Here is a 136621-nt window from a genome sequence, read left to right as displayed (position 1 = left end):
CCCTGTGGGAGGCGGGCATTGCAGGCAGTGGCTTCACTGGCTACACCACAATGCCGACCCCTACAAGACCCTTAGGTGAGGCTCACGCTATCTAGTCAAGACCTACGGTGCTACAGTATCTTCCCGAGAGAGGACGACTTTAGGATGCACGGCTTGTTATCTGAAAATGAGGGAAGAAGTAAGTTTTCCAGCGTGGCTGTCCAATCTTGGTACCCTCAGCAGCATGTCGATTGTGGTATTTCACATCCCCAGTACTGGGCATGATGGATTTTTACCAGTTCATCTTGCATAAGATTTCAATTTATCTTTCCCCAATGATTAATGAGAGCATCTTTCTTATATTATTGATGAGACTTTCTTAACTTTTTAAGAAAAGGTTTATTTACTTATGTATTTGAAGGAGTTACACAGAGAGGGACAGATCTTTCATCCACTGGCTCAGTCACCCCTTCGTCCCCTAAAGCCAAGAGGCTGTAACTCCAACTGGTCTCCCAAGCGAGTGGCAGGGCCCAGCCACTTGAGCCATCCCCTGCTACTTCTCTAGAAGCCAAGGAGGCCTGGAACCAGGCACATGTCCTGTCGGCCTCTTTGAATTCCTAGCTCGGATTCCGCCTGCAGCCCGGCCGGCTGGGCTCTCCCTGCTTCCTGGCACACCTGCGCCTGAAGTCTCTGCGGCCACCAGGAGGCGCTCGCGTCCCGCTCCTGCACACGGGAGCTGCTTGGCCCGCCCATCCCTCCGCCCCGCCCACTCCGTTCAGACCCAGTTCCGCCCCTTGCCCCCGCCCTCCCGTCGCCCCGCCTTCTCTGCCTCAGTCCCGCCCCCCCACGTCCTGCCTCGGTCCCGCCCCTCTCGTCGCTCGGCCCCTCCCCGCCCGCTCAGCCCCGCCTTTCCATTCGCTCAAACTCAGCCCCGCCCCTTGCCCCGCCCCCGTCTCCTCAGTCCCGCCCCTCCACCTCCAGCCTCGGCCCCGCCCCTCCCGTCACCCCGCCCCGCCCGGTCCTGTCTCGGCCCCACCCCTCCCGTCGCTTCGGCCCCTTCCCGCCCGCTCGCGGCTCAGCCCCTCCCCTCCAGTAGCCTCGTAGCCCCGCCCCGCCCTGTTTCGGCCTCGCCCCTCTCGTCGCCCCGCCCCGTCCGCCCTCGGTTCCTCTCTTGTCCCCCCCCCCCCCCCCCCGCTTCCTCCCGGGTCCCGGATCCCCTGGAGTCACTCCCGCTGCTCCCGGTCCCGCCTGCGCCGCCGCCGAGGTGCAGCCATGGGCCCCGCCGCGCGCCCCGCGCTCAGGTCGGCGCCCCCGCCGCCCCCGCCTCCTCCGCCGTCGCCGCTGCTGCTGCTGCTGCCGCTGCTGCCGCTGTGGCTGGGCCTGGCGGGGCCCGGGGCAGCGGCGGACGGCAGTGACCCCGCGGCCGCGGCGGGGCGGGCGGTGGCTCGGGCCGTGCGGGTGGACGTGAGGCTGCCGCTGCAGGACGCGCTGGTCCTGGAGGGCGTCACGCTCGGCCCCGAAGCCGACCCGGCAGCCCAGCTCGGGGGCCGCCTGCTGCTGGTGAGCGCCCGGGCCACTGCCCAGACTCGTGCCCGGACCCTGAGCCGTGCATTCTGCATGCCCGGCCTGACTCCCTTTTTCCTGCCCGTCGCCCTGGGCCATCCAGATGGACACAGTGGAGGCTGAGCAGAACGTGCCGGCGGAGGACTGGATTGCCGTGGCCTACGTGGGCAAGGAGCAGGCGGCCCAGTTCCACCAGGAGAATCAAGGCAGCAGTGACCCGCGGGCCTACCCCAAGGCCCTGATCCAGCAGGTGCAAGGGTGGGACAGGGAGGGGAGCTGGAGCCTGAATGGGTGGGAGGGCTCCAGATGGAGTGGGGTGTCGGGGACAGAGAGAGCTGGACCAGACCTGGGTGACCGTACCTGTGTCTTGGAGAGCCGGGGGAGGAGGCAGCAGGAAGAATTGCTCCCCCTAACCTCAAGGAAGGAGCTCTTTGGAGGAGCTCCACTCGGGCTGTGAGTGGGGTGTGTGGGCCAGGAGTGTGCCAGCTTCCCACCGTCCATCCCGCAGATGCAACGGGCCCTCTTTCTGGGAGCTTCTGCCCTGCTACTCCTCATCCTAAACCACAACGTGGTGCGAGAGGTAAGCAGCCACACTGCCAGGCCTGGGGAGCGGGGCCGGGGCGGCCCGAGAGGGGGAGGCTGCTGACCTCCAAGCTCTCCCTCCTGCAGCTAGATATGTCCCAGCTCCTGCTCAGGCCGGTCATTGTGCTGCATTACTCATCCAATGTCACCAAGCTATTGGAAGCTCTGCTACAGTGAGTGGGGGAGGGGTTGTCCCCCCAGGCTAGCCTGGGGAGCCTGTGTGCTCCCTGTGGACTCCCAGCTCCTGGGGTGGGAACACAAATGAGAGGACCACCAGGCCCACGCCCTGCTCTGTGACTTCCACTCCAAGGAGGGTCCAGGCCACAGCTAAAATCACCAGCGGAGAGTCCCTGTCTGCCAACCTCGAGTGGAAGCTGACACTGTGGACCACCTGTGGCCTGTCCAAGGATGGCTACGGAGGATGGCAAGACCTGGTGTGTCTAGGAGGCAGCCGCGCCCAGGAGCAGGTGGGCGCGCTGGTGCTGGTGGCGGGGGAGGTGGCATGCATGCCTTGTCTGGCATGGCTGGTGTGAATGTTGAGTGTCAGGACACAGGAGGATGCTCGGTGCAGCACCAGCTGCTTTTCGGCAAGTCCTTCTCCCGTCTGGTGGGCTTCTGATTTCTCCCTGCCTGCAGAAGCCCCCCACTCCTCAACCTGGCTGTCCATCACTCGCTTCTCCTGGTCGGTCATTTCCCTATGTCTGGCCATGCTGTGATGCTTACTGGTCTCATGTAGCACAGGCAGACCCTGTTTAAATTTTTTGTGTTTTCCACTCATCCTCCCTTTTCTTTGTCTCAAGTTGCACTCTGTCCCAGCCAGGCTTGACTGGGCCCCTCAGGAGTAGGGTCCTTGGTGACCAGGGCTGCTGGGTGTATGGTTTTCCCGAAGCTAGGCATCCGGGGTGCAGGGGCCTTCTCTCTCCAGCCTCCCCTCAGTGTGGAGCAGGGGATAGGCCAGTTTTTCTGGTGTGTACCCTCCAGCAGGTGCCAGCTAATATTGGGCACACAGGTCAAGCTACGTGGCAGGCAGACTCTGGTTCAAATCTTGGTTCTGGATCTTGAGCCCCGTGGTGTTAGGCTGAGAGTTTGAGCCTCCTGCTTCATGATCTTTGTGAACAGGGATGGGATGCTCATTACCCACCTCAGGGGAGCCACCTGCACCCCTGGACAGAGTGGGAACATTGCAGGAGACCCAGAGGAGGTGCTCGAGGAAGGAGATGAACTAGAGTGATTGGAAGCAGTAACGTACTTAGTCTGTGGATCAGCTTGGTTGTGCCGCTGACCCAGGACTCAGCCCTCAGCCCAGGGCCTGGTCACCATCCGTGTAAGCTCTGGGGATCCAGGGCTATGGTGTCTGTATCAGGGACGTCTGATGGGCCACATGTTTTTTGCTTGGTGGGAAACCCTACGCTAACCTCCTGTCTCACCTGGGCCTTCCTAAGATACCTCCAGGCAAGCCAAACTCCCACTCCCCCAACTTTTCTCCCCTGTGTCCCCCCCACCACACAAACCCCATGTTTGCTGGTGCTCCCAAGCACTAAGCTACTGGCCAACCCTGCCCCTGGGAGACCTCACTCTGTCATGGCTCGGTGAGGACTGGTTCAGCAGGACCGGGTCACTAGCACAGGGCAGCTCTAGCATCTCCTCATCAGAGTTGAACTTGGGCACTGGTTGGGGAAGGATGGGATGGGATGGCAGAGGGCAGGAGGGGGCTGAACAAGTGTGTCACAGCACATCCATGTGAGCTTGTGTGCTGGTGTGGGGATGCTGTGGGTTTTGCTTGCTGTGCCACATCACTTCCTGGGCCTGCTGCCTGGCAGCCACAGCACATGGGTGGGAGCTGAGTCAAGGTTGGCGGGGTGTTTGTGGGAACCCTGAGGTTTTTAGGTGTCCTCCTGGGTTCTCCTCATCAGACTCATTCACTGTGTGGAGACCATGCAGGGCACTGGGGTTTCAGGCATGGTCCCCTCCTGGCCACCATGAGCTGCAGGGAAAGTCTGGGGTGACTACAGGGGCAAGGGAGCTGGAGGAGCCTCTGAAGGAAGGGGTGTCTACAGGCATTAGACAGGGAGCAAACACAGAGGGGATGGGGACCAGGAGCATGGGACCCTGAGAAGAGGCAGACTGTGGGACAAGGCCGGGGAAGCCCCAGGGAGGGGTGTCAGGCAAGAGAGTGCCCTCTGGCTGTGCTGAGTGCCCTCTGGCTGTGCTGAGTGCCCTCTGGCTGTGCTGAGTGGGAAATGGGCAGGTGAGGCTGGAACAGCAGAGACTATGGAATGGAGAAGACACACACACACACACACACACACACACACAGGTTGTGTGAACTCTGTGGCCCAGGTAGGTAGGTGGCTGGCTGGGTGGGTGGGGCAGGGCCTGGGTAGGAGCAGAAGGTGTGGATATGCAGGTGGGGAGTCTGAGGCCTCCAGATTCCAAGGGGCCAAATGGCAGGTGGGCTGCTCAGGAGAAGGTAAACCCAGGGACAGGTGTGATACTGGCACTGACTGCAGCAGCACTGAGGTCCCCAGCACTCTCCCACCTGCTCCTGAGGGCTGGGAGCAGCCCCGTAGCCCTTGACCTCTGCCTCTTCGCCCTCCCCCAGAAGCCCCTGCAGCAGCTGTGGAACGCCATCCTGCTGGTGGCCATGCTCCTTTGCACGGGCCTTGTGGTGCAGGCCCAGCGGCAGGCTTCGCGGCAGAGCCAGCCAGAGCCCGGAGGCCAGGTGGGAACCAGCCCTGAAGGAGCCCTAGGGCCTTGGGGTTGGGGTGGGTGGATGGTGATTGGTGATGGGGAACCATGTCTCTATTCTCTGCCCCACAGGTGGACCTGTTCCAGCGGCGTGTGGTGCGGCGGCTGGCATCCCTCAAGACGCGGCGCTGCCGTCTGGGTAGGGCAGCGCAGGGCCTACCAGGGCCGGGCCCCGACACCTGCGCTGTGTGCCTGGACTACTTCTGCAACAAGCAGGTGCGTGACCTAGGCTGCCCGACTCCCGAGAGACCTCAGCACCTGCTTGCCACAGCTCCCCACCAGAGCTACAGAGAGCAGGATGGGGGTGGGGGGAGCAGGCCTCACAAGGTTTCACTTCCCCCTGCCCAGGTCCTGTGGCCTGAGGGCTCTGTCCTTCTTCCGTGCCCTGTAGTGGCTGAGGGTGTTGCCTTGCAAGCATGAATTCCACCGGGACTGTGTAGACCCCTGGCTGTTGCTCCAGCAGACCTGCCCGCTGTGCAAGTTCAATGTCCTGGGTAAGCACCGGGATGGGGCTTGGGCTGAGCCCATCTCCCTCCCACCCCACGCCCATGCTTCTCTCCCTGTTACTTTTTCTCCTCCTGGCAGGAAACCGCTACCCAGATGATTAGCCGTCCCGGGCAGGGACTCTGCACGTGGGGATGGAACCCCCTCACCTGCATGCCCCGGCCTTCAGCCTGGGCTCCTAGAACAAGATGGCAGATGGATGGGACAGCAAGCCCTGTGTGGATGGCTGGAAAGGATAAGGGTGCTGTTCCACTACGGGGCCAGGTGGCCCACCCACGTGCACACTGGGAATGAAGAGCCTGCAGTCCCAGGCTGAGGACACAGGGCCAGGACCTGCCGGGCAAGGTGGGGAGTTGCATTGAGGCCCTTCTCTGTACCCCTGAGATGTGCACCTGTGTCTGCCCCCACCGCCGCAGGCAGCTTCCAGGAAGCTGTGGGGGCCAGTGCTGCTATTGTGGGGGTTGGGGGGACTCTGGGAGCTCCCCGTGACCTGGGGGTTTATTTATTGGGGGAGGGGGAGATGGGTGGGAGTAGGGTTGGAGGGCAGCACTGTCTGGACTGTCTTCCAGGATGCATCTCGGTCAAGGCTGTGATGTTAAACCCAGAGTTTCCCCCCCAGTTCCCTTTGGCCATGGGGCCCTGGGAGCCACACTCTGGGCCTCCTTCTCATGCCAGGCTAGGACCAGAGGCCTTGGGCAGCATCTGGTCCTAAACCTAGGTTGGTGCCATGAGTCAATTGTCCAGGATACTTGAAGCCACAGGATACATGTGGTGTGTCTTCCAGGGGCATCCTTTTTTTTTTTTTTTAAGAGTTGGGGAAGGAAAGGTTTAATAGTAAAATAAATATATTTTAACATAAGATGTGAAGTTTGTGTGGATACTTTGATATTTAAAAAGGGGCCAGCACTGGATTATTTCACAGCTTGGAACACCACTGGCATCTCACGTCAGAGTGCCAGATCGAGTCTCTGCTAACTCCACTTCCCATCCAGCTCCCTGCTAATGTGCCTGGGAAAGCAATGGAAGATGGCCCAAGTCCCGGGGGTCCCTGTGCCCATGTGGGAGACACAGGCTTCTGGCTTTAGCCTGGCCCAGCCCTACTATCCCTATTGCTCTGCCTTTCAGATATACCTTAAAATTTTAAAAAATGAAAAGGAGGAAATAACCTTGGAGTGTTCCACTGCCTTGGGTAGCTGGGACTCTAAGATTGCCCCCCCCCAAGACCCTCTCAGCCACACTGCTGTGCACACACCATGTACTATCTCCAGAACACAGACTGAGGCATCTTCCTATCACTGGGCCGTGTGACGCAGCACAGCTGATCTGTAAGCAGTGGGGAATCAGTGTGGGGAGAATTCTCTGCTCCTGGCTTAAAGGCAGAAATAGGAACTCGGGGCCTACAGTCATGAGCACCGAACACTGAACTTTGGAATGAGTCTTCCCCCAGAACCACCGGAGAGGATCACAGCCTGCAAGGCACCATAGCAGTAAGGGGTGCCAAGTAGCACCTGCCATGCTGGCTCAGCACTGCACAGCCCTGTGACCCTTGCGTGTCTGCTGTACCACACTCCCTGAAGGCCTCATCCGCCCTGTGTGCCCAGCCATGTTCCCGCCTGTCCTGCAGTGGCCCGTAGCAGGTGGTAGCTCCTGGAGGAACACTGGGATGCCACATGTCAGGCATGGCTGGTGCTACCAGCACCTGGTCATAGGGCACCCTGGGCTATAAGGTGAGTGGTCTGGTAAATCTAGGACTGGCCAGGTCTGGCAATCCAGCTGGGTGGGCAAGGCTTGGTCCTCCATCAGTGGTGTTCCTCGGTGAAGAGTCCTGATGTTCTTGGGCCCTGAGTGTCCCCTGTGCCCCGGATGCATGGCCCTCACTGCCCTCTGCCTGCCTGGGATGCCTGGAGGACTGGCCCTGCCCCCTGCACACCCTTGCTTTAGCCCTCCTCTTAGTTGGTGCCTCGCGTCACCTCTTCACCTCTAGGTACTTGACTAGAGGGGTGCAGCATGCCCTTCCCCTGGCCAGCTGCTAGAAGCTTCTTGCTGTCCTCCTCGGGCTCTCTTCTCCCATTAGCTCTGGCGGGAGGGACACAGGAAGCTCCCCCATGGCCGCTGAGCTGCACCAGCTCCTGCCCAGGACAGGATGGGGAAGAGCTCAACCCAGGCTCAGCTGCAGTGTGAGGCCAAGGTCACAAAGGGAAGTGGCTGGAGTTTTTATTACCTTGCGGGAGGAGCAGGGGGTGTTGCCAGCCCCTGCCCCCAGCCTCCACCCCTGCTGCTGCAGGTTACATGGGTCGTTCCTGGGTTGTTCCTGGGTAAGAAGAGCCGACCTGGCCTTGGCTTGGTGAGAGTTTCCTCCTCAGCCTGACCAAGGCCCGGATGGGGTTCCTGGTGCAGATTGCCAAGTGGGTCCCATCTTCCAGGGAGGACTTGCTGGGCTGGCTGCTGGGTTGCCGCGGTGGGGACACTCGGGCCTGGCATGGTAGGGTCCTGCTTGCGCTGCCCACCCTACTGCCAGGAAGGTGCCGCCTGCCCAGGGGCCTGAGTGGGGAAGCAGATCCCAGGATGCTCTGAGCCAGGGCAGCCGCCACTCCACCAGGCTGCCCACTTCCCGCAGTGCCTCACTCACCCTGGGGATGCTCTCGGGCTCTGGGTGCCCTTGCCTGGAGGGGTTTGCAGCTGGTCCTGCGGGATCAGCTGCAAGACAAAGCCAAGGTCAGGAGGGCTCAGGGGGTCCAATCCCCACTGTAACAGAGGGAGTGTCGCAGCCCTGGATGGGCAGAGCCGAGGTGGTAACTGGGAAGGCTGCTTCCCACCACGGCTCTTAATCGCACTTGAAACCACAGTGGGAAAAGGGGGATGTCTGGAGATGGAATAGCCATGATCTGGAGCATCCTCACACTTTTTTTCTTCTTTTTAAGATGTACTTATTTGAAAGGCCGAGAGAAAGTGAGATCTTCCCATCAGCTAGTTCACTCCCTAAATGACTTTAGTAGCCAAGGCTGGTCCAAGCTAAAGCCAGGAGCTAGAAACTCCAGTTGAGTCTCCCCTGCAGACTGGCAGGGCCCACGAGCACTTGGGTTATCTTCCACTGCTTTCCCAGATACATTAGCAGAGAGCTGGGTCGGAAGCAGAGCAGCCAGGACTCAAACTAGTGAGTGCTCTTGTGGGATGCAGTGTGGCAGGCAGCAGCTTAACTTACTGTATCACCTCACACTGGTCCCACTTACAGCCTCTTGAAATGTGAAACAGGCTTCACAAAACTGTGGCCTTAGGAGCCAACATGGTGGCAAAGCTGGGAAAGCCGCCACTTGCAATGCTGGCAACCCATACCAAGTGCCTCTTCAAGTCCTAGCTGCTCCGCTTTCAATCCAGCTCCCTGCTAACGCACATGGGAGGGCAGTCAGAGAATAGCACGGAGTTCCCAGCTTCTGGCTTCAGTCTGGCCCATCCCTGGCTGGTACAGTCATTTGAAAGATGAACCAACGGACTGGAGATATTCTCCCTCTTTGTCTCTCTCCCTCCTTCCCTTCTTTCTCTCTGTACCCCTGCCTTTCAAATAAATCTTTAAAATATAAAGAAATATATATTTAAGTAAAAAGCATGGGGCTTAGCCCAAGTGGCTAATCCTCCACTTCCAAGTGCCAGCATCCCATATGGGTACCCATTCATGCCCCAGCTGCTTCAGTTCCCGTCCAACTCTCTGCTTGTAGCTTGGAAAGCAGTGGAAGATGGCCAAACACCTTGGGACCCTGCACCTGTGAGGGAGACTTGGAAGAAGCTCCTGTTTCCTGGCTTCAGATCAGCTCAGCTCTGGCCACTGTGGCCATTTAGGGAGTGAATCAGCAGATGGAAGAACTTTCCCTCTCTTTCTCTCCTTTCCCTGTAAATCTGCCTTTCCAATAAAAATAAATCTTTTTTAAAAAATAAAAAGAAGAGAAAAGAAAAGAAAGCAAAAATATGGCCTAAAGCCACCTGAGATGATGTGGGTTCTTCACAGGCTTCCAAGTCACTATCGCTGCTGGGCAGGGGCCTCCTCCAGGTCCCCAGAAGCCCCCAAGCCCCTGCCCACCTTGAGGCCGCCCTGCTGGGCCACCTCCTGGATTTTGGACAACATCGACTCGAGCCGCTGGTTCTCCTCCTGCAGAACTCGGATGCGGATGCCGTTGGCCTGCACCTGTCTCTCCATGTCATCGGTGACGTTGCCAGAACCTACAAGGATGTGCTCTCTGGGGACCCACCCTGGACCCCGTGGACTGTGGGGGAGGAACCTCAGAGAGTAGATCCAGGGCAGAGGACCCCCACCCCCACTCAACCCCCACCACTGGCATGCCTCTGGTTCCATTCCCTGGTTCCTACTTTGGATCTGGGCCTCCAGCAGCCCGTGTAGGTCTGGAAAGGCCACCAGCAGCCGCTCCCTCTCCTTCAGCACCCCAAGCTCCTGCTCCAGCTCCGAGATGGTCAGCTGCAGGTCTGTGGCTGTCTGTTCTAGGTCCAGTTTCTCTTGCTGCAGGCTCTGCAGCAGCTCCTGGGTCAGGGCAAGGCTCACATCTAGCTGAGGATGTCCCAGACTCCACCCCACCTCCTCGTGCTCTACTCCCACCCACCCACCCCCGTCGGCACCTGCTGGGCCTGGAGCTGGCACTGCCACTGCTCTCTGTCGCTCTGCAGGCTCTGTAGCTGTACCTCCGCCTGGGCTCGCTGTGCCTCGGCCTCCTCCAGGCTGCCCCGCAGCTCCTCGCGCTCCTGGTCCAGGCTGTCCAGCTGCTGGAGCAGGGTTCGCTGTTTTGCCTGCAGGGACTGCACAGAACGGACAGGTGGGGAGCCAGGAACCCCATGGGAACAGGCCCAGTCATGCAGGACAGAGGAGGCTGCGACATCTATGATCTGTGCTGGGTATGGCTGTGCTTAGTGGGAGGAGATGCATGTGCAGGAGAAAGCCAGCTTGCAGGGTGCTCACCCAACGGTGTCGAGGTCGTGATCCCCATTTGTGGCCTAGAAAGCAGTTGGGTGACTGTCGGCCAATCACTGACATGCCCACATAGAGGGAGCCTGGGAACTAGGCTTTGCTTCCCTTCCTCAGGTCCCCAGTGCCCGTATTTCCCGACACTCACTGAGTGTAAGGCAAGAGGAGCCATGGCTGCACTGAGCATCCATAAAACAGGCAGGAGCCAAGTCTCTGCCTCCTACCATTACGGCCTGGAATGTCCGGGTCCCGGCAGACACCCAGATATGGTGGCCAGGACCATGCAAGGCACTGAGAAAGGCGCCTGCTCAGGACTGAAAGGCTTTCCCTCTAGGGCCAGGCCTGACTGTGGAGACGTCTACCTCATCAGCAGCCCCAGGCATTTGTCTAGTTCCAAGGGCTCATCCCAGCAGCAGCAGCCCTGGATTCCCCTAGCAGCTGGGATCCCCCCTCGGAGGACCCCAATAGTACTTCTGTGGCCCTCTCAGACACCTGGCGGGAGAGCTATGACCCATCTGCCTGTCCTTGTTGTGTAGGAAGCTTCACTGGGTGGCACCCATCCCTGGCACCTCCCAGAGGTTGGCTGAAGCTAGTCTCGGGAAAGGTTAACCAAACTGAAACGGGTGTGTGTTGAGGAGTGGGAGGAGGGACTGGGGCCAGGGAGACCAGGGCTCGCCTCACCTCCTGGTGGCGGACCATGCTGTCGACACGGGCCTTCTCCTTGTCCAGCTCTGTGCTGGCCCAGTGGATCTGCTGACTGGCCCCATCCAGCCGTCCTGCCAGCAGCCGCACCTGCTCTTCCAGCTGCTGCACCTGTCTCTCGGCCGCAGCCCTGCGTTCGCCTTCCCCCAGCAGCTGCTGGGCCTTGGCCTCTGCAGGAGTGAGGCTGGGTGTGGGAAGGGATAGGGCAGGGGAGCCCTGGTTGTGAGCCCCTTAGCAGGAGGGTCACACCCCATCTCTGGGCCTGTGTCCTCAGCCATCAAGTGTGCCCCACTAAACATACTACCTAGGTGGGTTTGGGAAACAGAAGGTGCTGTCTGAGTGGGAGGGGAAATCTCGGCTCAGATCATTGCCTGCTCTCCTGCAGTTCCCTGATACTATGCCCTGTGGGCTCAGGGGATAGAAGAGGAAGGACATGGCAGGGACACATGATGGACTTCTTACCCGCGGCCTGTGTGGACTCCTGCTGCTGCTTTAGCTCCTTCTCCAGGGTGGCCACCTGCGTCTTTAGGGCACTTGTCTCTAGGGCAGCCAAGAGAGGGGGCCCTTCAGAGCATCCCTTGACCTGCCCCCCCCAGGCTCCCTGCAGAGCAGAGGCAGCCCCACCCCCGCAGCTGAGCTTGCAGGAGGGGCTCCGGGGAGGTGCCAGGAAGGTATGGGCCCCTCCCTCGCACCCAGCTTCTCCCTGGATAGCTGCCTTGGTGTCTCTATCTCTCTGGGCCCCAGTGTCCTCCATAGGGGGTGGTGGCTAAAGTGACTTACCCACATCCTTCAGCCTCATGTCATCAGTGGGTACTGGCTGCCTACCAGTGCCAGGAGGTGCCAGGGAACAAACTCTGGATCAATATCCCAGATACCTCCCTTTCTGATGGGACAAGCCATCCACCCTGTCGCCTGGGCTGGATGGAACTCTGGCTGCTTGCGCACCGTGCCCCTAGCTGGATGCACGAACACACCCCTCTTGGTTGCTGTCCCTCCCTGCCTCTCGCCTGCTCCCCAGTCCCAGGTTCCCTTCACACAAACTCCTGGCCCTTGACGCCCTGGCTCAGGAGCTTGCTTCCAGGCACACCCAGGCCAAGGCCATGGTAGAGAGCACAGACCTGCGAGGAGCTGCGTCTTGTCGCACTCCCACGTGGCCAGGTGCCGCTCGGCCTCCTCTGCCTGCTGCTGAAGCTCCTTTTTGTCCTGCCGCAGTGCCTCTCCCAGCTCAGCCACACGCTTCCTCAGCATGTCCTTCTGCCCCTCAGCTTCTTCCAGCTGCGCCCGCAGGGGCCCAACGAGCTGGGTGAGGGCCCCAACATGCTTGCTGATGCGCGCCAGGTCTTTGCTCTGCTCTGCGGCCCAGTGGATCATGGTGGCAGCCGGCAGCGGCCTCAGCCCGATGCTGTCCTGCACCAACTGGTGGAACTGGCCCAAGGATGAGGGCAAGTTCTGGCTCTGACACAGGTTGATGACCACCTTGCCCACCTCCCGCAGGCTGCCCTGGACGCTGGTGCATGCATCGCAGGGCACCAGGGCCGTCTCCACGGTCTGGGAATGGACACTCTTGATGTTCTCAGAAGTTCTGGCTGGACGTTGTAGGGAGTCGCTTCCAGAAATGTTCTTTGGCTCTTGGCAGGTCTGGGACAAGCCTGGCACCAGACAGGGGAGCTTGTTGAACTTGACAGGCAGATATTCAGGGCTCCTGGCTGGCTCACCCTTGGCTGTGGGCTTGGAGGTGAGGGTCTCCCCTTGGCTGGTCCTTTTCTGTGGTTTGGGGGTGGTGGGGGAGAGAAATAAGAGGAATCAGGTGAGGGACGTGGAGATGACCAGCTCCCCGGGGAAGCTTTGTGATAGCCTTGTCTCAATGCTCGGATCCTCAGATGCTACCTGATGCCAGCATGAGGAAGAGAAAATCTTCTCCACTGGCTCCAAGTCCAGGTCTCCTCTCCGCTGCCTACTCCAAGCCAGGTCCCTAACAGGCAGCAGTGCTGCTAAGGAAGCTGGCAGGGTGCCAGGGTGACCCTAGCTGCGGGTGGCGAGGGGGTGAGGGGAAGGGTCTAAGGGTAGGGCCCATGCACCTGGGAGGCCGTCTGCTGGTAGAGCATGCCCAGCCTCAGCAGGCTGTTCCAGAAACGCTGAACCGTGAGCCCCACGGACATGCAAGGCCCCATGGCCCGAGTCGGGGGTATCATCTTCTCTGAGCTGAGGTTCTCCAAGTAGCTCGCGCAGCTCTGAAGCAGCAGTAGGAGCCTGTGGGTGAATGTCAGAAATGCCAGGATTGGCATGGGTCTGTCTGCCCTTAGGTCTCACAAAAGTGGCAGTTCCTGGTTCTGGGGGAACAAGCCCAGGGCATTGGGGACTTGGGAAGAGTATGAGGTTACATGTAGCCAGCAGGGCCAATGCCAAACAAGCTGGGAGTCACTTCTTCTGGGAAGCTCTCCTTGACCCCTGCACTCAGCTCAAGGGCTTCGTCTGGGCCTCTTGGGTGGCACACTTCTGCCTGGCTGTTACCCCATTGGACCAGAGAGCTAGCTGCCTTGGCAGCATTTTGTGTAACTGGAACATTCTGGGTGAGCATCTGCCCTAATATCAAGGAGTCCAGAACCTTTGCTTTGCAGACCACAAAGCTGAGACTCCCCCAAAAGTGGAAGGCTGGGGAATGTGAGCTTCACTGACAGCACAAGTGAGGCTGCAGGGATATCTCCTGGAGTCTTCCAAGCAGTACCAGGATTTGGGAAAAAATTATCCTGCATCTGGCCTGTGATTCACTCACAGAAGGAATGGGGTAGCCTGTGAGGTATCCAGAAAAAGAGCTGGCAACAGAAATTCTGAGCAGCAGTTACGGTGGCCTTGACACACAGAAAACTCTGAGGGCAGTGGTCAGTCTTAGGGTACCACACATTGACCGTCTGGGACAGCCAGCAACCTCTGAGGGGACAGGGTAGGGCAGCATTGTACAGCACAGCACAGAAGGAGTCAATGAAGTGTGAGATGGCTTGGAGGGTCTGTGGCTGAGCTGACTCCTGAGAGAGAGAGGTAATTGGGGGGAGGGAGTTGGAGGAGGACTGCCAAAGGACCAATGTCATTACCGTAGCTGGAAGGGACTGCTTACCTGTCGATGACCAGCTCCAGCAGCACGGCATGGGATAGTTGCGTGAACTCGGGGTCCCCCGGCACATGGTCATAGTGTTCCAGCAGGGCCACCATGTCGAGGTCACAGGCCACACGGTCAGGGAACTTCCAAGAGGGGAAGCGCACAGGCCCAGCACGGGAGAACACATCCACAATGGCACCCTGCAGGTCGGTGAGGTCCTTGCGCAGGCTATCCATGCAGGCCTGGCTGCCCAGCAGGTGTGCCATCCTCACAGCTCCTGGGGTTGGCAGATGGGAGCTCTGCAGCTGCTGCCTGGTTCCTAAGGCTGAACTTCTACCCCGGCCGCCTTGGGGAGACATCTGAGCCCCAGCCCTGGGTGACAGGGCCTTTCAGGACCTGATCGTGGGTGGGCCTACCAGCCTTCCCATCCCCCACCTTATCGCATGTCCACACCTGCCAAGCCCATTACTTCATAGGCAACTCTCAAGATCTGCCCCTGCTGGGTGCTGGATGGCTGCAGTTCTGAACATGAATGTGTCAGCCTTGGGACAGGTGCACAGCCATGCAAAACACAGTCATAACTGTGGCATGCTGGACCACATCAGGTCATTGTCACACATGCCTACACCATTGTAGTGGCTTCCAGGTGTACCCCAGGACTGCATGCCTGCACCAGAGATCTGGGCCAGATCCTGCCTGATCATGTCATGCTAAGCCACAAACCCTCAGGGCTCCTTGGAGTACCAGAGAGAAAGACCACCCCCCCAGCCATGTCTTTCCCCCACACACACTCCCTCTCTCCAGCCTGTGTCCTACACTCCTCCGGCCCTCAGGCAGGAACAACACGTAGCGCATGGGCCCCAGGTACCCATTTCTGCATCCTTACTCATCTGTCTATCTGAATCATCCCTTTCCATCTAATTCCCATCACCTGGCTGACTCCTCCTCCTCTTCCCCTCCACTCCAGGAAGGCTTCCCTGAGCTCTCTCCAGGCTGGGATGGAGGACCATGAGCCTGGGCTTCCAGTGCCTCACCCCGATCCACTTTCTGCTAAGATCTTCCAATGGATGCCACCACTGTGGGAGCCCCAGAGTGGCCAGCCAGGGACTGCCCATTGTGCGTGCTCATTGGCAAATGAGTGAGCAAATGGGAGTGACTGAAAACATACTTTGACTTTGGTAGAGGTCAGGGCAGGGGGTGGGGTGGGGAGGAGAGATGGATCCTGAAACGCCTATGGAGACCCAGACTAGATGAGGTGCCCTGTTACAGATGCTCACTCTACTGTGCTTTAGTCATACCGCCACTGCAATGAAGCACTATTACAGCTGACAGTCCAGCTTCCCATGAGAGCACGGATCGTGTCTTGACTGTCTGCAAAGTGGCCAGGCCTCCTTGGGCTGAGGGCCAGCTGGAGCTGGGAGGCTCACAGGCACCCAGAGGCAGCAGCCGAGGGACACACTGGACTCTTCCTGTCTAACAGAGCCTGGGTCCTGCGCTCACCTCCACACAGGTACCTGCCTACGGAGCTGGAGCCACTGAATGTGTCCGTCTGTGTGTGTGGAGCTGGCAGTGGCCTCTGGGACTCAGTGTCGGGGGCTCATTCCGTGTGCTCGGCTTCTTGTCTCTGGTGCAGGCTTGGCCCTGAACAGCCCTTCTGTCCCTAGGAACAGGTGAGGGTGAGAGATGGAGTGCATGGTCAGGCAGGGCCTGTTGGGGTGCAGGGGGCAGGCCATAGGGAAAGAAGGAATGGGGTGAGGCAAAGGGCAGGTGTTGGAGCCCGCCTTGGACTCGGGCACAGAAGGTGTGCTGTCACTCAGGCCCGGGTCTGACTTGAGGACCTCCTGTGTCGATCTATTTCCTGTATATGGAAGAGGAAGCTGGGTATCTAAAAGGTCAGGGTGTTAGTCCACGGTCATGCGTGGGACGGGGACTGGGACTCCAAGGCAGAGATCTCGGCTCCGTGCCCAGCCCGGGCTGTGTCTACAGAATCGGGACCCAGAAATGAAGGTCTCTTCAAGCCATGTATGAGGTTTGAGGTTTTCTACTAGGCCCTGATGGGGTGCAGGAAATGTTATCCCAGACTCTGGCACCTTGAGAACTGGGATAAAAAGGAGAAGCAGGGCCCGGCGGCGTGGCCTAGCAGCTAAAGTCCTCGCCTTGAATGGCCCGGGATCCCATATGGCTGCCGGTTCTAATCCCAGCAGCTCCACTTCCCATCCAGCTCCCTGCTGTGGCCTGGGAAGGCAGTTGAGGACGGCCCAATGCATTGGGACCCTGCACCCGCGTGGGAGACCTGGAAGAGGTTCCTGGTTCCCCGCTTCGGATCGGCGCGCATCAGCCCGTTGCGGCTCACTTGGGGAGTGAATCATCGGACGGAAGATCTTCCTCTCTGTCTCTCCTCCTCTGTGTATATCTGACTGTAATAAAATGAATAAATCTTAAAAAAAAAAAAAAAGGAGAAGCAAGCAGGGGAAGCTCCTCTTCCTCTTGTGGTTCCTGGCTGAAACAGACCATGACACCCAGGAAGCTCCTTGTTCCCCAGAGACCCTCATGGGACAGGTGTCCAGCCTCCCACCCAGGTGGGAAGGGATATTACAAAGACGCCAAGAAGGTCACAACAGACAGGCCTTTGCTGAGTTCCCTCCGGTTGACTGCTATGAGATTACACTCTTTTGTCCCCAGTCATACTCCTGCACAGGCACCCCAAAATACACTCTGGGTCTGGCATGACGGCTCAGTGGCTAAACCCTCACCTTGTAAGTGCTGGGATCCCATATGGGTGCCTGTTCGTGTCCTGGCTACTACACTTCCCTGCTTTCCACTCCTTTTTCCTGGGAAAGCAGTCCAAGATGGCTCAAAGCCTTGGGACCCTGCACCCACGTGAGAGACCCACAGAAGCTCCTGGCTTTGGATCATCTCAGCTGTGGCCATTGTAGCCACTTGGGGATTAAACCAGCAGATGGAAAAAAAAATTGTTCTATCTGCTTTTCTCTGTTAATCTATCTTTCCAGTAAAAATAAATCTTTAAACACATGCACACATTTCACCCTGCTTCTTTGGGTCCTCGTCTCTGGAGGCCCCAATGTAACAGGAAATGTTTATGACACAAATGTGCATGTTTTTTCTCTATTACAGAGGAGGCCTCAGCCAAGAGGCTGGCAATGGGTGAAGAAAACATGTTCTCTCTCCTACACCACATTAAAAAAGAGTAAAAAAGGGGGCCCAGTGCAGTAGCCTAGTGGCTAAAATCCTTGCTTTGCACGCAGCTCAGCTCTGGCCATTGTGGCCACTTGGGGAGTGAATTATCAGACAGAAGATCTTCCTCTCTGTCTCTTCGCCTCGTATATCTCACTTTCCAATAAAAATAAATCTTTTTTAAAAATTAGAAAAAAGTAAAAAGAAACAGGTAAATTAATGACATTTATTTAAATAAATAAACCCAAAATCTTATCACTTTTTAATAGGATCATGAGCAACCATTTTTTTTGCAGGATTATTTTTAAATCTACTTGAAAGGCAGAACCACAGAGACATATCTTCCATTCACTGGTTTATTCTCCAAATGCTGGCAGTGGCCAGGGCTGAGCCATGCTGAAGTGAGGAGCTCAGAAATCCATCCAAGCTTCCCTGTGGATGACCAAGCACTTGAGCCATCATCTAGTGCCTCCAATGGTGTATTAGCAGGAAGCTGAATTGGAAACAGAGCAGCAGGGACGCAGGCACCCCAAGCCTTGGCTGTACTCACTGCCCGCTACCTGACTCTATCCAAACATGATCATTTCAATATGAAACCACCTAATAAAATCATTAGGGAGTTTTGTTGTTTTACATTTTCCACTTTTTTTTTAAGATTTATTCATTTTTATTAGGAAGGCAGATTTACAGAGAGAAAGAGAGATAGAAAAATCTATTTATTGATTCTCTCTCCTAATGACCACAATGACCAGAGTTGAGCTAATCCAAAGTCAGGAAGCCAGTAGCTTCCTCATGCAGATGCAGGGTCCCAGGATTTGGGGCCATCTCCGCTTCTTTCCCAGGCCATAAGCAGGAAAGTGGAGCAGCCAGGACACAAACAGGTCCCTAAATGGAATGTTCGTAGTTGCAGATGGAGAATTAACTAATCGAGCCATCACAACACCCCCTCCACTGTTGTTGTTTCAAAGACAGTGTCTGACACAGCACATCTTAACTGCGGACCAGGTACCATTTCCAAAGCTCAAAAGTCACTTGGGGAAAGGGACAGGTGTCTGCCTAATGTTTGCAGTGCCCTTTGATGCCTGCATCCCACATCAGCCCCAGTCCCGATTCCAGCTTCTCGTTAATGCACACCCTGGAGGCAGGAAGTGATGCCTCAAAAAGTTGGGGCGTTGCCAGGAACATGGGATACTGCACTGAGTTTCTGGTTCCAGGCTTCGGCTCAGCTCCAACTCTTCCAAGCAGCTACAACTGCCATCTGGGACCACCTTGGGGACCAGCTCAGCAGCCACAAGTGTCAAAGCACAAGGCATACCCAAGGTTATCTATTTTGTGTCTTTTTTCACTGAAAACTAAAGTTGAGCAGATAGGAGGATGGTTGGAGAAGTGCCTAGGTGCGTGTTGAGTGGAGGAGCCCTTGACACAGGTTTTGCTTATTCCGGAGAACCTGAGCCCGAAGTTTCCGCTCCTGCAGTGTACTTGGGATGGCACCAAAGGCAAGCACTGCCTGTAGTCAGGGCAGCCATGAACTTGACCCTCTTTTTCCCTTTTTGCTTCCACTCCTGTTTAGGATTTCAAGCCCCTAACGAATGCCTTCCCCCATGGGTAGAGATTATGCCTACCTTCCAACCAGTGTACCCATGGAGATCCAAAGTGTCCACTAAGAAATCACATCCTGAACTTTAAAGACCAGATTGTCAGTTGCCAGTGTCTGACCTGAGACTGTCAATTTCCAGGGTCTTGGGGGTGGGGTGGGATGCTGATGGGACATGTGAAGAAAAAGCAAGAAATAATATCCACAAGAAGGGGCAGAAACAATGGCTTAATAGGCTAATTCTCCACCTGTCCACTCGCATCCCATATGGGTGTCGGTTCATGTCCTGGCTGCTCCACTTCCCATCCAACTCCTTGTTTGTGGCCTGGGAGAACAGTAGAGGATGGCCCAAGTCCCTGGGACCCTGCAACCACATGGGATATGTAGAAGAAGCTCCTGGCTCCTGGCTTCGTATCGGCTCAGCTCCAGCCATTGCAGCCATTTGGGGAGTGAACCAAGAAGATATTTCTGTCTCTCCTCTCTGTAAATCTGCTTTTCCAATAAAAAAATGTTTTTAAAAATTATAAAATAATAGCCATGAGGAGACACGTTATATGAAGCCTGGGCTTGGATTCCTTCAACAGAAACATCAATGCTATACTGCACGGTCAGTTACAGGTAGGTTACTATGGTTACCAGAAGGTTTAAACGATGTCCAGCACATTAGTAACAACAAGGACTTAGGACAACTGTGTGATGCGGAAGTAAGCCTAGGTGGAAGAGGCAAACTTACAGACAACGCAAGCTTTCGAGGGGCAAAGAGACCGGTGGGAATCAGAGGCGAAGTGGAATTTGGTCTGAAATGAAGGTAGGCTTAGAAATGAGGGGATTTGAGGCAACGGGCTTAGGGGAACGGGGATCCCCCAAAGTTAGAGGCCAAGGAGACAGGCGGGTCGTGAGGTGAATGCTAGGACCTCCATGAGCGTGGGGCAGAACCTCTCACCAGTCTCCGGCGTCGCAGCTTAGCCTCTGTGTCTGACAGGCTCATGGGACTGCCCCTCCAAACAGCGCCGGCGACTCAGAGGATTTCCCGAAACACCGCCCCGTACTAGCCCTGGCGCCTGGACTGCTGCCATAGTAACGGCGTCGCCCGCGGAGAGGGCGGAAAGAGCGTCTCGGAGAGGCGGGACCGGAAGTGCGTCCGTTGTGCTCCGCGGCGACGTCTCGCTAGGCCGCCGCCATTTTGCGATTCGTCCTCCCGCCAGAAGCGTGGAGGTTGTGTTTCTCAGGCCAACGGTCCCCGATATCCAGGCGGGCTGGCAGCCCTGAGCGTCGCGGTCATGCCGGCCGGGCCGGTGCAGGCGGTCCCTCCGCCGCCGCCCGTGGTCCCGGAGCCCAAACAGGTAACGGGGCCTCCCCGCCCCTCCCGCTCGGCAGCCCAAGCCCTAAAGGCCTCGGCTGGGCCTTCCCCCATCCCGTCGGCGCGAAATGAGGGCTCTCGAATGGGTTTTGGAATTGGCTCGCTGCACCTGCATCACCTGGGAGGGAGGGCTCAGTCGGAAGGCGAAACTCTTTCCCCACCCCCGATCTTTTGAATGGGACCGTGCGTTTTGATAAGATCCCAGGGCGAGCCCTGCAAGGGGGTGAGAAGCCTTCATTCCTGGACGGTTAGCCTTTGGGCTCCGCGGCTCTCCGGAATATGTTTTGGTTGTTGGCGCTCGTGAATATCTCCTTCGTCCTTTACCCTGAGCAAGGAGCTGCGCCAGGTTCCGTGTTTGCCTCCCACCCCCGAATGAATGAGCCACCCATGAAGTGCAGGCTTAAGGGAGTTCATAGTCCAAGTGGGAAGAGGAGCAGGTCTATAGATTCGCTGTAAATGACCCGGTGCACGTCACTGATGGCCGTGTGGCCTGATCCGCCCTAAAATAAAAGCCTGAAATGCCAGGGGAGATTTGGGGAAGGGAGGCCCATGGGAGTAACGGGTACTTTGGGGAAGAATGGCCAGACGCCTCCTCCCCAGCAAAGGGAAGGAACAAAACCTTTATTCATTCGTTAAGCACACACTATATGCCAGTCGCTGCTTTGGGGTTCCTGATACTATCTGGAACACAGCAGAAAAGACCCAGATCTCTTTTTCCCCCCAATATTTCAGTCCCTCCACAGGGCTGGCCTTTTCCCAGGCACAGGGGAAAGTTTTCACGGTGACATCAAGTAGAAGTGAACAGTGCTGGCAGGAGGTGCCATTTCTCGGGGTTTGAACTTTGTCTTTATGGTGAGAGGGAACAGGAAAAGTTTTCAGTTGCATAGTGAGGTATGTGTTTCAGATAGAATAGGGGTCATTGTCAAGCTGGTGTCGAGACCTAGCCTGGTGGTGATGGTCGGGGACAGCAGAAAACTTGGCCATGATGGCATCCCCACCCCAAGATGCAGTACTGGAAGCTGGTTCTGCTGGTTGGGTCTGTTAAGTTTTCTGTCCCTCTGTTTTGTCCTCTGTAATACAGAGCTAAAGAATATTCCACAGGACTCTCAAGAGAGTCAAAGAAAATACTATAACTTTAAAATTATTACTATTTTTGAAGATTTATTTATTTTTATTGGAAAATCTGATTTACAGAGAGGAAGATCTCCCATCTACTGCTTCACTCCCCAATCGACTGCGATGGATGGAGCTGAGCTGATCCAAAGCCAGGAGCCAGGAGCTTCTTCCAGGTTTCCTACACAGATGTAGAGTCACAAGGCTTTGGCCCATCCTCAACTGCTTTCTCAGGCCACAAACTGGGAGCTGGATGGGAAGTGGAGCAGCTGGGACACAAACCGGCATCCGTATGGATCCCGAGCACATGCAAGGCGAGGACTTTAGCCACTAGGCTACCATGCTGGACCCAAAGTTTTTAAAATGTTTTTTAAAAGATTTATTTGTTTTTATTGTAAAGGCAGATTTGTAGAAAGAAGAAGAGACAAAGATCTGTCTGCTGATTCTGAGCTGATCCAAAGCCAGGAGCTTCTTCCGGATCTTCCACACAGGTGCAGGGTCCCAAGGCTTTGGGCCATCCTTTACTGCTTTCCCAGGTCACAAGCAGAGACCCAGATGGGAAGCAGGGCTGCCAGGACATGAACTGGCGCCCACATGGGATCCTAGCACGTACAAAACAGTGAGCCATTGTGCTGGGCCCAAACATAAAAGTTTTTTTCTTTCAAAAATGTATCTTGGGCTGCTGTGCTGGGGAAGTGTCAGTCTATGCAGGTGGGACCTACAGCAGAGAGAGGAGGCCCAAGTGCTGGGCTGGATGGCTGAGAAGGAAGTCTTGGTTAGAGACCGGAGTGCCCAGGCCTTGACCAGAACTAAAATTCTGGGACACTGAGGTGGGAGGGGAAGGGAGAGGCCATGTCTGCTGAGTTCCTGGATGAGGGCAGTGGGAATACCCTGCAGAGAACCAAGAACAGAATCTTGGGGGGACATTGTAGAACCAGGAGGTAAAATGGGAGCCTGGACGCTCCCAGGAAGCTTGGATGGACCAGCCAGTAAGGCGGAAAGGCGTTTGAGAGTGGGGAGTGGAGGTTTGAAGCGCTTTGTTGAAGGAGCAGCCACTGGCTAGAGATGGTCATCTTTGTCTTTGGCAGGGATACTGGAGTGAGGATGGATGAGGAGGTGAGGAAGTGGAAAGTGTCAGGCTTGGGGTGAACTGAGGCTGCCAAGCTACCAGAGGAACAGGAGGGAGGTGGCGGGTGCAGAGGGGAACCTAGCGGCAGGGAGTTTTTCCTAGATGAGCCACCTGACCCTTTGTGTAGGGAGAAAAAAACGTAGGAACTTGTAGGACCGTTGCTGTCAGCTATACCAGTGAAGTTCACAGATCATTAGAGCCCAAATGATGGCCAAGATTGTGACTAGAGGAAGAGGGCCAGGGCAGTCAAGGCCAAGGTCGAAGGAGCTGCCAGGAAGGCATTTCCCGTTCCTTTATTCAGCAAACAATTAACTACCCCTCATCGGGCCAAACCCTGGAGGTGGGGTTACAGACTAGGTCATCTGAATGTTGGAACAAGTTTCTCAGAAAGTGGTCAGAGTTCCCAGCACAGTAGCCTAGCAACTGAAGTCCTTGCCTTGAATGTGCCAGGATCCCATATGGGATCTAATCCCGGCACCCCGCTTCCCATCCAGCTTCTTGCTTGTGGCCTGGGAAAGCAGTCAAGGACGGCCCAAAGTGTTGGGACCCTGCACCCGCGGGGGAGACCTGGAGGAAGCTCCTGGCTCCTGGCTCCTGGCTCCTGGCTCTGGATTGGTACAGCTCCAGTTGTTGCGGCCACTTGAGGAACGAATCATCAAACGGAAGAACTTTCTATCTCCTGCTCTCTGTGTATTTGACTTTGCAATAAAAATAAATAAATCTTAAAAAAAAAAAAAGAAAGAAAGAGGTCAGAAGGCCTGTGTCTGAATTTCCACCCCCCACCCCCTGCCAAGATTTCTGGGCCCACAGAGACAGTTTGACTGCGGGGAGGGAAGCTGCCCAGTCACTGCTTTCTAGGGCAGCCCACTCAACCCCAGGCGGTTCAGGCAAGTGCAGGAGAAGGTCTGTGCTGTGTTCTGGCACATGGGAAGAGGACCAGAGGGATCCCACTCCAAACCAGGGCCTGCATTAATGGCCCTATTGCCTTCCCCTTTTTTGTTGTTCACAGCCTCCAGAAGAAGATGCGTCTTCAAAGGAGGATTCCACCCCGGCCAAGCCGGTGGTGGGGATCATCTACCCTCCGCCAGAGGTCAGGAATATCGTCGACAAGACCGCCAGCTTCGTGGCCAGGTAACTCAACTGCCTCTGCTCAGGTGGCTCAGGAGAACAGCAGGAAGAGCTCCTGAGCCGGCACCGAGGAAAGCCTGGAGTCTTGGGGGGGGCTTCCGCCCTAGGCCTCTTTGCTCTTCTGAAACCACTGCATGGCAGTGAGGTAGGCGGCGGGCAGGACTGGCTTCTCTGCCACAGCATGGCAGAAGCCAAGAGGCGAGTTACTGTCAGCTCCACCGTCACCAGAAACCCCTGCTTCCAGAACAGGCCTGAGGAAGTACCTAGAAAGCTGGCTGCTGTGTTGAGGACAGTGTGTGTGTCAGAGCCTTTGGCTGAGGAAGATGGAAAGAGGAGGTGCCTGTTCTCGTGGTGTCAGGATCCACATTCCACAGAACTCCATGTGACCCGTTGACAACGTGGAATCCAGTGCCACCTGAGGCTTTTGAGGCAGAAGAGACCAGTGGGCTTGGAAGCAGCTCAGCTGCCTCGTGCTGGCCATGGCTGGCTTCCCAGGCAGCATGGAAATCAGAGTTCTTCCCTGGTTCCTTTATACTTACACGTTCTCACACATCCTTGCGTGGAATTTTCCCTGTGGCCCACTCAACAGGCCCACACAGACCCTAGGTTAGGCATCCAGCGGGCTGTGTCTAGCTTCAGAAGTTATTTGTCCTCACAGTTTTTTAGTTTGGAAAGCACCATGACAGAACAAAGGATCTTCTGCTCGCTGGTTTCGCTTTCCAAATGGCCACAGCAGCCCAGGAGTAGGTCAGGTGGAAGCCAGGGGCCAGCCCTCCATCTCTGTCTCCCATGTGGGTGACAGGGGCCCAAACATTTGGGTCATCTTCCACTGCTTTTTCTGGCGTATAAGCAGGGGGCTGGATTGGAAGGGGAGCAGAAGGGACTCAAACCTGTGCTCTGACACACAGAATGCTGGCTTTGCAGGTAGCGGTTATTGACCTGCACTACCACCCATAAAATATATATATATGAAAAACTAACTGGAGTTAATATATATAATACTATATATTATATAATAATGTATATAGTATATACATTGTATATATTAGCTCCAGTTAGTTTTCCTTATTTATATATTTTTTTAAAGATTTATTTATTTATTTATTTTTAATGGAAAGTCAGATTTAGAGAGAGAGGGACAGAGAAAAAGATCATCCATCTGCTTCCAAGTAGCCACAAAGGCTAGAGCTGAGATGATCCGAAGCCAGGAGCCAATAGCTTTCCCCGGGTCTCCCACATGTGTGCAGGGTCCCAAGCAGTGGAGCCATCCTCCACTGCTTTCCCAGGCCACAAGCAGGGAGCTGGAAGGGAAGTGGAGCAGCCACAATTAGAACCTGCACCCATATGGGATCCCAGCTCATGCAAGGCAAGGACTTAAGCCACTAGGCCACTGTGCTGTGCCCCGCCCCCCGCCTTATTTGTTTTAAAATGAACTCTTTACAGTAAGTCTGGCATTTTGGCTTCTCAGTGAGCTGGACAGCTCTTCCCAGGACAACATGTTACCCTGAGCCAGGCCGCTGCCCTTGTTTAAGGCACATCCTGACCCAGGGCCACAGCCTGCCAGTCACTTACTTCCCTGAGGCAGCATCCATGGCATCAGACATCATAATATATAGATGCCCCTTCCTTTCCCAAGAAATTACTTACTCCAATTGGTCAGCTTTTACAAGACAGCGACCAGAGTGACCATGCAGGTTCATCCCATCGTGTTTCAAGGCTTTGCTTAATCTGGGTCTGCAGGCTGCTATGTGCCAGAACATTATTAGACTGTGTCAGACTTAGGGTGGCAGGTGCTGTGTTTATAATATCCATTCACACAGAGGTTACTCTCACTTGGAACACTTTAATCCCATATTAGGACACATAGATTAGAGCCCCTATTTCATTCCCAGTTCCAACTTCCTGCTAATACACTCTGGGAAGCAACAGGTAACAGTTCAAACCCTTGGGTCTGTGCTGTGCATGTAGGAGAGCCAGGTTGGGTTCTGGGCTTCTGGCTTCAGCCTGGCTCAGCCTTGGCTATTGCATGCATCATTCGCAGAGTAAACCGATGATGGATGTGTCACATTTTTCAAATAAATGAAGTAATTTAAATAAGGTCAGTATTCACTGTCTGAGTAACACCCTTTCGCCCTGATACTTTATTTTTTTTTAACATTTATTTTTGTTTGAAAAGCAGATTTATAGGGCCCGGCGGCGTGGACTAGCAGCTAAAGTCCTCGCCTTGAACGCCCCGGGATCCCATATGGGCGCCGGTTCTAATCCCAGCAGCTCCACTTCCCATCCAGCTCCTTGATTGTGGCCTGGGAAAGCAGTTGAGAACGGCCCAATGCTTTGGGACCCTGCACCCAAATGGGAGACCCGGAAGAGGTTCCTGGTTCCTGGCTCCGGATCGGCGCGCACCAGCCATTGCGGCTCACTTGGTGGGTGAATCATTGGACGGAAGATCTTCCTCTTTGTCTCTCCTCCTCTCTGTATATCTGACTTTGTAATAAAATAAATAAATCTTTAAAAAAATAATAAAAAAAGAAAAAAAAAAGCAGATTTATAGAGAACAGACAGGAAGATCTTCCATGTGCTTGTTCACTGTCCAAATGGCTGCAATGACTGGAGCTGAGCTAATCTGAAGCCAGCAGCCAGGAACTTCTTTTGGGACTCCCATGCAGATGCAGGGTCCCAATGCTTTGAACCATCCTCCGCCGCTTTCCTAGGCCATAAGCAAGGAGCTGTGCGGGAAGTGGGGCCCATCTGGGAGGCCAGTGCTGCAAGGTGGAGGATAAACTAATTGAGCTATTGCATTTGCCTCTCCCCCCCCTTTAGTTCCCTCAGGCTTGCCACCAGAATAAATGTGTGAGTTGGCTTGCCTTGTAGCGCCATGAGGTGCTCACAGTGGTGCTCTCCTAGCCTGTGTTAGGAGCACCGTGCATTTTCAGCTGCATCTTGGTGTTGGCGGTGCTGGCCGGTCCTCTTGTGAGCATTTGCTACATCGGGGTGACAGCCCTGCCTGGCTTAGCCGTCTCCTCTGGATCCCCTGAGAGTAGCTTTACCCTTGAGTCGTCAGGGAGCTTCTGAGTGTTTGCTGCCTTAGGAGAAAATGGTGTGTGGCACAAGACTAAAAGCTGAAAGGCTTTTATTGTTTTATTTTAAAGATTTTATTTTATTGGAAAGTCAGAAATACAGAGGGGAGGAGAGACAGAGAGGAGAGATCTCCCGGGTCTCCCACATAGATGCAGGGTCCCAAAGCCTTGGGCTGTCCACTGCTTCCCAGGCCACAAGCAGAGAGCTGAATGGGAAGTGGGGCCACTGGGATTAAAACTGGCAATGGGATCCCGGTGCATGTGAGGCGAGGACTTCAGCCACGAGCCTACTGTACCAGGCTCTGTTTTTAAAAAATTTCTTAGGACTTGCATTGAGCTGTAGTAGGTTAGACCACTGCTGGTGATGCTAACTCCTTGTATCAGCACCCACCTGAGTCTTGGCTGCTCTGTTTCTAAACCAGCTCCCTATTTATGTGCCTGGAATGATGGCCCAAATGCTTGGGTCCTTTGCTATTTGCTTGATCAACCCAGATGGAGTTCCAGGCCATTTGGGAAGTAAAGCAGCAGATGGAAGATAGCTGTCTCCACCGCAACACACACATACCGCCATTGCTCTGCCTTCCAAAAACATAAATCCTTTTTTTTTTTTTTAAGATTTATTTCTTTTTATTGGAAAGGCAGATGTACAGAGACGAGGAGAGACAGAGGAAGATCTTCCATCCGATGATTCACTCCCCAAGTGGCCGCATTGGCTGGTGCTGCGCTGATCCGAAGCCAGGAGCCAGGAACCTCTTTCCAGGTCTCCCACATGGGTGCAGGGTCCCAAGGCTCTGGGCTGTCCTCAACTGCTTTCCCAGGCCACAAGCAGGGAGCTGGATGGAAATTGGAGCTACCAGGACTAGAACCAGTTTCCATCTGGGATCCTGGCGTGTTCAAGACGAGGACCTCTACCACTACGCTATTGCGCCGGGCCCCAAATCTTTTGTTTTTTAAGAGGATAGGCTTGCAGTTAAAAAAAAAAAAAAAAAAGACTTCTTAAACATTTTGCCTAATAGCTTTACAATTATTTTGTGTTATCTGCTGCTGCCATGGAAATGGAAGTTTAAATATGTCAGAGTTTACTTAGAAATACACACTTCCATATGTCTGGATGTGGCAGCAATGGCAGTTGCTTTTCTGGGCTTTTTTTTGTTTTGTTTTTAAAGATTTATTTATTTTTATTACAAATTCAGATATACAGAGAGGAGGAGAGACAGAAAGGAAGATCTTCCGTTCAATGATTCACTCCCTAAGTGACCCGCGATGGCCGGTGCTGTGCCGAGCCAGAGCCAGGAGCCAGAAACTTCCTCCAGGTTTCCCACATGGGTTCAGGGTCCCAAGGCTTTGGGTCGTCCTCGACTGCTTTCCCAGGCCACAAGCAGGGAGCTAGATGGGAATTGGAGCTGCTGGGACTAGAACTGGCGCCTGTATGGGATCCGGACACATTCAAGGCGAGGACTTTAACCACTAGGCCACAGCACCAGGCCCTGGCATTTCTTAAATCTGAAAGCTTCTCCTTGTGTATGTTGCAAAAGAGGGACAGACAAGCATGTCACAGTGGGACAAAACAAGTGGCAGGATTCAGCTTCCTGGAGAAGGCAGTGGATCAGCTGAGTGTGGTTTGTGAAATGGAAGATTTTCCTCTAGGTTTTTTCCTTTGCCTTTTTTTTCCCTCTGTGGAAAATGAAGCAGGGGCTGGCACTGTGAACCAGTGAGTTTGGGTGCCACCTGGTGTCCCATCTGGGCATGGGCTTGGGTCCCAGCTGCTTTGCTTCTGATCCAGCTCCCTGCAAGTGTACCTAGGGAAGCACAAGAAGACGGCCCAAGTCTTTGGGCCCTTGCACATTTGTGGGAGACCCCAGAAGAAGTGAGAAATTCCTGTCTTCTGGCTTCAGCTTGAACCAGCACAGGCCATTGTGACCATTTGGGGAGTGAACCAATGGATGGAATTCTCCCTCTCTCTCTGGAGCTCAGCCTTTCAAAATAAATCTCAAAAGAAAAGAAAGAAGTGGAAGTAGACATTACCCTTGATAAGTTGCCCTGGCTAGCTTAAGTCAGACTTCTGCCTCTCTGCTGAAATGAATTCCTCGTGTTCAAGGCTGTGATTCTAAAATTAACAGTCAGCGAATTAGCAACAGCGGGGTAGCTTTGGGAAGGAACGAGCCTGCCTGCTTGCGGATTTGTTTTTCCAATTGCTCCCAGATGTTGCAGGGCGGTGGCTTAGAAGACAGTGCTGGAGGGGATGAGCAGGGCCCTGTTTCCAGCAGCCTCCTCCTGCCCTGGTGCTTGCTCTGTCTGGTGGCCTAGTTTTGGAGAATGTAAATGAGTCCTCACCCCCTCCTGTGGCTGCCATTATGTTATGTAAGCACGCCCTGGGAAGGGGAGACACTCCCCCTCCTGGAGCATGAAGTTCCAGTTGGACTGGTGCACTGCCAAATTGAGAGCTGGTGGTGTGAGTCACACTACAAGGGTGTGGCCAGAACTTGCAGAAAGGCTAGCTAGCTCTCGTATTGATGACCAGCAGTGTGGTAGGGGGTGTCATGGTGTTTGATCCGGGGCATGGTGTTACCTGCACCCAGTCTCACCTTCTCCCACAGGCCCAGCAGTGTGGAAGTGTGAGAAAGGTGGAGTGTGTATGGGGCATGTGTGTGTGCCTCTCCCGAAGTAAATGAGGGCCTGTGAGGCAGTTCTCAGATGAGATGTCACATCAGGGCATCACGCTGGTGTGTTTTTCAGTTCTTGCGGTCCCCTGAAGGGCAAAGTCTCCAGTTGGGGCTAGTGTGTCTTTAAACTGCTCCAATGCTTTCTAATCTCCCCTGTAAACTGAGAGAATTGGTCTGAGCAAGCTTTTAGCTGAACTGTGGCAGCATTGTGGTGTTGTCGCTGGGTTCACTTTGGCTCATCTTGTGCTGGGAAGGCCTGCTGGTTTTTACTTGGAATGCTAGCATGTACCTTTCTTCCTCTCAGAGAAGCACAGTGGTGCTGGTTTTGGAAGCGGTGGAATTGGCAAAGCTGCACAGCAATGGAGGCCAGGGACACGCTGTGCTGGAGGAGCGTGGGCCAGGCAGGCTCCCTGCACGGCCAGCATTGACCGCTGGCCCTGGGGCTTGAGGGGCTGCTGCTGGTTTGAGCAGTGGAGGTGGCAACAAAGAGGCTCATTTGGGCAGGGTTTTTGTAGTCTGAGCACTTACAAGGCTTCTGTTTTCCTCCTTCCAGAAACGGACCTGAATTTGAAGCTAGGATCCGACAAAACGAAATCAACAACCCCAAGTTCAACTTCCTGAACCCCAATGACCCTTACCATGCCTACTACCGCCACAAGGTCAGCGAGTTCAAGGAGGGGAAGGCCCAGGAGCCCTCGGCCGCTATCCCCAAGGTTATGCAGCAGCAGCAGCAGGCCACCCAGCAGCAGCTGCCTCAGAAGGTTTGGAGCCTGGGCCAAGAGGAGGGAGGCCAGGGCAAGGTGTGGGTGTGTCGTTCTGCCTGCAGGCCAAGCTTCACAACACTCGAAGGGGAGTGAGGCTGTCAGCCCGTCCTACACAAGCAGACCCCAAGTAGTCTTAGACGGTGAAGTTCCCGTGACAGGTGGCGTTTCCTGAGCACCACCTCTTGGGCTCTGTGCTCGCTGCTCCAGGGGTGTCGTGAGGGGCCCAGCACAGTGACTGTGCAGATGCGGAATCTGAGGGTTAGGAAGCAGATTCACTGGGCCTTGACCATTGCATGGGGGCAAGGTCATCTTGTGTGAAGGACCTTCCGCTGGCTGTGTTGGCCCATAGGTCCCTCCTTGTGCCATCCTTTCCCTTCAGTCTCGTTTCCTATGACCCTTTTCTCTGACATCTGCAATAGGCAATACCAGTCTCCTGGCACTGGGCTCAGGAGTGTTGAGGCCAGTCCCCAGGACTGTTAGCATTGTCTGTGAAGACAGGAAGGGCCAGTACGTTTTGCCTGTTGGGTGGAACTGTGCTGCTCCCTTCACCTTACTCTACTCCTTCACTTTGGTGGAGAAGGTAGTAACACCCTCGTTTTGGAGTGACCCATGCTTTCCAGCTTGCTGCTCATTCCCCATTTGTAAAGATTCGCAGTGCCTGGTTTATCACCTTGTGGTTCACACGGAGCTCATGGAAGCACTTTCCACCTGGGACTCTGTGTGCCCAAGAACCTTAGTGCCTGTCGAGTCGCCTACCACCGAGGTTAGCCCTCATTTTCAGGGCAGGAGCAGTGATAAGAGAAAGGCAGGGACCTTACTCAGAACTGTTTAGAAAGGTGAGGCCACTTTCTGAACAGTTGGCTGAGAAATTGGTGTTCCTGTGAGTTAGGGCTCTCATGCCAGATGCCAGTGGTATATGTGTGGCTCGTGGCAGCCCGGGGTCCCCTGCCATCCTGCTGAGGCCTGTTTCCCTCCCCCTCCTGCTGGGACCTGTCTGCCTCTGTCTCACCCTCCATCTGCTTCTCAGGTCCAGGCCCAGGTGATTCAGGAGACCGTCGTGCCCAAAGAACCCCCTCCAGAGTTTGAGTTCATCGCAGATCCTCCTTCCATCTCTGCTTTCGACCTGGATGTAGTGAAGCTCACAGCCCAGTTTGTGGCCAGGAATGGGCGCCAGTTTCTGACCCAGCTGATGCAGAAGGAGCAGCGCAACTACCAGTTTGACTTTCTCCGCCCACAGCACAGCCTCTTCAATTACTTCACAAAGCTGGTGGAGCAGTACACCAAGGTGCCTGGACAGGACTGGGTGCTGGGCCCAGGGGAGGGACCTGTGACCCCGGAAACACTCACTGTCAGCAGGGAGCGAACACTAGGAACCTCAGCTTAACATAAAATCTCTGGATTTCTTTTCAGTTCCTTTAAATGCAGTACAGACTGTTTTCTAAATAGAAATGCCTGATTGAGTGTCAGCTCCTAGCTTTAGCTTCTTGCTGAAGGGTAACAATGAAGGCTCAAGTACAAGAGAAGAGAGAGAGCTCTTCCATCTGCTGTCCCAGGGTGACAGTGGCTTTAACTCTCATTTCAGATTTTGATTCCACCCAAAGGTTTATTTACGAAGCTCAAGAAAGAGGCTGAAAATCCACGAGAGGTGTTGGATCAGGTAAACTCTTGTTTTTTTGCAACCAGTTACTGATGCTGCAGGCTCTGCCACATGAGTTCTGTTTGGAGTTTGGAAACAGGCCCAGTAGCAGCTCGCTGTGACCCTCCAGGCTAGGAAGAGTGGGGTGAAAGGTCTGGTGGCTACAGAACCAAAGCTGGCTTCCCTGTGTTGGACAGCATAGCGGTGTTCTCTGCTTTGCTCTCTGCCTCAGTGGGGCTCCCTCTTTTTCTGCTCACTCCAAGGCTACCTCTCTGATCAGGTGTTCTAGTGATGGATGCCTTTGAAGACCCCCAGGGGTTCAGCATCCAGAAGGCATGCTGGTGCTGGTTTCAGTGGCTCTGTGAAAGCCACTGTTTGAGAACGCTGGGTTGCCACCTCGTCTTCCGGGGGCTGGGGGTGTGCCACCCCATGAAAGCACTGAGCCCCTTGCCAGCTCAAGCACAAAACTTTCAGGTTGTAACTGACAGCAGCCCTTGTGTTCCAGATGGAGGGCTTCTGCAGCATTTAGAATTTCTATCTTTTTTTTTTTTAAAGATTTATTTATTTTATTACAAAGTCAGATATACAGAGAGGAGGAGAGACAGAGAGGAAGATCTTCCGTCCGATGATTCACTCCCCAAGTGAGCTGCAATGGCCGGTGCGCGCCGATCCGAAGCCAGGAACCAGGAACCTCTTCCGGGTCTCCCACAGGGGTGCAGGGTCCCAATGCATTGGGCCGTCCTCAACTGCTTTCCCAGGCCACAAGCAGGGAGCTGGATGGGAAGTGGAGCTGCTGGGATTAGAACCAGCGCCCATATGGGATCCCGGGGCCGTTCAAGGCGAGGACTTTAGCCGCTAGGCCACGCCGCCAGGCCCAGAATTTCTATCTTGACCAGACTCTGAACTCACTGAAACCAGCTGCAGACACTGTCATTTGCTTCTAGAAGTTTCTTTGTGCATGGAGCAGCTTCCTGTTTCAAAGGAGGTGCTGACTTTGGTGAAGGTTAGAGCCTGCCTGGCAGCAGACCTAGTCCACATCTGTGCCCTGCCGTGGCCCTTCCCTGCAGGTGTGCTACCGGGTGGAGTGGGCCAAGTTCCAGGAGCGTGAGAGGAAGAAGGAGGAGGAGGAGAAGGAGAAGGAGCGGGTGGCCTATGCACAGATTGACTGGCATGACTTTGTCGTGGTGGAGACTGTTGACTTTCAACCCAATGAGCAAGGTAGGTCTGCCCGGAGAGTGCCGCCAGGCCTGGAACCTACAGACCCAGGACACCCAGCTGCTTTGCAGCATCTGTCTCCTCTCTGTCCCCAGAGATGCTGTTTCTACTGCTTGGCCAAAACTAAGTCCTGTTCTCCAAATCCTGCGCAAGATCCTGGGTGGACCTCAGGCTGGTGGGCCAAGCGCTGGCCTGTGCTGGGACCTCCTTGTGACTTTGGTTCACTCCGCAGGGAACTTCCCTCCCCCAACCACGCCGGAGGAGCTGGGTGCCCGGATTCTCATCCAGGAGCGGTATGAGAAGTTTGGGGAGAGTGAGGAGGTGGAGATGGAAGTCGAGTCAGACGAGGAGGATGAGAAACAGGAGAAGACAGAGGAGACGCCTTCCCAGCTGGACCAGGACACCCAAGTGCAAGACATGGATGAGGTGAGCTCCTGAGCGAACTTGCAGGGCGACTTCCAGAGCCAGTGATGCCCTGAGTGGCGCAGGCCCCTGACCAAGGCCGGGCTGCTTCTAAGCCTCGGCTGAACAGAGCTTCTTTGTAATTCCAGAAACTTTGATTCACAGCCCAGGCTCTGTGAGCTCTGTTGACCCTGTTTTGTGGCCTTCCCAGTGGCCCTTTAAGCCCTGCTCTTCTTTCCCCATTCCAGCCCTTAGTCAGGGAACTCCCTGCATCACCGGACACCATGGTGCATTCTAAGCTGTTAGCCCCAAATGCCCAGCAGTTCCCACAGCTTTCTAAATGTGACACGTGCTCCCTTTGGGCAGCCCCACCCCCTTCAGTCCAGGCCTTCCAAGTGGGCATACGGTCGTTTCCAGAGCTACACTGCGTTCTCCCCCCACCTCAGAACTTGTGTGCCGCCTGAGAAGAAAGGGCCCCTTTGTCTGTGGGAATTGACTTTTTGCTCACTCCCAGCATTGCCCTGTGCACAACTATACTGAGTATTGACTCACCTCGGACACCCCTCCCTCTCCGGCGTGCTAAGTGCCCTTGGCCTCTTGGGACTACCTTGTGCCAGCTCCTGGAAACGCCCGCGGGGAGTGTTAGCACCATGGTCCCAGCACTCCCATTCATGCTAAGAGGAAGCAGGTTGGCCTGCTGCCGGCTGGCTTTGCTGCCCCTCGGGGCTTAACACATGGACACAGACTGGCAGAGGCCAAGGTTCCTGGCTCTCCTCATGTCTGCCAGGGCTCAGCCATAGGGGAAGTGGCTCTCTGATCTACCACTGCTTTGCTTTTCAGGGTTCAGATGATGAAGAAGAAGGGCAGAAGGTGCCCCCACCCCCAGATACGCCCATGCCTCCGCCTCTGCCCCCAACCCCAGACCAAGTCATTGTCCGCAAAGACTACGATCCTAAAGGTGCAGCCCCGAAGAATCCTGTGTGCCATGCGTGTTCCTCAGACCAGGAGACCCTAAGGCCACTTGTGTATCAGCACTGAGACCCCTTAAGCCTTATGGAGACCAGACCCAGTCATTTCTGGGGCTGCTGTGTAAGATGCAAAGGCACCTCTGAGTGGATGTGTCTCGAATGAATGATGCATGAGTGAAACGCCACCCTGTTCACCTGGTCCCCTCCCTGCTCGCCAGTGTTCTCAGACATCCGTTTCCTTCCAGCGTCCAAGCCCCTGCCTCCTGCTCCTGCTCCGGATGAATACCTCGTGTCTCCCATCACGGGGGAGAAGATCCCTGCCAGCAAGATGCAGGAGCACATGCGCATCGGGCTCCTGGACCCCCGCTGGCTGGAGCAGCGGGATCGCTCCATCCGCGAGAAGCAGAGCGATGACGAAGTGTACGCACCAGGTGAGTCGGGGGTTCCTGCAGGAGCCCACAGGAGTCCTCAAACTTCTGAAGGTAGATGAAGCCTGCAGTGTTGTGAAGGAACTCCAAAGGCAGGCCCTGATGTGGATGACGGGTTCCCCCTCTGCGAGCCCAGGGAGGGGTGCTGTTTCCCCATGCTGTCCTAGCAGGAGGCTGCTGGTGGTTGGGAGGCTGAACTCCTTGGGGCGAAGCACGGTGGTTGGGAGCCTGCTAGGGAGGGGATTGCCCCAGCACAAGGAACCAGGCTGCTAATCCCAGCTGTTCCCCAACCACTCTTGGCATCCTGTTCTCACAGTTGGTCTCTGTCGCCCTTGGGTTGTGGGATCAGACAAATGCTGGGTTTATAAGCTTAGGTCTCACTGGACAGCCTTGCCTGAAGCACAGGGGCACTGTGCTGGGGTCAAGAGTCTGCCTGCCCTGCACACCAGCAGAGTTGCTGCCTTGTCAGCAAGCGCCATATTTAGCTTCCATCTCTGTCCCCTGCCTCCGTTGCGTGACTGTGCTCAGGTCTGGATATTGAGAGCAGCCTGAAACAGCTGGCCGAGCGGCGTACCGACATCTTCGGTGTGGAGGAAACGGCCATTGGTAAGAAGATCGGAGAGGAGGAGATCCAGAAGCCAGAGGAAAAGGTGCGGTTGCAGAAGGTCCTCCTGCCTTCCCTACCCTTGATGGGCCCCATTTAGGCATAGTCCCAGGAGCCCTGACAAGCTGTGACTTTGCTCTCCCTGACAGGTGACATGGGATGGCCACTCAGGCAGCATGGCTCGAACTCAGCAGGCTGCTCAGGCCAACATCACCCTCCAAGAACAGATTGAGGCCATCCACAAGGCCAAGGGCCTGGTGCCCGAAGATGACACCAAAGAGAAGATTGGCCCCAGCAAGCCCAATGAAATCCCCCAGCAGCCACCCCCTCCGTCTTCAGCCACCAACATCCCCAGTTCAGCCCCACCCATCACCTCAGTGCCCCGACCACCTGCGGTAAGCCAGCAGCCACCCTGGGGCTAAGCTCAGTTCTTGGAGTTGGATGCTGTTGTCTGAGAGGGGTTACTGTCTAGAGCAGCTCTGAGTGCTAATGAATCAGAACCCTTAGATGAAAGCGAGAGCCTCAGACCCACTCTTCCATCCACAGAGGAGGATTGGAATAGGGAGGCAGGGAGGGAAATAGGCTACAGGGCTTCCTGGGTCTTGGAGGATCCTGGCCTTCCCTGCAGAGAGCCGAGTCAGGGTCAGCTCTGTTGTGGCTCTCAGAGGCTGTGGCAAGCCAGTTAATTTGAGTTTGCCTTCTGAGTCCGAGGTGGGGACAGTGGTCTGGGCCTGTCATTGGCAAGTTTCTTTCCAATACCTGATGTGAAGTAGTGGTCTCTAGGCCCTACGGGGCTGAGATGGAGCTGTCTGGCCCCCATTCTGAGAAGTGCAGGTGATCCACTGTGAGCTAGGTGTGCCCTTGGAGCCCCGCCCCAGCTTCCTGTGACCTCTCAATCTCTTCCTTCACACAGATGCCACCTCCTGTCCGCACTACTGTTGTGTCCGCAGTGCCTGTCATGCCCCGGCCCCCAATGGCATCTGTGGTTCGGCTACCCCCAGGTTCAGTGATCGCCCCCATGCCACCTATCATCCACGCACCCAGGATCAATGTGGTGCCCATGCCTCCCTCAGCACCTCCGATCATGGCACCCCGGCCACCACCCATGATTGTGCCAACAGGTCAGTGTGTCTTACATTGCTTGCTCTGGGTTGGGCCACAGGCCAAGTGTGTGTGGAGCAATGGTTGGTGGGAGTATTGGCTCTTCCAGCTGGGTGTCCAGCCCACTAGAGAGCTCTGGCTGGCTTCCCATGTGAAAGATCCCTGAGCTGGACACCAAGAGCCGCAGCTCCCGGGGGAGATAGAGGGAAACATGCCTGTGCACTGGGTCGCCCCAGGCAGGTGCCTGCTCCGTTTGGTGGTCCCACCCTGCATGGTCTGGGCAGCCTCCCAGGGGACGTGCTGACTCCCACGCTCAGCGGGGAGTGGCTTTTCACACCTGATGAAGCAAAACATCCTTCTCACATCCTTCAGCCCCGAGTTCTGGGCCCCTTACCCTGCTCATGGGTCTGCCTGTTCTCGTCCTTGCAGCTTTTGTGCCCGCTCCACCTGTGGCACCCGTCCCAGCTCCAGCCCCAATGCCCCCTGTGCACCCCCCACCTCCTATGGAAGATGAGCCCACCTCCAAGAAACTGAAAACAGAGGACAGCCTCATGCCCGAGGAGGAGTTCCTGCGCAGGAACAAGGTGTGTGGCCCCAGGATGCTTCCTGCAGTGTGGGAGTCTAGGAGAGGGGCCCAGTGTCGTCCCATCACACCGTCCCTGCCTGACCTCATTCCACTCCCGAGATGTTGATTTCCAGGGTCTGGGTCGGCCATGAGATGCTTCTGAGGGATCCCGATCACCCAGTGAAAGTGGAGCAGCAGAGGTGTTAGTGTGGGTGGCACCTGGTGTGGCATGTGTGGAGGCCAGCAGGGAACATGGCCAGGGATGAGAGGGTGCTGGGCACCTGGAACGAGTCTGGGGTAGTTTGTGGACTCACTGTGACCTTCCTGCCATCTCTAGTCCATGATGGGGTACCAGCATAAAGGAAGGTGGGGCCTCTGCACTGCTGATCCTCCAGGGGAGGAGACCAGAACCAGTGGCAGCCCCTGATGCTTCAGTGTACTTAACCAAGTCTTCTGTTGTCTTTCTTAAAGTAGTTCCCATTTCTGAGCACTCAGGTGCCAGGGTAGAGTGCAGCTCTCAGGGCACTTTTTTGCAGTTGGTTGCCTGCCACGGGGCTGTGCCGTCATGCACAGGTGGTGGCATGGTGGCCTACAGACCTCCTCAGCTGAATTGTAATTCGGGTCTCATGGGTTCCATTTGTTCCATTGAGGGTGCTTGTTGGGTGTCATGGAACATTTTTACAACTTCTTCACTTCAGCTCCAGACTCAACTAAAGGCAGAGTAGGAATATTTCAGGGCAGAGAAAACAAATCTGGAAACAGGGAGTGACTTGTATAGTGTCACAAGTGGTGTTGTGACCAGTATCTGGGTGCCCTTGGGAGAACAGAATATAGTTCCCAGGAATAATGACCCCTTCTACTTCACAGGGTCCAGTGTCCATCAAAGTCCAGGTGCCCAACATGCAGGATAAGACGGAATGGAAGCTGAATGGGCAGGTGCTGGTCTTCACCCTTCCTCTCACAGACCAGGTAAGGGTTGCTGCCACCAGCGTTATTACAGGCAAGGGAACCAAGGGCTCAAGGGACAAGTTTCCTCCTACTGGTCTTAGCAAGGGACCAATGACCTTTTGGCCCCCATAGGTCTCTGTCATCAAGGTGAAGATTCACGAAGCTACGGGCATGCCTGCAGGGAAACAGAAGCTACAGTATGAGGTATGTTGGAGCATCCTGGTCCTATCTCTTGGGTCTTGACACCTGCTGTCCCAGAAGTTAACATCCCCATGCAGAGGGGAATGGAGGGATATTCCATTCCCCTCTGCATGTGATCTGAGTCCTTCCAGAAGTGATGGTGCTGGCTGGGTGCCAAGGGCAGGAGAGCTTGTAGTGTGAGGTCTTGATAGCCAAGGATGTGATTGGGGAGTGTGGTGGTGGTGGTTTTTGACCCAGAGGTGAGGCTATCACAGCCAGTGTGGCCTCAGGTAGCCTGGCTCCATGCAGTACAGTCCAGCCTCACCTGCCTCCTGGCAGGTCACACAGCTGTGCTGTGGTCACCCTTTTGGTCCTGAACAAATCCCTGCCATGGGCTGCAGCTGCCTGCTGTAAAGCAAGGCTGTTGATCAAGGTGATCTCAAGCAGTTTTGCTAAGTGTCTGGTACAAATGGACAGAATTCAGGGATGGGAGGCTGCATTGTGTGTTCAAGGCTGGAGACCCCACTCTGAAGCATTGCTGTCTTTTCCAGGGCATCTTCATCAAGGATTCCAACTCGCTGGCGTACTACAACATGGCCAATGGCGCCATCATCCATCTGGCCCTCAAGGAGAGAGGTGGCAGGAAGAAGTAGAGAGAGAAACTGGTTGTCAGGTCCTTGCTGTTTCATGTCTCCTGTTGCCCACTCTTGCCCTAGACACCCAGAAGGCCGCCTTGCGGCCATGCGTTGTTTCCCTCTCAGTTTGGACATTGAGAATGTCCTGCGGAGGCTCATTCCCTTAACTCTTTATCCCGTCACTAAAAATTAGCAGGGCTTTCGAGGCCGCTCCCTTGATTTGCAGGCACTCGTTCCTTGGAGCAGCACTTCAGAGCCGAGAGTCCTGAGGGATCTGCAGGATTGATCTGGCGTGTTGTGCCAAGAGGCACTCGGCTGATTGACTAAGGTTGCTATGGTCATTGATGATTTTTCTATTTTGCTGTGGTCTAATAAACTTGGATCCCTGTTGTGAAATCAGTGTAACGAGACTTGTGTCGTGGTGCCCTGTACCCTGTGCAGGTCAGTAGTAGTGAAAAGATGGCACAGCATCATGTGGCTCCTATCTGCTCTGAGGAGTCCTAGGGTTTATAACTAAACTTTTGACACCATCATGTCCTTTGTGTAATAGGATCTTGTTAGGCCTTTCAGAAGTATTCGATAGTATTGTCCTCGTAGAACACTTCCTGGAACCCTCCAAAGCCCTGGCCTGTGCATTTAACAGGCAGGCTTACATAGTATGCCTTTAGCACACATGGCCCACAGAACAAGGATGGTGATGTGGTGACACATGGAGGCCAGGAGTCACCTGTCCCCTGACTGACTCCGTGGCCCTTGGTGAGCAGAGATATGGTGAGGTTTCTTTAGCAATTATGTTTATTTTAAGGAGCAACTTTATTTTTTAAATGTCCCCCATCCTCCATCTTGCCCCCTTCCCCTGCTGCAGCCACACAATAGATAAGAGAATGTATGTAGGATAGACACAGGTGGTAGTTTTGGGATTGTGCTGTCACAGGGTGGAAGGAAGGTGACAGCAAGCCTGTCTCGTGTGTGTGTGTGTGTGTGTGTGTGTGTTTATTTTTAAGATTTATATATTTTTATTGGAAAGTCAGATATACAGGAGGAGAGACAGAGGAAGATCTTCCATCTGTTGATTCACTACCCAAGCAGCTGAGCCAATCCAAGGCCTGGAGCCTCCTCTGGATCTCTCACACAGGTGCAGGGTCCCAAGGCTTTGGGCTGTCCTTGACTGCTTTCTCAGGCCACAAGCAGCGAGCTGGAAGGGAAGGAAGCAGGGCGGCCAGGATTAGAACCAGCACCCATATGGGATCTCAGCGCCTTCCAGGTGAGGTCTTTAGCCACTACGCTATGGCGCTGAGCTCCTATCTCCTGGTTTTAAGGCTAAAGCTCATTTCCTGCTGGGTAACCCCTGGGAACTCCCACTATTCTATTTGTATTCCCCCTCCTCGTTGCCCCCACCAGATCATCTCTGAGCTTTTGTTACCAAGATTACAGGACCAAACTTCTCAGAGCTTCTGACTCCAAAACAGGGAGGAGGGAGGGGAGGGGAGTTATAGACGGAACCTTTCCACATACCAGTCAAGTGATTCTTCAAAATTGCTGGATCCTTATGTTTTTGACCTTGCTGATGTCATTTCTTACCCTGGCTGATGTCACTCCTCACCCCATCTGACATTTATTTCCGTTCTAATTGTTCGAAGTTTGCCCTGAGGCTAAAGCCAAAATTTGGCTTCCTGAGCAGGCTTCATGGTTTGGATGCCTAAGTTGCTCCTCCCTGGCTAACACCAAGAAAATCTCTGAGCTGTTTGCCTAGGAGGGGAGGAGGGGTCAGGGGACACCCCAAGTTCTCCTTTTGCGCTAGGCGTCGGGGCTCAGAGCACTGCTGGTCTGCACACAGGCAGACCCTGTGGGGCCTCCTGGGCTCGGCTTGCAAGTGGCGGCCAGGAATGCTGCTGGGCGGAATGTGAGTGAATGGGCTCTTTGAGCTGCCCTCCGGCAAGCATACTCAGTTTCCCGGAACTCCTCAATGAACATCTGTCTTGCCTCACTCAGTCCTAGAAGGCCCAAGGACCACGTGTCCTTGTGACCATCAGTGGACCAGCGTGCAGCCTGGTACTGCACTGCCTAAAAGCTGCACCTTGCTGGCAGTGTGCAAAACTGTTGGCCTTTCTGGTTATTTGCCCAGTTTGTGTGTATATGTTCATGAAATAGATGTGTGTGTAAATTTTTAAAATTTATTTTTATTGGGAAAGTAGATCAGATTTAACAGAGAGACAAAGATCTTTCATCTTCTGGTTCACTTCCCAAATGGCCACAAGAACTGGAGCTGACCCGATCCAAAGCCAGGAGCCAGGAGCTTTTTCTAGATCTCCCATGTGGATGCAGAGTTCCAAGGCTTCAGGCCATCTCCACTGCTTTCCCAGACCACAGGTCGGGAGCCTTATGGAAGATGGAGCAACCGGGATACAAACTGATGCCCATATGAGATACTGGCACTTGCAAGGTAAGGATTTAGCTATTGAGCTTCTAAGCTTTTAAAATTTTATTTATTTAAAAGTTGATTGAAATGCCAAGGTTGACAGGAAGAGAACTGTTGAACTATCAAAACCAGTTGAGCAGGACCCTCGGAACATGCCTCACATCAGGGACCCTGAAATGGTTGGGAGGCTGGGTGTGGCTTCTGCCCTTATCTCTTCCCTCCCCCAGATACAGAAAGAAAAAAAAGAATGTCAAAACAGTGGTCTCACCCGCTTTCCTCTAACCCTTGACCCTTCACATCCTAATCAAATATTTATTTATTTAAAAATTAAGTGATTATGGGCACAGCACTATAGCCTAGTGGCTAAAGTCCTCACCTTGACCGGGTCAGGATTCCATATGGGCACTGGTTCTAATACCGGCAGCCCTGCTTCCCATCCAGCTCCTTGCTTGTGGCCTGGGAAAGCAGTCGAGGATGGCCCAAAGCCTTGGAACCCTGCACCTGCGTGGGAAACCCAGAAGTTGTTCCTGCTCCTGGTTTCAGATCAGTTCAGTTCCAGCCTTTGCAGCCATTTGGGGAGTGAACCCACCAATAGAAGATGTCTTTCCTTCTCTGTGTAGATCTCCCTTTTCCAATAAAAATAAATTAAAAAAAAGAAATAAATAGAGAAGGGAAGTGACAGAGAAATCTTCCATCTGCAAGTTCCCTCCCCAAATGACTTCAATAGCTATAGCTGAGCTGATCCAAACCCAGGAGCCAAGAGTATCTTCTTGGTCTCCCACATGGGTACAGGGGCCTAACCACTTGGGTTATCATCTTCTAAGGCTACCCAGGAATTGGATCGGAAATGGAGCAACTGGTTCTTTTTTTTTTTTTAAAGATTCATTTTATTTTTATTACAAAGTCAGATATACTGAGAGGAGGAGAGATAGAGAGGAAGTAGAGCTGCCGGGATTAGAACCAGCGGCCATATGGGATCAAGGCAAGGACCTTAGCCACTAGGCCACACTGCCGAGCCCCGGAGCAACTGGTTCTTTTTTTTTTTTTTTTTTAAAGATTTATTCATTTTATTACAGCCAGATATACACAGAGGAGAGACAGAGAGGAAGATCTTCCGTCCGATGATTCACTCCCCAAGTGAGCCGCAACGGGCCGATGCGCGCCGATCCGATGCCGGGAACCTGGAACCTCTTCCGGGTCTCCCACGCGGGTGCAGTGTCCCAATGCATTGGGCCGTCCTCAACTGCTTTCCCAGGCCACAAGCAGGGAGCTGGATGGGAAGTGGAGCTGCCGGGATTAGAACCGGCGCCCATATGGGATCCCGGGGCTTTCAAGGCGAGGACTCTAGCCGCTAGGCCACGCCGCCGGGCCCGCAACTGGTTCTTAAAATCAGCACCCAGAGCCTGAAATGGTAGCCTAATGGCTAAAGTCCTTGCTTTGCATGTGCCAGGATCCCATATTGGCACCAACTGGTATCCCAGATGATCCACTTCCTCCTAGCTCCCTGCTGTCTCTCCTTCTCTCTGTAAAACTGATTCCAATAAAAATAAATAAATCTAAAAAAACAGCACCCATATGGGATACCAGGGTCAGAGGTGGCTGCTTAACCTATTATCCTGCAAAGCTGACCTCTGGATTTAATTAGAAGGCTGAGGAGTCAGTTTGCATCCTGTCTACTCTAGTTTCAATCCAGCTTCCTGATAAAGTGCCTGGAAAAGCAGAAGATGGCCCAAGTAAGTGTAAGGGCCCCTGCCACTCACACAGGTGACCTGGATGGAATGCCAGGCTTCTGATTTCGGCCTAGTCCAGTCTGCTATTACAGCCATCTCTGCAGTGAACCAGTGGATGGAAGATCTCTGTCTCTTCCTCACTGTGTAACTGCCATTGAAAGAAGGAATTAAAAAAAAATAGGGAAGTAGTTTCCCCAGAACACCCAGTTATTTATTTTTTAAAATGTTTATTCATTTAAAAGGGGAGAAAAAAATAAATAGAGATGTATCCGTTGGTTCACTCCCAAAATGGCCACAATAGGCAGGGCTGGGTCAGGTCAGAGCCTGGGACTCTGTCTGGGTCACTCATCTGGGTGTCAAGGGACCCAACTATTTGAGCCTCTTCCCGTGTGTGTACTAGCAGGAAGCTGGATGGGAAGCAAAGCAGCCAGTACTCAAACCAGCCCTCCAAAATTATAGGATGCAGATGTTGCAGCCAGTGGCTCAACTTACTGCACCAGAACACCCACCCTGTCCCCCGTTGTTTATTTACAAGTATTTTTAATTTTTATTTGAGAGAGAAACCTCTCATCAGCTAATCCACTCCCCAAGTGCTGGGGAGGCAGGACTCAATCCAGGTCTCCCACGTGGGAGACATCCAAATACTTGACCTGGCACCTGCTATCTCCCAGAGTGTGCGTTAGCAGGATGTTACAACTGGAAGCATCTGCACTGGGGACTCAACCCTTGCATTTCAGGCTCACCGCAGACACCCAGTTACTGAGGGGCACTGTCATGTCGCCACTGTCTCCCAGGCTGTGTGTCCTTGATGAGACCGGGTTAACGCCCCTGCTGCAGCCACAAACTGGTGGGAAACACTCCAGACAAGAAATTTGCTAGAGCTTTGAAGCTACAGATGCCACCACTTCCAACTCCTTTTTTCTAGGCATCTACATGTGGCAGAGACTTAACACATATTGTTACACTAAGGTCTCAACAGCTTTAAGGAGGCTTCCCCCCCCCCCCCCAGTGTTTCCATTTGCCAGATGAAGAAGTAATTGTTTCAAGGTCACAATGCAAAACTGTGAGCGGTGGGTGGTCTGATGTAACCAAATTAGGAGCTGGGACCTAAGGATCTAGAGCCCAGTGACAGTTACACAGGCTCCCCAAAGAACAGCAAGGTGCTGAGATTTTTGTTTTGTTTTGTTTTTCAAGATTTATTTTATTTTATTTGAAAGGCAGAGAAAGAGATCTTCCATTTTCTGGTTCATTCTTCAAATAGCTTCAGTGTCCAGGACTAGACCGGGCTTGACACCAGGAACCCAGAACTTGATGTCTGAGTCTCCCCCATGGAGGCAGAGGCCCACGCAGTAGGTCATCTGCTGCTTTCCCAGGTGCATTAGAAGGGAGCTTGGTCAGAAATGGAGCATCCTCCTCTGGAACTGGTGCTCCTATATGGGATGCTGGAGTTGCAAATGGTGGTTTAACCCTTGGCAATTATAACCCCAGCTCCATCCAGTTGCTTATGAGGTGCCCCCTCGTCCCACCTTAATTAGTCCTAGGGTCTACATCTGTTCCCTTAAAGGCTTGCAAGGATGCTTGGGATATGACCGTAGGACAAGAATTTGGAAGTCCAAGAGCTGTGCTGTGGAGACTTTGCGGTGCTTAGGGCTTTACATCTCTCAGATGTGCCTGGCTCCTCTCTCCCTTTCCTAGGATAGCTGTCTCTCCCCAGCCGCCCAGCTGATGGCAGATCCTCTCTTCCCGTCTTAGAGGCTGGGAGTTAGAACCCACCACCCTGGAGCCACGGGAAGAACATCCTTCCACACTTGAGGGTTTAACACCAAAATAGTCTGTCCCCACTCCATGCCTGTTGCTGCCCTGTTTATGGAAAACCAGAAACCCATGGAATGTGAAGATTGCACAGCAAAGTCTTTAAGAATGTCTGAGCCACGTGGCATCAAGGAAACAGTTGGCGAAATCACTCCAGGCTAAAAGACCCCCTCCTGAGCTTGCCTTGGGACTTCTAGTGGCTTCTCCCAGGCGGTGCATCTCAGGTCTCACTGTCCTGTTCCTACAGTGTCACATGATAACAGGGTTATGACTTGTAACCAGGAAGGGCTAAGCTGAGGTACTATCACTATAGCTCTAAGAGTTGACAGGCTCTGGGGTTAGATAAGGGAAGGGCTCGTGCCGTGGCTTGGTAGGTAAGCCTCCACCTGCAGTCCTGGCATCCCATAGGGGCACTGGTTCAAGTCCCAGCTGCTCTACTTCCAATCCAGCTCCTAATGTGCCTGGAAAAGCAGCAAAAGATGGCCCAAGCTCCACCCAGCTCTGGCCATTTGTAGCCATCTAAGGAGTAAACCAAGGGGTGGAAGATCTCTGCTTCTCCTTCTCTTTGTAAAAATACATCTGAGGGCCCAGCATGGCAGCCTAGCGACTAAAGTTCTTGCCTTGCATGCACCGGGAACCAATATGGGAATAAAAGAAAAACAGGACATTGTAGGACTCAGTGCAGAAAACAGGGCCAGCATTATGATGCAGATTAAGTGACCACCTATGATTGGCACTATCCTCTCTCACTCTGATGGACATGGGATCGAGTCTCAGCTGGTAAGTCCCCAAGTCCTGTAACAGCTAGGTCTGGGCCAGGCTGAAGCCAGGAGCCAGGAACTCCATCTGCGTCTCCCACGTGAATTACAGGAACCTAAGGACCTGACCATGATCTGCAAGTTATAGTTAGCAAGAAATAGACAATCAGGCTATGTCTGTGACACACCTTAACCCTCGGCGTCACCACTCCAGACCTGGGCCTTATTCTTAATAAAAACTCCCCAGAAACAGCGAGGAAACACTGCTAACTTGGTCTGAGCCTTTATGTCACTGCTTGCACCTTTTCGGGCCTCCTTAGAGTGCTACCATGTTGAAGGAGTGAAGCAACCCCCCCCCCCCGCATTCTCTGGGTTCTCCTGATGAGAGGGGACTTGGGAAGCAGATATAGAATCTTCCGTGGAAGCACTGGGCAGCCACAGGTGACAGGCCTGTCCAGGGCCAACCCGGAAAAGCCGTAAGAGCCGGTCCAGGTGAGTTTCTCCTTGATTGGCAGCCAGGTGGAAAGGACTCGGGAGTGACGGCTGTCCCACCCCCTCAGTCTGGGCCTGTTGGCGCCAGCTTGGGGAGGTGGGCGGGGCCTGGAGGTTCGCGGCGCCTATTGGGTGTGGGGGGAGCTCCCCGCTGGGCCCAAAGCCCCGCCTTAGGGCTTGTGCTGGCCAATGAGCGCGGGGTGTGGGCGGGGTGTCGGCGGCGTCGGCGGCGGGCCCGGGAGGCTGAGGCGGCTGAGGTGGCTGAGGTGGCCGCTGGGGCTCGGGCGGCGGGCGCGGCCGGGATGGCGAAGAGCAGCGGAGAGAATGGGCCTCGCGCGCCCGAAGCCGCGGGAAGCCTATCTGGGACCCGAGAGAGCCTGGCCCAGGGGCCGGACGCCGCAGCTGCGGACGAACTCAGCTCTCTGGGCTCCGACTCGGAGGCCAACGGCTTCGCAGAGCGCCGCATCGACAAGTTCGGCTTCATCGTGGGCTCGCAGAGCGCCGAGGGCGCGTGAGTACCGCCAGGGCCCTGGGCCGGGGGGTCGCGATCGGGCGCGGGAGGTGCGCGGCGGGGCCTGGACGCCCACAGAGCCGCCCTCGGGGACCCTTGGGCCCGTCCCCCCTCCCAACCAGGGGCAGCCGCCCCCTTCTGGGCTTTTCCCTTGTTCTCCCCACTCACCCACCCAGAGCACCCCCGTTAGGCAGCCCAAAGTTCCAGACGGGCCCCTCGGTCTTCCTTTCCCCGCCCCATACAGACTGACCCGTCCCTCGCCAGGACAGAAGGACAGACACAAGCCCCAGACTTTCTGCTGCCACCTGGCCTTTCGAGTTGACTTTGCTCCCACCCCTGACAGGCTCACAGATGGCCACCCCTCTTCTAGATAGTCGCCATCCCTCTCCCCTCCCCCGCGGACAGCAGCCCCCCACTCCGAACTCCCTGACCCCACCCATCCCAGGACAAACTGACCCACCCAGGCTGACACGCAAGCCTCTGTGGCCTGACAACGGTCAGCTCCTAGGTAGGGGACAGACCACCACATCCCTGCAAGGCTTAGTCACGGTTTTGCTCCACTCTCCACCTGCCCCACCCCCTGCACCCCAAGTCCAAAGGCTCTTTCCCCGCTGTCACCGGCAACAAGTGGGCAGACACACGCTTCCCCTTCCCAGCACCTAATGGCCAGGTGTGCAGCTCCACACACACACCTCCTCCCAAACCCAGACCTGGGGCGTGGGAGGCGGGGAGACTGCTCCTGTAGCACACCCAGATGCCCCACCCCTAGAGCAAGCACACAGGTACCCAGCTAGTAGGTGGAGCACTGTGACAGCCCCGTCCCTCTAAGCTGGGTCAGGCAGGGCAGCCTCACTCTGCCCGTCCCCCACGCCCCAACCCCATGAACCCTGCCCTAACCTATGTAGAGAGTCAGGGGGTCTGCTTAAGAAACAGAAGACTCCAGACCCTCGTGTCCTGCCAGCTGTCTTGTCACATGAGACGGCAGCCGTGCCCAGCCCCTACAAACCTCACTCTGATGACCCTCCTGTTCCACACAGACCGCCCCTCACACATCCTTCGCCCCCACTGTGTCTAACCTGTGGGGGGGCTGCAGCCTCCCTCCTGACCATGGCAATGCCTTGACTGCCCAAGAACCCCACCCCACACATCAGCCCCAGTGAAGGTCACTTCCGGGATTTTCCCCAGCCCTAAAGCTTCTCATTCACCAGGCCGCAAAGAGATCTGGCCACTCCCCAAAGGGGAGTTTCCTTCTCCCCACTGGATTTGTCTCCTCCAGCCCCTCCCCAGTGGCTCGCAGCAGGCCCAGTGTAGCCCCATTCAGAGAGCACCTGATTCCTTCTGACTTGATGCTCTCTCACAGCTTCCCAGGGAGGAATCTGCTTGTGAAACCCGAAAGGGAACTTGGCAGGGGGATAGAGAGGTTGTGTTTGTTAATTGGGGAGCAGTCATGGAGGAACAGAGACCAAAGAGGAGAGTACAGTGTCTGAAGAGCCAAAGAACAAATTCTCATTCTGTTTTGTGGGGTCTTGGAAGAAAGAGCTGGGGGTTTGCTGGTGAATTCTAGGGCATGAGAATTTCTACCGTATGCTTATCAGTCAGTTGACCAGATCTCAGGGTGCAGAGCAGTGGGAAAAGGCCAGCTTTAGAAATCGTACTTGCTAGCTATGTGACCTTGAACAAGATCCTGAATCTCTGGGCCTGTTGACTCACGGGAAGGGACAACAGTAACACTTCAACTTCCAACATGACGATGGGGAAGGGGCCTAGCACATTGCCTGACATAAGTAGTGGCCCCCACCAAATGTTTTTCTTTTCTTTATTTTCTCCTCCTAAAATATCTGAGAAATGGAGGAGGAAAAAAATGAGGGCGTACCTCTGGTATTTGCGGGCAGAGCAAGAGGTCCCAGTGGGGGCACCTCCCTTTGGCTAAGGTTCCCAGCCAGGCAGCCAGGCATCTGTTTTCCCTGCTCCCCCTCTCCCCGAACCACAGACCCAGGGCTGTGGTTCTACAGACGCCCTCTGCATCTCTACATCGCTACTGTCACTAGGGCCGGGACTGAGGTGGGATTCCCAGCCCACCCCTTTCTCCTTGCCTCACCTAAAATCTCTAGTCTCTACCAACTTGGCTGCTCTCTGCTTAGTTTATATTATGGTTAAAAAAAAAGAGTAAATCCCAGCTCAAAGCCATAGAGGGGAAGTTATGGAAAGTTTCAGGGTGACTGCCCTGAACCCAGTCTCCTGATTGTGGACTAGGAATCCAAGTGCTGTCCCAGAAAAGTGAAACATTAGCACTGATGGCTATGGTGGAGATGGCCGGGACTCTGACTCCAGATTCAAGGTCCATCTCAGGCACCATGGGCCAAAGGTTGTCTCAAGACAGCCATTCTGGGGCCAGCATTGCAGTGCAGTGAGTTAGGCTGACACTTGCAACATTGGCCATCCTCTCTTGGAATGTCGGAATGCCAGTTGGAGTCCTGACTACCCTGCTTCTGATCTAGCTCCCTTCTGGGGACGTGGCAGAGGATGGTTCAGGTCCTTGGGCCCCTGCTACCCACTCGGGCCCACAAGCCACCCATCTAAATGGAGTCCTGGGCTCCTAGCTTCAGCCTGACCAAATCTTATTATCGACAGCCATTTTGGGGAGTGAACCAGTAGATGATGGGTCAGTCTGTCAGTCTATCTCCATCTATGTTGTTCTATCACTCAAATAAATAAATAAAGATAGTCAATCTTGATAGTTGTCAGGGGCTGAGAGAATGAGGAAGAAAGCAGGTGCAGTGGTTGTTGGGTACCTGCTATCAGTAAATCAGAAAGGCACACCCTGAGCTGGAAGGGATCTTAAGTGATTGTCCTTGGTCCTTGGTCCTTGTTTGTTAAACATCTGAGAAAGTTGAGGCTTAGAAAGGTAACTTGTAGGGCTGGTGTTGTGGCGCAGAAGGTTCAGCTGAGGCTTGTCATGATGGCAACCCACATCAGCCTGTTGATTCAAGTCTGTGCTCCGAGCAGTTCTTGCTTCCAATCAAGCTTACTGCTCATGTTCCTGGAAAGGCAGTGGATCATGGCCCAAGTACCACCCATGTAGGAGACCCAGATGAAATTCTTGGTTCTTGGATTCATCCTGGCCTAGCCATTTGGGGAGTGAACCAATGAATGGGAAAATCCCTCTCTGGCTCCTTCTCTCTCTGTCACTCTTTTGTTCACATGAATAACTCTTGAGAGAGAAAGAGGCCGACTTACTTAATATCCCCGCGATTCTGACTCTGTAAGTCAGGCAGCTTCCATTACCTTCACCAAACATAAATATGGCTCTTGGCCCCAGCAGGAAATCAGGTGTCAGACTGGTATAACAGAAAATTCCTAGCAGGCACCTGCATGCCCTCCTCTTCCCTTTGGAGTCTCTCCGTAGTGCAGCAGGCTACTAGGGCTGGCACAGGAGGGCAATGGCGTGTTGTCAAGACCGGTCCATTACACTAATAGGTTTCCACCCAGCTGACACACCTTTTCTGCTGAGACCTATGATGGAATAACTTACTCAGGTGCTAGGTATTTGTAGGATGATTTACTGGTTTAGACGTTCCAGCCCAGAAAACTAAACGGTACCTTAGAGTTGGCCGCCATCATACAGCTAGCCAGAGGCCCAAGAAAGGCGATCTATTTCTCCCTCCTTCCTTGGTCTGTTAGGAGTCAACCTGGGAACTGAACTCAGGAGACCCAAGTCCTAGCTATCCCCCAGCCTTCCCATTTGTGCAGCTCGATCTGTTTTTTGTGCCTGCTTCTGCACGCAATCTTTGGAGGGACTGACGTGAGCCCTCCCTACTGTTGAATAGGAGCTAGAGTTATGGAAGCAGTGAGGGGGCCGTGGCTGTGGGTGGCACAGATCAGACAGGGCGTGCTGGTAGCAGCTGTTGTGGCTTGGCTGGAGGTTGAGCTGGTCCATGGAGGCCCAGGAAGGACCAAGTGAGGGGAGAAATATTCTCAGCTAGGGGAAAGGCACGAGAGTGATGTTACTGTCACCATCACTTTGGGGTAGAAGGAACAGACTCATTGGGTGTTCCTTGGACAGCAGAGTTGGGCAGGAAGGTAAAGAAGGGAACTTGTTGGACACCGTGTCCCCTGGCCCCAAAGAGATGGCCTGAGAGAAGCCACTTTCCTTTTCCCATGTGACTGTTGGGCCTGCGGCTGCCCACTGGACCTCAGTCTGCAGGCCAGATGAGGTAAAGACTGTGCTCTCCAGGATGCTGTGGGTGTCTGCTTCCTAGCATGGGAGTCAAGGATCGGAACTGGGCCCAGGAACAAAACTGTAAACAGTCAGTGTTGTCCCCTCCTTCAGTTCCCCTGTTTCCTGGGCCTGCCTTCCACTCGTAGCCATTGCAGTAGCACTCTGATTTTAGAAATCATAATACTGGCCCGATTGGCATCCCTGTAGTTTGGTCTGTGCCAGTTTTGGCTGGGGTGGGGCCAGGGCCCTCCTGGCAAGCCAGAGCCTGCCTCCCTACATTCCTACTAGCCTTCCCTAGTTTGTCAAAGCTCAGAGCTTTCCATTTTGCTTGAGGTATTACAGTTCCCAGGAGAGCGTGGCGCAGGCGATGGAGGGGTCCCTGGGTGGTCCATCTGGAAGGCGTCAGCTGCACATGTGGGGCCCTGGTGTGTGACTCTAGACCACAAGCCCTCCCATTTTCTCTCCCTCTTCCCTTCACTCAGGCTCAAAAGAAAATCCGGTTTGGCGGCCCTGTGGGTGTTCTAGGGCTTCAGACAAGACTTGACTTGGTAAAGGAGTTGGGGAGGGCCAATGTACCAGCTGCTGCTCTGGGAAGGTGCCTGTGTGTCCGCCAGCTAGGAAACCCTAAGCTGTGGGAAAGAGATAAGGCGGTGGGCCCTGCTTGATGTTTTGTCCTCCCCGCATCTGTACCTGAAACAAGACCTCCACAGGGGTGGCAAGGCCTGACCCTGGTCCAGCCACTCAATCTGTTTACACGGAGGTGTTGCAAAGAAGGGGCTCTGTGCGCCCCTCTTCACTCGAGCTCTGGAGTTTGGCTTCAGTGTGACTTTGGGTGTGTCACTTCACCTCTTTGAGTCTCAGTTTCTCACATGCAAAACTGTTGTGCTAATACCCATGTGGCAGGGTTGTTGTGAGGGTTAAATCAACTGATGTTTGAAAAGCAAGTGTTTGGAGCAGAGTAGGTGCCCGGTGAACATTCTTCTCTCTCTTAAAGCCTGGAATAGATAGAGGTCCTGTCTTTCGCTTTGACTTCCCACCTCTAGCTGTGTCTTTGTCAGTGAGAGACCCAGACCCCATGGGCAAGAGTAAGTCCTCCCCTCTCTGGGACAGGTAGGATCCTCATTGGAGATAAGCACACTGAAAACTTGAAAGGGAAATGCAGCCTAGGGTTTACCAGCTGGTAAATGGCAAAACTGGGCACTGGCACCTTTTATGGGGATGCTAAATCTCGTGGCTATACCTTGCTAAGAGGGCAGCAGGCAGGGTGCCAGGTGCTCGCAATCACTGGGGTCCCCCTACCTGGAGTGGGAGTCAGCAGGAACCTACCTAGCTCCTCATCGCAGTGTGGTGAGCTCAACCAGCCTCAGTTAAGGGTCCTGGTCATCCGAGTAAGAGCCTAGAGGGGGCAGGTCCTTTGGTTGAGGAGGCCCTAGAAACATGGCCAGATACAGCCCTCCTATAGCCTAGCCTCCACACCATTTTGGTCTTGACCCCAAAATGCTGTCTAATAACCATCTGACTAATATCCAGTCTGTGCCTTTTGGAAGAAATGTTTCTTCACAGGCAAGGCAGGCATTACTCACATGTGCCTCATGGGGAATCTGAAGCTTGGAGAAACTTAGAGTTAACAGTAGAGCCAAGCCGAGGGGGATCCCAGGTCTTTTGACACTCCCTCCTCCTTTCTCACTCTCAAGCCCATAGAGCCTCCGGTACATTGCCCAGGGGAGCAGAGAGCTGCCATCAGCTACCCATGGTCAGTACCCTAGCTGATCACTTTCGTTATCCTATAGACAGCACATTTGAGTGGAAGGAAGCCTCTAGCTGATTAGTACCTGCCCCCACCCCCAAAAAATTCACTGCTATGCTGGATACAAGGAGAAAATTGCCCACATGACTGGGAAACCAACATTCCTGATGCTTAACCCTCTTGGAAGCTCCCTCTTTCCAGGATTTTGGGGCATCTGGCAATTTGACATTGTCTGTCTCATCTTCCCTTCCTTGTATTTCCTACCCCCACTCCATCCCATGCCCTATCTAGCTTAGCTCTGTGCCCTGTTACAGGCAGGCAGATAGCAGTGTGAGCATCCTGGGAGAGCATGCCAAAGCTGCTCTTCATAGCAGGGAGCTTATTTACCAAACTTATACTGAGCTCCTGCTCGGCCAGAACCTGTGACTGGGACAGGCAATACAGATCTGCACAAGATGTCTCCATCTTGTCACCCTCACAGGATTCATAGACAGGCTGGAAAACAGAACCACGAGCACATCTTTACAGTGTCGGGTGATAAAGGCCCTAGCTGAGATGTAAAGCTGGTCTGGGACACTATGGGAAGAAGCAGGCAGCTGTGCCTGCAGGCGTTGGTGTAGATTCAGGCATCAGAAGGCACAGCAAGGAACATTCCAGTGGATGGGAAGATAGCCCCCTGTGCAAAGTGCCCTGCTAGAATTCTAGCTGTTTGAGAACGCCATGTGCCATGGTCAGAAATGACCAGAATAATGAGTGGGAGAAAGACATTAAGCAAGGATGGGCAAGGAAAAGAGGTTAGGCAAGTGAATCTAACCTTGACTGTCAGACTGAGCCCACCTATGTTTCAGAATGCAGCCTGGGTCTGGAATGCAAGATGGCAGAGAAAGGAGACAGAACTCCAGGTGGTGAGACCAGGATAGTCTGAAAGAGCTACATGGAGCCCTCGACACAGACCTGGAGCTGGGAGGAGAAAGAGGCTGGCAGATCATGAAGGCTTGACTCATGACTGGCTGTGTGGCCCAGCGTTGCCATAGAACCTCTTCTGGAGCCTTCTGGCTATAGGAAGGCAAGGCCAGCTGTGGCCCTCCGTGGCAGTGGGCAGTAGGCTGTGCTGACTCGGCTTTGTCACAGCCCTGGGCTCCCCAAGGTGTCCAGGATGGCTGGCACAGTCCCCTGAGCCACATCAACGGGTTCTTTGTCTCCCTCTAGCAGGAGAGGGAGTGGAGTGAGTGGTTCTGAGCTTTGTGGTCTCTGCCTGGTAAACATATTGGGTGGCAAGGAAGACAGAGGGAAGCCAGGCCCCTCCTCGAAGAGAGAGGCCCGAGGCCTGAAGGCAGGAAAAATGAGCAGCTCCAAGGGTAGGCTTGCATCTTTGGGCACACCACGAGCTCTTTGCTTAAAGATTTATCTTTCTTTTTCCTTTCCTTTCCTTTTTTTTTTTTTTTTCTGAAAGACAGAGTTACAAAGAGAGGGGAGGCACAGAGAAAGATCTTCCATCTGCTGGTTCAGTCCCCAGGTGTCTGCAACTTCAGGAGCTGTGCCAGTCTGAAACCAGGAGCCAGGAGCTTCTCCCGGATTGCCCATATGGATGCAGGGTCTCAAGAACTGGGGCCATCTCCCACTGCCTTCCCAGGGACACTAGTAGGGAGGGGAGCTGGATCAGAAATGGAGCAGCTGCGACCTGAACCAGTGCCCATATGGGATACCAACACCATAGGCTGAGGCAGCAGTCTTCATAGCCCAAACATTTTTTTTTTAGATTTATTTATTTTTATTGGAAATTCAAATATACAGAGAGGAGGAGAGACAGAGAGAAAGATCTTCCATCCAGTGGTTCACTCTCCAAGCGGCTACAACAGCTGGAGCTGAACCAATCTGAAGCCAGGGGTCAGGAGCTTCTTCCGGGTCTCCCATGTGGGTGCAGGGTCCCAAGGCTCTGGGCCATCCTCGGCTGCTTTCCCAGGCCACAAGCAGGGAACTGGATGGGAAGCGGGGCCACTGGCATTAGAACTGGCACCCCTTTGGGATCCTGGTGCATGTAAGGGAAAGACTTTAGCCGCTAGGCTACTACACCGGTCCACATAGCTCAAACTCTTAAAGAAAGGTAAATGGTCTGGCTTGAACTCACCCAGCGTTTCTGTTCTGTTCTTGGATCTGGTGCCTGAGCTGGGACAGGTGGGAACAAGTCCAGCACCTAAGAGAAGGCAAACACCTTAGCCCTTAGGAGCTCTTAGAGATAAGAGATTCTGGTGGCAAATAGGGATTGAGGCGTGTGTGTGTGGGAAGGGGCTGGGGCAGGCACAGGAATCAGCGTGTCCATCAGCTGCCCCACTCCCGCTCATGCTCTGTGACTTAGGCACGCCCCCTTCCCTGGTCACAGGGCTCATGTTCCTTGTTTTTCATGCAGCGCTTGCTGTGTTTGCTGCCTGTGCTAGGCTCAGTAGAGAACCGGCCCTGCCCTCTGAGGCCTTCCAGCTGAGCAGGGAAGCAGGACATGCAACAATTTAGCTACAGGTGTGGCTGTGTGAGGAGGCTTGTGAGGCTCAAAGGAGATAACTGGCTTAGCAGTGTTGTATAAATAAAGATTGCTGAGTCAGGATCAGGACACTCAAGCTCCAGGTCTTCCTGAGCCACTAACTACCCATGTGACCTTGAGAAAAGGGCCTTAGTCTTTCTCCCACGAAAGGTAAGTCAGTCTTAATGGGACAATGCTAATGCGACCATCTACTTCTAGTATTCTGAGATTCACCTTTAGGATGTTCTTTACATGGTACCTGCTACATGAATGCAAGGGGTCATCACAGCACATCCACCCACCCCCATTGCCCCCTCACGACACGTTCACAGCATGCTCTGTGCAGGACCTGTGACCCCCATGGCTTAGGGCTGTAATCAGAGGATGCTATGGTTTGGCTAGGTCTTCAGTCTGCAGTATGCTTTTGTTCTCTTTACAGTAGCCCTTACAGAAGCAATGGGAAATTGCCAGGGTGAACATTCTTTTTGCCCTACTAGTCAAGGAAGCCGAGGCTGAGCATATGATGTAGCTAGATCTGGACCCCTCCTTCCCAGGTTTCCATGTGACTTCAACTGGGGCCGCTTTGTGTCTCCTGCTTTCCTTCCCTGTCCCACCCTAAAGATTTCAGCTCGACCTCAAACATCTGCATTTCTCCTCTTGGGCTTCTCAGTATGTTTTTGCCACCGAGTTGTTATGTTATGGCCCAATTCCTGTCCCAAGTCTGCACAAGTCTGTATGTGAGGGGACAGGAATAGTTGGGTTGTGAGGGAGCACAAATGTGGAAAACTCATCTTCTTCCTCGGTTACTCCCTGGAGGCCATGTGTTCAGAGGGACCCTCCTGGCCAGCCCCCCTGTTGGAAGATGCTTCTTCTTTGCCTTCCCTCCCCATCTTGGCTTCACCAAAATATAAAGCTAAACTTGGACCCAGGGAGTGCAGGTAGGTTGAAGAGACCAGCAAGACTCGGCTTTGATTCCTGCCTCTGGCACCTTCCAGGCCTGTGGCCTCCCTGCTTCTGGGACTGGCCCAGTGATATCATAGAGGGTGTTAAGAGGATCAAGGGAGACGATGTTGGTAAAGCACCCAGCACAGTGTCTTCCACAATTAGGTCCCTGTGGTGCATGGTGGAATTGACAAGCCACACGTGAGTTACCCTCTGAGACTGTACTTCAGGTCTTTGGTGTAATGGTGAGGGAGCAAGGCAGTGTGGGTAGGAAGGTCAGGCTTCCCTCATGTGCTCTGCCTACTCACTGCATGGCCTTCGGGGTGAGGCAGGAGCCAGTCCCACTCAGCTCAGCTCATGGGCAAGCCTGCCAGGGCAGCGCGGGAATCCCCCTTCAGTTCCTCAGTGAGTCATTTGAAGCAGAGTGCTCAGGCAACCCCCTGTCTCTGAGGGCCTGATCTCTCCTCAGCCTGTGAAGAGAAAGCAGAAGTAAGAGCTGAGGTGGGGCTCTTGTAAGCTTCAAGAGCTCAGGCGAGCTACCCGAGATGCCCAGGGCCTCTGTCTTTTGGGGAGGGAGTCTGAGTGTGCCCATGAAATGCCACCACCCTGCTTCTGTGAACCTTCTAGACTCCACCAGTCTGCCTGTGAGTGGCCTCCCCACTCTGTCCTCCCAGCACAGTCATGGTAAGGCCGTTTGCACAGGGAGCCCTGCTAGTGGACAGACTTTCACCTACCCTGTCTCGTCTAATCCCATGAGATATAGTTATCATCATGACATCTACTTCACAGAGGCGTAAACCAAGTCACAGAGCTGAGTGATTTTCCAGGGGTCACCTGACTCATGGCTCTGGGTTCTCAGAGCTCTAAGTTCCCTGGAACGTAACTGTACATCCTGCCAGGCAGATAGCACCCAGTGGGAGAAGCACAGGGCCTGGATTCACTCCCAGGGCTGTCTCTTGGACGGTTCCTGGCCAACACCCAAGTCTTTCTTATCTGCAAAGGGGGATAATTGGAGGACTTAGCTCAGGAGCGTGCTGCCAGAAGTAAATGAAATAATTAAGTGCCAAGCCTAGCATCTGGTGCCCTGCAAGTGCCTGCCTGGTAAGTGCTGTTCCAAACATTCAGTGAAGTTAATTGAGTATTAGAATTGTAACATAGAAAACCATCATCAGAAAGATCCCTGCTTAACTCTGTGCTGGTCTTCAAGGAAGATCTAGACTTGGCATCCAGCCAGAACGAAGCCTCTTCTCCAGCCCTGGCTGTACTGTATCCCCACCTGGTCTTAAGGCAAAGGATGCTGGGTTATCAGCTCATGGTTGAGGGCACGTGGACTCGGAGTGCCAACATGCAGCTAGGGGAGGGTCAGCTGGGGCCCCAGCTCTGCTCTCAGCCCAGGGCACATGGCAGACAGCGAGACCAGTGGAACGGCTGCCCCTTCTGGAATGCCACCTTAGCAGAACTGACAGATGGGTGGCACCCGCTCCGCTGGACTGCTCACATTCCCCAGGCAAAGCCATGCTCTCTCCTGGTTGCTCACACTTGCACACATTACTCTTTCCGCGTGGGTGTCCTTTCCTCTTTCTCTCAGTGCGGCCACTTCCTGTATGCTCTTCACAAGCCCTAGCTCCGAAGTCAGCTAGCTGGCCTTTGAGGCTTTCCCTTCCCAGGCCTGCTGTCACCCTGGGGACCATCTTGCAGTCTCCAGCACCTGTGCGTGATCTGTCTCCTCTGCCAGAGTCACCTCCTTTTTCCCAAAGGCAGGCACTGTGTCATTCATCTCTGTAGACTTGGAGCCTGGAACACGAGCTCTAGAGAATGTGCGTGGAATGTAATGAGGGGCCGGCGGCAGTGGCTGCATCTATTAGGAGAGTCATCACAGACGTGAGAGAGAGTTCTGAGCGAGACTGCTGAAGACGAGAGGGGTCAAGGTAGCGGTGGGAGGAGTAAACCTGAGGGAGGGTGGCCTGGGGGAGGGCACCGAGAGAGGGCTAGGGGATTAAGTGGGCATGTGACCAGCAGCAGGAGGACCTGAGGTTACTATTGGACAGAGAGGATGGTAGGGAGTCTGGGCAGAGGAGGCACCTTAGTTAAACGATAAGACTTACTTGGTAAGACCTATCAATGCAATCTTAGATAAGGATGGGGGGGATGCCATGTGAGTCACCATGGCTCTGGGTGCCCACAGTGAGGTTGAAATCCAAGGACCCACCCCCAGGCAGGCAACTTCTGCCTGGTGAGGGTTTGGGTTTGGGGAGAGTGATCTGTTGACATGGATCGAGAGCTTTCTGTGGTCGAGGTGGCCGACATGGGGGTTTCTGCTGTGCTCTGCACCCTACCTGGTTCAGCAGGGCAGGAGAAGGAGGATTCCTTGTTTTCCAGGGAGCTGGTGAGGCTGGAGCTGGGAGCCATTTCTTGCATCTCACATGGAGCAGGGTGGAGCTGAGAGCAGAGTGGAGAGCTGGGCAGAAGCCCAGGGCACCAAGGCCAGTGCAGGGTGGAGAGAACCTGTTTACCATTGTGCACTGACCCGGGGCTAGAGGGAGTGGAGCCAGGGAATTCCTCATGGGAAAAAAGAGACTGGCCCAGCACTGGCCTGAGCTGCAGCAAGAGGGAGTGAAGCAAGCCACGCTCTCTCTCCCCTAGACAGGGGCTGCTACAGACCATTGTCCTTTCCCACACTGACTCATAGCATGACCCTGGGCAGGCCACTTACCCTCCATTGCTCACAGGCAACCCCAGCTGTAGAGTGAACCCACTGGGTGATCTCGCTGGCCTCCCAGCCCTGACAGGCAATTGCACCCCACTACCCTGCCCTCTCTCACATTCCAGTTTCCCGTGAGCACTTCTTAGGGAACTGGCCCAAAAGCTATTTATACTTTCAGTCATTACCACCTCTTAGAGTAATGAATTCTGGAGGCTGTTACCCACTGTGCAAAGTAGGCCAGTCTTGTGTGTTTAGCTGCACCTCTCTTTGGTGCTCTGGGTGGGAATGGGAAGCCATCCCACCCTTGTTGTCCCTGAATCTGTGATTGGCCGCCCTGTCTCTTGCAACACCCACATTCCACTTTTCCACACTTTGGTGGAACCTCCCCTGACTCTCTGCTCTCTGTTCTAAAGACCTACTTTCATGCGCACCCTTCTCAGCACAGGAGGTGGTGAAGGAGAGGGGAGGGGAGGTGACAGGTTGAGACCCTTGGTACGCTTTGGGTAGTTTAGTGTTCAAGCGGAAGCCTCCCCTTCGAACTGTGAAACCTTGGGCAGATTACTCAGCTGTGCAGATTCTTAATGTTCTGCATGTCCATGAAGGTAATAATCAAAGCTACTTCCTTGGAGAACTGTGTGCGCGTGTTATACTTGGCAGAGCTGATCTATAGCTATTGCTTGGAACATATTGTCTCTGGTTGCCCCACATCATCTTAACCGCTGCTTTCTGAGGAGGCGGCATGGCTCCTGTGTTACAGAAAAGGAACCGGAAGCCCCAAGGGTGGAGTGGCCCTGCCCTGTCTCACACAGCTGTAATGTGGTCGGGCTGGATTCAGAAGCCAGTGGTGACAGTTGGTGTGTCACTGAGTAAATGACATAATCCTTTGGTACTCCAGTTGCCTCACAGGTAAGATAAGGCTAATTCTGCCCTGTCCGCCTCAGAAGCTGTGTGTGAGGACCAGTCAAATGACAAAGGGATGTGAAAGTGCTAGGTGAACAGTAATGCCAGTCACCCAGTTAAGCTGCAGTTTGCTGACAGCCTACCAGGCTGGGGCCCTGTGCGCACTTACTTGTGTTTGCAGTTTTAAAAACTGTGGGACCTGTACATTTAAAGATGAAGAAACAGGGCCTGGCGGCATGGCCTAGTGGCCAAAGTCCTTGCCTTCAAATTTCAGGGATCCCATATGGGCACCGGTTCTAATCCCAGCAGCTCCACTTCCCATCCAGCTCCCTGCTTATGGCCTGGGAAAGCAGTCGAGGATGGCCCAAGGCATTGGGACCCTGCACCCACGTGGGAGACCTGGAGGAAGTTCCTGGCTTCTGGCTTCAGATTAGCGCAGCATCGGCCGTTATAGTCATCGGATGGAAGATCTTTCTGTCGCTCTTCCTCTCTGTATATCTGACTTTGCGATAAAAATAAAATAAATCTTAAAAAAAAAAGATGAACAAACAAACAAGCAAAAAATATAAAGATGAAGAAGTTCAGGCTTAGGAAATCAAGTGGTTTTCCCTATTCTTCCAGCTAGTAAATGGAGGAGCTAGAGCGGACTCCGGCTTGATTGACTGCAAGATCCTGACTTTTTACATCCCCACCCCTATTCTAGTTTCCCTGAGGGGTGAGAGGAGGAGAATTCCAGCCCGTGGCCCCAGTGCTGTCTGTCTGGGTTGTTTCTCTTCATTTGGGCTGCTTTAGGGAGTGAGGCTTAGAGGAGGAGGCAGACAAATTCCTGGAGACCAAGGTTTATTTTCCGCCATAGGCTGAAGGGTTTGTGGGCATGGACGCTGTGCCTGCTGAGTTTGCCAACTGAAGTCTGCTAGAAGGACTGGAGGGAGAGCCCCCCCGCCAAATCCCCTGCCCCCAGCCTTTAGTCTCAGTAGCCTTTGGAATCACCTTGTCCCTCTGAGCTCTTGGGAGCTTCCAGGCTCTGTATTTCAGGAGAAGGTCAGGGAAGCACGAGCCCATGGAGGGTAGTGTCAGGGGAGTGTCACTGCTGCCTTGGGCCAGGGCATGGCCTGGCAGCCCTACACAGGCTTTGTGTCCTCTTGTGTCCCTCAGGAGAGGGGGCAGCCGGCACATGGTTGATCTCCCAGCCCTGCCATCTCCACCCGAGTTTCTGCCATGCCCATCCAGCACATTGGTCTGACTCTCTTGCTAGGAATGGACAGACCCCATGACAGGGGCAGTGAGAACTTTGGAGGAGGGGCCCTGGGGATAGGGTTTAGCCACTCAGCATCTAGATAAGGGTCTGATTTCCCCAGAGCCTCCCCCTGGGAAGTCAGAGGCTGTACACGAGTCATTGTGGTAGGTGGAAGCCCCGGCGCAGCCACTTCTTTTTTAGCATTGTGGCTTTCGCCAGATCATACAAGCTATCTGGTCAGCTCGGGTCTTAAGTCTCAAAAGCCAAATGATAATAGTACTTAATCTGGGGCCAGCTTGGTGGCATAGCTTCTAAAGCTGTCACCTGTGACCCCAGATTCTTGTCTTGGCTGCTGCACTTCCGATCTAGCTCCCTGCCTATGGCCCCGGGAAAAGCAACCGAAGATGGCCCAAGTGCTTGGGTTACTGCCACCTATGTCAGAGACCCAGATGAAGCTCTAGGCTCCTGGCTTCAGCTCTGGCTGTCGTAGCCATGAGGAAAGTGAACCAGCAAATAGAATATCTCTCTTCCTCCCTTTCCCCATCCCAATTCTGACTTTCAAAATAAATAAGCAATCTTTTAAATTATAAATAGTAATTAATTTGTGAAGGCTCTGTGAGACTGTTAGGAGAACACGTAGAATTGCTGCAGACAGAAACAGCCCTGGATGCAGTGCAAATGAAAGTAATGATGTCATACAGAAACCAGGCAGGCACCTGTTAGGTACCTGTAAGGCATGTGATGAGAATGATGGATGCTGAAGATCTGGATCAGTCTGAGAGGGCCAGTGCTGAGCCAGTTGTAATCAAGTGTTCATTTCAGACTTCATGTCTTGACCTGTTCATGAGTTGGTACCGAGACAAGTTTTAGGAGATTGTGGCCAGCATCAAAAAGAAAAGAAATTAGGGTGCTTTTACAGTGAGTGCATCAGCACGTGTGAGGAGAACTTGCTTCATGAAACATGTGTTCCGTTGTGTACGTGCATAAACTCAATAGAAAATGTATTTCTTCCTTAGGGTCTCAGTTTGAAACGTGTGAGAAGTGGTATTCTAAGCCAAGACGTGTCTTTAGTTGGAAAACAAGTCTTGAGAGAAAGGCAGGCAGGTGTGCGGACAATGTTTTGGCCTGGGAGGCAGATTATAGTGCAAGGGTCAAGAGCGTGGGCAGTGGAATCAGGCAGGCCTGGATTTGAGACCTAGTTCTACCTTTATTGCTACCTGATCTTTGGCTAGGTGCTTAACCTTACTGAGTCTTGGATTGTACTGCAAGGAAAGAATGGGGGCCGGCACAATGGCTCAACTGGTTAATCCTCCACCCATATGGGTGCTGGTTCATATCCCAGCTACTCTACTTCCCATCCAGATCTCTGCCTGTGGCCTGGGAAAGCAGCTGAGCATGGCCCAAAGCCTTGGGACCCTGCACCCACGTGGGAGATCCAGAAGAGGCTGTGGGCTTCTGGCTTCGAGTTGGCTCAGCTCTAGCCATTGTAGGCCCTTGGGGAGTGAAGATCTTTCTGTCTGTCCTTCTGTTTGTAAATCTGCCCTTCCAGTAAAAATAAATAGATCTTCTTCTTTTTTTTTTAAGATTTATTTATTTTTATTACAAAGTCAGATATACAGAGAGGAGGAGAGACAGAGAGGAAGATCTTCCGTCCGATGATTCACTCCCCAAGTGACCGCAACGGCCAGTGCTGAGCCGACCAGAAGCTAGGTGCCAGGAACTTCCTCCAGGTCTCCCACGTGGGTGTCCTGTCTTAAGGCTTTGGGCCGTCCTCGAATGCCTTCCCAGGCCACAAGCAGGGAGCTGGATGGGAAGTGGAGCTGCCGAGATTAGAACTGGTGCCCTTATGGGATCCCGGCGCGTTCAAGGCGAGGAGTTTAGCTGTTTGGCCACTGCACCGGGCCCGGTTCTGATTTTTTAATGTATTGGATTCTGAAGGGCTACTGTGGCTTGAGGAGGGGAGAAGAAAAGACATTCCAGCGAAGGCTGGGTGGATGACAAGGGTTGAGTATGGATGCATTCTATAGGAAAGGAATCTGGGGATTGCATGCCCCTGGTAAAATCTGGATATAAAGCAAGGAATGTTGTAACAGTAGAGATGGGTCAGCGATAGGGGGGTGACCTCATCCCTGCAGAACTTCCAGTAGACACTGGGTCCCCAGATCCTGGCAGGCCACCTAGGGAAGGGGGTTTTCTGCGGCATGTATAAGGCTCTCAGATGAAGCATTGCCCAGCAGCCACTTGGGCCCCTTATCCTGGATTGGCCTCTGTGTCACCAGTGACCAGTTCATGCCTTCTTTCCTCTGTCAGGGAGACATCACCCTAGGGCCTCCACACTGTCAGGGACCCCCCCCTCAACTTCATTTCACAGATCACAACAGGTTGGCTATTTGAAACATTATGAAGATGCTGCTTGGGATGCCCACACCCTGTATCAGGCTTCCTAGGTTCAAGTCCTTTTCTGCTTTTGGTCTAGCTTCCAGCTTCCTGCTGATATACAGCCCGGAACACGGCAGATGATAACTTAGTACTCAGATGCTACCATCCGGGAGACCCAGAGGAGTTCTGGGGTCCTAGCATTGGCATGGTCAGACCCTGGCCACTGGGGACATTGTGGAGTGAACTAACAAATAGGAGATTTCTTTTGTCTCCTCCTTTCACTTTGTATCTCTCTCTCTCTCAAATAAATAAGAATAAAATTTTAAAAGCCCTTTTAAATCAAACTAGATCTTTTAATTGATGAAACAATAGTTTTTTGTGGGTCTGGTGTGATGACTGAATGTCTAAATCCTAACCTTGCATCCTCTGGGATCCCATATGGGCACCAATTTGTGTCCTGGCTGTTTCACTTCCCACCCAGCTCCCCACTTGTGGCCTGGGAAAGCCATAAAAGATGACCCAAAGCTTTGGGACCCTGCACCTGTGAGGGAGACCGGGAAAAGAGCTTCTGGCTTTGGATTGAATCAGCTCAGCTCTGGCAATTTAGGGACATTTAGGGAGTGAACCAGCAAACAGAAGATCATTCTCTATCTCTCCTTCTTTCCGTGAATCTGATCTGCCTTTCCAGTAAAAATAAATTTTAAAAGTCTTTTTAAAAAAGCAAAAAAAAAAAAAAAAAAAAGGCAATCTTATTTTTGTTCCTGGCATGATCTTGCTAAATCAAGGGTGTAACTTAAAACCAGTGGTGTTGGGCCCGGCGCAGTATCCTAGCGGCTAAAGTCCTCACCTTGAAATCTTTGGGATCTCATATGGGCACCGGTTCTAATCCCAGTGACCTGCTTCCTACCCATCTCCCTTCTTGCGGCCTGGGAAAACAGTTGAGGACGGCTCAAAGCCTTGGGACCCTGCACCCACGTGGGAGACCTGAAGAAAGTTCCTGGCTCCTGGCTTTGGATCAGCTCAGCACTGGCTGTTGCGGTCACTTGGGCAGTGAATCATTGGACGGAAGATCTTCCTCTCTGTCTCTCCTCCTCTCTGTATATCTGACTTTGCAATACAAATAAATAAATCTTAAAAAAAAAAAAAATCAGTTGTGTCTTAGAATCCAGGAAATACGGTCATTTGTTTTGTACCCTGTTGTAAAATTCCGGTTTGAGGTTTGGCGTTGGGGCTTTAAAACTGCCAAAGCCGTTATCTGGCATCAGTTAGAAAGAAAAAAAAAAATACCTCCAGCTAGCATGTTCCTCTGTGTGTCTGTACTTCGGAGAATGAGTATCAGCAAGGCACTGCAGTAAGGATTTTATCCAAGGGAGAGCCAGGGGTTGAGATGTCCTATCTTAATCACGTAGGGATGTTTCAAAACTGATCATCTCAGGGGAAAGCGGGGCCCTCTCAGCACCTCAGTTTCCTCATCTGTACCGCAAAAGGATTGGAGCAAATATTATCTGAAGCCAAAAACTTCCTGTGTTGACTTAGTGTGGGCTCCCTTTCCTTTCATTAACAAGGAAGCTTGTCCCCTGACTTGTTGCATAAGCAAGTGCATCATGGGTCATGGCAGGTGTAATGACCTGGAGAGCGTGGGCCTTTGGTTTCTGCCCTGTTGGATGTTTGGGGTTATGCATCCCTTTGTAAATTAGCAAGCTAAAAATTTGGTCTCTGCTTTTCTTCATCTCTCTCTTTTAAGCTGTTTTAATTTTACTTGAAAGTCACAATTATTGCAGAGAGAGAGAAAGAGAAGGAAATGGAGAATCTTCCCTCTGCTGGCTCACTCCATAAGCGACCACTACAGCCAGAGCTGGGCCCGTCTGAAGCAAGGAGCCAGAAGCTTCATCCGGGTCTCCCACAGGGCTGTAGAAGCCCAAGGAAGGGACTGCCCCTGTGCCTCTCGATGGTGCCTGCAGGTGAGAAGAGTAGCAGCAGTTCCAGGAGGGTGACTTGTGTTGGTGTGTAGAAGGGGCTGAAGGGACTTCTCAGGCCAGTTGCTCAGGGCTACATGCGCTGCAAGGCCCGGACAGTTCCCTGATCAAGTGCAGCAAAAATGAGGACCTGGGGGGCTCGGCAGTGAGGCCTAGTGGCTAAGGTCCTCGCCTTGATCCCATATGGCCGCTGATTCTAATCCCGGCAGCTCCACTTCCTCTCTATCTCTCCTCCTCTCAGTATATCTGACTTTGTAATAAAAATAAAATAAATCTTAAAAAAAAAAAAAAGAAGAAAAAAATGAGGACCTAACTCCTGCGTATCTGGGAAGCCTCAGCTCTGCAGGGACCCCGCCCTCCACTCTCCAACCAGTCAGTCACAGCAGCCCATTTCCTTCCGGCAGCAAGAGAATCGCACAGCGCAGGCCCGGGTCAGGCCCCAGCCCCACCACGTCCTGTTCCCGCAGGCTCCTCTGTGCTGCCCTGAGTGCCTCCGACCCCCGGGTTCCTTTCTGGGAAGTCAGGCAGGACTGGCTGCTGGCTTCGGGCTAGGAGCTGACTTGAATCTGAGTCCAAGTTTTTCCACTGATCTTGACACTGAACAAGGTAACTATCCTTGTGTCTCTTACCCCTTTGAGTTTCTGTATCTGTCATACACGCTTTATTTTGTTAATACTATCAACTTAAAAAATTAAATACACACACACATACACACAAAGAAATGTAAAAAATCTTACACCACTATAACTATAAGAGTGTGTTTGTATGTGTAGAGATGTACACGCACACTTTGGTTGAATGCCATCAGTATTGCACTGCAGGCCCCAGAGGAAGCCCGCTGTATTAAAGCACTGTGTAATGAAGCCAGGGACTCCCACCCCAGCCCACCTCAACCTGCTTTGGGTGCAGGTCTGCCCGCCTGCAGGGAGGCTTAATGCCAAGATATTTCCCCACACACACACACTTTGTTGCCTATCAGAACATCAACTCCATGAGGATCAAGATTTTATTTTGGTCACAGGACTGCATCTCTCCCCTGCCAGTCCCCCATCGCTCCCTACAAGAGGCCCTGACCCTAGAACAATGCCGGCAGTGAGATAACTGCTCAGTTAGTAGATACTGGACAAATATGAACAGGCGTTGGTGTTGGCTGGGGCTTTGAAGTGTATGTAGGATTGAAATAGGTGGAGACGATTCAGGGAGCATTCTGGCAAAGGATCTGGCCTGAGTAAAGGTTGTGAGACAGGAAAGGCCCAAGGCATAACTGGGGGAAACTCGGAGTAAGCAGTTTGGCTGCAGTGAAGAGGTGAGTGTGTTGTTTCCGTACTTGTCCGATGAGTTCTTGTGTCCAGCCCCACACCTGGCACACAGGCCCTTGCAAGCGGCTCCCTCACCAAGACTTACCAGTCTCCGGCCTCTGATCACCCTGGGCTGGTAGGCTCACAAACTGGGCAGGTGTCTGTCTGGTCTGTGACTCCCAGGGAGGGGGTGCATTCCCGGTCACAGGCAGGGGACTGTTTGTGAGTTAGTCCCAGAGGGTATGCAGGGACGGAGAACGGGGGCAGTGCAGGTGTAACCAGGCTGGGGTTGGAGACTAGAGCGGGGGCCCTGCTTCTCTGGGCACATCTGACGGCCCTGCCCTCTGCTCCACAGACTGGAGGAAGTGCCCCTGGAGGTGCTGAGGCAGAGAGAGTCCAAGTGGCTGGACATGCTCAACAACTGGGACAAATGGATGGCCAAGAAGCACAAAAAGGTGAGATCTGGCGGGGAGGGGCAGCTGTGTCAGCTTAGGGGACAGGGCTTGCCTCGGGTGCCCTCCAGCTGCCAGAAGAGGGACAGAAGCTGGCTGGAGGGCGGGAGGGAGGCTGGGATCTTGAGAGTCCAAGTGAAGGTTGGGCTGTTGCAGGTGATTTCAGATTCATGCAGTGTTTGGTCCTGGGGTGAAACCTCAAAGCTGCATGTGCAGTGACCTGTGGCCCTCCTGGGAGAAAGCTGTAGGTGCCACCACCAGCCACCTCTTAACTGATGGGTGTGAGCATGTGCAGTAGGCCTCATCCACACTGCACATGGGTGTGGGTGGTGGTGGTGGTAACCCCACTTGAGGGGTGACCTACAGAATCAAGATCTGAACCCAGACAGTGTGACTTCAACACCTGCCCCCTTAAGCACCATAGTAAGGGGGCCTGGGGCATCTTCCAGATTAAACGAATCACTTCCCTCTTGGCTCTTGGAAAAATGCAACAAGAAAGTGAAGTTGCAACACAGTTTCCTGACAGGCTGATGAAAAGGAAAGCACCGAAAGCCCTTCCTCTAGCCCTTCCTCCAGCCTCTGTCTGAAGGCGCTAGCCCTGCTCCTGTCGCCCCACGAGAGCATCCTTGCCACCACTCTTAAGCTGCGTGATAATCCGTGTTCCAGGCCATCCTTGGCAGGGTGTGCTGCCTTTCCCATTGAGGTCTGTCCAGAGTCTCCCCCAGAAATGTCTCTGTACAAGCTTCCCGGGGAGCAGAGTAAGCCTTTTGGACCCCATCATCCCCCGGGTCCACCTGACCTAATCCCAGTCCAGGCTGGCACAGCTGGCCTGAAGGCCTAGTGGCAAGTTTAAGACCCATGTCGGGTACAGGTTTGGCCCAGTCCTGCCCTCTTCCTCTCGTCATACCCATGACCCATGCCTCGATGTGTAATTTTGGGGAAGTCACCACACACACACACGCACACACGCACACACGCCTCAGTTTCTCTCAGGTGTGAGTGATAATCCTGGACAAGGCTCCCATGAGGTGGTGACCGTAGGTCCTTTCTAGACATTAAGGCCCGAGGCTATAGCAGGAGGGGCTCACCCAGGCCCCAGAGTGGGTTCTTTTTTTTTTTTTTTTTCCTGTTTTCATGAACTTTTGGGCATTCTGCTTTTGTTGATTTAGAAAAATCCTCATCTCTCTCTCTCTCTCTCTCTCTCTCTTTTAAGGCAGTTATTCTTCAACCGCTTCCTGCCTGGTTGTTTCTGAGGTCTGTTTTCCTGCCTTATCATGCTCCCTGACGCAGCCTGGCTGTGGCTTGCTCTCTAACCATTTGTTGTCACTGCTGGCTGCCAGGGCCCATGGCTTGCCCCAACCTCCCTTGCCAACAGGGATCCCAGAGGGGAGCCTTGGGCATTCTTGGCAGCGTGGCCAGCAGCACCTCCTCTTCCCCTTTGCTTCCCTGGCACTGTGACTGAGAGCCCAATAGAGACACATTTTCGTTTACCCTGCCCAAAGGCCCAGCCCACTGCTGTGCTGTGCACCGAGACTTGTATGCCCACACCCGACTCCTGCAGCTTCAGCTGTGGCCTCACTGGGCACTGCTCCCGTGGGCTCTTCTGCCTTGCTATGGAGCCCCGCTGGAATCACAGCCTGGACGGTCTCACCTGTCTCAGGGAGGCCTCACCTCCCTCTTCTTGGATTCCTCTGTAGTCCTGCTTTGAGGGCTCGGGGGTTGGTGCTTCCTGACCTTGCTCAGCACAGGACTTGGGGGCTGCAGCAAGCAGGGCTGCGGCTGGAACGCCATCTTCCTGAAGGGCTCTGCCCCTGCCTGGGGTTCTGCAGGCAGGCAAGGGTGCGGCTGCCCTCAGCTGTCCTCAGAGACCTCCTCCATTCCCAAGGCGTTGCCTCAGGAATTCCTTTGTGCTTTGGGGGAGCACTTTCTCCTGTTTCCTCCTTCCAGCAAATACCACCTCTATGCTGAGGATCCTGGAGGCCAGAGCAAGAAGGGCCAGCTGCGGTCCCCAGGGCTGCAGTGAGGATGATGCTGACACGGGTTGCTCCCCCCAGGCTTACCCCAGGGGAGGCTTACAGGCCCCATGTCTGTGCAGCTGTCCCAAGTCCCTTTGCCAAAGTCTACCCAAAGGGGTTTCCTTCAGATGTTCCCTGTCCCACAGCAGCAGGAAACAGTTCCCAGAGTCTGGGGCAATTTCCTTCTGCCCCCTTCCTCTGCCTCCTGTCCAGACAGCTCAGCTGCTGCTCCAGGCCCTGCTGTCGTCTGCCCTGCCCTGCTGCCCTTTGCCTGCTGCCTGGCTCCTGCCTGGTTCTTGACCCTCTCTCTGACCCTCGGAAAGTTTTCTCTCGTTTGCGCTGCTCATCAGGAAGGCCAGCCTTCTGCGCTCCCTGCTCTGGGAGCACCCACTGGGACTACAACAGGGGGTTTCCAGGTGAGGGGAAGTGAAGTCTAAACCGAGGCCCCAGGCCTCTGTGGAGCATCTCCCAGGGATGGAGAGACAAGCCTTTGCTTACTGAACACAGATCCCACACTCAACACATTCCCCCACAACCCCATCCTTTCCAGTGCAGCCCCTTTCAACAACGTAGTAGAGAAGAGAAGCAGGTTTTAGCATCTCCATCTTGCCCTTAAGCCATGTGATCGGCCCAAGGCCAGCACTGGGTTCAAACCCATATTCAGATGTTCTTTTTTTCTGAGATACTCTCCCCTCTCGCAACTGCTTTATCCCAGGCCAGGCTGCTCAGTGCAGGGTCCCTGGGAGTGTCACCAGTCACCGTTTCCCATTTCACAGGTCAGGGCCGACAGCTACCTTCAGAGCCTCATTCTGCTCCCAAACCCAGGGGCCAGCCATCTGCTTGCTCACCTGTGCAATGCCAGGCACTTATGTGGAAAACCCAAGAAGCTGTGCAGTGCAGGGAAAAAAACAAACAAACAAAAAAAACAGTTGGGTCTCTGCATTGCTTTACTTTTTTCCACTCTATACCTCCTCCTTTGCCCCATTCATAAGAAATGTGGTAGTCTCCACCTGGGTTTTGGCAGTGGAAGACTTTGTCTGAAAAGAACAGCTAGCCCGAATGAGCCACTCAGCACTTCCTCCCTGCCTTCTCCCGTTCCGTGGGTGGCAAGAAAAACCTGGGCCATTTGAGCAAGGTATGAGAGCAAGACACACACCCAGGCCGGCTACTGCTGTCCCAGGCTGCTGACCTAGGGAGCTTCGGGTCAAGGTGAGGAGAAGAGCAGGAATCTTGGAGGTCTCTGCCCGAGATTGCTCCAGTCTGGTACACAGCTGCTTAAACCAACCCTCCCACTCCCCGTGGAGTAATTAGGACACCCAACACACTTGCTTCCCTAGAGATAGACCATGGGCTTGTCCCAACTTTACGCAGTTCCATTTTGCTCTAGAAAATGGATGGGATCAGGAATTCCATTACAGACCTCAGGAACACCTGTGTTGTCACTGGACCGGGGGTGGTGGGACTCTGCCCTCACCTGGTAGCAGTGTGTCTAGAGACCATCACTCCTCTGTCCACTACTGTATTCACTCTGTAGACACAGTGGGAGAGACCTCTTTCCTCGCTGAATGCTCGCTGAAGGCCCGCCAAGGCCCAGCAGAGGGCAGCCAGACCTGGGGGAGCTGCCTGGGTGGACACACAGACACAACCATCCTTCTGCCTTGCAGATCCGCCTCCGGTGCCAGAAGGGCATCCCACCTTCTCTGCGGGGCCGGGCGTGGCAGTACCTGTCAGGAGGCAAGGTGAAGCTGCAGCAGAACCCAGGAAAGTTTGACGTGAGTCTCCCTCCCTGGGAACTCTCCCACCCATCCTTTCTTCTTTCCTTCCTTCCATCCTTCTGTGTTTGTCCGGGAGAGCACTCCTCCACACGTTGTCTTGGGCCTCAGCAGCATGGGCCTCAGCAGCACCTCCAGTCCCCACACCTGATGTCTGGGCCCTGGCAGGTTGGGACCTATAGCTCCTGGAGGCTGTGGTGCTCTGAGGACAGACCCCTTACAGATGCATGGATTGCTAGCCCCACCCATTCTAGCTCTTTGCCTTGACACTGGAGTGGGCTTCCTCAGGCTCTGCAGGCTGCCTCCCCACTCAGTTATCAGGAGGACCCTGCAGATCGCTCCCCTGACTACCCTGGGGCCTTCAAGGGCTTACCCAACAGGACCTTGGGCCCTCAGCGCTTGCCGGCATCCCATCCTCCTACCCCTTCTCCCACCTCAGCCTAGCCTAGTCATGCCCAGTCTGCCACCATAAGGGGTTGTCAGCTCTGGGGGTAGCAGAGCCAAACCAATATCTTCAGGAGTCAGAAGCCACTCAGTGGCCAGAGAGGAATCCTGGTGGAGTCTTTCTTCCTTCCTCTGTCCACCCTGTCCCCGGTTCTGCTGGTCCCAGCCCCATAGCCTGGGAGCATTTCGGAGAATGGTGTTTCCTTCCTTGGGGAGCCATGGGTGACCCAGCTTACCTGGCCTGAGGCACCAGGGTTTCTCCCAGGCCCTTGGGACTGGTGACAGGCAGAGTGGCAGAGTTGCCAGCCACCGATTCTTTGTTGACATACTTCATGCTTCAGGGAACACTCCTGTCCTGCCAAACTTGTTCTCTGAGAAGGGTGGGTGGGGGCAGGGTAGAGCAGCTGACCTGGAGAGGGCCAAAGCTATTTGTTGGCAGCCCTAGGCCCTGGAGGGGAAGGGGCAGGGCCACTGATGGGGTGTGTGACTGGGGACAGCCCTACGTCAGCTCTGCTTGTGTAGTATAGCACCTACACCACATCCCACCAGAGTGGGCCTGGAGATCCCAGGGTGGTCTTCCACTGGCTGCCTCACTTCAGTTGCCAGGAGCTACATCCTGAGAGAACCGGAAACTCACAGCAGTATAGGGTGGGAGCTTAGTTCAGGCTGCCAAAACCCGGCTGTGAATGCCAGGAGCGTGGGCAGCCCAGCCAGCCTCCTGCTGGTAAACATGTCCACAGTGTGTGTGGAAGAGTGCAAAGGCATGAGTGTGCAAGAATGGTCCCTCCAGAGAAGACTTGCTAGCCCTGTGGGGTGTGGCAGCTGACTGGTGTGAGGTGGTCCCAGCAGGGGTACAGGTTGGGGTTGTCACAGTAGCCTCCCCTGCCATGTAACCCACAACTCAGGTGGCTGACAGCGCCTTGGTGGTCCAGGCCAGCTGCGGGCCCTGGTGACTGGCTCTTCCTCTCCCTTGGACACACAGAACTTGGGTGTCTGGTTTTCTTTGGCTCCCCCCTCGTGATGTCATCAGCACCTCGCATGCCACAGAGGACATAACCCTGGCAAGTGCCTGCAGTAGCGTTTGTCTGCCAGCACCCACACCCCACACTTTCTCACCTCAGACACCCTACAGCTACCCCTTGTCAGGTGCCTTGGGGTGCTGAGGTACCCAGAAACTGGATTCTGGGGTGCTGAGGGCCCTGTCTCATGGGAACCAGCAGGAGAATTCATGGGACCCTTCTGCCTTTTCTTTTTCTTTCATTTTTAAAGCTGTATTTAATTATGTATTTGTAAGGCAGAATGATAAAGGGAGAGACCTCTCATCAGGTCAAAGCCAGGATCCAGGAACTCTCCCGAGGTCTCCAATGCCGGATAGAAAGTAGAGGTGCCAGGAGTTGAACCCACATTTTAATATGTGACACTAGCAATGCAAGTGCAGCTTAATCCACGGCCTCAGAAGGTCTGTCCCTCCACTTTCTCACAAAAGCAAACATGAACTGTGATCAGACAGTACCCGGGGTCCACAAGACACACCCTAGCCTCTGTCTTGAGTATGTTTGCAGGGGTGAGGGGTATGATTCAGGTGGTGCACGACCCGTCAACTTCCCTCTGCCTACTCGGAAGTTTCTGGTGGTTCCTCAGTTTAATGCCGGGTCTTTCCTCCTCCCCCTCTGAGGGATCCAAGGGGGCAATGGGTTTGTAGGAGGATAGCTGCCAGCCTTGGCCAGGGTCTGGACAGTTCCCGCTCGGTGTGTTTGCTCGGCAACCCCTGACACACACGCCCCAGGGACATTCCTGCAGCTGACTTGCCCTTACTCTGCTTCTCTGCTCGGCCCCTTGGCCTGCTTCTTTCTAGGTATGCATTTATATAGAGCAAAAGGCATGATCTAGAACTGGCAGTTCAGTGAGTTTTGACAAGTCCTCCCTGTGACTACCTGTCACGGGACCAAGAAGGATTTTTGCCTTTAGTGATAGAATTGTTGCTTTCACGAGGGTAGACATGCTAAAATGTTCACAGAAGTTCAAAGAAAAGTAGCTGTGTTAAGCCCCAGTGCCCAGGGAGGCAGTGGATGGTCCGACAGATGTGTCCTCCTCAGCAGCACCCTGGCTGGGTTGCACACACCCTGCCCTGATGAGGGGATGCCGCCAGCACAGAGAGCCAGGCAGCCCCAGGAGCCAGGGTTGATGACTGTGGGTCACGCCTGCCCCTAGTTCCAGCTCCACTGTTTCTTTATGTATTTATTTATTGTATTATTATTATTAATATTATTTTGGTGTAAGGCCTTGGGCAAAGGGCTTTTCCTCAAGCCTGTTATCCCACCTGGGAACAAGGTGTCATGAAAGGAGGTCGGCGAGGCCCATAGGTGCTCCCTGCCTACACTTGGCCCAGGTTGGTAGCTATGGCTTTGACAACCAGCTTTCCTTCTTAGGGATGTGACCAACCTAAAATGCCCAGCAGTTGTTCCCAGCTATGGCTGGAGGGGGGCGCTCTGTCCACATGGGTCTCCCCAGAGCCAGGATCACCTGGTTTCCAGGGCCCCTCCATCCTTGCCCCTGCCCAGGTGCCATGGCGGGATTGGATGGTCACTACCCCAGCAGAGGGTATCTTCTGATACCTGTGACGGCCATACCCTGCCCCGAATGTCCCCTTCTGTCCCCCAGCCCCTCATGTGTGCCCTCACCCTTGCTTCCAGGAGTTGGACATGTCCCCTGGAGACCCCAAGTGGCTGGATGTGATTGAACGTGACCTACACCGGCAGTTTCCTTTCCACGAGATGTTTGTGTCCCGGGGTGGCCATGGGTGAGCTGCTTGGGCCTGTGGGCTGGGAGGAGCTTCTGGGTCTGAACTCCAGGGGGCAAGGGGACCCTGAAGCCAGGGGGACCAGCACTGCACTGTCAGGGCTTCCCTCAATACATGGAGTTTGTCACCTAGGCTGTTTTCATCATTTACTGCTGAGTGCTAAGGTCACCTTGGCTTGTCCCTCTTCTAGAAGCTGGCTTCATCAGAGAGAAAGGAAGTTTGGGTGGGGTGGGAGGCGCACAGGTCATTGAGAGGTTTGCAGGAAGGGAGAAATGTGGCAGGTAAGGGGACTGAGACAGATAGCTGGAGCCAAGCTGGCCTGGCTGAGGGGCACAGCTGCTGAGTAAGTTGCCCCTCCCGCCCCTCCCAGACCTCAATAGCTGACTGCCCTGTGGCTGGCTGGCATCCTGCTCTGGCCCTGACCCTGCTTTCTCTGAGCCTCTGCCCTCCCCTGTCAGGCTGGTCATGTGAGAGCCCAGGTGCTGCCCTGGATACTGACCCCTTGGTGACCATGAGCAGGGCACACTACCCCTCTAGGAAAGGCCAGATTCTTTTTTTTAAAAAAGATTTTATTTTATTACAAAGTCAGATATACAGAGAGGAGGAGAGACAGAGAGGAAGATCTTCTGTCCACTGATTCACTCCCTAAGTGAGCTGCAACGGCCGGTGCGCGCTGATCCGAAGCTGGGAACCAGGAACCTCTTCCGGGTCTCCCACACGGGTGCAGGGTCCCAAGGCATTGGGCCGTCCTCGACTGCTTTCCCAGGCCACAAGCAGGGAGCTGGATGGGAAGTGCAGCTGCCGGGATTAGAACCGGCACCCATATGGGATCCCAGCACGTTCAAGGCGAGGACTTTAGCTACTAGGCCATGCCGCCGGGCCCAAAGGCCAGATTCTGAGCAGCAGGGGGTACAGGCGAAGCAGTGGGGCAGCAGAGCCATGCCCATCATTGCTGCCCTGCCTGGCCTGTCCATAGCCAGCAGGACCTGTTCCGTGTGCTGAAGGCCTACACACTGTACCGCCCTGAGGAGGGCTACTGCCAGGCCCAGGCGCCCATCGCCGCCGTCCTGCTGATGCACATGCCAGCTGAGGTAGGTGCCACACCCCCTGGACCTTGGTCTGGCAGGCGGGCACCCCAGCAGCAAGGCCTCAGTCTCTCTCCCCCCGTCACAGCAAGCCTTCTGGTGCCTGGTGCAGATCTGTGAGAAATACCTGCCTGGCTACTACAGTGAGAAGCTGGTGAGCACTCCCTGGCCCCTCCTTGGCCCTCCACCACCACTCCTGCCCAGTTCACAACCTTTCTGGCTTGCCCTTGTCTCCAGGCTAAAGCAGCACCAAGACCTTCCAGAGTTAGGTCTCCTAGGTGCCAGCATCCCTGGTTCCACACTCTACCTCCTCGCTGCCCTCCAGCCACCATGGCTGTTGGCATGGACGGTCCCTCCACACCTCTCCCCTTCTGCCCCAGGAAACTCCTTTCCCTCAGCTGTTAGCTTGGCCAGTGGATTCCTGGGAGCACAGGGTCCCAGAGCGTCCCTGTTGACTCAATACATTGATCATTCTCCCTCTCCCCTGCTAAATCTGCGCCCGCTTGAAGCCAGTAGGCCATGGCCCCTCTGTCCTCCCAGGAAGCGATCCAGCTGGACGGAGAAATCCTCTTCTCGCTGCTGCAGAAGGTGTCGCCCGTGGCCCACAAGCACCTCAGCCGCCAGAAGATCGACCCGCTGCTCTACATGACCGAGTGGTTCATGTGTGCTTTCGCCCGCACACTGCCCTGGAGTTCGGTGCTCCGCGTCTGGGACATGTTCTTCTGTGAAGGTAACCCTTCAGGCAGGCCGGGCCATCTCTGTCTGCTCCCCTACCAGCCCAGCCCCCAGGGGCCTGTCTTTCCAAAGAAGCCCTGGAAAGGTCCCCTTGGCATTCACCACATGTCCTCCCTTCATCCTCCACCCTGTACAGGAGTCAAGATCATCTTCCGGGTGGGGCTGGTGCTGCTCAAGCATGCGCTGGGCTCCCCCGAGAAGCTGAAAGCCTGTCAGGGCCAGTATGAGACGATCGAGCGGCTGCGGAGCCTGAGCCCGAAGATCATGCAGGAGGCCTTCCTGGTTCAGGAGGTACAGCCACCACTGCCCCTTGCCACTGGCGGTGGGTGGGGAGGGGAAGGGGGCTCCTGAGAAGGGGACTTAGCACCATGCTAACCTCACTGCTGAGCAGCCCAGCGCAGTCCTACTGTCATGATGAGACCGGAACTGGGGCACAGAGGGGCCTGACTCTGCCCCTTGGGAGTGAAAGGGAGCCACAGCGTGTAGTGCCCCCCCTTCCCTGTCCTACATTCAAGGTCGTGGCACTCTTCTGCTTTGTTTCTATGATGAGGTGACACAGGAGTGACCACCAGCTTCTCTGGGTTGAGATGAGGGCCAGGCTGGAGATGGAACAAGGCGGGTGGTTTGGGGGGTGGAGGTAGGGCAGTGAACACAGAAGCAGAACACTGGTCCATCTTTGCACCTGCTTCTGCAGCAGTGGCCATGGGCTGTGGCATTAGCCCCATTTCTATACATGAGGAAATGGAGGCCCATGGAAGCAAGGTCACAAAGCAGTTCCCTGTGAAGTCACCAGCTGGCAAGTGATGGCCAGGCTGCTGTGGGAAGGTGGAAACTGGGATGGGGCGGGAGGGGCAGCGCAGGGCATGCTTGCCAAGAGCAGATGCTGCCCTGCTAGGTAGGTGGCCCCCAGGCTGTGGACAGTCCTCTGTTTGCGATCCCAACTTGGGACCAGACCGCATCCTTCCCAGCATCCTTCTTCGGGGCCAGCAGATGCTGACGGTAAGCAGAAGGGGAGGCTCCTTCCTGGTGCCCACCTGTCTCTCTCTGTCCTCACCCCACCCAGATAGTTGAGCTGCCCGTGACCGAGCGCCAGATTGAGCGCGAGCACCTGATCCAGCTGCGGCGCTGGCAAGAAACCCGCGGAGAGCTGCAGTGCCGCTCTCCGCCCAGGCTGCACGGTGCCAAGGCCATCCTGGACGCGGAGCCCGGCCCCCGGCCCTCCCTGCAACCTTCGCCGTCCATCCGCCTGCCTCCAGATGTCCCCCTCCCCGGCTCCAAAGCCAAATCCAAGCCGCCCAAAGAGACCCAGAAGGAACAGCGGAAGCGGACAAAGGCAAGCGGACAGCCAGACAAGCCACCGGCCCCAAATCAAGCCGCTGCAGGAGATGCACGGCCCCCAGAGGACATCCCCCCAAAAGACCTGGCTCCCCAGGGGCCGGCCCCCCAGGACTCAGCCCCCCAGGACTCAGCCCACCACCGCTCCCAGGAGAGCCTGGCATCGCAGGAGAGTGAAGACACCTACTTGTAACCCTGGCAGCTCAGGCCTCCAGACGGGGTCTCCACACAGCTACACGGTTCATGGACTGACTGACACTCCGGGGGGCCTGCCCCCCTTTTCCTCCCAGGCCCTGGTCGCCTGGCCGCTGCGCCAGGAGGGGGCCTGGCAGGCCCAGCACAGATTCGGCCTGAGCCTCCTTATTTATTTTCTCTAGGGTTGGAGCTCAGGTTGGCCTGGCCAGTGCAGGCCAAAAAAAAGCAAGGGCCAAAGTGGGTGGGGCCCCACTCAGTCCTTCCTCATGGGGGGTGGGGGTGTTGCCCCCAGAGCTGGGGCGCTGGCATGAGGGGAGAGGGTAGGGTGCTCTTTGTGTAAAATAGAAACATGATTTTGTACAGAAATAAACAGCCTTGTGTAGAGAGCTGGTGTTGCAGCTGGGACCTGGCAAGGGGGTGCCATGCTGGCTCCCCCTATTTTGTCTCTACTTCCCAGATCACACGGAGTGCCCCCAGCCCAAGGCCAGAACACCTCTATGAAGTACCTGTGCCAGAGGAGATGCCATGCCCAGGGTCAGCCTCACCCCATCCCCGCTTCCCCTCCTCAGTGGGACACAGGGACTAGCACCTGCTGCTGGGCAAAGCAGGGTGTGCTCCCCAGGCCTTGGCCTCCTTAAACCATCACCAAGGGATTGGGGGGGCAGGTGCTTTGAGGTGCCTGCAGGGTCTTCCCAGGTCGCCACGACAGGCCCTGACGGGTTCCAGAATGCCCATCTCAAATCCCATCAGTCAGGGGCCAACACACCCTGGACAGGGTACCCCAAGAACCCTCACCTGTGCAGCCCCAGGCCTCCCTCTGGGTCTTGCCGGGCTGGCTGTCACCTGCCTACCTGGGCTCTGCGGTCATTCCCCACCTCTTCCTCAGGCAAGGAAGAGAGCTGAGTGGTGGCCAGGTTTCTATCCTGACCCCTCGCTCACTCAGCTGCTTTTCCTAGTTACAGTCCCAGGTGATTCGAGTGCCACCTAAGGGCCCACCGACAGGCCTGGTCGCCATAATCTGATGCCTAGCAAGAGCCAGGACAAAGTGTCCCTGGAAGAGGGCCCTCCCCTGACCCCCCCCCCCCGTCCCCCATCCCTGGCTGCCGAGGAAGCAGCTTTTCCCAGTCAAACAATAGCGTATGTTCCTGGCAGGGGACCAAGCTGAGCCGGGCCTCGCCAGGGCAGGGAAGGGAGGAACCTGAAGGCAGCTCTTGGGGGTCTGGGACATCTCATCCTGGTAAATTGGGGACTCTGAGGCCTCAGGGAGGTGGAAGGGTAACCCATGATGACCTGGACAGGCCACCCACTTCCTAACCCTAACTACACCTGCCATTGATGACACTGGGCTCAGCCCCCAGCCCCCCCGCCCCCGCCCTTCAAGGGGGCAGGCCAGGATGCAACGGCTGCTGTGTTTTCCATAGGAACCTACCAGGCCCCAGAGGCCAGGCAGGAGACTTATCCAGGCTTCCATCTGCCCTATGGTGGAGGCGCTGAGCCGGCAAAGGCAGAATGGGCCTGCTTGGGCCTGTTGGGTCACCAGGAGGCCCGGGACCTGCTTCAGCCTACTGAGATCACAGGCCTTAAGGATGCCCAGGCCACACAAGGCCCACCCCTGACCCCCTGCAAAGCATGCCCAGCCCTGCCATGAGGCTAACCCTGCTGGACTTGCCTTAAGGGTCTCCGAGTCTCCCACGTGCCTTGTGTGTGTGTGCAGCCTGAAGCCTCTTAGTTGGGTTTGCCTGAGGTTATTTCTATTGTACATGGGTACATATCCCAACATTCTCTGGCCTTCCCAGCCCTGGGGCCACTTGTTCTGCCCCTGCAAGTCACATGAGAGGCACGAGCCAGGCCATCCCAGGGGCTTCAACCTGATCAGACCAGCCGTGTTGGCCTCGCCAATGTGTTCCCCACATCTCTTTTGGGCTGGATCGTGTCCAGGTTGCCACTGCAACGGCCATTTGGGGAGTGAACCACCAGCACATGGAAGAACTCTCTGTCTCTTTCAAATAAATCCATCCTGTCTTTCTGCTGTGATGTCCCTGCACCCGGGACGCAGTCGGGAACCAGTCACGGGGCCTGCCGGCTCGGGCTCGGGGGGCTCGGGAGAGTGGGCAGCTTCCCGAGCCCGGCCGAGCCCGCTCCGTGTCGCGCGACCCCCTTTCCGAGCAGCCCCGGCACGGCCGCCCGCGGCCACGTCTGTCCTGTCCATCCTGACAACTCGCACGGCCGGCTCAGCGGAAGGGGCGGGGACCGGGGCCGAGGGCGTGTCGGTGGGCGGGGTCGGGCAGCCTGACGGGGCGTGGCCACCGCGGATAGGCCGCGCGTCACTCCGGGCGCGGCCGTCGAGGAGCGCGGAGTGCCCGGCCGGACTGCCCGGCGGGGCGGGTCCGCGGCGTCGTGGGCGGCGTGGGTCGGGGCCTCTCCGCCGGCGGCTCCTTTAAGTCCGGCCGCCCCGCCTCCCCGGACAGGGGCTGCTAAGTGGACGGCGGGGTCGGGTGCACGCGATCCCCGATGGAGCTGCACATCTTGGAGCACCGGGTGCGGGTGCTGAGCCTCGCCCGCCCGGGGCTCTGGCTCTACACCCACCCGCTCATCAAGCTGCTCTTCCTGCCCCACCGCAGCCGGTGCGCACCCGGGGCCGGAGGTCCGGGGCGGGGGTCGTGGGGGACTGCTGCGGGTGGTGGGTGGGTGGAGGGAGTGGGTTGGGGAAGGCTTCTCCCTCCCGGCCGCCATCCGGCCTGAGCCTGTGGTCCCGGGGACCGCCGCCTATCCGGCCCGCGGAGGCCGCTGTCCAGGGCCCGTCCGGGCACCCACACAGTCCGAGGGTGGCCCATGCTGAACCCCAAGCTGTCAGGCCCATGCAGGAATCCCTTCATGAAGCCTGCCATCTGCCCCAGGAGCTGCCCTGGGGGGTGGGCCCAGGAAAGGTCTGACACCCCCACCTCTGGGTGTGGAGGGGCTGGGGGAGAGGGCGGCCAACATGGCCTTTGGTCCCAGAGTGGGGCCTCACTCCCCTTTGCCTTGGGCCGGGGAAGTAAGGAGAGGAGGGTTGGGGGAAGGTATTCCCCGGGCAGCGGGGTGTGTGTGTGTCCGGGGTGGGGGTGCCTTTCGCAGCGAGTGGGGCGAAGTCCAGCCTCCTCCCCCACCACCCGTCTACTCCTGGCTGAAGATGCTGCCCGCCCGCCCCTGACCAGGTGCAAGTTCTTCAGCTTGACCGAGACGCCCGAGGATTACACGCTCATGGTGGATGACGAGGGCTTTAAAGGTGGGGGCTGCTCAGGGGTGGGGAGACTGAGGCAGCAGGGGGAGTGGCCCGGTGGGTCTGGGTTCGAGTCCTGCTCTTTGCGCCAGCGCTGGCTGGCTGGCTGTGTGTCCCTTCTGGTGGAAAAGGTGCTGATGTAGGAAGCTGCCCCCACCCCCTCTACCACCACCAGGGCTTGAAACCCTTGGAAGGCGGGGGGCACCCCGCAGGCTCAGGGCCAGCAGCGGGATTCCGGTTCCAGGCCACAGTCCCGGGGTGGAGGAGCAGCGTGATTTCCTCCCTAGCTTTATCTGCCTTGTTCAGATCACCTCCTTTCCACCAGCTGCTCTGGGAATCCAAGGCTTGGGAAAGGAAGACAGGAGCCCGTTAGGAGTCCCAGGGCAGGCCTTGCCTGGGACTGGAAGCCAGCCTGGTCCTGGAGCTGACTCTGGCTTCTGCTCCTGCAGGCCTGGCCGGGAAAGTGCTCAGGCCAGCCAACTGGGGCTTGGCCCCCCGCCCACGGTGGCCCCACTTCATGCCTTAGCTTCCCTGTGTGTGCTGCAGGGCCACAACACGGAAACAGCATTATGGTCTGCTGCCGCCCCCTGGTGGTGCTGCAGGGTGTAGCTAACAGAAAAGGAGGTGGTGTGTGTGTCTGTCTGTCTTGTGGTCCCGTTTTACAGATGAGGAAACTGAGGCCGATATGCCATCTCAAGCAAATGGCAAATCTGGGTTTGCATCTCAGTCTGATCCCAGAGCTCTGGGCCTGCTGGGAAAGCAGTAGTCCCCAGTGGCTTGTCCTGGGAGCACATCTCAGCCTGCATAACCACACCGTCCTGGTTTCCATGTCCTGGCTTTGATGTGATTCCCCCAAGGCTCAGATGAGGAAGGACAGACCCCCATCCTGGCCCTGAAGACCTTGACCAAGCTCATGCCCCTGCCCGCAGAGCTACCCCCTTCTGAGTTTCTGCAAGTGGCCGAGGGTACATGGCTGGTGCTGAATGTGTCATCTCCCAGCGGGGCAGCTGTGCAGGCTGCTGGGGTCACCAAGATCGCCCGCTCCGTCATCGCGCCCCTCGCCGAGCACCACGTGTCAGTGTTGATGCTGTCCACATACCAGACAGACTTCATCCTGGTGAGTTGCCCGCAGGTGCTGGGGCTGACAGGTGGGCGGAGAGGCAACAGCACCCTGGGACAGCCACCTGACATGCCGCGTGTGTGTGTGTGTGTGTGTCCCAGGTACGGGAACAAGACCTGTCGGTGGTGATCCACACGCTGGCCCAGGAGTTTGACATTTACCGTGAGGTGGGCGGGGAACCAGTCCCCGTGGTCAGGGACGAGTCCAGCAACGGCTTCCCCCGCGCTCAGCATGGTGAGGGCTGCCCCGGGACACCCATACTACAGCAGGGTCCGCCTTGTCCGTCCTACCCGGGGTCTGTGAGTGTGGGGCAAGCACTGACCCACAGGGGAGGTGCGAGCCCAGGTGGCCCTGCTCCCTCCCTGAACGGCCACCAGAGGGCGTGTCTGCTCCAGGCACTTTTTTCACCTGCTGGTCTGTCCCTCCCCGGCAGGGCCCAGCCCCACGGTGCACCCCATCCAGAGCCCCCAGAACCGCTTCTGCGTCCTCACAGTGGACCCTGAGACACTGCCAGCCATCGCCATCACCCTCATTGACGTCCTCTTCTACTCCCACAGGTGGGGGCCTGGGGTGCACTACCTTGTCTATCCCCCTCCTTTCCCCCTGTGTGTTGGCTCTGCCCTGCCCTGGGTCATGGAGGTTCCTGGTAGCCTTGGATGCCCCCCGGATCCTTCACTGGTGCTCAGGGGAGGGTCCCCATCTTGTGAAGTCCCTTGGCCTTTGGCATGGTGGAGCAGAGCTGGGAGGTCCTCTCTTGATGGGGGTGGGGGACTGGAGGCTGCTGGGGAGGAAGTAGAGTGGGCTCCTGACCCTGCCGCCCGTCCCCAGCGTGCCCAAGGAGGCAGCCTCCAGCGGTGCCGACCCCAGCTCCATCCGGTTCTTCGCCTTCTCCCTCATCGAAGGCTACATCTCCATTGTCATGGACGCTGAAACACAGAAGAAGTATGTGACCTCTGACCCCCAGCTGGGTCCTTCTGAGGCAGCCCCAGGGAGGGAAAGAGGTGGGGACATCACCACACCACCCCCCCGCCGCCCACCGAGAGCTCACCCTAGTGGACATACCCCCACCCACCTGCTTCCCCAGGTTCCCCAGTGACCTGCTGTTGACCAGCTCTTCGGGGGAGTTGTGGAGGATGGTCCGTATTGGCGGGCAGCCGCTGGGCTTCGGTGAGAGCCTCGTCCCATGCTGGGAGGCAGGGCGAGATGGAGGGGGGCAGCCAGGGTGAGCCACGCGGGCTCCTGTGTGTCCTTTAGATGAGTGTGGGATCGTGGCCCAGATTGCTGTGCCCTTGGCCGCTGCCGATGTCTCTGCTTACTACATTAGCACCTTCAACTTCGACCATGCCCTGGTGAGTGCCCTGGGCTGGGCTGGACTGGGCTAGGGGGCAGGACAGGAAGTGGGTCCAGCCAAGGGGGGTGGGAAGTAGGGGTGGCTGTGGTCAGCTTCAGCCCTGAACCTTCCTTCCTCTCACCTGCCCACCTGCCTGCAGGTGCCCGAGGATGGGATTGACAGCGTCATTGAGGTCCTGCAGCGGCGGCAGGAGGGCTTGGCTTCCTGAGGCGCCCCTCCTGGCCCTGGACCCTGTCACCCCCAGGCTTCCAAAGCTGTTCCTTCAAGCTCTGGGATGAGCCTCTGTCCCTGTTCATGTATAAGCTGCAGGCAAGCACCTGCTCTCACACGGACGGGCGTGTATACCCACAGGTGGAGTGGGCAGAACGCGTCTGTGTATCCTGGGAACACGGTGCTGGGGCGGGGAGCCCAACCCCTAACCCATCCCCCTCCCTGTGGCCTTGGCATTTGCACAGTCCCTGCCTGAGGCCTGAGCCAACCCCCACCCCACCGTGATCAGGAATAAGGTTCTGGTGTCCGTTTTTTTTTTGCCTCCGACTGAGATGTCTTCCCAGGCCAGGCAAAGTCTAACAGTATCTGACCCCTTTAGGGGCTTCCGAGAAAGTATTTTTACATTTCTTATTCCTTTTTTTTTTTTTTCTAATTGACTTTAAGTAAAGGACTTTCTAGTGACTGGGCTGGACTGGAGTTCTTGAAGGGGGGAGATCTATCAGCAGGATCTCACCTTGGGGCCGCCATCTCTGACACCCCCAGCTCACCTGGGAGCTGGCCTGGGTCACGTGATTACCATGGGGTGGAGAAGAGAGGGGGTCAGCGTGCCTCGGGGCTTGCTCCTGGCCATTTGCCCTGTGAAAGCCCGTACCCCCAGAGCCCACCTTTTTTGCCTAAGTGCTGCCTGCTGTCCTCTGCACCTGGTCTAAGGTTCTGAAGGTCCTACCTGGCCCTTCCCATCTAGGGCCTCCAAGCCTGAGTCCTAGGTAGCTGGTGCTGCCCTGGAGAGGGGAGCTCCCCCCAACCCCACCAGCCTGTCTGCCTGCCTGTTGGGGCGGGGTTAGTCTGGTACAGCCTGGCAGGGAACAGTTATCAGGAGCCCTCAGCCCAGACCCACCCACAGGCTCAGGACGGGAAGGGTGTGACTTCTGTGTATTCCGAGATCCTCGAAAAAGCCAGGACAAGGGGTGGGGAGGGGTTGGGGGCCTAACCTCTGGTACTGGGGCCCCAGGAGAGACCAGGAGCAGAGCAGAGCAGAGTGGAGGCCCCGGTGGGTGAGTAAGCGGGTACCCTTCCCTGCAGCGTCAGTTTCCCCATATGCCTACAGACCTGGGTGGCAATTCCTATGGGGGACCATAGGAAGGCAGCATTGACCTAGATTTTGGGGACTATGGGACAGCATGTCTCCACTCTCCCTCCCTCCCTGTGGCTCAGGGGTTGTCCTGGACGCCACTCAGGACCTGGATTCCTGAGATGGCCTCCCGCATGGTTGCTGCGATGTGGCTGGCCCCGGAAGTTCTGACCTCCGTTAGCTTGCCTGTTTTGGGTGGCTCTGTCCTTCTGGCTCACCAAGGGCCTTGGGCCTCACCCAAGTCCCAGCCTGGCCTCAGCAAGCTCTGCATGCTGCCTGCAGGACTGGCCCCCTGCACAAGGGGCTGATGGCACAGTCCTGGGTTGGTGGGGTAGGAGATGGGCTGGTCTGATTCATGGTGGAGTTCGGGTGTGTATCTCTGTTACATTTCAGGAGTGTGTCTGTGCCCAGAGCTTTAGGTCCCTGAGGAATTGGGGTCCTTGGCAGGGATGTTGGGGTGTTCCTGGGCCAGTGCTGCGAGTGCTGGTTTAAAGAGCCCTCAGCAGAGGCAGATGTGACCTCAACCGCTTAGGGTCTGGTCAGGGTGGTGGACCATGAGCTCTGGACCTCTGGGAGCCACCCAGACCCCCGTCTCCCCTACCATAGGGTCTTGGGCACTGGAAGTGAGTCTGCAGGTTGGGCTCAGTGTGGGGCCCTCAGCCCTGGGAACACCCCATCCATGTGCTGCCCTGAGGAGGTGTCCCCAGGCCTCAGACCACCAGGTGTCCAACATTTGCCGACAGGAGGGTGTGAGTCTGGGTGTATGGGGTGTGGTGGGAGGAGAAAACCTCACCCAGGGAAAGGCAGCAGCCCACTTCCACCCTCCGCGATCTTCCGCTCCGATAGAGAGGAAGTGACCGCTGACGTCCAGGCGACATCCTTGTTTCCATCCGTGTGAAGCGAGGCCATCTGGTATCCCCTGCTTGCTGGCTTGTTCCATGGTTGTTATCTCTTTGGTCCCCCAGATCCAGAATAGGGGAGAGCGGGGCTGGTGGTGGGGAGGGAGGGGGAGTTGGATAGGAAGTCACCTGCATACCGCCACCCTGCAGCTGTTTCACAGCTGTGTGCAACCCGCAGTCGCAGGTGGAAATCTAGCAGCAAGAGGTGGGCGTGGCACGAGCAGAATTCCTCTTGGAGTGATGTGTGGCCTGCGGCAGGGATCTGGGTGTGTTCCCCTCCGGCTGACCCTTGAGGGATAGGGCACGGTTTTTGCAAGATTCCTCGCAAGCCCAACCGTCTGCGATGGTGGCAGCCAAGTGTCTGCTGCCATTGGCAACTGGTGCGTGGGCTGGCACGCGAGGCCTCAGCCCTGGCCCCTCCCTGGCCCAGACCCTTGTTGGGTGGGTGCTTGGTGGAGCAATGGCCACAGTCTCTGTCTCATTTCCCCAGGCGGCTCCTGGAAGCCAAAGCTGCCCTGATGGGGGGGTGGGGAATGTCACAGCTTATGCTGGATGGGTGGGTGTGGATAGAGCCACACTGGGCAGTGAGCATGGGCGTGTGTGTGTGTGTGTGTATGTGTGAGTGAGACAGTTCACACATACAAAAGGGGCAGGTACACATGACACATTTTTAGAACAGCTGTGGCTGGTTCTCTGTGTGTCCATACACCTGTATATGTGCACATGTGAGCACAGGAGGGGGTGCTCTGTGTGAGTGGGAGTGGCTGGTTTTGGGTTTTGTGTTGGAGCACATGGGTGGGGCCATATGCTCTCGTGGGGGTGAGGGGCTGTGCATGGAGTTTGCGGCTCCACCTGCTACTCCCTCCCCCAGAGCCCAGCCTTCACCTGCTGGTGCCCCCGTTCTCCCCACCTCTTATCCCTCCCCTCGGCCTCCATCTCCCCAGCCTCTCTTTTACTTCCCCCGCCCACTCTGTCTCTCGCTGCTGTCTGCGGCTGTAGCCAGCCCGCCCAAGCCTTTCTGCCCACTGTGGGCCCAGCCTGGGCTCCTGCCCTGACTCCAGGGACCTGTCCCCACTGGCCCTGCAGCCAACTGCTCCTACCCTCCTCTCCCCCCATTGCCCGTCCTGCAGGGAGACCTCCATGTTTCAGCCGGCAGATTCCTCTCCTGTACCATGGCCTTCTTGGTACACTGGGGGCTGCACAAGCTACATGAATGTCCCCCTCCCTCCCTGATGACAGCCTCCCCCAGCCTTCTGAGGTGCCCTCCTCCCCCCAAGAAACCTCCCAGGCCTTGGTTAGCCTCCTGCCAGCTGCCTGTCCCCCTCAGCACTTGCCTGTGTGTCCCTGCCCTGGCCTGCCATGGGTCACGGCCCAAGGAGATGGAGCAGCAGCCCCGTCCCCCTCACTTGCCCCTGCAGGACTCCTGGCTCCCCAGCCCACCCAGGCTGTTGGGCTGGATGTGTCCTTAAGTGATGTTTATCGAGTTTCTTAATTGAGCTAAAATCCACGTGCTATCAAGTTCATTTGGGACAAATGATTCATTCATTCATTCTTTCTTTCTTTCAAAAGCAAAACAACAAAGAGGAGAGAGAGAAAACAGAGTCAGCCAGGCCCATCTAGATGCTGTCTGACTGGTGTGCTCCCCAAAGAAGAGGGGGAAGAACGCAGTACAGCAGACAACAGAGCTGCGGGTCACTTCCTCCAAGGCCCTGACTGGCATTCCGGGCAGCGAGTCCCGCCTCCTTGCGCCCCGACTTGCTTGGGGAAGGGACGCTGTCCCGCAGCCACAGCCCCCCATGAGCCCTTTCTCCAGCTGTCTTCTCTGCTGAACAAAACCTGTGAACTTTTCTGCCCGCCACATTCCTGCTGGGCAGGATTCAGAACTCTGAACCTGCCCACCCTGCCCCCCACCAATGCACCCAGCCCCAGGACTCCCAGCTCCATAGCAAAGAGCCACCGAAGGGGACATCAGGCCCTTCGGGGTGGCCCTGGCTTTGGCAGGGATTTGGGGACCTCCCCCTCACACTCTTCCTCTGAGAGGTTGAGGATGTTGCCTCTCCAGGACTGGAGTCATGCCAGCCTAGAAACCCCTTTGCTGTGTACAGTGTGGTAGAGGCCTGTCTTCCTGCCCGGGACCCAGGGGGCATTGCTAGACCCTGAGTGCCACAAAGGCCAGGCTGGATCAAGTGCACCCTCCTGTAACCTATGGTGAGACAAAGACATCTGACCAATGGCTCTTCAGACCCTTTCAAGGGATAGATGCTGGCACACACAGGCGCACCTACCAGCTCATGGGCCCATGCATTCGGAACTTGGGTATAAAGAGGCAAGACTTGGCTCAGCACTTTTTCTTGCTGAGTCATGCTCAGCTTGGCACCAACAAACCCAGTGGGACCTTAGGGACTTACAGGTAAGTCGAATGCTTTACTTTTTTTTTTTTTCCCAAAACATAGGCATGTTCCCTTCCTGTCAGGGCCCAGCCCACCTCCGAGGGATCTGTTCCAAACGCACTCCGAAGGAAGCATGAGAAATGCTGGGGCTTTTTCTTTCCTTTGGGTTTAATTTCCAGGAAAGTGTTGCAATCTTGCAAACGGGTGAAGAAGCAGATTTTTTAATTTGCACTTCACAAAATAATCCTATAAAGGAAAAGATCAGCATCTTTGGAGGCTACTCAGAAACGACATCACGCGCTGTGTCCAGCCAGGAGGATCTAGAGCGCACTTCCCTGGGAAAGATTCTATCCGCAGTTTCCTGGTGCCGCCCTCTGAGGCCAGGCTGCAGGTACGGCAGGTGTGGGGCAGGGGGAGCCAGCGAGCACGTCCCTGGAGCTTCTGCTGGCCGCGGTGCAGCCTAGCCACAATCACCTGTTCACCGTGCGTTCCCTGAGCGCCTGCTATGACCCGAAGAATCTGCGGTGTCTGAAGACTCAGCAAGTGGTGAGCCAACAGCCCAATGCACAGCCTCTTGGGATTTACAATCTGTGTCCTCTGGAGAGTGCTACGTGGGGGTGTGCATGTCACAGCTGGGCAGGGACCCAAGCTGGGGTAGAGGAAGGCTGAGGACCGCTTCCCTCAAGAGGTCAGACTTGCACTGGGCTTGGGTATCTTGTGGAAGGCAGCTCAGTAGGTTGGGTGTTCAGGAGGTAGGCATAGGACCCAGTATGATGCCTCAGTTGGCTAATCCTTCCCCTGTACATGCTGCTGGGATCCCATATGGGCACCGGTTTGTGTTTCCAACTGTTCCACTTCCCATCCAGCTCCCTGCTTGTGGCCTGGGAAAGCAGCAGAGGACAACCCCAAAGCCTTGGGACCCTGCACCCCTGTGGGAGACTCAGAAGAAGTTCCTGGCTCCTGGCTTAAGATCAGCTCAGTTGTGGCCATTGCAGCCACTTGGGGAATGAAGCAGCAGATGAAAGATCTTTTTCTTCTCTGTAAGTCTTCCTTTCCAATAAAAATTTTAAAAATCTAAAAAAAGGAAGAAGGTAAGCAGAGTCTGTGGCCACAGGGGGCCCAGTGAAAGGGTCGCAGGGGACCCCGTTCTCCATGTTTATTTCTCTCCCCAGCACACGGTCAGCCACACCTGCCATGCTCTGACCTCTGCTGGCCGCCTGGGGCCAGCCTGCTCCTCTTCCTTCCTCTTCAGTGTAACCCCTCCCCAACCCCAAAAGCTGAGATTTTTTTTTCCCCACAGTCCAGGGAGTATGCCGGCCAACCCTGTGGCTCTTAGGCCTCAGTTTTTCCATCTCTAGTATGGGGACACTGACTGCAGAGACAATGAAGGCTCACTTGAAAGGTCCGGCACAAAGGGAGGCCCAGCCCAACAGAAAGCTCCGGAAGTGTACCCCACACGGTGCCCGAAAATGCTCTTGGCAATGACCTGACATTTCAAAATAAGTGTTGCATGTTGTCATCGTGAGAAAAGTGAAGGCTCGCGTGGACTTCCTTCTCCTGGGTTAATGTTGAAGGTGGCTTTTTTATTTCTTTCTTCTTGAGATAGATGGATTTGAAAGGCAGAGCAACTGAGAGAGGTTTTCTCATCTGCTGGCTCACTCCCCAAACACCTGTGGCAGCTAGGGACCGGACCAGGCTAAAGCCAGGAGCTAGGACCTCCATCCAGCTCTCCTGCATGGGTAGCAGGAACCCAAGGACGTCAACCATCACCCGCGGTGCAGGTGCGGTTCAGGTGCCTGAACTCAAAGCAGGATTGGGAACAGAGCAGTTGGGACTCCAGCCAGCCTTCAGAGACAGGATGCAGCAACATCTGGAGTGGTGACACTGGCCTGGGCTGAGGAACTTTGGGGACAGCTGCTGGTAGGATTGGATACAAAGAGGCTACTGAGGAGGGAGTTTCCGGGACAGCCCCTGACACCGTGGTTGGGCACGCCCACATCTGCATCAGATTGCAGGCTGCTCCACTTTCCGTCCAGCTCCCTGCTAATGTGTCTGGTGCGCAACAGAGGATGTCCCCAGGGCCTGTGTGCCTGCGTTCCTCCTGGGAGACCCGGATGGAGTTCCAGGCTCCCAGCTTTACCCTGGCTATTGAGAGCAGTGAATCAGTGGATAGACCATTCTCTCTCATTCTCTCTCCCTTTCACTCCCCTCCTGTTGCTCTACCTTTCCATACATTCACCTTAAAAACAAAAACAGGGGAGCACCCCACCCCCAGGCCCTAACCTGTACCTCCCCTGGAAGGGGGCCAGTTATCCAGCCTTAGCAGGCGGGCGCTGGGAACGGGTGAACATGGTTTACTGCAGCCATGGACAGACCGGGCTCCCTGGATACAAGCCCAGGGATCTCCAAGGCCCTGCATGACCTCCATGACCTCGAGGGGCAGCCGCCTGGTGGAGCCACACTCACCCCAGCATTTATGCAACTGGGCCTTACCCAACCACGCTGAGATGGCCACCCTGTGACATAAGTGAATGTGCACTGTTGGCTGCCACGGGGGCTGCTGGGTACGCGCCGGGTCTCACTGGATGTTCTAACAGTCCTAAGCAGTCTCGCTTACAAAGTGTTTGTGGAAGTCCCAGATGTTCACACATGTGTGTCAATGGATATGCAAGAGCCACTGCTGTCTGAATCGGGGGCGGGGCACTTTTATCATCACCCCAAAGGCCTCTGGGTCCCCCAGCTCCTCTGAGCAGTGACCACTCCTCTGCTTTGCATGAATTGTTCTTTTCTGGATGTGTTTCATGCAACAGGACTCGCGGCTGCGGGCTGTTGGGTCTGGCTTCTCCCAGCTGGCGTAATCTTTTCATGCTGTGCTCCTGTTGATGCTTGGTTGCTTGCTTTCCTTCCTCTCTCTTTCTTTATTTTTTAAATATTTATTTATTTTTATTGGAAAAGCAGATATACAAAGACGAGGGGAGAGAGAGAGAGGAAGATCTTACATCCACTGACTCATTCCCCAAGTGGCCACAATGGCCGGAGCTGAGTCGATCTAAAGCCAGGAGCCAGGAACTTCTTCTGGGTCTCCCACACGCGTGCAGGATCTCAAGGCCTTGGGCCATCTTCTACTGTTCTCCATGGCTGCAAACAGGGAGCTGGATGGAAATGGGGCTGCCAGGACATGAACTGGCACCCCTATGGGATCCTGACATGTGCAAGGTGAGGATTTAGCCACTAGGTTACTGCACCAGACCCCTTTCCTCCTTTCTTCCCTTCTCTCTCTCCCTTCCTTCTTCTCTCTTTTTTTTTTTAGATTTATTCATTTTTAAATGAGAAAGTCAGATATACATACAGGAGTAGAGACAGAGAAGATCTTCTGTCCGATGATTCACTCCCTAAATGGCTGCAATGGCCAGAGTTGAGCCGATCCGAAGCCAGGAGCCAGTAACTTTCTCCAGGTCCCCCATGCGGGTGCAGGGTCCCAAGCCCCTGGGCCGTCCTCACTGCTTTCCCAGAGCACAGGCAGGGAGTAAGATGGGAATTGGGGCTGCCGGGGTTAGAACCAGGATCCATATGGGATCCCGGTGTGTGCAAGGCGAGGACTTTAGCTGCTAGGTTACCATGCTGGGCCCTTCTCTCTCTTTCTTTCTTTCTTTCTTTCTTTCTTTCTTTCTTTCTTTCTTTCTTTCTTTCTTTCTTTCTTTCTTTCTTTCTTTCTTTCTTTCTTTCTTTCTTTTCACACATTTTCCAGTGAAACACAGTACCACCTGGGACTCCCACCTTTTACAGCACAGTGCCACTTCCAGTCTTAGCTGCTCCACCTCTGATCTGCCTCCCTGCTCACACACCTGGGAGGCAGAGGAGGCTGATGATCCAAATACTTGAGTCCCTGCCACCCATGTGGGAGACCCGGAGGGAATCTGGTTGTAGCTGTTGGGGAGTGAATCAGTGGCTGAAAGATTCTCTCTCTCTCTTGTTCTGTGTTTCAAATAAAATAAATCTGATCTTTTTAAAAAATTATGGGGCCTGGTGTGGTAGCTTAGTGGCTAAAGTTCTCGCCTTGCATGTGCCGGGATCCCATATGGGCACCAGTTCTAATCCCGGCAGCCTCGCTTCCCATCCAGCTCCGTGTCTGTGGCCTGGGAAAGCAGTGGAGCAACACCCAATTCCTTGGGACTCTGCACCTGCGTGGGAGACCCGGAAGAGGTGGCTCCTGGCTTCGGATCAGCACAGCTCCGGCCATTGCGGCTGCTTAGGGAGTGAGTCAATGGATGGAAGATCTTTCCTCTCTGTTTATCTCTCTTTCTGTCTCTCCTTCTCTCTGCATATCTGACTTTCTAATAAAAACAAATAGGTCTTTAAAAAAGTTATGAAAAAACACTTTTGCATGGCAGGGCCCAGTGTGTGAGTATATCTTCCTAAGGACAGACCCTGGGGCTTTGTTTGCCAGCGCTGTGAGCAGGTACTCTTGGGGACGTACGAGTGTGAGGCTCGGCTTGGATGCGGAGTCCAGGAGGTGCCCTGCTTCCTACTCCCCATCACCCTGGACAGACAGGACACCCCCAAAACCCCAGGTCATTTACAAATCCCACCCTTGCATTTTGAAGGCATAGGTGGAAGTGCAAGGGGTCGGAAAAACAAAGAAGCAGCGATTGTGAGGAACCAAACCCATCCTCTCTTCCTCTCCAAATCATGTGGACCCAGCTGACGTGGCCCCGGGGAAGAAGGGACGTCCCTGGGCCTGTGGTTGGGGAAGCCTATTTATACTGGCCACGCAGTGTTGCAAGACCTTCCTGCTGGTGGCGGTGGGGACGTCACTGAGCGCTGACCTCACCAGTACAGCAGCTGACGCACCTAGCCTAGTCCAGGCCTCCCTTTCTCCCTGCCCCTGCATGTCTTACCTGGCTCCAGGTCACTCAAAGGAGAGTCAGCTCTTTGTACGGGCCTCATCCAATAGACAAGGCTTCCGAAGAAGGCATGAGGACATGGAGGATGCATGGAGCCAGCGACAGGAGTCGTGTGAGGAGTAAGCGAGAAGCCACCTACCAATTTGGTAGGGTCTGGGCAGGGACCAGCCCTGCCTGCTTGCCTGCCTCAGGTCTGAATTCTAGATCTTCAGAACATGATGCATACTGGACACTGAGGCTCTGGGTCCCTGCACGTTCTGTCTCTGCAGATTGAACCCAGAACTGGAGTCATCTGGGGGGATAGAAGGGGACCAGAATCCCGTTTTTACTGTACTGACTTGTCATGGGATCGGCATTCCCTAGACAATTCAGTGGGATATTTGCATATTATTTGCATTGTATTGTGCATTGTGGGTAATCAAGAGATGATGTGGCATGGATGGGAAAAGACATGTGGGTTTGGTGCAAAGACTGTGTCACTTTATAGAAGGGACTTGAGCCTCTGTTGGTGGGTATTGAAGGGGTAGGGGAGGGGGGGGAAGTCTTGGAACCAGCCCTTCATGCAAACTGGGGCAAAGCCTTATATTCAAGCTCTCTTGAGCTGGGTTCCTGGACCAAGAGTGCACTTTTCTGTTAATTCCAGCTCCAGGTAACTGAGAGGGACCAGGCCCTGAGCTTCTCAGCACTTGGGCTTCCTCTCCCTCCCTTGCCACAGAACTTGCAAGATGAGCTCATGGGATGTGAAACGTGTGTGGTGGGCGTGTCTCTGCCTGGCTGCCCTCAGCATCCCTGATCCAGGGTTCTGCACGCTCAGCCTTCTCGTCCTGGCAGCCTCGGAGGGGGTGCAGATCTGGGGCCCCTCGTCAGGCCTGCCTGTGCTTGGTTGGGGTCTCAGTTTATTCACGGCACAGCAGGCACCTGAGTGGGGAGGTGCCTTTACAGGTTCGCTTCCTTCCCCTCTGATGTGCAGACAAGCACAGAACCACCCCACGATCACTATCTTTCAGAGAAAGTGAAACCTGGTCCCCAACCGTCACTGGGGGCGGGCGACTGCCTCCCCTCCACAGCGGCTTCCCCTCTGAGCTCACAGCTTCCCACCTCCTCCACGGCTCCTCGCCTGCCCCCAGCCCGCGCCTCTACACCCACCCACCCCCTACAAATACTTGGAATTAGTTTGAGCTTTTCTCTTTCCCTTCCCAGAGAGGTCTTTTTGCCTTTTATGTCTGTGATGGCTTCAGCCTTAGGGAGTGGGTGGACAAGGGCTTTGCTTCTCATTTTACAGGTGTGTGTGTGGAGAGGGGGTTGGGTGAGGTTGCTCTGAGGCCCAGAGAGGCTGACTGTTTTGCCTCAAGTCACACAGCATGCTAGCTGGCTTTAACCCTCATCGCCTCTCTCTTAATCCAAGGGTCTAGTCCTACCCCCAACCTCCACGTACCCACAGAGGACCTGGTCAGCAGGCAGGGGCCTTGCTGTGGGCTGTGGGTCTCGGCTAGGGGAAGGCTGGTGGCAGGTGCAGGATGGGGGCATGGGAGGGGAGATGGAGACAGCAGGAGCCAGGCTTTGGGGTGATGTTGGTCCCAGGGCTGGAACCACAACCCCAGGGGCTGCCGGCCTGGGTCTGGCTCTGTGCCCAGAGCCCAGTGTGGTTTCCGCTCACAGATGTCCCAACTGCCCCAGCAAGAGGGCGGCATGGGCACTCCAGAAGGAGGATGTCTCGCTGTCCTTGGCCCCCTGTAACCCGTGAGGCCCATGAGTCCTGCTTGGACACTGGGCTGGTGGGGGGAGGTGACCTCCGGAGACCTGAGGCTCATGGTGCCTCGTTCTCACTGCCATTCCATGGGGACCCCCTGCTCCCTGCTTTAGTCCGAGAGAGAGAGAGGCTGAGGCTGCAGTTTGCATCATCCTTGGGCGTGGGGCTGACCTCGAAGAACGAATTCGAAGAAAGCAGGAGGAGGAGCGGGCACAGCACCGCGCCCAGCGCCCATTGGTGGCCTGTGGAAAGTCTGGTTTTTGGGGTCATGTTCCCAGAAGGCCTGCCCTCCCCCCACCCCCTCCCCACCCACCTCACGAGGTGTTGGCCAATCACCCCTGGGCGGGCATAAAGTGGCTGCCAGTCCGCAGGGTTCCCTAGCCGGGAGGCGTCCCCCACAGCAGGCACGGGGGCCAGAGCGCGGGCACCCAGCATGCGGGCACCACTCCCATGGAGGTCGCTGTTCAGTGAGTACCGCTTCCTTCCTCCTCCCACCGCCACAGCTGCTGAGCTGGAGCCCTCCCACCCCCTTGCCCCATCTTCTCTCCTCTCCTGGAGAGACCGGGTATGGATAGAAGGATGCTGAGAGAGGGAGCTAGGAGGCCGGGCCAAAGGGAGGGGTCCACTGAGAACTCCTCATTCCCACAGGTGAACCAGGGCTACCCCCTTGGGAGGCTTCCAAGCGGGGGGTGATGCAGAGACAGTCTTGGGAGCACAAATGTGCGGGAGACAGGAGGGAGGCTACGGCTAGCGGAAGAAGCAGGGCAGGGAAGTGGTGTAAGATGTGTGTATGTGTGTGCGGAGGCTGCTCTTTTTGCCCCGACCGGATTTGCACAGCTGGGATGAGTAGAGAGGCAACCAAGTTAGGGTCCCAGACTACACATAGTCACGCAACATGCACAGCCCCCTGCCCACAGTCACAGCTGTACAGAGATTCCCACTCTACCTGCTGCCTTCCCCCTTCACCCCTGCAATGTTATCCAAAGACCCTGGGCTCGCCAGGCTGAGCCCCCGTAGCCCAGTGAGCAGAGACGCCGGACCCCACAGATACCTGCTCCCATGTGTACATACACACACACAGGCAGCTGGGCCCTCAGCTTGAGCCCCAGGGAGAGGGAGGTGGCAAGCATACCCCCTTGGCTGGTCCTCCAGCCCTTTTCGCCAGCCAGTCTTCCCCCAAGGGGTTGGACTGTTCGTAGGAAGGGAACGATGGTGTCACCACCTTCCGGACCATTGCGCCACAAGCCCCTTCCGACCACGTGGCTGCTGGGGCTTGGCGGCGGTGGTGGGGTGGGGTGTGTGGTGAGAGCCACGACTGGGCCCGCCCCCCTGAGACCTTCAGTGTGGCTCGTAGCATCCCTGGGGAACAGAGGTAGCTACTCCTGGAGAGAAGAGGAAGGCAAATCAGAGGGACCCTTGCTCGCAAAGACCCAGGCTGGCCCTTTTCCACTGAGATTTGATCTATGCATCCGTCAAATGGGCGTGTGCACTTCCTGTAGCCTTTCCAAACTGACCATTTGGACAGAGAGGCTGCCTCTCCTGGGTCTTGGACAGCCTGCCCCAAAGCCCACCTGCATGGGGCATCCAGGTCTGTTAGGGGTCCATGGGGAGTGGGGGCAGGGCTCAGGGTGGCTGACAAGTTAGGGTCCTGGGGCAGCCCTTAGCTTGGGGGATGGTTTGGCAGGAGCCACTGTCCTCCTTGGGTCATCCTCTGCCGGCCCTGGTTCTAGCCCTGCAGGCCTCCGCTCAGAGAACCACTCAGTTAAAACAATCAGGCTTGGTCCCTTCCATGAAGTTTCAGGTCCCTGCAGGTGCCTCACAGGGGAGGCGGGTGGGAGGTGGAGGTATTGGGAGGCCCTGGCAGCAGCTCCTGTGCACCCACGGCACCCTCCCAAAGCCGGGCACGGGAGTGACAGCCTCCCTTCTCTCCCCAGGTGTGGGCCTTGGACTCCTGTTGCTGATCACGGCAGTCAGATGCACCTGCTTGCCCTCGTACTCCCAGCTCCTCAGCCAGCTGCGGAACCAGGCAAAATATCTACAGAGCCCCGAGAACCTCCTGAACCCCTATGTGAGTTCCCAGCCCTGGGAAAGTGGGCAGGGTAGGGAGGGGATTTGGAAAGGAAAGAGAGGGGTAGGAAAAGGGGCCAGTCCCTGCTCCCCTACACATAGTAGGGGGTGGCTGGGGAAACTAAGTCCTATGTTATCCTCAGCCTGCCCTGGGGAGTTAGGGGGTGGTAACACCACTTCCCTTGCCCCAAGGCCATGGCCTCATTCAGGTCCTAGGCCAGCAGCATATGGCCTGTACACCTGCTTTGCTCATAGCTGGAAGCAAAACCAAGTTCTTTTCTGCTGAGGACTCCCACTGCCCTCCCCCCAGCCCCTGAAGTCTCCAGTCACCACTCACACATCCCTTCCTCCCACCTCACTAGCGCCCGTGGTCCCCATGACCCACTGACTGTGCAGAGATGGAGCAGGGATGTATCAGGGCCCAGCGTTCCCGGGCTGATGTGTTTATGCGGCTGCACCACCAACACCATTCCTCCCACCCCCCTCTCCCCTCAGGTCATTTCCCGAGGCCTGGAGGATCCGCCACTGAAAGAGTCCTGCAAGGAGCGCCCTGGAGAGTTCCCAAGCCAGGAAGCCCTAAGCATGCTGAGCAGGCGGGGCTTGCTGTTGACCGTCAGCGTCACCTCCGACCGGGTCCTGTCCAGACTGGAGGACTGGAAGAACCGATTTTCTCTACCTGAGCAACTGCAGACCGTCATCTTATATCTGAGGGGGCTCAAGAATAACCTCTCCTGCATGATCGGGCTGCTCAAGGCTTCCGAGCCCACCCAGGCCAGCCCCAGAACCCTACCGCCACCACCACTGCCTCCCCACACCCTGGACAGCTTCCAAGTCAGGGTGGATGGGTGCAAGTTCCTGTGCGGCTACCAGCGCTTCATGCACTCCGTACACCAGGTCCTCAACGAGTGGGGGGACAGCCGGAGCCGGAGGCAGAGCTCCAGCCACCAGGGCCAGGGAAAACAAGCCCATGGATTCAGAATCAGACCCTCTGTTGGCCGGGTCAGGACAGCCAGACCCAGGGCACAGCTGCGCAGCCGATCCTAGCCCAGGCAGATGCAATTCCAGGGATGCAAGTCCTCACCTTTCAGGGAAGTGCACTTTGAAGGGTGGGCACCCAGGAGGCCTCTTTGTACCTCCTCCAGGCTGGGGCACAGAGTCAGGCCGTGGCACCTCCTTCTTCCCTCAACCCCCAACCCCGAGTTCTCCTAGGCGCGGTGTGGGGTGACCGGGTCGGGCCACGCGGGGCCGACTTTCCATTGATTCAGGGGTCTGATGACACAGGCTGAGTCATGGCTGGGCTGACTGTGCCCCCTGGTTGGCTGTTGGAGGCCAGCCGGCCCGGCCCTCTCATGACCTGCTGGCCTGATGGCTCCTAGACTTCCTCCTTCCTGCCCCCTGCCATCCCCCACTGCCCAGCCCTGGCAGCTTGGTTCCCAGGAGGAGGTTAGGGCCTGAGCCGGCCTCCTACTCTTGATTACGTCTCAGGTCAGACCCCGGCACGGCTGCATGACCTCAGTATAGGCAGCTGGATCAGGGTGAGGGGTTCAGCCTCTGGCCCCTAACCCTAACTCTGGGTGGCCTCAAGCAAGGCCATTTCCTTCTCTGGGCTCTTGGCAAAGCCAGCAGCGGCATGCGGAGCCCGTGCAAGGACCTCCTCTGCCTGTCAGTGGCTGGGACTTCCAAACCCAGGGTGGGAAACCGATGCTGGGCAAACCTGAACGTGCGTGCGAATGACCGTGGAGTGAGAGGCCAAGAAGTAGCTGGTGCTCCCCCTGGTGGCATATCATGGGATTTTCTCATGCTGAACCCACGCCCTCTTGGTTTGGGGGTAAAGGGGCGGGTCCCAGAAGCTGACTCTCAGAGTGATGTGACTAATTTATTGATTTTTTATATCAGTTTTTAATCAATTTTATATTTATATGGCTATTTATGATGCATATTTAATGTTAATATTGTGCTAACATATATTTAAAATGTGTCCAGTTTCTAAAGCTCTTGTGTTCTTGTGTTGCCTTGTGGGAGAGGATTTGGGGGCCTGAGGGGGTGTGTGCTGGTCACTTTGACAAGGGGAAGGGTCCTGGAGGGTGAGGCCAGGGGTGTTCAGGGTTCTGAGGTGGTTGGAGGCTGGGAAGGTGAGCCGCACGCACCACACAGCTGGGGTGCTGGCCCCAGGGACACCTCACACCTGCTGGGTTTGTCCTGGCAGACAGGGTGTCCCCTCATGTCTGGGAACAAGGAGCAAGGGAAGCTGGGGTGCAGGCTGCCTGTGGGCTCCCCAGGTTGTCTGTGATTGGGGTATAGGTGGTGTGTGTGTGTTTTTCCTGCGTCACATACATCTACTGTAAGATTTATTTATTTAAAAGAGAGGAAGACAGATCTTCCAACCTCTGATTCATTCTGCAAAGGGCTTGACCAGGCCAAAGCCAGGAGCCCAGAACTCCATCCATGGTCTCCCACATTTGGGTGCAAGGGCCCATCTTTCACTGCTGTCCCAGGTGCATTAGCATGGCAACCAGTTGGAAATTGGAGCAGCCGGGATTTGAGCTGGTGCTCGCTCATTGAGACAGGTGGCTTAGCCCACTCTGCCACACAACACTTCTGCCCTGAGTCATCTTGGAGCCTGGACGTCAGTTGTCCTCACGGGTCTGTGTCTGTGAGTGCATGTGTGCAGATACATGTGCCCATGGGCCACGCAGGTGCGAGCATACACCTGTGTCCTGTGTGTAGGTGCTTGTGGGCCCTGCTGGAGGGGCTCAGGCGTGTGCAGTGTGCGGGACACAGGGTGCATCCTCAGCCTTTGTGGAATGAACAGATGTGTGCTCATAGCCAGACTGCAGTCTGTCAGCTTGCAGCTGAATACACGTGGGCACGCGGCAGACACCCGTGAACAAGTGTCCCCTGGTTGGCTGTGTGCACAGGATAGCAGGACAGCTAGAGTAGGTGGAGGCCCAGCCTTGGAGTTAGAATCCTAGCTCAGGAGCTCGTGTGGGGGAGCAACAGACTAATCCTCTGCTTGTAGCACTGGCATCCCATGGGGGCGCCGGATCAAATCCTGGCTGTTCCACTTCCCATCCAGCTCCCTGTTTATGCCCTGGGAGGATGGCCAAAGCCTTCTATATATATTTAAGTATATATATGTGTATAGATATATATAGATATAGATTCATTTATTTTTATTATGAAGTCAGATATACAGAGAGGAGCAGAGACAGAGAGGAAGATCTTCCGTCTGATGATTTACTCCCCAAATGGCCGCAACGGCTGGAGCTGAACCGATCCAAAGCCAGAAGCCAGGGTCTTCTTCCAGGTCTACCACACGCGTACAAGATCCCAATTCTTTGGGTCGTACTTGACTGCTTTCCCAGGCCACAAGCAGGGAGCTGGATGGGAAGCAGGGCCACTGGAATTAGAACCGGCGCCCATATGGGACCCCAGTGCATGCAAAGTGAGGACTTTAGCCACTAGGCCACGCCGCCGGGCCCAATGTACATACTCTTAAAGTCACAGCCAGGACATGAACCAGTCACCAAATGGGATCTTGGCAGTTGTAGGTGGAAGATTAGCCAGTTGAGCTATTGTGCCTGCCCCGAGCCTGTGACTTTGAGCGTGTTCAGGGTGTTTCTTCCAGCTATTTCCTGAAAACCTCTGGCGGGATGGGGGTTTGGCCCCCAGCACACCAGAATCCTTCCCTCCTTCCTGACACCCAGGGTCCCCTCCTCAAAGGAGGCACTTCTGAACTTGTGACATGCTGAGGCAGCAGCCACAGGGAAAGGGTGCATGGAAGCAGATAAACTTGACCGGGTGTCCATCTCAGGCCATGCCTACTTCCTGGAATGAGGCGTTAGGATGGGAACAGGTCTCAGCCACAATGAGGATCCAGTGTAAGGACTCAGGGACAGATGGCGGACCCACTTGACAGACGGCAAGACTGAGGCTCTGAGCCCACTAGCTGGCAGTGGGCATGGTCAGACTCCCAGGGCGGAAACATCTTTCTGCCATACCCCTCTTGCAACCTCCCACCCCCACTCCGCCTCTGCAGTTTGGCCACAAGTTCACGTCCCCTGGAGACGGAGAACTCCGGGGCAAGGGGCAGACAGCAGAGAAGCAAGCACAGGAGCCAACAACCGCTTCAGAGATTGCAGCGTGAGCTCAGCCAAAAAAATACTGGGAGGGAGCTAATGCAAGAGAGCCTCAGGCCACGGGGCGCTGTGGGTGGCCCCGGGGCTGTCTGGAGGTGACGTCTGAGCATCAGTCTGGGTGACGCGGGCACAAGCGGGTGGGAAGAACACGGGCCAAGCCTTCGAACATTTGGGCATCCGAATAGAACGGGATGAGGGCATCCTGGCTGATGAGAAAGCTCCAGAAAGCAGAAGCATCTTAGCCAAAGTCATGAAGCCCATGAGTGCAAGGGCTGGGGCTGGCATCATGGGACCCTTCTCAGTCTCCACCTCACCCCTTCCTGTCCGGGGACCTGCCGCCACACTGGACGCTCTTGGAGCTTTCCCAATCAATGCCCAAGGCTTCCTTCTAGCATAAGATCTTCACCTTCCTCTGGAATGCTATGGCCTGTTTTTGTTTGTTTGTTTCTTTGTTTGGGTCAAGTTAAGATCTCGGCTCCAGGGAACTGACACTACGGCTGCTCTATTTTAGCTTCTTGCTAAGGCATCTGGAAAGGCAGCTGAGAAGGGCCCAAGGGCTTGGGTCTCTGCTACCCATATAGGAAACCTGGAAGAAGCTCCTAGTTCTTGGCTTTGACCCCACCCATTCCTGATTGCTGTGGCCATTTGGGGAAATAAACCAGCAGATGGAAGATGCTCTCTCTAACTCCGCCTTTCAAGTAAATAAGCAAATAGGAGAGAGAGACTTTGCAGCTCCAGGAGCATCAAAGCAGTTCCCCCTAATCCTGCCCCAGTCTGGGTCCAATACAGTCTCTCAAAGCTGACCCACTCAGGGACCCGCATGCCCTCCCCTGCTGGGCTGAGCCTCTGGGATACACCTGGCACAGGGCCTGGCACACACAGGAGATACTGCAGGAGGAACCAAGGCAGATGGGGCCCAACCTCGTAGCTCTAAAAAGAAGACAGGGGCTAGGGTGTCCACGGGGAAAGTTGAGGCAGCAAGGACTGCACCTGCCCCATGTCCTGCCCAGCTGCAGGAGCCAGCCCTCACTCAGGTCTGCCCTGCTTTGCAGGAGCTGTGGTCAGTTTGTTGGGGTGGGTGGCTGTGGATGTCAGGTGCCCCCACATTTGTGTTCCTGGAGTGAAAGGGGACTAGCTCAGTACTGTGCAGCTGGCACTGAGTGCCCAAGGAAGAAGGTGAGGGATTTACTGGTGAGGAAGAGCCAGAAAACTCAACGTAGCTGCTCCCTATACCACCCAATAACCAAGGTGCTCCAGACCTGGTTCTGGAGACCTCTTCCCTCCATAATGCACCCCCCTCGAAAGTATGTGCCAAGTACCAGTTCCAGCTAGCTCCTGTCCCAAGCCCAAACTACAGGGACCTAGCTTCTAAAGTAAGCACTTCTTGGAGAGACCTAGGAGTACCTCTTAGACCTCCCCACTCCCTGGAGCCCCACACCTGTCTTCTGCTTCCTGTCCAACTCAACTTCCAGAACCCCAGTCTGTCCCAGACTTCCTCTGAGGCCTCATTTCTTCCCAGGGTCTAGCTCAGCACTGTGCAGGAACTTCTAAAAAGTTCCTGAAAACAGGGAATTAAAAACTGTGTTTAGGGCCCGGCAGCGTAGTCTAGTGGCTAAAGCCCTGGCCTTGAACACGGCAGCATCCCATATGGGTGCCCGTTCTAATTCCAGCAGCTCCACTTCCCATCCAGCTCCCTGCTTGTGGCCAGGGAAAGCAGTCGAGGACGGCCCAAAACATTGGGACCCTGCACCCATGTGGGAAACCTGGAGGAAGTTTCTGGCTCCTGGCTTCGGATCGGCGCAGCACCGGCCATTGCGCTCACTTGGGGAATGAATTATCAGACGGAAGATCTTCCTCTCTATCTCTACTCCTCTCTGTATATCTGACTTTGTAATAAAAATAAATAAATCTTAAAAAAAAACAACTGTGTTTAGGGGCAGGGATATTGGTATAGCGATGAAGGTATGCCCGTGTTCTAGATGGGAGGGTCTGGGTTCAAGTCCCAGCTCTTTCTTGGCTCCAGCTTCCTGCCAGAACTCACCCTGGGAGGCAGCCTTGGCAACGATGCAGGTAGCTGGCTTCCTGACACACAAATGGTCACCCAGGCTCCTGTTTACAGCCCAGTGGCTGTGGTTGGTATTTGGGGAGGGAGCTAAGCAATGGATGGAAACGTTCGCTCTGTCTCTGGAATAAAATGGATACATTCCAAAGAGAAATTCATTTTGATACAAAACATTTTGAAATTGGATATTCCTGAGATCTCCCAAATGTTCCCAGAAGGGGCCACTTTATGATGCAGCAATTAAGCCACCACCACCTGTAATAGCAGAATCTCGTAGGGACGCCAGTTTGAGTCCTGGCTGCTCTGCCTCAGCTCCCTGCTAATGCTCCTGGGAAGGCAGCAGGGGACGAGCCAAGCTCTTAGACTCCTGCCTCTCACACAGGAGACCTAGATGGTTTTGATGTGACACGGCCCTGGTTGTTGTGGCCATTTGGGGAATGAACCAGTAGGTGGAAGTTCACTCTCCTCTTCCTCAGTTTCGCCATCAGGACAATGGGGTTGCTGGGATCTGAAGGTGATGTCAACGCCGGATCCCAGCAGGGATTCCTGGTCTTTCTCTGGCCTCTCTCTCTTGTGTCCTCTGTCCCTGGTCTTGGTGACTATCTTTATGGTTCACTGTCCCTGGCACTGCCTCCCAGCCTCCATGCCTGGTCTGGGACCTGGATGCCTGCAGGAACCGCCCCTGCCCCCCCTCCCTATCCCAGTGCTGTGGGAAGGTTCATAGTCCACGGCCAGGGCTGGGAGGCCCTGAGCACCAGCGGGCCCAGCTCCCTGCTTCCTGGGGCGTCCCCAAGGTCTAGGCTGGCTCGGGGTGGGGCGAAGGTCTCTGCCCGAGGGGGATGGGCAGGTGGGGCCCCACAGCCTGGGGGTGGAGCTCTGAGCAGATTGTCCTTGTCTCTGGCAGGGCTCTGAGGTGGGTCCCCGGAGATCAGGTGGCAGAAGGTGGTGGCTCAGGAGGGTCTGGTGTCAAGGGTGGCATTTGTGGCCCTGCGACACCTCTGGGGCTGGGGAGGACAAGAGGAGGATGGCCGTGGTGCACACGGCTTGTGGCAGGTCTGAGTCAAAACACCTAAAGCCGACCCCGGCTGGTCATGCGGAGAGCTGCCCAGTCATCGCCTTATGCCGGCCTGGGTCACCCAAGCAGGCTGGGTGCGGCCCAGTCAGCTCTGACTCAGGCCCCAGCAGCCTTGCCACGCAGCCTGAGCAGGGGCATCGGGCACACAGGGACACCCCCTCCCCACACTTCAGCCCTGCGACTTCCCTTGGAAGCTACCCTGAAGCCCCCCTACCTTACCCTAACCACGCACAAGCCGGGGTCAGGTACCTAGGTGGGGCATGGATAGCAGGATTGGGGAGGGGGGTTCTCTCTGCACCTGCTGTCCCCAGCATTGAGCTTGGGGGTGGGGTAGAAGTGGGGGGAGCCTGGGGCCACCCAGCTCAGGACGGGAAGTCTGGCTGGGGGTGGGGTGGGGGGCGGGGTGAGGAGAAGGCTCTCCAGAGAGGACTCAGCCGGAGAGGGAAGAAGAGGGGGCCTGGCCCCGAAGACTGCGAAGACTGTGGTGTTGCCTCTCTGAGCCCCACTGGACATCGTTGGAGACTGCACAGGGGCGTGTGTGGGCCTGGATCACAGCCACAGCCACGGTAGGCTTCCCTGACTGGGTCCCCAACTCCAGCATGGCTCTGAGGGTCTCCCATCACTCCCATCTGTATCAGGCTTCGGTTCCCCATTGATGCTTGGAGGCCAGTGGGGAGTCAGCTGTGACAGCATCAGGTGGCTGTGGGAAGGGGTTAAAGATCACGGTTGGATTAAAGGGTGAGAGGAGAAGATCCCAGGCCTGGCGGGTGGGGTACCAGGGAGGGGGCGCTGCAAGGAGACCCAGCTCGGAATCCTGGCTTTGTGTGATGAGGAAGGGGCAGGGGCGCTGGGAACGTGTATGCCTGGATTTCCAGGGACCCTTGATTCGTGTCCTCTCCACTGTGCAAGGTGCTGAGCCCTGGGGGCTCAACTTGCCCTCCAAGACAGACCGCAAGAGGGTCCCTGTCCTTCTAGTGGGGACCACAGTGGACCTCAGGGGACACTCCAGGGTGTGCGTGGCCCAGTCAAGGTCAACCCTCCCCCCACCCTCTACACTTTTGACTTTGGGCTTAACTGTGCAAGTGTACTGTATCTCACTCACTCTGTGAAATGGGCCCAGTAACAGAGGTGCCAGCTCACAGCATCCATGGGGAGACAGGACACACCAAGGCAGTGACTGCACACAGTCTGGCCTGGGGATGGGAGCCGGGAGGACGCGACACAGATGACAAGAGAAGGGGGTTCCTTCTGGGTCTTGCTGTCCGCAAGGCCTGAGCACTGAAAATTTCCCTCTGAAAGAGAGTGAGGATGGGCAGGAAGGCCCTGCCAGGGGAGACCTCCCTCTCTCCTCTCCCCAACTCCTTCCCCTCTCCCTGGAGGGCTTAGCTGGCCCCCAAGGCAGGCTGACCCCTGTCCACTGTGCATGGCTCTGGCGCCCTCTTGTGGCCTATTCTTGAAGCTGTCCTCCCTCCCCACGTTTCTCCTCTATGCCCCCCTACCAGAAGGCCCTGGACCAGGACACAGGTCCCATCCAAACGCCTGCCCCTTCCTGGGTCCAGAGCCTCTCCCACCTTCCCCTTCCAGCGTCAGCCACCCTCATTCACTTGCTCAACTCCCCAGTCCCACCCTGTCCAGCTCCCTCTCCGGCACGAGGCACTGGCCCAGCCAAGCCTAGGGCCAGCGCGGCTCTGGCCGTGGCTTTGGTACCTGTTGCTGGCTGGGCAGTGGAGGGCGCTGTTGCCCATGGCTTGGAGCTGGGCTCGAGGGTGGGGGATGGGCACTGGACATCTGAGCAGCCCGCAGCTTTCCGGGTGGACCTGGGAGACCTTGTCTATCTGGCCCCCCTCCCCACCCTTTGCCCCTTGCACCCCACAATACAGATCTTGGAGTGTCAGGTCCTTTAAACCCTTCCCTAGGCAGGGAAATGGAATCTCTTAAAAAGTTCCTAGAATTCTCAGAAAGCAAAGCAGCACCAGGAAGCCCTAGTCCGGGGAGGCCAAGAGCTGTGAGCAGCCCTCCTACTCTTGGAGAGGTGTGCCTCCTTTTGCTGTGTGGCCTTGGAAAAGTGACTGTCCCTCTCCAGGCCCCCTGCCTGTGAAGCAGCAGCTGAGAGTAAAAGCAATAGCCCAGGGCCTGGCTTCCACCCTGCAGGGCTACACGGGAGAGCATCATTAACTTCACAGGTGCACGACACCATTTGCAGTTACTGTAACTGAGGCCAGAGCTGGGAGGTCAGCTGCTTGAAGCCTGAATCCAGAGTCCCCACCACCTCCCACCTGCAGGTCCCTTCCTCTCCACCATTTAGCCTTCTCTGCTCCAATCTTTTCCCACTACAAGGGGGGACACTGAGGGCAGCTGACGCTGAGAGCAGCTCTGAGCTCTCTCTCGCGGCTGAGCAGCAACAAGTGGCTTTTTTCGGGTTCTAGAGTGGGAGCCACAAGCCACCCTGTGTTTCCCCCCACCACCACCACAAGGTTCCTCTGCAGCCAGGGTGGACAAGTTGAGCAGACAGCAGAGCTGCTGGCCTCTGAGGACAGCCCACTGTGACGCCAGGGCCAGGCACGGGTCCCAACTAGAAGGGAGGAAACGGAAATGGGGTCCAGGGGTGGGGCAGGGTGGGGGCTGGGCCGGGCAGGGGATCAGAGCAGGATTGGGTCATGCAACTCTGGAGTTGATAAGCAGCTGAGCAGCCTGGCCGGGGCAGGGGAGGAGGGGTCTCAGCGGGGCTCCCCTCTCCCCTGAGCGATGCCTGTCAGTTTGCTTTGTCCTGCCTGAAGGAGACAGAACATGCTGTGAGGAGGAAGGGGAGGCCGGGAGCTCTGATTCACATGGTGGCAGCGGGACCTCAGCCAAATCATTCATGCATCTGAGCCTCAATTTCCAAATCTGTTAAATGGGCACCAACATGCTTCACCAGGGGTCAGCTGCGGCGGGGGGTGGGGGAGCAGCCCAGTCCCTTCCCTCGCTCTTCTACAGCTGTCCCTCCACCTGCCGCTGTCTGTAGCTCTAACACTCAGGGGTTCACACTTTGTCTTTCCAGGCAAGGGGACAGCCCAACTCTGACAGGGTCCCATCCCCTCCACCCATCCTATCTTTTAGGATGGGATCACTTCCTGCCTTATCTGGTCTACCACGGCCACCTCCCACTAAGCATCCTCAGAATGCCCTGCCCCAGAGGTCCCCCGTGGCTGTTGAGGGTGACACTTTTTGGGCGTCCTCCCTGACATCATTTCTCAGTCAGGGTGCCCCCAGCGAGCTTGATGGAGGAAGGGGAGGGGAGAGGAGACCAGGCATCCCTTTCATCCCCCTACCCTCAGCCCAACCTTGTGCATGGCCAGCTTCAGGCCGAGTGTGTCCAAGGCCAACTTCCTGTTCTGGTCACTGCCTCCGAAATCAGGAAATCATTGAGTGACACATTCCCGTCCGTCCCCCCTCTCCCCTCGGTGTGTCTGCCCCGCGATTATTTAATAGGAGCCGCGCGCTGTGGTCTCTTTTTGGAAAATCCAGTGGGAGAAGGAAGCTGTCAGCTCGGCTCTGACATCAGTGTCGTCCCTGTGCCAAGAGTCAGGGTGGCCAGGGAGGCGGGGGGGAGGGGTGGGGTGAGGAGGGAAGCAGCTGCTGATGGGGGGGGGCCTGTGACGTGAACCTGCCACGTGGTTCCCAGAGGCAGAGGCTGCAGAAAGAGAGAGGAGATCGGATTGCCAGAGACAGAGGTTGGGGTGCTCACAAGCACCCCCTCTCTGTGCCCCACCGGACCGTTATGCTCCAAGAGCCGCGATGCCCCACAGGTTCATGGAGTGAGACACACACACGTACACACAGAACTCACGGCCATACACACACATGCGCATAGCCACAGCAAGCGCTCATCAAGGTAAACCGGACTACACTTGCCCACACACACACACACACACACACATACAGAGCCAGGCATGGCTACACATGCACACACGGATGCACAGACGCCTACCACATGCATGCGCATGTATTATGCATGTTCATGTGCACACAGGCATGGGCCTGTGCCCACCTAGTCCTAGTTGGACCGGCAGGCCTGATTAGTCACACTCTAAGATGCACAGGAAGGGAGACCAGCTTGACTCCATCATGGGCTGGGCTTCTGGCTGCCCTGAGAAGGCTGGTCATGGCCCCTTCCTCCTTCTCCCACACCCCATGGCGAAGATGAAGGTTCCCAATGATATGAAAGCCATGTGAACATCCCAAATCCCACCAGGGCGGGGCGCGGGGCAGGACCAGTGGTGGTTCAGGGGTCAGAGGCTGCACAAAAGGGTGGACTGGCAAAGGATGGGAGAACTCTGGATGCTGGCTGACCTTGTACCCAGCGTGGGTTCCCGCCCCACTCCCCATGGCCTTTCTGGTCCTTGGCTGAGTTGGAGGAGAATTAGCAAGGTGCTTCGAGCCCCTCCTCAGCCTCTTTTGGCCTGGCTGCCATTCATGGAGACCAGCGATGGAGAAACATCTTTGATGGTGACTGTGACAGTAAGAAACACAAGGAATGATGCAGCCCGAACATTGGCAGGTGGCAAGAAGGAGTGGCTCAATGGACCAGGGCTCGTCCTTCCACTGGGCTTTTGCTATTCCATTCCTTTTTTTGAGAATACTTTTTTTAAAAGATTTATTTATTTTTATTGGAAGGGTAGATCAGGTTTACAGAGAGAAAGAGCTTCTAACTGCTGGTTCACTCTCCAAGGAGCTGCAACAGCTAGAGCTGAGCTGATCCGAAGCCAGGAGCCAGGAGCCAAGAGATTCTTCCAGGTCTCCCATGCCATTGCAGGGTCCCAATGCTTTGGGCCATTCTCAACTGCTTTCCCAGGCCACAAGCAGGGAGCTAGAAGTGAAGTGGAGCAGCTGATACACTAACTGGTATCCAGATGGGATCCTGGACACTTGAAGGGGAGAATTAGCCAATTGAGCCATCATCGTGCTGGGCCCACAATAATTTTTTTTTTTTTTGAAAATTTGTTTGGCAGTGAAACAAAGAGACAAGAGAGCGAGAGAGACATATCCACCATCTGCTGGTTCATTCTCAAAATGCCTGCAACAGCCAGGGCTGGTCCAGCCTGAAGCCAGAAGCCGAGTGTCCCACGTGAGTGGCAGGGATTGGGGTCATGTTCCGCTGCCTTCCCAGGTGCATTAGCCGGGAGCTGACAGCAAGTAGAGGGGCCAGGATTCATACCAGCGTTCCATTGGATATGAGGTGCAGGCATGCCAGGCAGCAGGTGCACTGGCTGTACCGGCTGGTCCTCCGTGTCCTTTCTGAAAGTACCGGCAAGAACCCTGCCTGTTGGATCCAGGACTCACTAAAAGGAGAGACTCAGTCGGTGAAAAGGTTGCTCTTCACGTCTGCCCGCACTGGTCTCAGGCTGGTTAGAGATTTCAGTATCGGGGAAGTATTGCAGGATGTGGCCTAACAGGGGCCGCGGCTCTAGAATGTCACAGCCAAGACCGTCTGCAATCTGGCAGCCCATTCTGCAGATGCAGAGGCCGACGGTAGAGCGCCCCCTCTTCCTCCCTCCCTCTACTCTCCCCTGACCTCCTGGTGGGTCCTGGCCCCATGCAATACCCTGGCCGTGGCCTCTGACTCACCCCCTGGGGGTTAATTCCTGACGCAGAACCAGGAAATGTCAGGGTGATGCTGGGGGCAGCCAGTGGGAGGCCAGGGTGCTCCCCCCCCACAGCCTGGTGCTGGTGTCATTGGACTAGATTGGAGATCTAAGTCCCCAGATAGCTTGCTCCTGTTCTTCCCTGCCACGCCTCCCCCAGGCTCAAAGAGAAATCCCACCATGGTTGAGGGGAACCCCAACTGCTCTAACTCACCAGCAGTACCTAGACCCTGGCCCCAGACTTGCCCCCCAACTTCAGCTTCTGACACAGGCTGGGGTATGACTGTTGATGCATGCCAGGTCCATGACCCCCTACCTGCCTGTTGTCAGTCGCCCTCCACACCCCACTCCATGCTTCAGTGCTGGAGGTTCTGGGGGGAAGTTGAGGCTGGGAAATAGATAAATGAATAGATAAGCACACTCAAGGCATATGGAGGAAAGGGTGTGAGAAAGGGGCCATTCTAGGGTCTCCAATGTGGAATACTGAGTCCTCTTACCCATTGGGATGGGGACACTGTGTGAGAGTGGGGGGCAGGGGGCGGTCCCCAAGCTGCTCCTGGTGCCTCTGGCTATGGCTGTGTCTCACCAAACCCAAACCCTCCGACCCCACCCCTCTACCCTGATTTCCACCCCCCAGACCCACCCAGATGGCCCCAGGCTCATTTCTCAGATGGAGAACCAAGGACAGTGGCCGGGAGCAGCTGTGGGTTGGGTGTTCAGAGAACTGAAATCCCAGCTGGGGAGCAGAGAGAGGGAGAAGGGAGGTGAGGCAAGGGAGGAGGGGGAAGCCTGGCCCCGGTAGTGAGCCGGCAAAGGGGGGTGGAGGCTGGGTTGCCCGGGTGCTGGGTTTCTGGGTCATTGGTCTTGGGGAATTCCCGGCTGCCCGGGGAGCTGCCTACCTGGTGAGTAACGGAGCTACTGCCCACACAGGATGCCTGACCCAGAGGGTACTTCTCCCCACCCCCTGCCAATGCCAATGCCATGTTGGCCTCTCTCCTAGGTGCCCTGGGGAAAAGAGACACACAGGCACAGGTGGGGGGGGTGAGGAAGGATGGGGGGGCCTGCTGGCTGCTACCCCCTGGAACCTTTTCCCCCTCCTCCTGGTGCTCTGTAGGGGGTGGCTGGTGATTCAAGCCCCTCTCTGAACTAAGTTCCCTTGCTTTTCAGATGGGCCCTGGGGTGAATCAACTCCTGGGGGTGGTGAGGCAGGGTCAGCTGGTGTCTAGGGCTGGGGCCTGATATGGTGAGGAGGATGAAGGGCCTCCAGAAGGGCCCCCGAGGATAGTGGGTGTACATGTCTGTGCCAGCCCCCTCCCCTACTTTCAGGGTGTCTTGGGTCCCTTATCAATAAGGGATCAAGAGGTACCTGTCCTGCTTGGCTTTGCCCCTGGACCCTGGAGGGTGGCTGGTGAGGGGTGGGCAGGATGTCTCATTCACAACGCAGGCAATACGACTGTGTGGGGAGAGCTTCCTGGGTGCCCAGAGACCCGCTGGGCCCATAGCCCTCCCAAGAAATGCACCTCATCAATGCCTTCGTTCCCATTTTACTGATGAACAAACTGAGGCCCGAAGGCAGTCACTTCCCCAAAGCCACACCGCTCCTAGCTGGCAGAGTCAAGCCTTCCAACTTGGTGCTGAATGAGGCCGAAGTCCAGCCTTTCAACAGACGGTCCTCCCCCGCCTCCTCGACACGGACTTGGCCATTGTAAAACGTGTTCATGAACTAGCTGATATCTGCTCTTGGTAGTATCCCATTCGGAGTACAAGTGGGTATCAGATCACTCCTCTCCCACCTACAGGCCTTCAAAGATGAAGGAGCAAAGCTTGATTCTGCTCCACATGGGTTCTCTGCACATAGTAGGCTGCAGCCTCCTGAGACTGTAGGAGGCAAGGCAGGTGAGGAGGGCTTCCTGGAGGAAGTGGGCTTTGGCTGTGCCCCTGGTGAGATGCTATGGGGGTAGCTCTGGCCTGCCCACAACCAGGGGTTCTGGCTTTCAGACAGGTTCACCATCCAGCTCTGTGTAACCCCTGACCAAGTGCCTTTGCCTGATTGTCCGTTCTCTCTTAAAACAAGCAGCTATGACATCCCAGGTGGACCTTGGGCATGGCGGGCAAAACACAGCAAAACAAACAAAAAGAGAGGCTGGGTGGGCTCCCCGCCAGAGCCTCCTGGCTCTGAGTATGCACCAGCAGAGGCTGCTGGAGCCAGCAGCCCTGTGCCTAGGCTGTGGCCTCCGTGTGGGGGAGCCCCAAGGGTTCTCCTACAACCCCCTTCACTCTGGGGCCTGACCAGATCTCACGGCAGGCCCGATCTGCAGAAGGGAGCCACACAGGCTGCAGATGAAGTCACAGCTGGAAGGGGGTAGGGCCGGGGCTGCCACTCCAGGGTGGGGCCTGGGGTCATGACCTTGGGAGCTGGGAGCCAAGAAAGGAGGATGCCTTGTGTTGAGAGAGCTGGGGAAGGGGGTGGGACGCAGGGCCTGCAGTGCTGGAGGGAGGGCGGGCAGGCGGGAACAAAACAAACTCGGGCTGCGGCCACGTTGCAGGCGGCTCCCTCCTGGACTCCCCGGCTTGCAGACCCTGCCTGGCCTGGAGCACACCCTCCCCTCCCTGGCACATGTGCTGGCTGGCATGGATGGGAGGGGGAAGCTGGGCCAGGGGCACAGAGGGACCCGGAGCACTTGGGGCGTACAGACCAAGCCAGGTACAATGAGGGGGAAACTGAGGCACACAAGGACAGCTGAGTGGCCCTTGCATCTGTGTCTCCCAGGCCCGTGAGCCCACTTCCTGTTTCCTGTCGGGGTGGGGCTGAGATCAAATGGCGATTGGGAGTGGATTACGGGACTGATATGGGGTCTGGTGAGCCAGAGGGCGGAAGTACACTCCAAAGATGGACAACAAAGAGACAGAGGCTTCCAGGGGAGTCCCAGGTCAGGTGTGTGGGGGGTCAGGGGGAGGGGACAAAGTGCCCTGCTCAAATGGACTTGGGGTCCAGGTTGAGGGAGGGGGGGTTCTTGCGAGGTGTGGGACTAGAGATTGAGCTTGAGTGCAGGTGTTGGGAGAGGAGGTGGGAAGAAAAGGGGGATCCTGGGATGGAGCATGGCAGCAGGTGATGGGTGGTGGACGTTGCCCCCCCGAACAGGTGTCCAGGGGCAGTGAGAAGCTGGTAGTGGCCACACACAGTGGCGTGCATGTCAGAGAAAGCCCAGGGTCAGTGAGGAGGCCCCAGGCTAGTCTTCATTCTCATTTCCCCAAGAAAGGGAGTGGGGGGGGGGGCGGGGGAGGGCAGGGAGCTGGAGGGAGGGCTGGGTTCCTGTAGCCTCCTCCCTGCCCGCTGGGCAGTTTATCACCCCACATTCAATCTGAGGCCTTGCCTGGGTTGTGGTGGGGGCATGAGGGGGCAGGGTCACCGAGCCTGGATAGGGACAGGGTGTGTGTGAGTGTTGGGGGTGTGGGGGGGAGCAGGCGGGCTGAGGGAGGGATGGTGGCAGGAATGAGGACCCGTCCTGGCACGATGAGGGCGGAGCTCGTGGCTGGGCAGGTCCGGGATGTGGCAAGAGGCAAGAGCTGGGGGCCTGGAGGATGGGTGAGGGGGCGGGCAGGGGTGTCGGCAGCCCCTACCTTGTTGGCTGGGGGGAGGTTTGTCAGGGCTGGGTGAAGGGGAAGCGGGGTATGAATTGTTTCCTGGTGCAATGGGGTCCCTGGCAGCTTTCAGGAGAGCATTGGGATGCACCCCCACGATTCACCGCTCTGTGTTCAAGGCTTGTTTGTTTAAACTTTTGTCCCGCCTTTTCTCACACACCAGCGGTCCCCCTGTTCATTTTGTCCTGTCCCCACCAAAGTTCCTTGCCTCTCTTTGTGTCTTTGCCAAACCCAGACACCAGAACAGGGGACCGTGCCTGGGAGACCTGAGGAGTGGTGGTGGTGGTGGGGGGAACCGTTGCCATTCTCTGAGTCTTCATGGGAGTCCTTGTCCCTCCCCCATCTCAAGACCCCCCCATTCCTCAGCACCCCAAGGAGGAAAGAAAGGGGTCTCATGTCACCAAGGCTCCCTTCTTCCCTGCAAAATAAAAACACCTCCAGCTCCGAAGCCCTTCCCAGATTGTCCCCCAAATATCTGAGACATGGTCACCACTCCCAGCGCCCCCCCACCGCCCCGGCAAGCACACAGCTTTGCAGGTACCGCTGGTTAGCCAGTGCACTCATGGCCACTAGGAGCCTTGAACCCCACCAGGTCCCATTCCCCGGGGATTCCCTCTGGATATCCCCACTTTGGCCTGTGGCTACAGGTGACACGGAGGAGGCCACCTTCAAGGTGGCTCCTGGCGCCCACGTTCCACTCAACTTTATGACCGTCTAAAGTCCAAGCCAGGCCCTGGCCCCTCTTTTCCGGAACCTCCTCTTCAGCTGAGCCCTAGCCCGCCTCTTTTCACTGCACCCCCCTCCCACAAAAGACCCCTGACCTTGGGGAAGCAGGGAGGAGCCCCCTATCCCCTCCCCCCGAGGTGCCAGCTTCAGCAGCTTGTCCAGTATCTGGCCCTCCACTTCCCCCCAAACTCAGGTGAGTCAGGGCTGTGTGGGGGTATCCATGGCACCCTGGGGGGGGAGTAGGGACCCCGACTGACCCAGCTTGGTGGGGGACCCCTGCCTACTCTAGGGGCATCTTGGAGTGACTGCCAGGGTGAACCATTCAGGAAAACCACAAGTCGTTCTGTCGAAGGCTTTCATTGTAATTTTATCAAATTCTTAGAAGAGGGAAAAAGTCTGTTCTCCCCACCCTCACCCCCCCTTCTCTCGCCCCCCCCCACTCTCACTTTTCTTCCATTCATAATTTCCTATGATGCACCTCAAACAACTTCCTGGACTGGGGATCCCGGCTAAATATAGCTGTTTCTCTGTCTTACAACACAGGCTCCAGTATATAAATCCGGCAAATTCCCCATTTGAGCATGAACCTCTGAAAACGGCCGGCTTGTGAGGTCTCCGTCCAGGCCCCTTGGAGCACAGCCCATAATGAAGGTCTTGGCGGCAGGTAAAGCCACCCGCCCCGCGCCGGCTTCCGCGTCCCCGCCACGGCCGCTTGGGGCCCCGGGCCAGCGCTGGCGCCGCCGGGCCAGCCGCCCGCCCGCCGCGGGCACTCGGACACTTGGGGCGCCCGCGCAGCCGCCGGGTGGCGGCCGGGAGCGAGCGTAGCAGGCACATGGTACTACTGGGTGCCGTGCGCCCAGCCGGTGCCGGGCCAGCAGATTGGTGGCAAGGGGAGCCCCGGGCTGCAAGCCTTCCTCTCCTCTTCCTGCTCTTCCTCCTGGCTCCCGCCACTCGCCCTTGCTTCTCCCTCCGGCTCCGGGATTCACCCACCCTCTTTCTTTTTCTTTCTTTCCGCTTTCTCTTTTCCAACCGCGTCCCGGGCTGCTCCGGGGAGGGGCGCGGGCGGCCTGAGCAAGCTCGCAAACTTGGGGCCGGCCCGGGAGCAGGTGTTGCCTCCATCTGCGAGTGTCTGCACAGGTGAGACGGAGGGGTGTGGGTGTGAGGAGACCCCCCCACCCCACTCCAACCAAGCCGTGCCTGGGGATGCTAGCAGAAACCCGTCGGGGTGTGTGTGTTGTGGGGCGAGTGGTGCCCAAGAGCAGTGTACTTGGGGCTCCCTCATCCCTTCTGTTACCGCAGCGGAGATCCGGGCTGTCTGGTGGGCCGACCCAGACCCTAGTACCCACCAGTGCTGGGCGCACTGCTGGGTCCTGGAAACGCTGGGATCTGGGGGTGCGGGGTGGGGGAGGGGCAGGCGCCCTGAGGGGAGGGCCGATCCCAGGCCGGGGCAGGCCCGGACAGCTCCCCGTTCTCAGCACCTTTTCCTGCCCTCCCTCCCGTCCACCGGGCTTCAGCGACCTTTTCCCTCTCGTCTTTCCTGCTTGCACCGTTTGTTCTTCCCCCTAAGGCTGGGCTGGGGGGCGCCACTGCGGGGAGAGGGGGAAGGTGTGGGGGGACCTCCCTGCCCCCCAATACACACACTCACTAGATTCTTCTTGCCAGGGCCTGGGGCAAGAAACAGCAGAGGAGGGAGGAGAGTATTGTGGGAGCCAGGCCTCACGCTCAGGGCTGGACTGATTTTGCGAAGGGGTCGAGAATGGGCTGGAGTTGATTGTGGACCCTAGGGAGGGGTGTGGCCCCATGGGGAAGGTAGGGGAGGTTGACAGAGTTAAGGACTCTGTTGGCACACCCAAGGATCAAGATCAAACAGTGGGTTTGGGAGGGAGACCCTTGCCTCTCCCCCACAGCCCACCCCCCATCTTTTGGGGGAATTGGGGCTGGGCTGTCCCCTGGCTGCTGATGGGGAAGACAGCTAGGGAATCCCAGGCATCCTGGGAGGTGGGGCAGTAGGGCCTGGGGAGTGGTTGCTGCCTGGGGCGGGGGCTTGCAGGGAAGGCTGACTGGCTGGTGTCATCTGAGATAGTAGGAGCAACTAGTGTCCTGCGCCTCGCCCCACTCCACTTGACCCCCAGAGAAGGGTTAGAAACTGAAGGAGCAGAGACACAGACCTGGAGAGCGGGAAACAGATGGATGACAGTGAAAACTCCAACCCAATCCAGGGAATGACAGATTCTGCCACCTGTGGGGACAGGGGAGACAGGGAGTCCCCCCTTCCCCCCCCCCCCCGCTCCCATCCAGCGTGGCTCCCCGCACCCCCAAACCCCCATCGCCTTTCAGCTCACAGCTCTCCTCCCTGCCTCTCTGTAGGAGTCGTACCCCTGCTGCTGGTTCTGCACTGGAAACCTGGGGCGGGAAGCCCCCTTCCCATCACCCCCGTTAATGCCACCTGCAACACGCACCATCCGTGCCCCAGCAACCTCATGAGCCAGATCAGGAACCAACTGGCACAGCTCAATAGCAGTGCCAACGCCCTCTTTATTCTCTATGTAAGTTACCACCCCCTGGTGGGAGTCCTGGGAGGGTGGGAGATGAGCCAGGAGGGAGGGTCCGGGAAGAGGAGACTGGGAGCATGCTCACCTCGGCAAAGGTTGGGGAATAGAGACCAAGACAGGGGGAGGTCGGGGTGGTGGGGAGGAGTGAGGCAGACAGGAAGGAGCTGTGTCTGGGGGAGGAGGGGACGCCCAGGAAGAAGGTGAGGGCAGTGGGTGAAAGTGCAAGTGTGTGGTGCGCTCACTGAGGTGAGACAGGCGAGACACCACGTTTTCCTTTCTGTCCCCCTTGGTGATGGTGACAACAATGATGGCAAGGCTTCCAAGGCCAGCCGAAGCCTTGATCTTTACCGAATGCAAAAGCACCAGTACCTGTGGCTGTTTTCGCCTGGGGCAGGGGGCAGTGGGACAGTTCTCAGCTGTTTACAGGGCACCCCACCCACCCACCCAGGGACGCACTCCCCTGACTCCCTAGTCATCTCACCGGCCCCTCTCTGCTCCACAGTACACAGCCCAAGGGGAGCCTTTCCCCAACAACCTAGACAAGCTGTGCAGCCCCAACGTGACCGACTTTCCACCCTTCCATGCCAATGGCACGGAGAAGGTCCGGCTGGTGGATCTGTACCGCATCACCGCCTACCTGGGCACCTCCTTGGGTAACATCACACGGGACCAGAAGACCCTCAACCCCACGGCACTCAGCCTCCACAGCAAGCTCAACGCCACGGCAGACATCCTGCGTGGCCTGCTAAGCAACGTGATGTGCCGCCTGTGCAACAAGTACCATGTGGCACACGTGGACGTGGCCTATGGCCCAGACACCTCAGGCAAGGACGTGTTCCAGAAGAAGAAGTTAGGGTGTCAACTACTGGGAAAGTACAAGCAAGTCATTGGTGTGTTGGCACAGGCCTTCTAGGCAGTGGGTTGCTGAACTGATGGGGGGCTCTATAGGGAGAAGGGAGCTCTGTGGGACAAGGCCCAGTCCACTCCCAGGTGTCTGGGAGTGGGCTGAGAGGATGCTGAACTTGCATAGACAGGGTCTGTTTGCTGCATCCCATCTCCTAAGACACCACAGCCAGGGTGTGGGCCCAACTGCCCCCACTCCATCCCTTTGCCCCTTGCCCTGAGCCTAGGGGCAAATTGTACAAGGGTCTATGGCAACCTTCTTCTGTCCACACCCCCAACCCCTAGGGGTCAGCAGAATTCCCAGCCCTTAAGGGGTGACCACCATTCAGTGCCTTTGTTATCCTGGGGGTGGGGGGGATAGGTTTTAGAAGGCATGGCCAGGATTGGGCCAGACCAAAGGGACTGGAATCCAGAAGGACTCCTGTCTTGAAAGTTTGGTCAGGGGACAGTGGAGGGGGAGGCCCCAGGGTGAGGGATGCTGTCTCCTCATGAGTGTGCTTGAGAACTCAGGCCTAGGGACAGGCAGATGGAAGGTTCTAGATGTTCAGGTTCTTGGGAGAGGCTACCTTTAGGCCTAGGAAGGAGGAGAGGTCCCAAAGGCCCTTCTGTCTTTTCAGAAGCCTGGAATGACCAGGGTCTGGCAGCTAGACCCAGAGGTGTGTTTTATGGAGGTGAGCAAGGGCAAGGGTGAGAGTAGGTGTGAAGTGTGGTGAGGGGCTTTTGAGAGGCCCTTGGGGTCTTCCTTCTGGACAAGGGTGTACAAGACAGGGAAAGGGGGTAGCTCAGAACAGCAGCTCACACCCTGGGCCCACAGAGGCCCTGTGTGGTGGACACAAAGAGGGAACCGGAGGCCTTCTCTGGTCCCAAGAATGAGGGGCAGCAGGATGTGAGGTCAGGGTCACTTGAGACCCCAGAGTGCTGTGTGTTTGACCCAGCGTGAGTGTATTTATTATAATATCCTATTTATGTTAACTTATTGGTGCTTTCCATGGCAAAGTTCATTCTCCTTTCTCTGCTCCTTAATGGAGATAAGATGACAGCTCCTTAGATTCCTGGGTAGCCAGGACCAGACTATATAGCCTGGTTCTGGACTGCAAATCAATGATGTTACAAGTGACCTTAAGTCTTAACCGGTGAAACTTGGGGCAGGGACAGGATCTCAGCACTGGCAGCCTGCTTTGGAGGTGTCAGGATCCCCAGCCGGTATGTGGACTTGGCCTAGTGTTTGTTTTTTTCTTGATTCCAAGGGGGCTTTGTTGGCATGGAGGTCCCCAGGGCTCCTCAGAACTGTACTGCAAGAGGGAGTAGTGTACTACCCCCCTGCATTTGAGGGGGGGCCCTCAAATGAGCCTCTCCCCCATTCCAACACAACAGGGGAGTCTGGGTGGCCGGAACACCCACAGAGGGTGTGAGAGCCTGGCAGGGCACGCGGGCTGCTCTTTTGCTCAGGAGAACAGCCCGGGACTCCAACCAGGAAGCTGTGGTCCCTCTTGCTCCGCCTCCCTCCCACTCCCACCCATGTCTGGGCTCCCAGGCAGGGAACCCGATCTGTTCCTTTGTGCTGGGGCCAGGCGAGAATTAGCGAATGAGGGGAGGAGCAACACCCTCCGGTCTGGGAGCCAGTGCTGGGGCAGCATGTCCTGGCGGCTTCTCAAACTTGGAGTGAGTGGGTGGTGGCGGTGACGGCGGCGGCGGCGGTCAGTGGATCGTGCTGTTGGCTTACACAGGGTTCTGGTACCCATGATGGTACTTGATACTCACTTTGCACCTTTCTTGTAACCTATGCACTTTAGACAGCAGGTGGGCTCATCCTGAGGCCTGGGGGAGGGTGGTTGGAGAGCTAGGAGGTTTGCTGTCCCCGACCCCCAATGACAACATTGATGGCAGACTAGGATGGGGCATAGGTGGCCGAGGAGAAGCCCCCACAGCGCGCACTCCAGGGCGGAATTGCAACCTGCTGCCCTCCTATCCGTCTGCTCTTTTGGCTCGGCTCTGGGACAGGTGCACTTCTTGGAGAAAGACACACTTTGGAGGCCAGAATCCATGTTTCCAAGGCCCCGGGCCTGGCTGGCTTTCCCACCAATCATCTCATCTCCTTTGTGGACACGGATTCCCGGGAGTCTCAACACCCAGGAACCCAGAGGATCTCTGCTCCTAGCTTTCCCATGCTGTCCTCCAACCCAGCCTGGACCCCGTCAGCACTGCCATCATCATCATCATCATCATCATCATATCATACATCTTCAGTGCTCATTCCACGGGTGGTTCCAGCTGGCCGACGCCCACTTTTGCACCACGTCAATTGCGGGATGACAGAGCTTGGGGGTTTGAGGGGTGTGTGTATGTGTGTGCAACTGGGTGGCGAACACGCCAGGTGGGTTCGGGTGGCTAGCTGTGTTTCTGAGTTTTCACCTGCTTGGTGCTGACCCAAACCTGGCATCCTGGGCCATAGGAGAGGAGGAGGAGGGGGAGGAGGCAGAGGCCAGCAGCGAATGGACTGGGTAGGACAATCTTTTACAGCTTATCCAGAGAGAAGTATTGGGGTCCCTTATTTATTATTTAAAAATAGAAGCAAAAACCATGCACTGCTGCTTTACCTGTGTCCTCCTCCACTCCTTCTCCTTGTCCCCTGCTGGGGGAAGGGAAGGGCTCCCCCAACAGAGCGGGGTGGGGGCCCGAAGCCCCAACCCTCTGTGGCAGCAACTTCCCCTTCAGAGGATACGGATGTGTCTGCCCTGGGTTTGCCGGGATCGCCTGACCCTGACCCAGTCCGTGGCCTTCAGCCGGCACTCCCACTGCAGGCTCAGTGGGCCCCACCGCGTGGCCTTCCTTCTCTGTACCTTTCCTTTCCAGGTCCCTGGAAAGGCCCTGGCCACCAGTGCCTCTTTGATGAATGTACCCTGTGGGCATGTTTCATACTGACAAGAGTTATTTTTATTTATTCAATGGTATATTTAAAATATTTATTTTTTATACTGAAGGAATCCTTGTGTTGTTGTTTTTTTTAAAAGCAAAAAACCATGAAGAAATGAATAAAGAATCTGTTCTTGCTAAGCCTCCTGGAGTGGATTGGTGTAGGGAGATGGAGCTGGGGGCCCTGGAGGGGGCTGAAGGGGGTGCAGCACAGTCCTGGATGCTCTGCCGAGGGGGCCCTAGAGTGCCAAGAGGGGCCTCTGCCAGGCCAAGCACAGTGGGTGGTGCCCAGCTTGAGGGAATGAGAAGGCGAACTCAAGCCCACTGAACAGAAGGACAAACTGAGGCCCAGAGAGAGCTCATGTCTGGGGTGGAGGGGGAGGTTGAGAGCCAAGGAGGGCTTTGTCACTTGCCTAAAAACTCGGATTCAAAAACACCAGCTGGGCCCGGCGGCGTGGCCTAGCAGCTAAAGTCCTCGCCTTAAAAGCGCCGGGATCCCATATGGGTGCCAGTTCTAGTCCCGGCAGCTCCACTTCCCATCCAGCTCCCTGCTTGTGGCCTGGGAAAGCAGTTGAGGACGGCCCAATGCTTTAGGACCCTGCACCCGCGTGGGAGACCCGGAAGAGGTTCCTGGTTCCCGGCATTGGATCGGCGCACACCAGCCCATTGCGGCTCACTTGGGGAGTGAAACATTGGATGGAAGATCTTCCTCTCTGTCTCTCCTCCTATCTGTATATCCGGCTTTCCAATAATAATAAAAAAATATTTTAAAAAAATGTAAAGATTAACAGAATAAAACTAATTAAAAAAAAAAAAAAAACACCAGCCACCCAGGTCTTTGTCATTGGACACTGCCCGTTCCTGGGGATGCAGTGAGAACAGGCCCAAGATAGTCTCTGGGGCCACACACGGGCATAGGCGTGACTCTTACCCTGGCTGGTGGCTTTTCTGGGCTTTGGTGGTCTCTGGTGGCCCAGTTGTCCTCTTTCCTCACACCTAGGGACTCCTTTCCATGACAGCCTTCTTCCCACCACCCTGGAGCCCCCTCCTTGGGGGCATGACAGAGGCTAGCATGGGGCAGAGGCGAACACAGGGACCCAAGGACTCTTTCGCTTCATGTATGGTGAGGGTTTGTGGGCTATGTATGGCAAGTGTCCCCTCCTGGCTCCCTAAGGTATGTCTAAGTATCAGGGCCTGTGTGGTCCTGGCAAAACTGTCTAGAAGCTCACAGACTGGCAGGGACTCAGGACAGCCTGGTGCAACCAGGTCCAGGTGGCCACAGTGCTAGCAGGGTGGGAAACGGGGCTGGGACTGACCAGACACTGGATTCAGATGTGCGACCTTGGCCTCACCCCCTCCGACCCCAGGTCCCTGAAGACCCCTGGGCCTGCGGAATCACAGCTCTGTCCTTCAGGGTCCCTGGGCCATTGGGGTGCAACGATGCAGTTGGAGGAAGGTCTCCCTGCTCCTGCATGTCTACCACGCCAAGCACAAATCACCGAGGGCCACGCAAGCAGCTGCCGGCTGAGGGCGAGGCCGCAGGCCCCCAGCTGTTTCCAGAGTAGCTCCACTCCTCGCAGCTGGCCGGTTCCTTGGGCCAGGCCACACCCACCCGAGGGGTGGGGACACCCCCTGGCTCCGGGGAGACGGAGTGCAAGCTTCTCCAAAGAAACCATTTACTAGGAAACTAGAAGAAAACAAAACAGATGACCAGGGCATGTAGGAAGGTGGCTGGAGTCCTAGGGGCGTTGTCCTAGGGGCCAGGCCAGGCTGGTTCTCTCCCTTCCGTGAGAAGAGTGGCGGAGTCCACTCCTAGAGAGAGGCCCCGCCTTGGCGGCAGAGAACAAAGGACTGTTAATTGGTGACTTGGATCCCCCTGCCAAGTGGGAAGGGAAAGGCATCATTTGGTTGAGAGTTGTGGGGGAAGGGAGCTTAGGTTGGTACCCCCTGCCTCCCCCACCTTCCCATGACCCTTAGTGAGCTCAGCTCTCTGATGTGTGACACTGTGGGAGTCCTGGGTCATGGTCATGATGCTGTCCTGTGTGTTGAGAGAGGGGTGGGGGTTGTGTCTCTCAGGATGTCGCTTGCAGGTGGAGGGTGGATTCAGTGGAAAACATCTCAGGCACATGGCATCCTCTTGAGAGTATGAAAGGATGTCACTGCACCCCACCCCCAGACATGAATGTGGAAGGAGGAGACTGACAGTCCAAGACCCTGGCCAGGCTCTTGATGGGGGCGAGGTAGGCCCACAGAGGCTCCAGTCCTTGATTCCCTGATGGTAGCCTGAGTCACCAGGCTTGGAGACAATGCTGGATGCTAGGCATGGAATAGAGCCCGATGTGGTGATGGTGGTGATGGTGGTGGTGGTGATGATAGTGGTCATGGTAACGTGTTGGGGGGGAGGGCAGAAGAGCCTTTCCTTCTCTTGTTCCAGTGGGACTTGGGAAGCCTTGTCCCCTATCCCAGGTGGACCATTGATTGGGTTGAGGATTGAAAAGCCTGGGGTAGCTCTCACCCTCACCCTAATTTATAGATGAGAAAGCTGAGATCCAGGGAGATGTTGGCTTATCTTCATCTTCCTCTGACCTCTCTGGGCCACTCTCCATATCTGGGCTCCAGGATTAATGGGAGAAGAAAAAAAAAAAAAAAAAAACCACCTTCCCCCACCCCCAGTAAACCTTTGTCCTGAATGCAAAGACAGAAGGGGAACTCATTAGCTAGGTTAAACAGCGATGTTCTCAGCAGTAAATATTAGCATCATGGGGGAACCACACGGTCCCTAGTTCCTGATTCATCATCCTTGTTGCTTTAAACAGCCTGGGGAGAGGCTTGCAATGGAAGGGGATGCAGTAAAAATACTGATAAAATAGACTGGGTCTTGGAACCAAGGGAGATGTAAACAGAGTGAGAAAAGAAAGACCGCAGAAAGAAAGAAAATAAATGTTACCGATCACAAGTTTCCACGTAATGACCGTGGCTGAGCTCTAAAGTGGCCTCCGAGGTTCCTGGCCGAGACAGGGAAAAGAAAAAAGGGAAAATGAGATCTTGTTTCAAAGATTCTCTCTTCTTTGTCAGAAAGGAGGGGAGCTTTGGGAAAACGGCCTGCTTACAATAGGGAATTTCTCCCTGAATAATCGGGGCCACATGGCAGGCCCCACCTGTGCCGGCGCATGCATCCCAGGGGTGAACTGTGTCTGCAAGTGGTTTTTGTCCAACACCCAATGCAACCCGATGGAAGGGGATTCTACAGGGTGCTGGGAGGGTGTGACACAGACTGGCACACATTGGGGGTGTTGACTGCAACCCAGGTGTGGAGTGCTGTGTTTATTTATTTAAATATTGACTCATTTCATGTATTTGAAAAGCAGAGAGAAAGAGATCTTCCATCCACTGGTCCACTCCCTGAATGTCCACAGCAGTTAGGGGGCTAGGTTGGGCAGAAGGCAGCACCCCGGAACTCCATCCGGGTGGTGTTTGTTGGGTGGCAAGAAACTAGTTCCCCCTCCCCCCCCATTGCTTGTAGGGTTGGGTGGGAGAGTGTAGCAGAGGGTTATACCCTGCTGCCTCCCAGGGGGCGGACTTCCAGGACTGGAATGGGACATTCCTAGGTGGGATGCCAGTGTTGTAAAAGCTAGTGCTGGTTTACTCTGCTTCAGCCTGCCTTTCAGGTCTCGAAGGTGGAGCAGGGGCTGACTAGGCCTCAGAGAAGCTTCCACAGCCACCTCTGTCCCAGGGTTTCGGATTTTCTTACTGAGCTGGAACACGCTTCCCTTCCCTAAGGCGCTATCAAGGTCTGAGAGATGCCAGGTGGATGGGAGGCAACACGGAAGACATCGTGACTGTGGTAGGGATTCGGACAAGGTATGTGGCTTTGGGCCTCTGCTCATGCCTCCCTCCAAGGTCACGTGGGTCCGTTAGTCCCTGTAGAGAATAGCACTGGTGCCACCTGCTCCACAGCCCAGGCATCAAGGTGGGGTGGGGTCTCCATTTGACTCCACCTCTCTGACTTGGGCTCCATCTCCCTGCAGGAGCCAAATATTTCACTTCTGAGGATGTGGTCCCGTTTTCACTTCTGGCTGCTCAAGGCCTGGAGGCTCAAGAAAGAGAGGGTGTGTGTGTGTATGTGTGAGAGAGAGAGGAGGGTGTTGGGGGAGAGAGAGAAGGGAGGTTGTCTGGGCTCTGGGAAGTGGGTGGGAAGGATACAAGAGGGAGAGCCGCAGACGGGGCGAGGGGCTGGAGAGCCGGGCGGGGGCTGATGGAGCAGACCTCACTGGCTGAGGACGCAACCACTGGCAGAGAGGAAAATATGTGGGAGACATTTCTGGAATTCTTAGTGGCTCCATCCAGCGCCTGCCCAGACGGTCAATGAATCAAAGGCAGCCAAGGGCTCTTACCTGTCAGTAGCCTCTCCTGGCATCCTTGCCAAGGCCCCATCCCTCCAGGACCTTTCCCGCCCCATACATACACCCTGTCCGCCAGCCAGCCAGCTGGAAGCTTCCCAGCATCCATCAGAGCTGGACACGTGACTGCATTTGGAAAACAAATCTTTGTGGCTGTAATGGATGCTCTCAAAACCAGAGCCTCCTGGGCAACTGGTGTAATCCCAAGGCCAAGGGTCCTTATGAGAGGAGGAGACGGTTGCTTGGTGGCAGAAGCATGCACCAGAGGGGACAAATACTCTGAGAGTGGCAGGGACACAGGAAGGCGGAAGCCTAGCTCTGATGACATCATTTAAATCTATTTCAAAAGGGGAGAGAGAAGATTTCACATTTGCTGGTTCGGCTCTCAAATACTTGCAATAGCTAAGCCGAAGCCAGGAGCCCAGAACTCCATCCAGGTCTCCCGAATGCTCGAGCCGTGGTCACCTGCACACCTTCCCAGTGCGTGCGATGACAGGAAGCTGGAATCTGGAGCCGAGTAGGCCATTAGGAAATGAGATGCAGATACGCCACGAAGCACCTTCGCCATTTTGTGCCCCGGCCAGCCCCTTCGGCTCATGACAGTTTTACTATGGACTTCTGGTCTCTAGCCCTATGAGACGAAATCCAGCTTCACTTCAAGCCACTGCGCTCATGGCCTTTAGTGAGAGAAGTGCTAGGACAGGACCAATCCAGCCACACCGGTCCCGTGCCTCCAGCGTCCCCTGCTAGCCGGTGTGTCCCCACCTGTGCCCAAGGTGGCCCATGCCCATCCCCTCCTCTCTCCAACGCCCCGGCAGCCGCTCTCTCTCTCTCTCCTGCCCAGTGGCACAGCTTTCACCTTCAGATCCTCCTCCACCAGTATCACTGCTTCCTGGTGGATCATAAGTTTGCAAAATACCTGCTCAAGGCCAGGAGAACGTCCTTTCTGTGGACCCACTCAGTCTAATTCCAGGCGTCAAGGGTGCCTTCATGTGTGTGTGCGACCTGGGCCACTGTACAGGGTCCTGCAGGAGAAGGGCCCCCATCCGTGCCTGTTTGATGCCTGCCTGGTGCTGTCTGACCATTGATTGGACTCCTTTTGGAACAAGGGGTCTGGCACTTCCAATCTTGCACACCGTGTAGTTAAGTCCCACCTGACTTAACTCAGGGCTCATTTGCCCCCTGGTGAGAGAAAATTCCTGAGAAGTCCTAAAGTTAATTACAAGGGCCTGGAAGCCTGAGGTGAGGAGAGATAAAAGGAGCTAACCAGCTTGGTGTTGAAACTGTGTGGTGTAAAACCTCAGGAGGTAGATTGTGGGGCCACCACCCCATTCAGCTGAGCCTCCCCCAACAACCAAGCCAGAAGCAGCAACTACTTCTGTGGACTGTCCCCTCGGCCCATCCCTTTGTGTCCACTTCATGCTGTCCCTCCTTCCTACCTAGAGTCAGCCTAAGTTCCATGTCAGCTACTATTCCTAGGGTTGTAGCCCAGAGAGTTAAGCTGCCACCTTCACCACCACCACTACCCTATAGGAGTTGCTGGTTCAAATCCCTATTGTTCCACTTCCAGTCCACCTCCCAGCTAATGCACGTGGGAAAGCAGCAGAAGGTGGCCCGATACTTGGGCCCCTGCTACCCGTGTGGGAGCCCTGGATGGAGTGCCTGGCTCCTGGCTTCAGCCTAACCCAGCCAAGTCATGTTATGAAAATGAGTGGAGGGCCCGGCGGCGTCGCCTAGAGGCTAAAGTCCTCACCTTGAACGCGCCGGGATCCCATATGGGTGCCGGTTCTAATCCTGGCAGCTCCACTTCCCATCCAGCTCTCTGCTTGTGGCCTGGGAAAGCAGTTGAGGATGGCCCAAAGCTTTGGGACCCTGCACCCGCGTGGGAGACCCGGAAGAGGTTCCTGGTTCCTGGCATCGGATTGGCGCTCACCGGCCCGTTGCGGCTCACTTGGGGAGAGAAACATCGGATGGAAGATCTTCCTCTCTGTCTCTCCTTCTCTCTGTATATCCGGCTTTCCAATAAACAATAAATCTTAAAAAAAAAAAAAAAAAAAAAAGAAAAGAAAATGAGTGGAGCTCAGAGCAGTGCAGGTATCCTGGGAACTTAGAGAAAGGCAGAACTGGGGTCCCCACCCAGACTGGCCATGTTGGAGTCTGTGTTTCTGGGGAGAAGGGGGATATGTTCATTGCCGTCTGCCAAGAAGGAATGGATAGCACATGCCTGCGCCCCTGGCTGTGTTGTCGCAGCTGCAAGAATTCAGGCAAGCTTTATCAGGTTCCACATGCCAACATCTGTCACATGCCCCTCCAGCCAAGCAGACGCATCGACGCTAAGGGGGGTGGCGTCCATTCTCACTTCATTCTAGAGCTTTCTTTCTTGCTTGCTTGCTTGCTTCTTTTCTTCCTTCCTTTCTTTCCTTCCTTTCTTCCTTTTTTACATAGATTTATTCATTTATTTGAAAGACAGATTTTATTTAAAGAGAGAAGGAGAGACTAAGATATTCCATCTGCTGGTTCACTCCCCAAACAGTCGCAACGGCTAAAGCTAAACTAATCTGAAGCCAGGAACTAGAAGTTTTTCCCAGTGCAGGATCCCAAGGACCTGGGCCATCCTCTACTGTTTTCACAAACCATAAACAAGGAGCAGCTGGGACATGAGCTAGTGCCCAAATGGGGTACTGGCACTTGCTGGCAGAACATTAACTTGCTGTGCCACTATGCCAGCTCTCATTCTAGAATTTCTGCCTCACCCCCACCATAATGCCCCTCTCCCCTAACGGAAATCTTCTATCTTCCATAGCAGCAGGGGAAGTACTGGGATGGGGAAGGTTTTCCATTTCTTCCACTCCAGCCCACATTCCCTGCATCCCCACTCCCAGTCCAGTCTGCCCCATCCTCTGCTTGCCTCTCTTTCCAACACTCTCCCACCCCCAGCATCAAGGTCCTGTTTCACAGCAGCCAGGAAGCCCCAGGAGAGGCTCTGGAGGAGGTGGGGGAGCCGGGTGTGAGGTCAGCCCCACGTCAGCCCCTCTCGCTTTCCTCAGCGCGGCCAGGAAGAGGCCGCCGCTGAGCCAGTGCCAGCCACAGGGGAGGTCTGTCCCCTGCTCCAGGGCCAGACCACAGGCAGCCGCACTGGGTGGCAGCCAGGCCGGGGGGCAGGGAGGAGGTGTTCTCAGCCCCTGAGCTCCTCTCTGTCTGGCCCCCAGGACCCCTCCCCAACCCCAGATCCCAGCTGCCGCCAAGGGCTCTTGCAAGCAGGTGAGGTCATTGTCTCCACTCGTCCTGTCTGATGCGCAGAAGGCAGCCACCCACAGGGCAGGATTCGTGTGCCCCCAAACCCTCTCCCAGTTATCAGTCCTCTTCCTCACTCCCAGCAAGCCCTCTCTCCCCACATCCCCCAGTTCTCTTCACTTCTGCATTCTCTGCACAAGGTTGAGCCCTAGACACCTGCTAGGAAAACATCCTAAGAGGGCAGAGAGACATTAGAGAGGAAATGGGGTGCTCGGTCTCCCCACCCCCGAAGGCCTGCGCAGGTGCTGGAGAGGAGGCCCTAGCATGAGCTCATGCGACGGCCTGGCGCCCAGACAGCCTGGGGGTCCGCTGGCTCCCGGCATCACTTGCTGCCTGTGGAGGGCAAGGCCGTACAGGCTGTGGTTCCATCCTGCATTGCAGCGGCTTTGACCGTGACGTTCAACAGTGTTGACTTTGGCCAAGACACCTCCCTTACTTCCACTTTTTCAGAGCTTCCCAATTGCACCTGGTACTTGTCCTGGATCCTTCCCGCCCTCCACCCTTGAGGCTTCCGGGAAAGACATGGGGCAGCGTCCAGAGTCCTCTGGGGGAGGAGGTGAATGTGGGTTCCCTGGGTGAGAGCTCCTTGAGCAGGCTCAAACGCCAAGGAGTTAAAACTGGCCATTCTCATTCAGAGGCTGTTGTGCTCCCATGAGAGGCTGGGGGACACTTTGGGTTGTTGTACACAGCTTGGGGTGTCTTACAGGTAGAGGTCAGGAATGCTGGCCAGTTGCTAGCATGCACAGGGCAGTCCCCCACCACAAAGACTCTGGCCTAATGGGTAGTCTTGCTGAGGTCGGAATAAGCACCCAGTTGAAGAAGCCAGTTAAGTGCCCGCATCAGAGTGCCTGGGTTCGAGTCCCAGATCTGGCTCCTGAGTGCAACTAATGCAGACCCTGTGAGGCAGCAGGCGGGATCTCTTGCCATTCACTTGGGAGACCAGGATGGAGTTCTTGGATCTTTCCCCAGCCAGGGACCATTGCAGGCATTAAGGCCCTGGACCAGCAGATGGAAGTTTTCTTTCTGTTTTGTTTTGTTTTGTTTTTCTTGTGACTTAGCAAGGGAGCTGGATCAGACGTGGAGCAGCTGGGACTCGAACCAGTGACCATATTGGATTCTGTTGTGGGCAGAAACTTAACCTGATTGCCCTATGTCTGTGCCTCTCAAATAAACACATTAAAAAAAAATTTCAACTTGAGCAGCCTTGGTCTGAATGAATCCATCCATCAGCCCAGAATCTGCCAGCATTTCTCAGGCTTTAGTGAGATATTAAATCCAGTTCCCTGCAACACATACATACACATACATGTACATGCACACACACTTACTCATGCAGTAACCTAAGAGGTCAACGCCAACTTAAGTTCACACATAGAAGTACTGGGCAGGGGCTGACATGGTGGTGCAGAGGGTTAGGTTATGTCCCATACTGCAGCTCCGGTTCAAGTCCCAGCTGCTCTGCTTCCCATCCAGCTCCCTGCTAATACACCTGGGAAAGCAGTCGAGGAGGGCCCAAGTGCTTGGGGCTTTGCCACTCATGTGGCAGACCTAGACAACATTTCAGATTCGTGGCTTCAGGCTGGCCCCATTCTAGTTTGTTGTGGCTATTTGGGGGTGGACCTGCAGAGGAATCATCTCTCTCTTTCCCAGGCACATTAGTGGGAAGATGGTTGGGAGCATCTGCAGCTCAAACCCATGTTCCAATAGGGGATAGCAGGGTCACAAGGGACAGCTTAACCTGTTGTACCACAATATGCAAGAGAAGTATCTTTCAGCTCAACCTGGCTAGGAGGGGTCAGCATGCCACCTAGTGGGAGGAGGGGCGGGGCTTGGGGAAGGGAGTTGGCCCCAACCCTGACCATGGCCAGAAGCAGCTTCCACCTTTCTTGTTTTCCCACAGGGAGTATCCTGGGCCTAAACCCCCAGCCGACTAGGCTTGGCTGGCCCCATCTGAGAGCTGTGTCACGTGGGCTTCCTGTAAAGACCACTTCCACTCCTGCCCCACTCCCACCCCTCCCCTGGGCTGGAAGCTGTCTTTCAAGCTGCCCCTCTCAGAGTCTGAAAGCTCAAGGGTGCAGACCTGTTGGGAAGTGGGGGGCGGTGTTTGGGGGAGGATGGTGGAAGGACAGTGGTCCAGCTATGTCCCCAAGGTCTTCTCTAAGAACAGCAACCTCACTCAGCCCTTCACACTTTCTCTTCCACATGGGAGCTCAAGTTACAGGTCCCTACATAGCCACCAGTTTGCTGCTGGGTGACCCCCCTGCCGAGAAGCTGTCAACCAAGAATGAATGACAGGAGGCCTGGGGGAGGAGTGTGGGGAGGAGGGTGCTCTTGGCTCCAGAAGATTCTCCCCTCTCCCACCTCCACTCTCAGAGGCCACATGGTGCATTTGGATTAGGGCTTCAAGGTGTTATGACCGGGAGTGACTCATGGTGGAATTTAGGCACGGGGCAAGTTGGTGGGGGGTAAGGTCCCTTCAAATAAAATGACTGGAAAAAAAAATTATCCTTTATAGGTGAACAAGGCTTTCAAGTTCATTAACATGAAAGTCATGTCACAGGCATCTGTTGATCTCATTCCAGGCCTCCTGCTCACTTACATTGGCGGCCTCGTTCAAGGCCTGGCCATGCGCCAGGTGCTGGAACCCCCCAGGGTGGAACCCTCTCTTGGAAGGGCCACGTGGTCACCTCAGTGCAGAAGATGGCTGGGGAACAGGAGGTCCAGACAGCGGTGGGGAGGACACATGCTTGCCACAGGCCTACTGGCCCCTGTTGTTGGGGCCCCAAGTGGGGTGTGTGATCCTCTATTCACAAGGGACTATGTTGTCGGCACTCTTAACAACAAAAAGAACTTCTCTCAAGAAAAGTTTTCCAAGAAGCCACCTGCCACACTGGTAGACTTTGTTTATCTACTCGTTTATTTGTTTGTTTATATTTATTAGTTTTTATGGGAAAGTCAGATTTGCAGAGAGAAGGAGATACAGACAGAAAGATCTTCCATCCACTGGCTCGCTCCTCACGCAACCAAGATGGCCAGAGCTGAGCCAGTCTGAAGCCAGGAGCAAGGTGTTTCTTCTGGGTCTCCCATGTGAGTGCAGCTTCCCAAGGCCTTGGCCTGTCCTTGACTGCTTTCCCAGGCCACAAGGAGGAAGCTAGATGGGAAGTGGAGCAGCCAAGATATGAACAGATGCCTATATGGGATCCTGGCACATACAAAACAGGAACTTTAGCCACTAAGCTACCGCATCAGATCCTGCTTATTTATTTAAAAGAGAGAATTAGCAAGCAATCTTCCACTCACTGGTTCACTCCCTAAATGGCCATATGGTCAGGGAAAGATTAGGCTGAAGCCAGGAACTTCTTCCAGATCGCCAATTGGGTTTAGGATCCCAAGCACTTGGGTTGTCCTCTGCTGTTTTTCCAGGCTACTTAGTAGAAAACTGGTTGAGATGTGGAGCAGCTGGGACTCACATCACTGCCCACATGGGATGGTAGTGTTCTAGCTCCACCCGTTATGCCACAACATGGGCTTGCCACACCAGTATTCTGTATCATAGAGCCAGCTTGATGCCAGGCCCCAAAGTGATCTTTCTAAGACAAACAATGGGAGAGGTAACTCCTGGTTAGCACCCTGGGGACTCCCCATGTCTTGTCGAGAGCAAGTTCAAAGCCTCAGACTGTGCTTGTGCAGGTCACGCATTGCTGGGTGGCCTCAGGCAAGTTCCTTCAGCTTTGTCTGGGCCTCTTTTTCCTCTGTAAAATGAGACTGCTCTGGATGGATGAATGAACAATAAGGACCAAGGTCTAGCTGGGAGTGTTATGTGTGTTGTGTTTGGGTCACAATGGCACTTTTAAAGTTTTATATTTTGGAGGCCTAGCACAGTGGCCTAGCGGCTTAAGTCTTAGCCTTGCACTTGCCAGGATCCCGTGTGGGCGCTGGTTCGTCTCCCGGCAGCCCCACTTCCCATTCAGTTCCCTACTTGTAGCCTGGTCAGCCACAAAGTTGAAGATGGCCCAAAACCTTAGGACCCAGAAGAAGCTCCTGGCTCCTAGCTTCAGATCGGCTCAGCTCTGGCCGTTGCGGTCACTTGGGGAGTGAATCAGCAGTTGGAAGATCTTCCTGTCTCTCTTTTTGCATATCTGACTTTCCAATAAAAATAAATAAATCTTAAAAAAAAAAAAAAGATTTATGTTTTTGGAAAGGCAGAAAGAGAGAACACAAGAGAGATGTCCCACCTGCTGGCTCACTCCCCAAATGTTGCAGCAGCCAGCACTTGGCCAGGCTGAAGCCAGGAGCATGGATCCGCATTCAGGTCTCCTTGTGGGTGGCAGAGACCTAAGCATTTAAGCCAGGTTTCACTGCTTTCCCAGCAGCATTAGCAGGGAGCTGGATGGGAAGTGGAGCAGCTGGGACTCGAACACTTGGATGTTGACTTTCCAAGCTGATGCCACAACAGTATGATTTCTTTTTCTTTCTTTTTTTTTTTTTTAAGATTTATTTATTTATTATTTTATTTTTATTGGAAAGGCAGATATACAGAGGAGGAGAGACAGAGAGGGAGATCTTCCGTCTGATGGTTCATTCCCAAAGTGGCTGCAACGGCTGGAGCTGAACCAATCCAAATTCAGGAGCCAGGATCTTTTTCCGGGTCTCCCATGCGGGTACAGGATCCCAAGGTTCTGGGCTGTCCTCGACTGCCTTCCCAGGCCACAGGCAGGGAGCTGGATGGGAAGCAGGGCCGCTGGGTTTGAACTGGTTCCCATATGGGATCCTGGCTGTGTTCAAGGCGAGGACTTTTAACCTCTACGTTATCGTGCTGGCCTAACAACACTATGATTTCAATACTGGCCTCCGAGTATAGGACCCGTGTGTCACCATCCTGGGGGTGGGGTAGGGCCCTTTCCCATTGAGCCCCAGCATCCTCAGCTGGAGGGATAAATGAGTGCCCCCTCCAACTCTTTCTCAAAAAAGGCCGGGGGAAGGGCGGGGGCAGCTAGCGCAGTAGCCTAGCAGCTAAAGTTCTCACCTTGCACGTCCAGGTTCCCACATGGGTGCCAATTCTAACCCCAGTAGCCCAGCTTTCCTTCCAGCTCCCTGCTTGTGGCCTGGGAAAGCCGTAGAGGATGGCCCAAAGCCTTGGGACCCTGCACCCATGTGGGAGACCCGGGGGGAAGCTCCTGGCTCCTGGCTTTGGATCAGCTCAACTCTGCCCTTTCCGGCCACTTGGGGAGTGAATTAATGAATGGAAGATCTTCCTCTCTGTCTGTCCTCTCTGTATATCTGCCTTTCCAATAAAAAAAAAATCTTTAAAAAAACATGTAGCCACACCACAGCATCTGTGAGTGCAACCTTAGTGGAAAACAGGGCCCCTGTGGTTGTAACTAAGTTGAGGCTCTCCAGAAGGGAACCTGCTGGGCTGTCTGGGCAGGGGTTGCTCTTGTCTTATCGCCATATGAGGAGAGTGTGATTCGAAGGAATGCATGCCTTGGAACGCCTGGAGCCACCTGTTAGGACTCCCCTGAAAGAGGCCAGCAAAGTTTTTTTCATTTTCCTCTTCAAACAGGTGCAAGTCTGTTGGCCCCAGGAATGGCCCTCTTCACCCCACAGGCATCTGAGACTGTGAGTGAATCAGTGGCTATTACTTTAAGCCACTTAAGACGGCAGCCACAGGAAACTGACACAATCCCCAAAGGGCTCTTCCAGCTCCTACAATGATGAGAACTGATTCAGAGAGCTTTGCGAATCTGCAATGTTTTCCCCTGGGCAGCTCCACCAGCCAGCGTCCTGGAAGCCTGTCAATCGAACTCTCTGAAAGATCAACCCTTCTTCCTCGTCCTTCTGCAAGACCTGATCGACCCTGTGCTGTGTTGCTTTCCTTCCTCACTGCCCGTGCCTGACCCTGCCGCATCGTCTAGGGCAGTCAGAGCTGGAGACCAAGCCCAGACCTGCACTGCACTAGCCCAGCAGGAGGTGTCTGACAGTGCAGCTAAGGGGAGAGGGTGTTCTGTGGCTTAGCAAGCAGAGCAGTTGCCTGCAACGCCAGCATTCCCATATGGACACTGACTGGAGTCCCATCTACTCCAGTTCCCTGCTATTGGCCTAGGAAAGCAGTGGAGATGGCTCGTATTCCTGGGTTTCTGCCACCCACATGGGAGACCTGGAAGAAGCTCCTGGCTTCTGGCTTCAGACTAACACAGCTCTGCCTGGTGCAGCTATCTGTGGAGTGAACCAACAGATGGAAGATCTGTTTCTGTCTCTCCTTCTCTCTTTCTCTAAGTGTTACTCCATCTTTGAACAAGTAAATATTTGTTTTTAAACTAATGAAGCTGAGAATTCCAACTCTGGAAGCTTGCAAGTGACTTCATCTCTTCCTTCCTTTATCTCTTTCTTTCTTTCTCTGTTTCTTCCTTTCTGGTTTAAGATTTATTTTATTTTTATTTGAAATGCACAGTTATAGGCCCATTGTGAAAGCCTAGTGGCTGAAGTCTTCGCCTTGCATGTATCAGGATCCCATACGGGTGCTAGTTCGTATCCCAGCTGCTCCACTTCCCTTCCAGCTCCCTGCTTGTGGCCTGGGAAAGCACTAGAGGATGGCGCAAAGCCTTGGGACTCTGCACTCACATGGGAGATCCAGAGGAAGCTCTTGGCTCCTGGCTTTAGATCGGCTCAGCCATTGTGACCACTTGGGGGAGTGAACCAGTGTACAGAAGCTCTTTCTATCTATCTTTCCTTCTCTCTCTTAACGTGCCTTTCAAATAAAAAATAAATAATTTAAAACATGCAAAGTTACAGAGAAAGAAGGAGAGAAACACACACACACATATATGCATACACACAGAATTTTCCGTTAGCTGGTCCACTCTCCAGGGCTGGGTTAGTCTGAAGTTGGAAGCCGGGAACTCCACCCAGGTCTCACACATGTGTGCAGCAAGCACAAGCACTTGGGCCATCCTCTGCTGCTTTCCCAGGTCCTTAGGCAGGGAGCTGGATGGTAAGTGGAGCAGCTGGGACCCGAACCAGCGTCTATATGGGGTGTTGGCACTGCAGGTGGAGGATTAGCATGCTATCTCACTACGCTGGCCTGACTCTTAAGAATCAGTTGCTTCCCTGGAACACAGGAAACCAGAATGAAGGCAGGGTTCCAGGGGAGAAGCCGACACATATGGGGCTCCTTGGGGATGTGGCCTCGTGACAGCGGCCATCTGACTCGGGGCTGTGGGCACGGCTGACATCCAAACACAGCAAGGCCTACCCGTGTGTGTCGGTGTCCTTGGCCTGTAACCCTTTCTGGGGTAACGAGTGCCTTCAGTTTATCTTTGCTGGGTACTGAGAATTCCTGTTTATCCAGGGACCCGCAGAAATAAACACAAGATTCGCATGACCAGAATTTTCCATCTCAGCATGTTCAAGGGTAACCTGGGTTATGACCTTCACCATCCTCCACCACCCCTTCCTCGGAGGGCCTTGCAAGGCAGGGTCTCAGTGGCATCCAGCAGTCATCCCTTGGCACTGGGGTGCCCATTGTGGGGAGGTGGGCTCAGGAACAGAGTCAGAGACCACCACAACCACAAGGGCCTTGGGAGAGGGGAAAAAAAAAACTATGAATTTCAAACCGGGCTCCAAGGAGCATTGTAGGTGGGGGTGAGAGTTTCTGTACCGGGCCCTCACATGGGAAAAAATGAGATATTCTTTTAAGGAGCAGGACACTCTTGAACTACACATAAAAGACAAACATCCATCCAAGTTTGAAAAGCACCTCTGTGGTTTGAATGTGCCTCAATTTGCAAAAGAAACTTGGGCAGACAATCTTTTGAGGGGCGGAGGGTTTTCCACCCCTGAGGATGACGGTGCCCAGTTATCCAGAATATTGGCTTAACCGGAGCATCTTCCGCTTCACGTTTCCCTAGCCGGCACAAGACATCTCGTCTCTGTCCCCGAGCATCCTCCTTGCTGCCCTGAGACACAGAGCAGCTCAAAGTGTTTAGAGCAGGCGGACAAGGCTGTGGCCAGCGTTCTTCAGGTCATTTGCTCTTGGAAGGGAAGGTCCTACCTACACACACCCTGGCCCTCAAATACCTTCCACGGGGCCCAGGAACTTGTGCTTGACTGGAACAGGGCATGAAGGTGGGAGCGGGGCATAAGGGTGGTCTCCTGCTTGTGCAGAGAGTGCAAGCCTCCTTCAGGGCCAGGGGAAGGAAGATCCTGCTCATGGTGGTGCCCTGTGCCCTCAAGGAACCTAACATCAGCCTTCTCCCCTCCCTTGCCATGGACTTCTGTTTTACCTCCTGTGGAATGGGTTCAAGGACTCCCGTCTGGCACTCTGCTGTGAAGTGCCATCAAGCTCAGAGGGAAGGTGACAGATGGGAAGACCTGAGCCATCCGCCTGGGACCTCTCAAGTGTATTAGCAGGGAGCTGTAAAGGTGGGACTCTGTTATAGCATGCGGGTGCCCCAAGCGGCAGCTAAGCTTGCTGCACGCACCCCCACACCTCGGCCTGCACCCACGCTTCCTTTGCTCCTCCACCTCGGAGCTGCCCGTAGTTGGGTTTCCCTGAACCCACGTGGCAGGTGGTTACGGGCTGTGTGTGTGTGTGTGGCATGACCCGTGTGGCCCACACCCAGGGGGCCTGTTGCTCTCTCACACCTACCCTGGTCTTTTCGTTTCCTCTCGCGGCTTCGGTTTCCTTCCTCTCTTCAAAGCTCAGCGCTCAGCTCCCCCGAGAAGTCACTTTCTTTCCTTTCTTGGAATCTGCCCAGGGAAAGACACCGGTGTTTCTGTTTCGATTTCTCTGCAGGCCCCCAGTGTTTCCCGGGAGGCCAAGGGGCAAAGGATGTGGCCAGGGGTGCGGGATGTGTGTGGCAGTGGGTTGTCCAGGTACTCCCCGAGGTGGAGCA

The 136621-nt window shown here is 55.5% G+C and overlaps 7 protein-coding genes across 10 annotated transcripts; 6 read left to right on the top strand and 1 right to left on the bottom strand.

Moving 5' to 3' along the window:
• Positions 1–1185: 1185 nt before the first annotated feature.
• Positions 1186–6237, top strand: RNF215 (ring finger protein 215). Of its 2 annotated transcripts, none has more exons than XM_058656544.1 (9): positions 1186–1539; positions 1646–1792; positions 2051–2122; positions 2212–2297; positions 2435–2591; positions 4730–4846; positions 4945–5088; positions 5264–5366; positions 5458–6237. In XM_058656544.1, exons 1-9 carry the CDS (start codon positions 1252–1254, stop codon positions 5478–5480), a joined length of 1137 nt encoding a protein of 378 aa, XP_058512527.1. In that variant the 5' UTR covers positions 1186–1251; the 3' UTR covers positions 5481–6237. The 2 variants fall into 2 exon arrangements, with proteins under 2 accessions (XP_058512527.1, XP_004592168.2); XM_004592111.2 differs by having other exon boundaries at positions 4727–4846.
• A 1355-nt stretch (positions 6238–7592) lies between these two features.
• CCDC157 (coiled-coil domain containing 157) lies at positions 7593–15349 on the bottom strand. Its single transcript, XM_058656857.1, has 11 exons — positions 15307–15349; positions 14157–14415; positions 13123–13294; positions 12163–12808; positions 11507–11584; positions 11024–11214; positions 10000–10176; positions 9736–9904; positions 9449–9588; positions 8006–8073; positions 7593–7917 (listed from the first exon to the last, which is right to left on the bottom strand). The coding sequence occupies exons 2-11, from the start codon at positions 14402–14404 to the stop codon at positions 7662–7664; spliced, it is 2145 nt and encodes a 714-aa protein (XP_058512840.1). The 5' UTR covers positions 14405–14415; positions 15307–15349; the 3' UTR covers positions 7593–7661.
• Positions 15350–20058: 4709 nt separating this feature from the next.
• Positions 20059–39022, top strand: SF3A1 (splicing factor 3a subunit 1). The gene is made up of 16 exons (XM_004591980.4): positions 20059–20270; positions 23539–23660; positions 29951–30158; positions 31189–31446; positions 31744–31818; positions 32865–33015; positions 33245–33438; positions 34255–34372; positions 34628–34813; positions 35339–35460; positions 35564–35809; positions 36328–36535; positions 36945–37099; positions 37948–38049; positions 38161–38232; positions 38760–39022. Exons 1-16 carry the CDS (start codon positions 20208–20210, stop codon positions 38859–38861), a joined length of 2382 nt encoding a protein of 793 aa, XP_004592037.1. The 5' UTR covers positions 20059–20207; the 3' UTR covers positions 38862–39022.
• Positions 39023–46255: 7233 nt separating this feature from the next.
• TBC1D10A (TBC1 domain family member 10A) lies at positions 46256–77702 on the top strand. Its single transcript, XM_004591979.2, has 9 exons — positions 46256–46565; positions 66838–66937; positions 70614–70721; positions 73859–73965; positions 74942–75056; positions 75139–75204; positions 75591–75780; positions 75922–76076; positions 76849–77702. Exons 1-9 carry the CDS (start codon positions 46357–46359, stop codon positions 77311–77313), a joined length of 1515 nt encoding a protein of 504 aa, XP_004592036.2. The 5' UTR covers positions 46256–46356; the 3' UTR covers positions 77314–77702.
• A 1953-nt stretch (positions 77703–79655) lies between these two features.
• On the top strand, positions 79656–83540 carry CASTOR1 (cytosolic arginine sensor for mTORC1 subunit 1). Its single transcript, XM_004591977.3, has 9 exons — positions 79656–79939; positions 80510–80580; positions 81504–81691; positions 81796–81928; positions 82128–82251; positions 82523–82636; positions 82779–82861; positions 82949–83043; positions 83185–83540. Exons 1-9 carry the CDS (start codon positions 79827–79829, stop codon positions 83251–83253), a joined length of 990 nt encoding a protein of 329 aa, XP_004592034.2. The 5' UTR covers positions 79656–79826; the 3' UTR covers positions 83254–83540.
• An 11115-nt stretch (positions 83541–94655) lies between these two features.
• OSM (oncostatin M) lies at positions 94656–98374 on the top strand. Of its 2 annotated transcripts, XM_058656872.1 has the most exons (3): positions 94656–94797; positions 96265–96398; positions 96893–98374. In XM_058656872.1, the coding sequence occupies exons 1-3, from the start codon at positions 94764–94766 to the stop codon at positions 97439–97441; spliced, it is 717 nt and encodes a 238-aa protein (XP_058512855.1). In that variant the 5' UTR covers positions 94656–94763; the 3' UTR covers positions 97442–98374. The 2 variants fall into 2 exon arrangements, with proteins under 2 accessions (XP_058512855.1, XP_058512854.1); XM_058656871.1 differs by lacking the exon at positions 94656–94797 and having other exon boundaries at positions 95438–96398.
• A 5142-nt stretch (positions 98375–103516) lies between these two features.
• LIF (LIF interleukin 6 family cytokine) lies at positions 103517–117150 on the top strand. 2 transcript variants are annotated; one of them, XM_004591976.2, is made up of 4 exons: positions 103517–104239; positions 114209–114329; positions 116033–116211; positions 116720–117150. In XM_004591976.2, exons 2-4 carry the CDS (start codon positions 114311–114313, stop codon positions 117128–117130), a joined length of 609 nt encoding a protein of 202 aa, XP_004592033.2. In that variant the 5' UTR covers positions 103517–104239; positions 114209–114310; the 3' UTR covers positions 117131–117150. The 2 variants fall into 2 exon arrangements, with proteins under 2 accessions (XP_004592033.2, XP_058512689.1); XM_058656706.1 differs by lacking the exons at positions 103517–104239; positions 114209–114329 and adding an exon at positions 114416–114802.
• Positions 117151–136621: the final 19471 nt, after the last annotated feature.

This window comes from Ochotona princeps, chromosome 29, assembly GCF_030435755.1.
Source record: "Ochotona princeps isolate mOchPri1 chromosome 29, mOchPri1.hap1, whole genome shotgun sequence".
NCBI classification, from domain to species: Eukaryota; Metazoa; Chordata; class Mammalia; order Lagomorpha; family Ochotonidae; genus Ochotona; species Ochotona princeps.
This window is presented reverse-complemented; position numbering and strand designations above follow the sequence as displayed.

Coding starts and splice junctions, on each gene's coding strand:
- RNF215 (XM_004592111.2), top strand. CDS start 1,252: ATGGGCCCCGCCGCGCGCCCCGCGCTCAGGTCGGCGCCCCCGCCGCCC. Junction 1,540..1,645: donor TCGGGGGCCGCCTGCTGCTG/GTGAGCGCCCGG, acceptor TGGGCCATCCAG/ATGGACACAGTGGAGGCTGA. Junction 2,298..2,434: donor CTATTGGAAGCTCTGCTACA/GTGAGTGGGGGA, acceptor TTCCACTCCAAG/GAGGGTCCAGGCCACAGCTA.
- CCDC157 (XM_058656857.1), bottom strand. CDS start 14,404: ATGGCACACCTGCTGGGCAGCCAGGCCTGCATGGATAGCCTGCGCAAG. Junction 11,215..11,506: donor GGAGTCCACACAGGCCGCGG/GTAAGAAGTCCA, acceptor TCACTCCTGCAG/AGGCCAAGGCCCAGCAGCTG. Junction 8,074..9,448: donor CCCAGCAGGGCGGCCTCAAG/GTGGGCAGGGGC, acceptor TTTGTCTTGCAG/CTGATCCCGCAGGACCAGCT.
- SF3A1 (XM_004591980.4), top strand. CDS start 20,208: ATGCCGGCCGGGCCGGTGCAGGCGGTCCCTCCGCCGCCGCCCGTGGTC. Junction 20,271..23,538: donor TGGTCCCGGAGCCCAAACAG/GTAACGGGGCCT, acceptor TGTTGTTCACAG/CCTCCAGAAGAAGATGCGTC. Junction 36,536..36,944: donor ACCCATGATTGTGCCAACAG/GTCAGTGTGTCT, acceptor TCGTCCTTGCAG/CTTTTGTGCCCGCTCCACCT.
- TBC1D10A (XM_004591979.2), top strand. CDS start 46,357: ATGGCGAAGAGCAGCGGAGAGAATGGGCCTCGCGCGCCCGAAGCCGCG. Junction 66,938..70,613: donor TGGCCAAGAAGCACAAAAAG/GTGAGATCTGGC, acceptor TCTGCCTTGCAG/ATCCGCCTCCGGTGCCAGAA. Junction 70,722..73,858: donor AGAACCCAGGAAAGTTTGAC/GTGAGTCTCCCT, acceptor CCTTGCTTCCAG/GAGTTGGACATGTCCCCTGG.
- CASTOR1 (XM_004591977.3), top strand. CDS start 79,827: ATGGAGCTGCACATCTTGGAGCACCGGGTGCGGGTGCTGAGCCTCGCC. Junction 82,637..82,778: donor GACGCTGAAACACAGAAGAA/GTATGTGACCTC, acceptor CTGCTTCCCCAG/GTTCCCCAGTGACCTGCTGT. Junction 83,044..83,184: donor TCAACTTCGACCATGCCCTG/GTGAGTGCCCTG, acceptor ACCTGCCTGCAG/GTGCCCGAGGATGGGATTGA.
- OSM (XM_058656871.1), top strand. CDS start 96,003: ATGGTTTGGCAGGAGCCACTGTCCTCCTTGGGTCATCCTCTGCCGGCC. Junction 96,399..96,892: donor AGAACCTCCTGAACCCCTAT/GTGAGTTCCCAG, acceptor CTCTCCCCTCAG/GTCATTTCCCGAGGCCTGGA.
- LIF (XM_004591976.2), top strand. Junction 116,212..116,719: donor ACGCCCTCTTTATTCTCTAT/GTAAGTTACCAC, acceptor TCTGCTCCACAG/TACACAGCCCAAGGGGAGCC.